Below are 144,179 nucleotides of genomic sequence, written 5' to 3'. Positions count from 1 at the left end.
TTTACTGCAAAAGGAGCTTGCAGTAGAGGCCGTACTTTTATGATTCTCTTTAGCAGTCTAAACATGCCCCACATTTACAATAATGAGCCGCTTTGTAGAGAGCGGCTCTCTGAGAGCAATTGTTACTTTTCTTTGAAATGTTGAATGCAACCAGAATGGCTCTTGTCTGACTTAAGGCTAGAAACAGGGTCCTGTTTAAACAATAATCCCCTCTCTTTGCAACCACCCACCTCAGCCAGATTCTTCTAATAACTCCAAGAAAAAAAAAAATCAACGTTGAAGGAAATACTCCCATGGAAGGCTAAGAGTTCTGTTTCGAGTGGCATCACCTATGGGCACCTGTTTGCTACCAACCAATGTCACTTGAAAATAAACAAATATATCTTCAGAAGAATTAGTGGCACAAAGGAAAATCTGACATTTTTTTCCAACCTAAAGAGAGAGTATGAGTAGTTGGCTAGGTACTAACCATTTACATAATAGTTTTATATGAGATTTCAATAAATCTTGCCCCATACATTCTAATCTTTTTATTGTGGAAAAAATACATACATAAAAGAGAAAGAATAACATAGTAACTCCACATATACTCATCATTAAGCTTAACAAATATCATCTTAGGCTCATGGCCATTCTGGTTTCACTAATGCCCTGCCCAATTTCTACCTTGTTTAGTTTTGAAGCAAACCCTAAGCATCATTTAATTTATCACATCTGTAAACATTTCACGGGCTATGTCTAAAAGATAAGAATTCCTTGGCTTTTTATTTTAAAACATCAAGGAAATATTTTGAACCTACAAGCCTTTGACAGTTTTGTGAGCATTTGTTTTTCCTTGAGCTGCATTTCTCAAAATAATATAATCATATCCTATATTGGAAATATAAAGAAAAGTCTCGAGAGCATCACTGGTCTCTGGTTTGCTTTGGAGGAGTGTTTTTTCACCTATTTCAGAGATTTAGATAACTGAACTTTTCTTTTGTGAGCCATTGTTATGTTATTTGTAGATTTTCACTTTTGGCATTCAAATCAATAACATATTTTAATATATCTGTCTTCTTAGAAATTGGTTTCATGAAAATCTTGACTCAAAAGTATGCATTGGGCACTTACTGTGTGCCAAGTTCTGCATTAGGTACAGGAAGCCAGGCAGCTAGGCAAGGGGAGCAAGACGCAGAAAATTAATCTCCCCTTTCACTGATCCCCAAACTTTGCTGGACATCTATCTTACAGGGGTCGTGGCATTTGATTGCCTTCTGTATTGGTAGATGTTGCTAGATAAGAAATAAATACGTTTTTTGAAAAAACAGGAAATTTGTCCTTTCCCATCCTAATATTATTGTTGTTTCCTTAATGGCTCTAAAAGATAAATATTTTACTCAAATGTAAACCATGTGAACTCCCCAATCATTGGTATGAGGACTACCTAAGTCTTGCAAAGAAAAATATCCCTTATCCTTATGAATACATTATAAACATACAATAGTTAATTATAATTTTAAAAATCTAAATAGGTTTCTTTTTTAATTAAAGAAAAGCATTTTCTTTAGTTTCTCATATTGATATTTTCAATAATTGGCAAAAAATATATAGCAATTATAAAATGGCAACATTTTCTCTCTGATTTCTTTAGAACACTAAATGGGTAAGTCTTGATCATTTGATTGGACAAGACGATGTATTTTTATTAAGGAGTAGAAAATACTGATTCTTTAAAATGTTTTTGTTATGTGCAAAAGACTATTTGTAACATAAATTTGAATTATAAAGCATATTAAAATAAACTGTGTGAATTTCCATCTAATTCAAAGCTGCAACACCACCAAAGCCTCTGACATCTCCACTATGCCCCCATTCCACTTCTAGATGTAACTTTTATCCTAAATTTCCTATTTATAATATTTTATAAACTTTCAAAAATAAATTCACTATATATGTGTATTTTACAACAATTGTTTAGTTTTGCTTTGAGGCTTTATGAAGTATTACTCTATCCTATGTGGTCTTTTGAAACTTGCTTTTCTCATTCCACATTATTTCTCTGAGATTCATTCAGAACAGATGTGCCTATGTTTTTGTGTCATTCATTTTCTCTACTATATACTACTCCATTTTACGAATAGAAGAGAATTATTTGTCCATTGCCTTGACTATGGGCATTGAATGGGTTCTGGTGTGTTGGCTTGTTTGTTTGCTATTACTGCAGACAATAGTGCTGTGAACATTCTTTATTTTGTCTCCTGGTATGTATAAGGAAGAATTTCTCTAACACTGCCTTTTTTCCTCCTAAAAATTTCACAAATGGCAGTGGGGGATATATTGGTACTCTTTTTCTATTAATAAAGCCCTATTAAGTTCCACAAATTAAAGTGAAAATGATAGTTTTTATATACATAGGACAGTGGGATGACGACTCCACAGCAGGAAGATACAGCATGGACTGGCTCATGAAGTCCTTGAACTGGGAGAGTGAACCAAGATAAAAATGTCCGAAGTTTCTGAACTGAAGGACCCAAAAAAACTGCTCAAGGAAACCATGTTGACAGTGGCTTAGTTCCATTTGCTAAAAGAGTCTGGGTTAATAAGAAGGGAGCATGAAAGGAAACAGAGTCATTTTTAGCCAAATGATTGTGGGACCTTCATTTAAGCTACTCTTTTTTCTTGTTTTTCCAAGAGACTATTATAAACAAAACAAAACAAAGGGAAAAAATTACTCACATGGCGTCAATCTCCGGAATATTAAATGAAAATGCATGTTTGGCAAAATACGTTAGGATTTTCTAAACTATTATCTCCCTATAGTTTCACTAACATGTTAACCTACTTAGAGCAATTAGTGCTTCATTAGTAAGGCTAACTAACTGTTGCCGGGCCCTGTAATGATTTGCCAGGCTTTCCAGATACAAGTGCATAATCAATGTTTTCCAATTACTTCTATAGTGCAACCACTATTTCAAATAAACTAGATAATAATACAAACCCATTACTGGAGCTGAAGTAGCAGAGGCATTTAATTGCAAGGCAGTTCTTCTCAGCTTTTAAAATTTTTCACACTAATGAAGTGTCATACAAAAAAGTTGTATTGATTTTTCCACCACATGGCTTCAACCACAAATATGTAATTATCCTTTTTATATCTAGCTGGGGGATTAAAATAATCTATAGTATATAGCCTTTACTTATCCCTGATGGGTTTAGTAGTACTTTTACCCTTTTCAAAATATGCAGCCCTTTGATGAATGAACTTTAGGCAAAATGTTGCTTTATCTGTTTCAAATCTTTGCTTTTTAAAGTCAGTTTGTATGCAGGCATTAAAGTCTAAGATCTCCAGCTTCTGAAACCTCCTAAAGAACACATTCTGATATAATTTAATTTACTGAGTGCATCATAGATATTTTTCTTCACTAAAGAAATCAACATGGGTATACAGTATTGCACATTAGCCATGCCTACATTTGCATTTCACTGTACTTACATTTTTATTCATAGATAACATTTTATTAACCATGTTATATTTTTACACAAATAAAGTGTTCTTGGCATTAATTGGAGCCAATTCTTTCCCAGGTTTTCAGAAAAAAAAGTAAGAATAATCCACTGGCATTAAATTTCTTATTTTCCCATCACAGTTTGGTCCATAAACGAGGGAAAACAAGTATTTTCTTTATGAAAAGAGAAAGTCATTATAAGTGTAAAATGAATTTTGCAGAGAACAGATATTAATGCTGGGAGCATAGGGCTTTTTAAAAATTAGCCTGTCTTTCTTGATCTTTTTACACATAAATTGGTTCCTTTCAACATTTTTGCTGAAAATTCTTTTAGCCACACTTTAACATTATTTCAATTATGGTCAGTGTAAAAGTAGATTCAAAAGGGTAAAAAATACAGCTTAAATGTCTGCAAGATCTTGTTCATAACATTCATATGTCAAAAACTGTATCTCCCTGTAGTTTCAGTAACACGTTAACCTACTTACCACCCTGAGTTTTCCCAGATGCAAGGATTTTTTAGATTTCTTGCCTTTCTGTGTTTTGTGGTTTGAGGAGACATTCACAGTCAAATTATATTCCAAAGTCTGAAAATTCTGTCAAGGTGACTGTGGATATTTTAAAAAATAAGTCAACATGGGAAAATGGCAAAAATTTAGTGGTGTAAAGATATAAACTTAATTTTTGGGTGACATTTTAAAACTAGGTATTTCATGTTAACTTAAAAATTTTCCAAGCAAAGCATTTTTGGAAAAATAAGTGACTATAAAGAACTGCTTCATACCAAGAAGAGCAGGCAAAATAAAAACACCCAAAGTTACCATGGATATGTGGATCTCAATAATAATTATAGTATGTTTAATCTGTTTTCAAAAATGTTGCAAACATTCCTTTTTATAAGTATCAGTTTTACATATTGTGCTATAGTACCAAACTGTAAAAGAAGCAAACATAAGTATATTTAAAAAAATAAATAAAACTATGAATTTAAAGGCCAAGTTATGTATAATATTTGCATCTAACATCTATGGAAAATATTCTTCACAGTAGAGGTGATATCTGCAGATGAAGGGTAAAGGCAAATGAAAAATGGGTAAAGTAGGGCAGCTTGTATACTACAGAAAGCTACAGTTTATTTTTAAATTAATTCACACACAAAATGTTTTAATATTGATTTCTTTTTAAAAATGCCCTTGAGATTTATTCCACATGATTCTTCCTGTATGGAGGATTAGTTTCCCTGGCCTTCTATTGTTTGTTTTTCTTATATTTTAAAACACTGGTCTAATCATCTTTAGGGATCCAGAGAAGCAGTGGCCATGTCCACGCTAGAACAGGTTGAGAGGTGAAATATTCCTTCTAATGTAACATACAGTATTAGTTTCAACCCTGATTTCCACATGCTACGTACAGTATACGTGCAGCCTTATGTGGTGGTAAAATACAAGTAAGAAATATGACTGTATTAAAAACAGATTATCATCAGGAATTGTGAGAAAGATAAAAAGTGGAATTTCTGTCAAGAAGAAAGAATGAGATGAGCTCCGCACTATGGATTTCAACTCTCCAGTCTGCATGTGACTGGGAGTGGTGCATGCTTCCAAGATACTAAAACGCCATTACCTTGACCGTCGACACGAAGTGATCAGAGTCATATTTATTGATGAAACTCTCAGCTCCCAACCTGCCGCACTCAGTGTGCATCATACAGCTGTCAGCAGAGCTAGGGCGCCACAGCGATGAGGGCTTGTGACATTTCCCTTTCATAATTTACGAAAACAAAAGATCTTGAAGTTTGTAGGACACCAGAGTAATTTTAAAATAGTCTTCACGAAGGCTATGTTGTGGTCTGTAAAATAAGCACTTTTCTGGCTTATGGTTTTTAGGAGAATCAATTGCAAACCAAATTAGAACCATAAACACGGCCATTATTTAAAAGATTCTAATCCTGACATGAGGGTTACGAGTACAACCAGCTATTTAGAGAGGTGGTTAATTACCATCATACCAGAGCATAATTCTCCTCATGGTGGGTGATGGTTTCACCTACACATGATTTCACAGGGTTTTATGAGTTTAAGACCCTAAAAATCCACTTAAGTATTTTATTTCTTCAAGGTAATATTTTTCATCTGTGACACTGCTTGGTAGCTAAAAGAGGCAGCATTATTTAAAACTAAAAATGTTAAGCAAAGAGCAAAAGAATTAAGTCTTCCATGCCAACTATTATATTAGATTTGCTTGAACAAGTCAGTAATGACCATGAACTGTAATTTTGTCGGGGGAGATCTCCCCAGTAAGAAATTACCCCTGGATGGAGAGTAGCAAATTGTGCCATACTGTGAGATTTTTAAAATGTACATATATATATTTTAAAAGTAGAAAAAACACTGTATGTGACATATGTGAATACATGCATTTTGGAATCAAGTGACCTTTATACTCAAGTTGTTCAAGTTCAAACATAACTAAGAAAACATCTTACAGAAATGCTAATTAATTGCTTGGTTTTTGTTTATTTTGTGATGTTTAAGTGGAGAAGGGAAAAGAAGACTGGGGAGAAAGATCACTGGACATGTCCCATGATTAGACATATATGATAAAAGAAGTATGATTTTCACATCATCATTTCATTCTGCCTAGAATACTTATGCACCTACCTGTGAAACAGACTGTGGCTTATAACTATAGAATAACAAAAATCATGTCAAATACGAGTATGCTATCCATAAATACATAAAATAATTTAACCATTAAAATTAATTTTATCTTAATATCTTGCATCATCTTTCCAAACAGAAGGCAATTTATGTTTCTATGGTACCCACTAAGGTAGAAATGCAATGCACACTTCTAAAGCTAATATCTAAACATAATGGGAATTCCTGAAAATGACCTTGAAGCAATTAAGGGCATGTGTATTATATTTTTAAGGCTAGTATATCTTCCCCAGAAAAGGCCTCAATCCTTATTCAAGGGGAGAGGCTGGGAAAAAGACTGTCTTGCATTATGTGGATGGAAAATGGGAGCACCCTGGCGCTAGGGTCTCAAATTGGTGGAAGCAGCTATTTCTATCATCTGACAGGCAGCGCAGAAAACATGGGGTGATGCCTCCCAGGCTGCAAAATCAGGAAAAAATGCCCAGGACCACTCCCCCTCCTGTGCACTGGCATCCCTGATGGAAAGGCAGTCCTTCTGTTCCCACACTCAGCCTAAGGCCACAGTTTTTACCCCCCTCTCCAATACCCACCTGGAAGAAGACACAGGAATGGAGAAGAGCCTTTTGGACCTGAGTGTGAGCAACACTGGTCCTCACTCCTGAAACACAACTCCAGCAGGGGCTACCGGTCCCTATGTGACTCATCCTAAACTTCCACTGCTGAAAGTCAGTTTTGATGAAGGGTTACAGATTGTAGATAAGACTGAGAGAAAGAGGGATTGAAAGCAGGGACATTTTGACCCGGAGGCCAGGGGCCTCTGAGGTGGAGCTCTTTTTTATTCCTAGCTGTGACTTAGATCAGTTTCCTGATCTAATTGATCATAGATCAATGAGCCTCACAGAGATGATTTGAAGATTAATTGAGATAATGCACTGCCCAAAGTGGCTGGCACATAGAAAGCCCTCAATAAGTAATAGCTACTACTAGATTATTGTTGTTGTTCAAGATACAAATGCCCTTGTGAGTGTATGTGTGTGTATCTCTCTCTTTGTGTGTACATATGTGTGTATGTCTGTGTGTGTGCACCTACTATATTTTCTCCTGGATCCAAAGTGTGTATGCCTAGTATCCAAAGGAGGATAAGAAGGAGATAACTGGGTATAAAACTGGAGAGAGGGGGAGAGAGAGAGAGGAGGAGGAGGAAGAGACAGAGAGAAAAGAGAGAAAGCGAGAGAGAAGAGAACGGAAGAAGAAGGGAAGGAAGGAAGGTATAAGAAAGAAAAAGAAAAAATATAAAAAGTCTTAGCACCTGACCCTCCTCCATGACGTGGGCATTCTTTCAACCCTTCCCCTTCAGATCCTCCAAACTGGGGCACCAATCCCAATAGGTGGGTGAGCTCCCATCCAATTTATGCTGTCAGCTCGTGTTCCAGATCCCCTCCCCCTTATTTGTATCTCGCAGTGATGAAGCCAGAGGAGCAGTGTAGCACGGGGGTTGAGATGAAGCCTGTCAGACAGCATCAGAGCTGAAAATTACAGCTGATTAAAGGAATAAAAAAACCTCCAGGATCGTTTGGTAGTCTCAAAATTGACAAGTTAAGGTGCTACCCCTTTAAATGTCTGGTTGGTCTCTCAGCTCTGAGATGGAGCTTTTTCTGGACCCACGTTTATAACCCTGAGAAACAGAAAGGAGTGAACTCCCCACCTTTTATGAAGCTTTAAAAGCTTTGTTTTCACTCTCCAGTGTTTTTTAATCTTAAAAACAAAACACCAGGAAACTTCAGTTTGCGCATAAACAGCTCATTTTCCTAACAGGAGTAAAGCTTCAAAAGCCTAGGAAGCGGGTGAATGTGAATACTGGCAGCTGCAGTTTATTTTCCAAGAGGTTAAAAAAGCGGCAAAGCCCTGTTTCCCTTTCTAAAGGAGCATAGGAAACGATTTCCTTTGCAGTGGAAATAAAAACGTGAAGTTGGTACTTACCGACGGTCACACTAATATAATGCCCTCTAAAAAGCCTGCGATAACCGTATTCACAGCCATTAAATTCAGGGATGCGATGGAAGCTCGCAGTAACGCCGGCCTTACGGAGACTAGCGGTGCACGGCCTCAAATCTTTCTACTACTTACTGTTTTTCTGTTTGCTGCTCTTTATGGGATCACACAATTTTATTTTTTTATGGATGTTAAAACATTTATAACTGTGCAAGGTCAACGTAGAAAGCCTTGCTTAGAAACTGAAACTGTACAAGTAGCCGCAAGGGATGGATTAAACCTAGAAGAAGCTAAAGGGAACATTGCAAATGTGTAATGGCCATTTTAGGATGCTCCTATCAAAATGGCAGCCTGGAATAGATAAGCCAATGACCATGAAGACTGTCATAGGATCAATCTGTGCCAGTGGCCAGAGTGGTGAGAAGTTCATAGGGCCTGGCCTGGTGACCTATAAGGACCTCCATTCTGCTTTCTAGTCCATTCTACTCTCAGTCTCCCGATCCCACCCCCATTTCTTCATAGATTACCCTACGGGTATTCCTTACCTCCCTGCATGGTATTTTCCTTGTCTCTGGAGTCCTGCCTAGGACCCAAACTGGCCACTTGTCGTAAAGATGCATGGAATTTTACTTAAAGACAGCTACTCTGAGTCTCCTATCGTCTGCTATGTGTTTGATAATTAATAATTTCTCATGCAAAGATGAGAATACCCATTGCAATTTTTTCTTCAAATATGGGAATGAATCAGCTTATAAACCAGCTGCACAAGGTTATCTCTGGTTAGTCTTCAACCCTGTTTCACAGGATAGAGGGCCACAGTTAAGTCTCTTAGAGAAAATCTACAAACCCAATGAGTTAACTGACAGGGTTGTTTGGAGCCACGAGAATGCAGGGAGCTGAATAGAAGGAAGGGGAGCAGGATTGTTTAATACGCCAGATTTTCATGGCCAATGCACTTGAAGAAGGCTCCTGGGAAGGGCAGGAGGTTCTGTTCTTGAATTCACCATTTACTAGCTGTGCAACTACGGACAATTCACTTTACCGCTCAGGTCGTTAGTCTTTTCCTCTATAAAAGAGGATCAACCTACCTGCCCTGCTGTCCAGCTGTAATATGCAGCGCTACACCAATGTTAGATTTTGCCTATTTATCCAACAGAAAAATAAGCAAACCCCTAGAAAGAAGACTCGTCAAATAGGCAAAAGACCATCACTCTAGCATCTGCTTCAACTGAGATAATCTGTCTCCATTTCTTTATCTGTAAAATGGAGTAATAAGCCAGGCTTATTATGTTATAGAAGATAAAGTACTATTTATGAAAATGCTTTGAAAATGTCCAATGTTGTATAAATATGCAGTATTGTTACTTCTATTTTGCAATAGAAGCACTTTAAAAAAGTGTTCTGATGTCTGCATCTGATCTTTTTAGGCATGATTCTGTTTAAAACCTGATATTTCAATCAAATAAACACATAAACATTTAACACATTCCCATGAAACATACAAAGTCTCAAAATATTATTTATTCATGAATTTCTTTTTTCACAATGGTACATCCTCTCATAGTCTTCCTTCTAAGAATAGTCACAGATTTGAAAGCAATGCCAACCTTCATTCGAAAAGCAAGAAGTTGAGATTTTTGTCTATGTGACCAGAAACAATGAGCTGGGCTGGTTGTGGTTATTAGCATAGTCAATTGAGTAGGTGAACGGGACCAATGACTGGTTCCTTTACTGAAAATCAAAATGCAAGGCTTCTCAGATCACAGCAAAGCTTATGCCCTCAGGAGGATTTCAGTCTAGCTGGACAGGACATGCACACAAAGGAGAAGTTCAACATCTCTGTCATGTGTACAGGAGTGGCCTTCCAATGGATTTATTTTTTTTTCTTTTTACTACAAACCACTTTCAGAAGGATAAATTTGTTTCAGCCCTCATGATAATTATTGGCAGTATTTCTAAATCCTCTAACCTTTACCTGTTGCATGGGTAGATACATAAGGGTTTGAGGATAATAATTTATGCCCAGCTTTTTTCCTCTTTTGACTTTAGTTTTGATATCACATCATGATTCAAAGCTTGGTGCACCATAAATTTTCTCCAAATGTGTAGTAATTCCTATGTGCAGTCCAAAGTTATGATTCATTTATACTGGAGTGACAGCATAATACCTAGGTGTCAGAATCCATTAAAACTGTTCAATGTCTTCTGTTTATTTTTAGAACCAATTGAGACTTAACTGATGGTGAAAAATATACAGTCAAGTGTGTTTACTTCACCTTTACAAAGAATCCGTTATAGTCCCAATTAATTTGTTATTCCTGTCACAACAGGTACTGAAAATTTCAAAACTGTCATTACTGTTTCTGCTTTTCTTTCGAGGCCTTGTGTTTATTTTTAACCCATTCAGAGATATCTGTCTGTTGTAAGCTAAGGATTTATCTCTCTGTGTGTGCATGTGTGTATGAGAGAGAGAGAAAGAGAAAGAAAGAGAGAGGAAGAGAAAAGAATGATATAAGATAGGTAAGGCTGCATGTTATTTTCATTTGGTTAAGGTCACAGAGTATGTACTCAGAACAGCATAACTTGGTACAGATTCAGCACTAGAAATTCCTTTCCTTCTTCCAAAGTGTGGTGTTCTCCCTTCTATTAACATTAAAGATTTCTTTCAGAGTATATGGAGACTTAATCCAGGTAGAAAAGACGATAGTAAAATTTGAAATGTTTTAAATGTGATCGTCATTGCCATCAAGGTATATTTTTTCCTGCATCATAAATATCGTTCTTATTTATTTCCGAACATTTTATATATGTCACTTCTAATGGGAAAGTCTGCAATGCATAGAGAGGAATGGTTGTTAGTTCTTCCAGGCAAAAATCAAGTTTCATTCACTACTTTGTGGGCATGAATTCTCATTTGTAAGGAATTATTTCTGGTAATCTGAAAATAGAAAACACACAAAATGGAGCCTCATAACATAGAAATTATTTTTAAACAGTGTGCACAAGACAATTTTGTCACCAAAAACATCATCTGGACTCAAGTCAATAATGATAAAATAATTAAAAGTAATTTAGACATAGGCATATGAGAGAACAACCCACCTCTTCCCAGCTACTATTTCAGGAAGCTGACGGTACACTGATGTTACCAAGTGATGAGGATCAGAATTCCCTATGCTCACTCTTTGGCATGGCATGTACCTGAGGGTAAAGAATGCTGTGAGGCTTAGAAGTGGGCACACAAGAGTCAGACTGCCTTGGTTTAAACCTCAGTACAGCTTCTGGCTTGAATTCGAATTTACTTAGTGATATGTTCTTAAATAGGCTACTTAACCTCTCTGAGTCTCAGGTTTTTCTTTGAAAATGGGGACTATACTATTTTTAAGCTCCCAGGCTTGCAGTGTGAATTAAATAGCATAATGTATCAGAAGCCCTTAGCACAATTCCAGGCATGTGATAAGTTCATAATATGTGCTGGTTTTAATGTAACACTTAACTGAGGAAAGGCAAGATCTAAGTAACCTGGTCTGGAAAGGTTTGAGGATTCACTGGGCTTAGAGGATGCCCAGTTCTAAAAGACAAGCAAAGAACTAGAGAGATCTTTTAGGATGGAAATGGGAACTAGGCAATGGAGCTGTGTAACGTGGGCTTAGTGCAGGGAGCAGAGGCACCTTCAACTGGCTGAGAGGGGAACTAAGGCCAAGTCAAGAGGGAGAGGCTGCCACCTCCAAGAACCCGCAAGCCCTGGTTATGGCCAATTTTCTGCTCCATAGAGGACACACCTTCAAACTTTTCTGGTGCATGTGCCACAGACAGACTGAATCAGACACGAAGGCAAGGAACTGACACCTGATAATTTGTTCCAGGCAGGCAAGTCAATGTGCACCATGAGTTCAGCTGATAAGAATTTATTATGGAGAATTTACCCATAGCCCACTTCTCTGAAAGGATTTAAGATGACACATCATAAACTTTAAAATATAAATTTTTAAAAAGGGACTGAAGTTAAGGGGAAATTGCAGTATAGAAAACCAGAGTAAGCCCTAACATTTGGTACAGTGAGTGCAAAATTTGTCTCTGAGCTTCTCAATAACCATAGTAAAACGTGTAGCCAGTCACATGTTAAGAAAGATGATAGCACAATCATTCTTCCAGGAAGCCAACGTATTTTGACATTAAATTCTGGAAGCTGTGCCTTACCCAAGGAAATCTATGGGGCTAATTTTTACTGACATATGACGAGAAATCTGTCCTTTGTGAAGTTTCTTTTGAAATTTCCAAACTTATCTCAACCCAACTAAGGAGGTAAGAGAACTATTAATTCCAAATCCAGAAAAGAAAAGTAGAGAATGTCCCTAGAAGCAGCTAGAGAAAGACAGGAGGGAGGAATGAGGAGCTGGTGAAGACAGATTCAGGCTGCTACAGAATTAGAGAGAGCAATGGCAGTTGAACTCTCTTGGACTGCTTCTTACAACAGCAGTGGAACTAAGAAAAGCCTGAAGAAATGCATAAATGAATCTCAAATATAATAGGAGGTAAACTACTCAACAATCCATTAACTATGGTCAGTTCATATTGGCACCTGGAGAGCTGTACATGTGAACAATAATTTAATTATATAATTCGTTTTTTTTTTTTTTTTTTTTTTTTTTTGAGATGGAGTTTCACTCTGTCACCCAGGCTGGAGTGCAACGGCACGACCTAGGCTCACTGCAAACTCCACCTCTCAGGTGCAAGCAATTGTCCTGCCTCAGCCCCTTGCATAGCTGGGATTACAGAGGTGCACCACCGCGCCAGGCTAATTTTTGTGTTTTTAGTAAAGACAGGGTTTCACCATGTTGGCCAGACTGGTCTTGAGCTTCTGACCTCAGATGATTCACCCACTTCGGCCTCCCAAAGTGCTGGGATTACAGGCGTGAGCCACTGCGCCTGGCCCTAATTGTATAATTTTTGATAATGAAAACTATCTGAAGAATATCTATCATAAGCTAGTAGGGAAAAGAATTGCTTAATGTTTTTCAAGAGGTTGTATTTACATATAACCAGATAATGCAGAGCAAATTTCAGTTTTTATTTTCTGGCACTGTACCACTGGATTTACCTCTTAAGCTTTGATTATGAATATCAAGACTCCACTCTGACTTCTTCATCTCCATACTTGGTGCTTGAGTTCAGGTCCCCAGTGTTTCTGGTCAGATCTACAGCAGTAGTCCCGAGTCTTTAACATCCTGGTTCAAATCTCTGGCCTCCCTACCATTATCCTTCCCCCCCCCACACACACACACAGGACAATAAACTCATTTTATTTTGCTTTCGAAATAAGAAAATATTAGTATAAATATTTCATCTATTAATGAAACTTCAATCTGAACAAAGAACCCAATCACACAGTATATCTACAAAGTTAGATCATGTCTTCTGCTTTTCTACTCAGGTAATTCCAAAGCAGAACTTAGGGTAGTAGAAAGAAAAATTTAAGATGTAAAATTATCCCACTACAATTTTGTTCTTGATTCCACAAAATACACCATTCCCATGAATTTCTGTTTTGAAATAAACAGTATAGGCACATGGAACATTAACAGTAAAATTCTGTGTAGAGATGTAAAATAGTAGACCTTAAGATGTACATTTTTCTTATTGTTTTTCTAAAAATGCTGCTTCAAAAGAGACACATATCTCGTCATGTTCCTGGGCTTAAGGTCCTGCAGGGCTTGCCAGCAGCCATAGCAGCAGCATTTCTCAGAAAGGCAGAGAAAGCACTGCATGCTTTGGGCTTTGGCTTCTTTCCCAATTAGGACTTTAGGTCCCATGTTGCTGTGGATCCCCCAATCTGCCCCTTCTAGCCAAGCTACTTGGAACCTCTTGCAACACCCCGTGTGGACGATGGCTCCTAATATCTCTGTCTTCCCTGCATGTGCCTGGAAGGCCCTTCCTGCAGGGCTTTCTGGTCAACTGCCATGCATCTTTCATGTTGAGATTTCAGCACCACTTCTTCTGTAATAGTCTCTGTCACTTTCCAAGCTCCTGGATTCAACTTTCTATAGTATTCATATAGTATTGCAAAAGAATATGAGACTGTGCATTTGAATTGAGCTTTCAGTTCGTTGTGAAGAGAGAGGGTATAAAAACTAAATATTTCCAATATAGCTCTCCTAATCATGGGTGTCAGAGCTTATTAGCTGTTCTGAGTCCTCAGGGAACTCGACATAGCCAAGATGACTTATTCTGCAAGGATCAGAGAAAGTATCAGCAGCACTTCCAGTCTGGTCATTTCTTAGTATATTTGATACTTCAAAGAGATTACTTACAGCTATGTGACAGTGGGCAGGTTGTTAACCTCTTGAGCCTCAGTTTTCTGTTTTGTAAAATGGGGATAGTTAGTGTACCTTCCTCATAGGATTGTGAGGATTAAACTACCTAATATCTACAAAGTTCTTAAAAAAAATGCAGGCATATAGTAAAAGCTATGGACTGAATACGTCCCACCAAAATTCTGATGTTGATGCCCTAACTCCCAATGTTGACTGAATTTGGAGATATGGCCTATTAGGAAGTAAGAAAGGTTAAGTGAGGTTATAAGGGTGGCACCTGGATCTGATGAGATTAGTGTCCTTAGAAGAGACCTTGTTTTCTCTCTCTCCTCACCCCAGTCAGTCTCTTTTTTTTCTCTCTCCCTCCTTCCATCTCTATTTCTCTCACACAACACAGTCTTGTCTCTCCTTCCCTCCCTCTCCATGAGAAGACACAGAGAGAAGGCTACCATCTATAAGCCAAGAAGAGAGCCCTAACCAGAAACGAAATCAGCTGGCACCCTGACCTCCAGAATTGTGAGAACGAAGTTTCTGTGATTTAGGCCATCCAGCCTGTGGTATTTTATTATCACAGCCTGAGCAGACTAAGACAGTAAGCACTTGGCAATTCTAGTCACGGTTGCTATTTTATTATTCACTATCACATGTCTCCCACCAAAAGGGTCTCAAGCTCGTCTAATGGTCTTTGGGTGTTTTTTCTTTGCTTGGAAAACTATCAAAGAAAAAAAAATCAACTAGGCCATTTTATTGCTATGGTTTCAAAGTGAAATTTAACATGGGGACTTCTAATAGTGGAAATGACCATATGCAGAGCAGCCCGTGTCATGCTCCTTTCTTGAGGTTTCCAGCTTGAGACCATCAGGCGGGTGATGAAGGTTTCGGTTTCCTGTGTAAAGCAAAATGCCCCAGCTGATGGCAGACTATTCTTTCAATTCTGAATAAAATGAGTGGAAGATATCTGAGAAATTCTGCTCTTTCTGCTTGAGTGAATACCTGTCATGCTTCTTACATCTACTGAAGCAATTAACACACACAAAGCTATATTTGCTAAGCCAGTGCTCCCCAACAGGGGTGTTAGCTTATACCGGTGAATAGCAAAGACCTCTGAATTTTTCAGCAAGCTAGCATTTCCCTGAGCTCCTGTTCAGGCGGCCACGGAGCAACTCCTGCATATCTGCTTGGCACCCTCACCCTGCTCTCTTCTCCTTTGTGTTTACTTTCCCCACAGTTGGAGCTTCGGGTTTTCACCTGTAGACTCAACCAGACCTTGGCTCTGCTACAGATTTTACCCCCGCTCCCACCCCTAACAGAGGTTTTGAGTAGCCCAGGGGCTCCCAACCCTGGGTGTGCAGTAGCATCACCTGATGGAGTCTCTATTTTTTTGAGACAGGGTCTTGCTTGCTCTGTCACCCAGGCTGCAGTGCAGTGGCTTGACCTCTGCTCACTGCAGCCTCTGCTTCCCGAGCTGCATCCTCCCACCCCAGGCTCTGGGGTAGCTGAGACTATAGGTGCATACCACCATGGCCAGCTAATTTTTTGAATTTTTTTTGTAGAGACAGGGTTTTGCCTGTGGGCCAGACTGGTCTCAATCTCCTGGGCTCAAGTGACCCGCCTGCCTTGGCCTCCCAGTGTTATCTGATAAAGCATTTTAAAAAACCACTGAAGGCTAGGACCAACCCCATGACAATTGTAGGAGAATCCAGTGGCTGAACATGCACAGTGATTATTTAAATATGTGGACCAAAGTTTTGAGCCCTGGGAGTAGGCTGAGTTCAGAAGCTCAGCTCCACTCTGATCTTGTATTCTAGTTCCATTCTGCAACCTCATCTTGTTTCCCAGTTTCAGTAACTGCTTCTTAATGTCATACCCCTGTGCCTGATTTATCAGCCACTAACCAGGATTTTGTTCATAGTTCTTTTGGAATGGGCCCTTTCTTATTCTTGTCAGCCATCAGTCTCCCCATCTCCAGGACCAAAGGGGTGTTCTTGAACCTCTGTCCTTATTGAGATAATGTCCAGCTGCTAAAACTTTCTTGTACTGGCCACACCTGCCTTCCGTGAGGTGCCTGCTGCTCCCCCCATGCTCTCACCCCCACTGACTCAGTAGTGGAGTTGCTTGCCTGGGCCCTCTAGGGTCACCTGCGCACCTATCATTTGGACACCATACCGTGTCTACAACTGATGGAGTTCCTTCCATCAGCTGTAGGTTTTCCTGTCACTAACCTGAGTACATTCAAAGAAATGTCTTTTATTCTGAGATTATATCATTCCTCACTTTTTGGTGTTATAATGTCCTTTCTTGAAATCATAGCCATAGTAGATGACAACTGCATCTTGACAAAAGAAAAAAAAAATTTAAGAGAGCAACCCTATGAGTGCTCAAGGTTTTTTTGTTTTTTGTTTGTTTTCTTTTCTTCTCACGTATTGAACAAAAAAATCCCCAGACTTGAGAACCATTGGGCTAGATGATCTCAAGCTATCGTCGCCTCCGAATGGGAGTTCAAGCATGACGGACAGGTCTTGTTTCAAGATCTCCAGATCTCTCTCTCTGCTTATCAAGGTCAGTGCCCCTTTGCTGACACACAAGCTCCTGAACTTCCCTTTCCCAGATTACACCTCCCTGAATTATAACTCCTTCTTTAGGTTATCTTGGATAAAGTTCTCATTTCAACAAGCAACCTAAGAGCAAAAACATTATCGATGATCGCCAAGGGGCCAGAGGTTTTACGGCTAAGAGGCACTTGATATCATCTAGATCTGTGTGTCCCGAGTCTAGGGATTTTATGGTCCAGTAAGTTAAAAAAACAACCAACCAACTTTGGGGTAGTTATAAGGTTGCTTGCTTTCTGTGTCTTGCCAAGATGCAGTTGCAATCAACTATTGCCATCATTTCTTTTTTAAAAAAAGGGCATTATAACACCAAAACATCAGGATGGACATAATCTCATATTAAAGGCAATCCTTTGAATGTAATTAGTGTTGTAAAAAACTGCCTATACCGTTCTTAGTTTTATTAGTTTGTTATACACCAGTGAAAACTTGGTCAGAGACTAGCATTAGTTCCCACAGAGGTGATTGAGAATATCAATTTAGTTCAACTCCTACATTTTACTGGTCAGGAAACTGAGACAAATGAATTTCCCCCAGGTCACCCAGAGCTCAGCAGCAGAATCTGGACTAAAACCCAGCTCTCTTGACTGCCAAACCAGGCTGGGCCACTGTCGATGTACTCTGAACCTCTCAGCTGCTGGGCCCTTCTCTCTCTTTTTCCTTCCCATTTTTCTTTTTCTTTCTTCTTTGAGACAGAGTCTCGCTCTGTCACCCAGGCCAGGCCAGGAGTGCAGTGGTACCATCTTGACTCACTGCAGCCTCCACCTCCTGGGTTCAAGCAATTCTCCCGACTTAAGCCTCCTGAGTGGCTGGGATTACAGGTATATGCCACCACACCAGGCTAGTTTTTTTTTTTTCTTTTCTTTTCTTTTCTTTTTTTTTTTTTTTTTTGTAGAAATAGGGTTTCAGCATGTTGGTGAGTCTGGTCTCAAACTCCTAACCTCAAGTAAGTGACCCACTTGCCTCAACCTCCCAAAGTACTGGGATTACAGGTGAACCACCGTGTCTGGCCCCCTTTTTCTTTTTAGAGTCTACTCTGCTACCAGCCCCTACTCTCGGGTGCTAGCAAAACTGTCCCTCTGACATTTCTCATTCCCTGCTGCTTCAGTTAAAACAACAGATGGGAATAAGAAAGGAAATGATCATGACAGTTTTCATTCATTAACTGACAACTAAGTGCCAGGAACTGTGCTAGGCATATTACAAATGCTCGTTCAAAGCCTTTAATAAGCCTGAAAGGTCAGTAGTAGTGTCTCAATTTGTCAGGTAAGAAAAATGAAGCAAAGAGCTCACTTCCCCCAAATTGTGTGGTAGTAAAATGTCAGAGCTCTGATTTAAAACCTAGTCAGCTCTGCTCCAAAGCCCTCTCTTCTTTGCATTACTTCTCTCACAACAGTAGATGGCCTGAATCAAAGATGCAGTTCCAGATTTTAAAAATACAGAATCACAGGCACGCTTCTAGATCTTTGACTTTTTGCCTTTCTTCTTGTTGTTAAGAGCAACAAGCAACCACACCCATAATTCATGCCCCATGATCCTAAATGCACCTTGAAGATCCAACAGGATGCAGCTTACCACTTAAACCCAGCCTTCACAGTGCACTTGATAAATTAAAGAAGTGGCTAAGGAAACCAAATCTGTTTTTGAACTTAATGATTTCAGTGATCTCTGAAGGTTCCCCTGGATAATCCCAGAATTGCTCTAATCTGCATTTGTGCACATTGATTAGTACTTGCTATCTGGGCTATTCCAACCAACACAGCCTAATCACTACAAAATGAGTGCTAGGACATGCTTTAATTCACAGGTTATCTTATTATCCAGAGGTATTGACCCTTATTGTTATTCTGGGGAGTTGGTGTCAGAAAACAGGGAACAATTTGACAATCTTGGGAAGAAAGATTGAAAACTGGACTGCCATAAAAACCATTGAAATTTATTGGTTTGAACTTGTATAGAAATTATTCTGCTGGATCAGGAAAGAGGCACAAAAAGATCCATATGGAATCCCAATTCGAATGTAAACCGAAACACACATCATTATCTATTCACATAGATGAACTTCCCTTTCTCAGAACTTCCCTTTCTCTCAATTCTCCCTTCCTCAGAAAGAGAAGCTACATTTACAAAGGCATGGGTACATAATTTCTTTTTTCTTTTCTTTCTTTCTTTCTTTTTTTTTTTTTTGAGACAGAGTTTCACTCTTGTTGCCCAGGCTGGAGTGTAGTGGTGCGATCTCAGTTCACTCTAACTTCTGTCTCCTGGGTTCAAGTGATTCTCCTGCCTCAACCTCCCAAGTAGCTGGGATTACAGGCACCCACCACCATGCCAGGCTAATTTTTTGTATGATTTTTTTTTTTTTTTTTTTTTTTTTTTTTTTTTTTTAGTAGAGATGGGGTTTCACCGTGTTGGGCAGGCTGGTCTTGAACTCCTGACCTCAGGTAATCTGCCTGCCTTGGCCTCCCGAAGTGCTGGGATTACAGGCATGAGCCACTGTGCCCAGCTGGGTACATAATTTCTTTAAGCGAAAGGACTGTGTCTTATTTATGTTTGCTTCCTAGCACATCTAACAAGTTTTCAATAAATGTTTATAAAATTAAATGAGATATTTCTGAGAAAAAGTAAGTAGCATAGAAAGGTAATTGACAAATATATAGAAATCAGAACATTTATTGAACATTCATGAAGTTTGTAATCAAAGGATTGTGGCTGGGGAAACCAATTTGACTTCATCTTATGTATTAGTATTCCTAGGGCTGCTGTAACAAATTACCAAGAAATGAGTGGCTTAAAACAATGGAAATTTATTCCCTCACAGTTTTGAATCCAGAAGTTGGAAATCAAGATGTGAGCATGTCGTGCCTCTTTCATAGGCTGTAGAGGAGATTCGTTCCTGTCTTTTCTAGCTTCTGGTGGCTGTTGGCATTCCTTGACTTGGGGCCACTCTCTTCCATTTTTGCCTTCAATTTCATGTGGCCTGCTCTTCTTCTCTACATCTTCTCTCCTCTGTCCACCTGGATAATCCAGGATGCTCTCCCATCTTGAGATCCTTAACTTATATCTACAAAGGTCCTTTTCCTAAGTAAGGACACATTTACTGTTTCCAGGATGTGAACATAGCTTTTGAGGTGGAGGCGTGGTGGGGGGCAGTCCCCCATCCAGCCACTGCACCTACTGCAATGCCAAACTTTATATGGAAACTGGAATCCAGGTTCCAGCATTAACTTGGCTGTGTGTTACTGAAGTATAGAGAAAAAATACTGCAGCTGGAGAGAAGAGGTGAGCACAAAGGGGATAATATTTGAAAAACTGTTGGGTTTACTATTCTTCCTCCCTTAAGTTGTGCTCTCAACCAGTTTTACAGACCCAGGGATGTAAAAGGAAAGGAAAGTATATGACAAACTGAGAAGGATGATTAACTTTAGCAAAGGAGAAGTCCCATGCCAGATAGAGAGAGAAAAAGAGAGCAATTGGCTCTTACAGGCTTTGAAGGCTTACTAGGAAAGAGGCAAGAGGTAAGAAGATGAGCTGTGTACCTTCCCTTACTCTGTGCTGAAGTCCTGGAGGGAGGAAGCATGTTAGGTAGGTCTAGGGAAGCCAAGACCAAAGGGTATTTTCTCAACAACTTATGTGAGGACTGGGAAGGGAACAGCCTCGCAGGGAACCGTCAAACAACCGGAGCTGCTACAAGGCCAAGCAAAGAAAGTGCCCAAGCTAGCACTCCTATGCCGTGGACTGTCGGGAGCCCAGCAAGATCCCTTCTCCTCTGCAAGAGGGCATGTGCCCATAGCAGGGATCCAACCTAATGGATCCCCACAGTGGAGGCAGAGGAGCCCTGAAGGCACAGTGTCTAAGGCACACTGCCTGTGCTTGGAATAACTGGGATCCACAGCCAGACTTCAGGGAGCATGGGCAGATCTGCAAGAACCAAGGCAGAGCCCACTCACCAGAGCCAGGGGCACAAGCCATGACCAGCCATGCAAGTCAGTATCAGATGCCCCTAGAGGATTGGAGGACACGAAATACCCATTTCTCAGAAACTAGAGCATAGTACAAAGGCAGGTACCTGTCATCCAAGGACCCTTTTTCCCAGCCCCAAAAGGTTGTGTGAACCTGCTTCTCCAGACACCCCCAGAGCTGTACTGGAAAGGCACAGTACAGTAGAAAACTGAAGTCTGCCACACCTAAGTCATCTATTGACAATGTCGGCTGGGACTAAATTTAACAATTTAGACTTAATTTGGTGTCCCCCACCCTGCCATGGCTACACAGTAAGTTTGGAGTACACAAAGAAGGTTCCATCAGTCATGGAAAATGGAAAAGCTGAATTTTCTTTGCACATTTGTGAGGGTTGGTTGCCATGCAGACATATACAATCAAAAGATGAGTCGAATTCTACATCTTAAATGTTAGAAAAAAATTATCTTGCAGCATTCAGACTGGACATCAGTAGTTTAATATCATTAGTACAGTGCTGCATAGCCTAATCCTCAACATTGGGGAGACAGAACATTGTAACCTTGAAGAGTTGGGAGCGCATCAGTTCTCTTCCTCCCAGCAGGTGTGTCCCCAAACCATACTCTATTTTACTTCACTTTCATTTTCTTTTTTTTTGAGATGGAGTCTCGCTCTGTCACCCAGGCTGGAGTGCAGTGGTGTGATCTTGGCTCACTGCAACCTCCACCTCCTGAGTTAAAGCGATTCTCTTGCCTCAGCCTCCCAAGTAGCTGGGACTACAGGTGCGTGCCACCATGCTTGGCTAATTTTTTTTGTATTTTTAGTAAAGACGGGGTTTCACCATGTTAGCCAGGATGGTTTCGATATCCTGACCTCATGATCCATCCACCTCAGCCTCCCAAAGTACTGGGATTACAGGAGTGAGCCACCACACCTGGCCTACTTTACTTCATTTGCTACTTCATTCCATTCATCATATATGTACTCACAGAGGACCTTCTTGGCATAAGGCAATGTGTTAGGTCCTGGGATAGAGAGATGAATAAATTAGGGGCTCTGCTCAAAGAATGTAACTATTCACAGCCCTTACCTAAATATACAGGTCAAAGTCTTGGTAAACTAACAATACTTCTGAAAATCTAATCATTCTTTGTTAGATAATGTTATGTAATCGAATATTTAATAAGGCCCTTTGATTCTGTGTAGTCTGTCTGAACCCAGCATTTACACTTTTGATCATTTTCTTGACAATATTCTAGCGTCTATTTATTTACAGAGAAACTGTCTTCATTTATAACAGAATATTTAGGTCATGCCAAGCATTTTTATTTTTTGTCTGATTACTAAAAAAAGATTGTACTGAACAGGAAATAGCTAAATAATGCACGGAAACTTCTTGCAGGACAACCATTTTTGGAATGATTCGGGCTGTGTAGTGCTATATTTCAGACAATGGTGAATGAGTTCTTAGTGCCATGTTCGAAAATTATTTAGATATTAATTTCTCTTTCATATTTGTGGGTGTTATCCTGCTAAATCCATACTTAACATTCTGAGTAGCTACTCCCTCAATGATAAAGTTATTATTAATGATCAATTTTGATAAAATGAATAATAATTTCCCATTCGTTTTTCCCATGCTGCCTTGAAGTCATGCTAAAGCAAAGGGTGGGAAGGAAAAGGAAGAACAATGTAAAGTCATAGCACATGTAAACAACAGTGGCCATGTCTGAGAAGGAAGAGAAAACTTTATTTACTGCTACAGTCCCCTTTGCTTCTCTCCTGCCCTTTCCACGTTTAAATCAAAACCACCCCTTTCAAACTCCCTTCTAGAATAATGCCAATATTTCTATACCTCCAGCCCAGAAAGCTCACAAACAAGTGACACGGATTTTTGTACGAATGCAGTTATGGCCCATCATTATTAAATGTCTCTTGGTGGGCGGAATAGACACTGCATCACCAGCAGCCATTCATCAGCACTTGCTGAACCGCTCACATCTGACCTCAGCAGCAATAATGCCACATCAAATAGGCCAACTCCCCAGTTAAGCAGCAGAACAGAGAGCACAAGTTGGCTTCAAGATTAAGTACACTGCTGCAGGCTTCCATTCCCAGGAGCTCCTTGGGCTGATGTTGTATTGATTGAGAAACTGTACCAGTAAGTATCACAAACAATAGCCAGGTCAATGATCGGTGATGCCTGAATATGAATTCCCCATGGGGCCGCACTCTGGGCCAAGGTGCAGCTATCATGATGACTGAGCACAGGTTGAATAAGGTTTCACAGGAAGGAAAGAGTGAGAACTTGCAGTCTGCAATGACATTTAAGCAAGTCCATATGGGAACAGACTGAGAGACAATGATGTGATTATCTATTCCCCAGCTTCCAACTGCTGCAAAAACCTGTCATCTCTCAGTGTTTTCAACGTTCTCCAAGTCTTCTACTTCTGGCTTTTAATGCTTTTTGGAGGTCTACTAAGCCCAATATGCAAATCCAGGCAGTGTTCAGCTTAAACAAAAAAATAAATATTGCCATATAGCAATATCCACCCCATTTTCATTTGAGAAATCAGAAGAGAACTTTTTTGGTATATATTCTCCTACCTTCTAAAAAAATGCATTTAATCTTATTTCTTATCAGTGAGCACCAAATAAGAGAATGGGCATATAAATCTCAGGCATATTTTTACATACAAATTGTATTTTTTGACAAGGTAATTCTTGTGAAAATGGTCCTTATGATTGGGAGAAGTGCTTGTAGCAATGTAAGTGCACATAATACCAACTGCAGACAGTAATATTCAGATCCCTAGCGGGGAGTAGTATAGTTCCTGGGTGCTGATGTGTGCACACACATACACATGCATGCATATGAACATACACTCCCACCCACTGTATATAACCATTCTCACATTCTCCTATTCTAATATATGCAGGATGGGATGCTGCTGTGTTCACAAACAGATTTTTTTTTGCGGGGGGAAAAGATGATGCTGTTCCCCTTTCACTGTTTCTGCTAAAGTTTCTCTGATCTCCTTCCTCACCCTGGAAGACAGGGTCACTCACTCTCAGCTCTGAACTCCTTCTGTCCTTTATACATACTTTATTATTATACTAATGGTAGTTATGTGTATGCTAATCTGTCTTCCCTTTTAGACTATGAATTCCTCAAGAGAAAATATTTTATGTTACTAATTGGTGCCTTTCTAGGGCTCAGGGCAGTGCCCTGCACATAGTAGGTGCTCCAGAAATCTGTTCCAAACTCAACAATTGAATTGGACATAGAAGATATGACCTCATGATATGACCCCATGGAAGATATGACCCCATAGCTATAGGCTCTATTTCTCTGTATACGTATAGCCAGACACCATTTCCTATATTCCCTTGCAACTAGGTATGGCTACGTGATTAGTTTTTCATCTAGTACCTAATTTATTCTTCCCCTTAAGTAGAATCTCAGTTGTTTTTTTTTTTTTTCAGGCAGCAATCTGCCTAGCTAAAAACAAACAAACCAACCCTCTACTTTAGTTCTTGTCAGATATAAAGGTTAGAGTCTGAGTCTATCAGGAAAGCTCTTATTTTCCTGATTAGAACAGGCTTATTGGACATCCACTTCCTGCACTTCACCCTTGGCTCTTTTTCCATTATGAGCTGAAAATTTGGGGCTGGAAGTGAAGTAGCCAGCCTCAAAATTATGATCTATATAGGGAATGTCAGATTATATTAAGGTTTACCAAATATCAAAAGTCATTTTAATAAAAAAAATCTAAGTGGAGGATAAAAACCAAGGGCAAACAGAACCTTGCTTCTGAAGTTATTTTTGACACTTGCTTTTGGTGGTAAATGGCCATTCTCCACCAAGTGTCTTGACACTGACTATATTTTGTAGTGGTAGCTGCCAGTTGAATGACTGGCAACCTTTTCCCCTTCAGTCCTACAACGATCATATCTGTCTCATAGAGATTTATTTTATAGTCACTGAACATCATAGATCCAATTTTTGGCAATGACAGGAAGACAAACCTCAAGAGGCCCCAACTATAGGAGATAATCTTCCTGTCATTATACCAATTCTGTTGCCCTGTGCTATGACAGGGATTGCTTACTGCCCCCTCAATACCCATGGTCTTCTTTCTCCCTTTTTAGTAACAGAACACATCAAGTTTCAGCTCAGCCCATGGCAGCCTCTAGCTATAGGCTACATTGCTCTATATGCATATAGCCAGACACTATATTTCCTATATTCCCTTGCAACTGAGTATGGCTACATGACTATGTAGTGACCAAAGCAATGTGAGCTGAAGTAATGTAGAAAAGTTTGAGTCTTTCTACTTAAAGGAAGATGATCACCGTTTGCTTCCTCTTTTCTCATTTCACTGGTCCTGACAAGTGGGTAGAGTAGTGATGAACTATCTTTGACCTTGCAACTCAGATCAGTTGCCTGCAGCAGAGATCAGTGAACTATAATCTGTGTGCCAAATTGAGCCCACCGCCTGTTTCTACATGGCCTACAAGCCAAGACTGGTTTCTGTTTAGTTAAGTGTTTCAAAAAGTAAAAAAGATGAATATGTTGTGACCCATGAAAATTATATGACATTCTAATTGCAATGTCCATAAATAATTTTTTGTCGGAACACAGCCATACTCATTCATTTACATATTGTCTGTAGCTGCTTTTGTACTCCAACAGCAGAGATGAGTAGTTTTAATAGAGACCATATAGCCCACAAAAGCCTAAACTATTTACTATCTGGCACTACAGAGAAAAAAAATTGCTGACCCTTACTGTAGAGGATGGTGAAGCTGCAGGATAGATGATATCAGGGCCCTGACTTCTGAAAGGTGACCACTCCACCTCCCAGGCTGCCTAGAGGCTCAGTTTGAAGTGAAACAAAAATAAACTACTACCTTGTTTAAAATACTGTTACTCCGTCTCTGTTAAAGCAGCTGAACCAGACAGAATCTTGACTAATACAATTATTATAATACACTTCTTAAGTATTGTCAAAGACAAACTACAGTTGAATGGGAATAAAAAGGAAAAGCTTTCTTGAAATGAAGCAAATGCCTCATACCACTGATGTTTCCGTAACTATTTGATGGGTTCTTTCCCCAAGATATGTGAGAGGGACCATTGCTCATTCTTGAGAGTGCAAAATATGATGAAATGGGGCTGATAGATTATTTTAGTTGTTCCAGTGTAAGGAAAATTGAAGTAGAAGAGAGCTTGTCAATGAGGCCCTTTTTCTTTCAAATTTCCCATACCTCTTGATATGGTTTGGCTGTGTCCCCACCCAAATCTTATCTTGCACTGTAGCTCCCATAATTCCCATGTGTCATGGGAGGGAACCAGTGGGAGGTCACTGAATCATGGAAGTGGGTCTTTCCCATGCTGTTCTAGTGATAGTGAATAAGTCTCACAAGATCTGATGGTTTTATGTAAGACGTGACTTTGATCCTCATTTGCCTTCTGCCATGATTGTGAGGCCTCCCCAGCCATGCAGAAATGTGAGTCAAGTAAACCTGTTTCCTTTATAAATTACCCAGTCGTGGATATGTATTTCTTAGCAGCATTAGAACAGACTAACACACACCTCCAGAAGGCAGTTGAAGTCAAGAGCAGCAGCAGCAATAACAATAATAGTAGTAGATGATATTTATTGAATACTTGCCTTGTCCAGGAATTTTTTAAAGATCTTTACATATATTAACTCTTTTAATCTTCCTGTGTGATAGGTACTCTGATTCTCATTCCCATTTTACAGCTAAAAGAAGAGACTCAAGGAGGTTAACTTGCTGCAGGTTACACTGTAAGCAAGTGGCAGAGCAAGTGTTTGAGTCCAGGCTTACTCCAGAATCCATATAAGTAATCACCTTCTGTATTCTTTCTAATCTCCACATAATGCAATAAGAACCTGATTCAGGGCTTGCATATTAGCTGGAGAAGAGGAAAAGAAAGAGGAATGGAAATGTAAAGAGCTCTGCAGAAAAAAAATCCCCAGACCAAGATGATGGCGTCTGTGTGAGAGAGTCTGAAAATAGTCACACTATAAAGAGCCTCACAAGTCAGGCTAGTCTTGTGGTTTCAGACCTGGCTGAGCATCAGAATCAACCTGGGATTTATTAAGACACAGATTCCTAGAATCCTCCATAAGATGACCAAATCAGACCTACTTAATCAATATCTCCTGGGCTAAAACACTTTTTAAAAACCCTCCAGACAATTTTATATCTAGCCTAACAAAAAGTTAAAGTCTGACACTACTAACTTCTAATAAAGATGTATAACAATATGAACTCTTACGTACTTTGGGCAAAGATATATAACAGGAGCTCTTACACACTGCTAGTGGTAGTGTAGTTTGGGATAAGCACTTGGGAAAAAATTGGCACATACCCTATCATTTAGCAACTATATTCCTGCATATAAAACCAACAGAAACTCTTGCCTGAATGCACAGGAAAATAAGAACAAATAAGAATGCATAAAATAGCATTTTTTATGTTAGCTATAAAATGTAAACAAATGTCCATCAACAGGGGAAAAGATAAATACATTCTGCTCTGGTCATACAATGGGCTACTATTATACATGAGTGAAAATTAGTAAACTATTGTGGTATTCAGCATGGATAAATATCACAAAATAATGTATAACAAAAAGAACAAGTCACAGAAGCATATATACAATATGACTTCATTGACATATTCAAAAATAAGCAAAACCAAACAATATTTTTAAGAATATATTTACATGTAGTCAAATTGTAACAGAAAGCAAAAAAACAATAAAATTCAGGACAATGGTTACCTTTGGAGGAAGGGTGTCCTATGTGTGAATAGTGTATGGGGGCTTTAGAGATAATTTAATGTTCCATTTTTTTAGGTGAGTGGTGAATACACAAGCATTTGTCATTTTATGCATTATACAGCTTGTATGTATTATGGCATTCATAATTTTTAAAGTGTAAAAAAATGGTTCAAGATATAAGATATTTCAACATTTTGGTAGCAAAACATGAAAAATCTGAAATTATATCAATGGGGGACTGGTTAAATACATTATGATAAACCCATATGATAAAATAACATGTGGCTCTTAAAAGGAATAAGTATAATCTCTGTAGGTGGATCTAGAGGAATGCCCATGATATATTAAGAAAAAAAGAGCAAGTTACAGAAAAATATATTTAACAGAAAAATATATTTAATGTTACTCTATTTTAGTAAACAACCACAACAGAATGACCAAATGAATATGTATATATTCAATATGTTTGAGCCTGAAAAGAATCACAGAGAGACACAGACTGAAGAAGTGGTTGCCAATTGACTTTTCCTTCAACCATTCTCTTTCTTGTTTAGAATTGTAATTACTTTTTAATCTCCGCACAGTGCCACCCATTATAAAAGACTATATTTCCCAGCCTCCCTTCTCATGGGTGTGACCATGTGATCAGTGTCAGCCAATAAGGTATAGACAAAATTGTGTGCTTAAAGGGAGATACTTTGTATTTCCTCTGCCTTTCTTCCTCTTTCTGGCCTGCAATGTATTTCTGTTGCTTTCAGTTACAACAGACAATTTTGGATTATGAGGTGACTTTGAGGATGGCAGCCATGAACTGGGATAGTGGAACATAAAGACAGAATCCTGAGTCCCTTATGACACCATCGAGCCATTGTACCTGTCCTGTTATTACACGGGAACATCTGGAGATCTTTTAGGTGTGAAAGAAATAAACTTCTATTGTATTTAAGTCATTGTTGTCCGGTATATTTCAATTATATGCAACTAAGCCTAATCCTAACTGATACAAATGCCAAATTTAACATTGGTCATCTCAGGAGAGTGAGACTGGAAGCAAGTATGGTGGAAAAGGAATTTTTTTTTTAATGTTTTCTGATTTTTCTGTTTTTAACAATAAGCAAAAATTGCCTTTATTATTTAAAGAATGTATAAACAGGTTTACAAAATTTAAAAAGTGCTTGCAATTGCACATCATTTAATTGTTATTTAGTTTGGGAACCTTCTATCTCATATTACAGATTAGAAAACTGAGGTCTAAAATATGAACTCAGTGTTCATGCAGTGAGACAGAATTGGAATTAGAACTGGAAGCCAAATCTTTGAAGTCCCAGTCCAGTGCTCTTCTTTTATATGATAACAGAAAATATTTTTAAATATGAGGTCTTGAGAAACCCTGTGGTTTTCAGAAACAAAGTACAAACAGCCAGGTTTGTGATAGGTTTCAGGCTTGCCTGTGATACCCAAATGACTTATTCAAAAAAGGTGAGAAGCAAGTTTGAATCTAGATGAACTAATAGTTTTGTTCTAGAACTTTTTCAGTGTAAGACTTGGCATTGTTTTAAGTAACTTAAAGCTGTTTTGTAATTTAGATACGTGACAAGCTTCAGAATATTAGAAATCTTTTATTTGCAGACTGATTTGTTGCTGAAAAAAATAACGTTCCAGCCAAAACCTGAAATGAGGACTTACTGCACTCTTGACTAAAGGAATATTTTATTTCAAACTCTTATTTTAGATTCTGAGGGTTAATGTGCAGGTTTGTTACATGGGTATATTGCCTGATGCTGAGGTTTGGGGTATGAATGATCCCGTCACCCAGAAACTGAGCATGTTCTACAACAGTTAGTTCTTCAATCCTTGCCCTGCTCCCTCTCTTCCCACCTACTAGTCCCTAGTGTCTATTGTTGCTATAGTTATGTTGATGAGTATCCAATATTTAGCTCCCACTTATAAATGAGAACATACAGTATTTGGTTTTCTGTTCCTGCATTAATTTTCTTAGGATAATGGCCTAATCCATGTCACTGCAAAAGATAGTATTTTGTTCTTTTTATGGCTGTGTAGTATTCCTTGGTATATATGTACCATATTTTCTTTATCCAGTCCACCACTGATGGCCACCTAGGTTTCATTCCATATCTTTTTTATTGTGAACAGTTCTTTGAAGAACATGTGAGTGCATGTGTCTTTGGTAGAATAATTTCTTTTATTTTGGATATATACCCAGTAATGTTTTCTTTTGGATATGCACCAAGTAAGGTAGTTCTGTTTTAAGTTATTTGAGAAATCTCCAAATGGCTTTCCACAGTGGCTGAACTAATTCACATTCACACCAGCAGTGTGTAAGCCTTCTCTTTTTCTGCAGCTTCACCAACATCTGTTGGTTTTTGACTTTTTAATAATAAGCATTTTTACTGGCATGAGATGGTATCTCATGGTTTTGATTTGCATTTCTTCAATAATTAGTGATGTGGGGCATTTTTGTATATGTTTGCTAGTCACTTGTATATCTCCTTTTGAGAAGTGTCTGTTCATGTCTTGCCCATTTTTAAAATAAGGTTATTTGTTTTTACTTGTTAAATAGTTTAAGTTCCTTATACATTCTGAATATTGGGCCTTTTAAGATGCATAGTTTGCAAATATTTTCTCCCATTGTTTAAGTTGTCTGTTTACTCTGTTGATAGTTTCTTCTGCCGTGCAGAAGGTCTTTAGTTTAATTAGATCCCACTTACAGATTTTTGTTTTTGTTGCAATTGCTTTGGAGGGCTTAGTCATTAATTATTTTCCAAGGCCAACGTTCAGAATGGTGTTTCCTAGGTTTTCTTCTAGCATTCTTGTAGTTTGAGGTCTTACCTTTAAATCTTTAATCCATCTTGAGTTAAATCTTGTATATAGTGAAAGGTAGTTTCAGTTTCATTCTTCTGCATATGGTTAGCCAGCTATCCCGGCAACATTTATTAAATAGGGAGTTCTTTCTCCATTGTTTATTTTTGTTGACTTTGTCACAGATTAGATGGCTGTCGGTGTGCACCTTTATTTTTCCAGGTTCTCTCTTCTATTCCATTGGTCTGTCCGTTTTTGTATCAGTGCCATGCTATTTTGGTTACTGTATTCTTTTTTTTGGTGAGGTGGGGGCACAGAGTCTTGTTCTGTTTCCCAGGCTGGAGTGCAGTGGCACAATCTTGGCTCACTGCAACCTCTGCCTCCTGAGTTCAAGCAATTTTCTGTCTCAGCCTCCTGAGTAGCTGGGATTACAGGTACCTTCCACAGTGCCAAGCTAAATTTTTTGTATTTTTAGTAGAGATAGGGTTTCACCATCTTTGCCTGGCAGGTCTTGAACTCCTGATCTCATGTGATCCACCCGCCTTGTTCTCCCAAAGTGCTAGCATTACAGACGTGAGCCACAGTGCCCAGCCTACTGTCTTCTTATAGTATAGTTTTAATTCAGGTGATGCCTCTCAGCTTTCTTCATTTTGCTTAGGATTGCTTTGGGTATTTGGGCTCTTTTTTGGTTCCTTATGAATTTTTGAATTGCTTTTTCCAATTCTCAGAAAAATGACATTGGTACTTAGAAATAGCACTGAATCTGTAGGTGCTTTGGGCAGTACGGCCATTTTAACCACATGGTTTTTCCAATCCATCAGCATGGAATATTTTTGCATTTGTTTGTGTAATCTCTGACTTCTTTTAGCAGTGTTTTGTAGTTCTTGATTAAAGAAATATTTTGCATTTTTAAATGTGATTATAAAGATAAAATTAACACCTAAACAGTAGGATATACATTAAACAGAAAAGTTTTTTTTTAAGCATTTAAGAAAAGGAAAATGAAGTCTTTTCTCTTTACCTAAAATGAAAGTTGGCTTAGGGTCATAATTTTAAACCATGACTTCCTATACATTTCTAAAGTTTTATTTTGTTTTCAATATATTTTAGCTTTCATAATATGATTCTTATAATGTTCTTTTGTGCAACCATAGAACCTTGAGAAAAAGATAATACTATTTAAAGATTAAAATACAAAAATAAAGATAAAAATCATTAGAGTTCATCTGATTTTATTTCCTTTAATCACATGTTAATTACTATTGCCTACCATGAACAAATAGATTATCAGACTTCAATACTACACTACTTCTTTACTAATTCAGCTATATCTCATTGCCATGCCTCTTGCCCATTTGCATTATAGAAATGATAAGAGGTTTTGTAGAAACTCTGCAGCACTTTTTCAAATCTTCAGCTCAAAATACATAAACAAAAGATAGGCAAGATAATCCAAGATGGCTGAATAGGAACAGCTCTGGAGTGCAGTTCCCAGTGAGAATGCAGAGGGTGAGTGATCACCTCATTTCCAAACAACTTTTTACTGTCCACACACCAGGAGATTCCCAGGTGGAAAAGCACCACAAGTCTCCAGTATAGCTGTTTCAGCCAGCACAGCAGGTCTCCACACAAAAACTCACACAAAACTAGGTAGCCATTTCAACTGGTGCCTGGAACTCCTGGGAGACAGAGTCTTCTATTCAACTGAAAAAAAAGGGGGCTGAAACAGGGAGCCAGGTGATCTGGTTTGGTGGGTCCCACCCCCACAAAGACCAGCAATCTGAAATGCTCTGGATTGAGAGTTTCACAGCAAACACAGCTGGATCCGAGATGCTCCAGCTCTGTGGGGGAAGGGCATCCACCATTACCAAGAAGCCCACCACTACCAAGGCAGTCCACCATTACCAAGGCAGTCCACCATTACTGAGGCAGTCCACCATTACTGAGGCAGTCCACCATTACCAAGGCAGTCTGCCATTACCGAGAGGCAGTTTTAACTATACCTCTATAAACAAAACCACAAGGAAGTTCACACAGCAGCTGGGCGGAGCCTACAGCAGCTCAGTAATACCTCTGCTGGCAGACTGTGACTAGGCTACCTACTTGCTGGGCAGGGCATCTCTGAAAAAAGGCAGCAGCATATCAGGAACTTATAAATAAAGCCCCACCTTCCCAGGACAGAGCACATGGGAAAAAAAAGTGATTATGAGTTCTGCTGCAGCAGACTTAAACATACGTGCCCAGCAGCTCTGAACTGAACAACGGAGCTCACAGCTCAGCACTTGAACTCCTATAAGGGACAGATTGTCTCCTCAAGCAGCTCCCTCACCCCTGTACATCCAAAGAGTTACCTAATAAAGGAGAACTCAGGCTGATATCTGGTGGGTATCCTTCTGGGACAAAGATAACAGAATAAGAAACTGGCAGCAACCCTTACTGTTCTGCAGCCACTGCAGTTGATCCCCAGGCAAGCAGGGTCTGGAGTGGACCTCAGCAGTCCTACAGCAGAGGGGCCTGATTGTTAGAAGGAAAACTAAAAAAACAGAAAGAAATAACTTTGTTATCAAGAAAAAGGACATTCACTCAGAGACCCCATTTGAAAGCCACCAACTACAAAGACCACAGGCAGATAAAGCCACAAAGATGGGAAGAAACCAGCTCAAAAAGGATGAAAATACTCGAAACCAGAATGCCTCTCCTCCTCCAAGGGATCACAATGCCTCACCAGCAAGGGAACAAGGCTGGATGGAGAATGAGTCTGATGAATTGACAGAAATGGGCTTCAGAAAGTGGGTAATAACAAACTTCTCTGAGCTAAAACAACATATTCTAACACAGTGTAAAGAAAGTAAGAACCTTGAAAAAAGGTTTGACAAAATGTTACAGAGAATAAACAGCTTAGAGAAGAATATAAATGAATTGATGGAGCTGAAAAGCACAGCCAGAGAACTTCACAAAGCATACACAAGTTTCAATAGCTGAATTGACCAAGCAGAAGAAAGGATATCAGAGATCGAAGATCAATTCAGTGAAATAAAACAAGAAGGCAAGATTAGAGAAAAAAGAGTCAAGAAAAATGAACAAAGTCTCCAAGAAATATGGGATTATGTGAAAAGACCTAATCTATGTTTGATAGGTATACCTGAATGTTACTGAGAGAATGAATCCAAACTGAAAAACACTTTTCAGGATATTATCCAGGAGAATTTCCCCAACCTAGCAAGGCAGGCAAATATTCAAGTCCAGGAAATACAGAGAACACCACAAAGATATTCCTCAAGAAGAGCAACCCCAAGGCACATAATCGTCAGATTCACCAGGGTTGAAATAAGGAAAAAAATGCTAACGGCAGCCAGAGAGAAAGGTCAGGTTACTGACAAAGGAAGCCCATCACTCACAGTGGATCTCTTGGCAGAAACCCTACAAGCCAGAATAGAGTGGGGGTCAATATTCAACATCCTTAAAGAAAAGAATTTTTAACCTAGAATTTCATATCCAGCCAAACTAAGCTTCATAAGTGAAGGAGAAATAAAATCATTTATGAACAAGCAATTGCTCAGAGATTTTATCACCACCAGGCCTGCCTTACAAGAGCTCCTAAAAGAAGCACTACACTCAGAAAAGAACAACCAGTACCAGCCACTGCCACTCCAAAAATGTAGCAAATGGTAAAGACCATCGACACAAGGAAGAAACTACATCAACTAATCTGCAAAATAACCAGGTAGCATCCAAATGGCAGGATCAAATTCACATACAACATTATTAACCTTAAATGTAAATGAGATAAACTCCCCAATCAAAAGACACAGACTGGCAAATTGGATAAAAAGTCAAAACTCATCAGTGTGCTGTATTCAGGAAACCATCTCACATGCAAGGATACACATAGGCTTAAAATAAAAGGGATGGAGGAGGATTTACTAAGCAAATGCAGAGCAACAAAAGGCAGGAGTTGCAATCCTAGTCTCTGATAAAGTAGACTTTAAACCAACAAAGATCAAAAGAGACAAAGAAAGGTATTACATAATGGTAAAAGGATCAATGCAACAAGCAGAGCTAATGATCCTAAATATATATGCACCCAATAGAGGAGCACCCAGATACATAAAGCAAGTTCTTAATTACTTACAAAGAGACTTAGACTCCCACACAATAATGGTGGGAGACTTGAACACTCCATTGTCAATATTAGATGAATGAGACGGAAAATTCACAAGGATATCCAGGACTTGAAATCAGATCTGAACCAAGCAAACCTAACAACAGACATTTACAGAACTCTCCACCCCAAATCCACAGAACATACATTCTTCTTAGCACCACATCACACCTACTCTAAAACTGACCACATAGTTTGAAGTAAATCACTCCTCAGCAAATGCAAAAGAAGAGAAATCATAACAAACAGTCTCTAAGACCACCGTGCAAACAAATTAGAACTCAGGATTAAGAAACTAACTCAGAAATGCACAACTTCATGGAAACTGAACTGGCTCTTGAATATTGACTGGAAGAACAATGAAATGAAGGCAGAAATAAAGATGTTCTTTGAAACCAATGAGAATGCAGATACAACATACCAGAATCTCTGGGACACATTTAAAGCAGTGTCAAGAGGGAAATTTACAGGAATAAATGCCCATATGAGAAGGAAGGAAAGATCTAAAATTGACATCCTATCATCGAAATGGAAAGAGCTAGAGGAGCAAGATCAAAAAATCTCAAAAGCTAGCAGAAGACAAGAAATAACTAAGATCAGAGCAGAACTGGAGGAGTCAGAGAAACAAAAAACCCTTCAAAAAATCAGTAAATCGGGAATGCTGGGAAGATGGCCACCTAAGAACAGCTCAGGACTTCAGCTCCCAGTGAAAGTGCAGAGGGTGAGTGGACACCGCATTTCCAGACGAACTCTTATTGCCCACAGACCAGGAGATACCCAGGCAGAGGGGTCGCTAGTGTCGCAGTCCCAGCCGGTGCGGCTGTTTTGGCCCCCGCGGGGCTGATTCCGCCCGCGCGGCTGCTGTGACCACGCCCTGTTGCTGCGGTTCTCCATACAAAAGCCACTGGTCTGGGAGCCCTCTTAGCTGGCGATCAGAGCCCTGAGATGGCAGAGTTGCCCATTCAGCTGAAATAGTGAGCCAGGCCAGGAGATACCTAGGCAAAAAATCCACCAGGAGCCGGCGCCGCAGTTCGAGCCGACTCAGTGAGTCGCAGCACGGGAGATCCCGGCGACTTTTCAACAAGCGACTGGAAGGAGCGGTCATTCAACTTAAAAGAAAAGACTCTGAGTAAGGGAGCCAGGTGATCAGGCTCGGTTGGTAACACCCCTCCACCCCCAACAACAACCAAAACAAAAACAGTAATTGGAAACCCTCTGGGTTGAGCCCTTCAAACCAAGCACAGCTGAACCGGGACGGTCCGGCTCGGTGGGGGAGGGGCCGCCGCCATTACTGAGACTCTCCACCGCTACGGAGGCAGGCTGCCATTGCTGAGGCAACCTGCCACAACAGAGAGAGTCCCCCATAACAGAGGCGGGGCCACCGTGGCCAGACAGTTCTAACTACACCCATATAAACAGGACTGCAGGGAAGAGCTCAGGGCAGCTGGGCGGAGCCCACAGCAGCTCAGCAAATCCCCTGCAGGCAGGCAGTGGCTAGGCTTGCTGCTAGCTGGGCAGGTCAGACCCGAAAGAAAAATCAAAAAAGGCAGTAGTGCAATGGAAACTCATAAAGCTCCAACTCCCTGGGACAGAGCACCTGGGAACAAAAAGTGCTTTATGAATTCAGCTGCAGCAGACCTAAACGTACCTGCCCAGCAGCTCTGAACGAACAACGGAGCTCACAACTCAGGACTTAAGCCCCAATAAAAGATAGACTGTCTCCTCAAGTAGCTCCCTGACCCCCATAGATCCAAAGACTCACCTCATAAAGGAGAGAATGGAATGACAGTAGGCGAGCATCCTTCTGGGACAAAAATAGCAGAAGAGGAAACTGGCAGCAACCCTTACTGTTCTGCAGCTGCTGCAGGTGACCCACAGGCAAGCAGGGCCTGGAGAGGACCTCAGCAGTCCTACAGCAGAGGGGCCAGACTGTTAGAAGGAAAGCTTAAAAAAAAAAAAAAAAGAAGTAACTTCAGCATCCACGAACTAGAAGCTCACTCAGAGACCCAATTTGAAAGACAGTAATTACAAAGACAACAGGTGGATAAACCCACAAAAATGGGAAGAACCCAGCGCAAAAAGGATGAAAACTCCCAAAACCAGAACACCTCCCCTCCTAAAAGGGATCACAACTCCTCACCAGCAAGGGAACCAGACCGGATGGAGAAGGAGGGTGATGAAATGACAGAATCAGACTTCAGAAGGTGGGTAGTAAGAAACTACAGTGAGCTAAAAGAACACGTTCTAACCCAACGCAAAGAAAATAGGAACCTTGAAAAAAGATTGGACAAAATGCTGACGAGAATGGACAGCATAGAGAGGAATACAAGTGAATTGATGGAGCTGAAAAACGCAACACGAGAACTTTGTGAAGCATGCACAAGCTTCAACAGCCGAATTGACCAAGCAGAAGAAAGGATATCAGAGGTCGAAGATCAACTCAATGAAATAAAAAGAGAAGGCAAGAACAGAGAAAAAAGCACAAAAAGGAATGAACAAAATCTTCAAGAAATGTGGGACTATGTGAAAAGACCTAATCTACGTCTGATAGGTGTACCTGAATGTGATGAAGAGAATGAATCCAAGCTGGAAAATACTCTTCAGGATATTATCCAGGAAAACTTCCCCAACCTAGCAAGGCAGACCAATATTCAAATCCAGGAAATACAGAGAACACCACAAAGATATTCCTCAAGAAGAGCAACCCCAAGGCACATAATCGTCAGATTCACCAGGGTTGAAATGAAAGAGAAAATGCTAAGGGCAGCCAGAGAGAAAGGTCGGGTTACCCACAAAGGGAAGCCCATTAGACTCACAGCAGATCTCTCAGCAGAAACCCTACAAGCCAGAAGAGATTGGGGGCCAATATTCAACATCCTTAAAGAAAAGAACTTTCAACCCAGAATCTCCTATCCAGACAAACTAAGCTTCATAAGTGAAGGAAAAATAAAATCCTTTGTGAACAAGCAAGCACTCAGAGATTTCATCACCACCAAACCTGCTCTACAAGAACTCCTGAAAGAGGCTATACACATATAAAGGAACAACCAGTACCAGCCACTCCAAAAACACACCAAATGGTAAAAGAGCATCAACACAATCAAGAATCTGCATCAACTAACCAACAAAACAGCCAGGTAGCATCAAAATGACAGTATCAAATTCACACATAACAATACTATCCCTAAATGTCAATGGACTAAATGCCCCAATCAAAAGACACAGACTGGCAAATTGGATAAAAAGCCAAAACCCATCAGTATGCTGTATCCAGGAAGCCCATCTTACATGCAAGGATACACAACGGCTCAAAATAAAGGGATGGAGGAAGATCTACCAAGCAAATGGAGAGCAAAAAAAAGCAGGAGTTGCAATTCTCGTCTCTGATAAAATAGACTTTAAAGCAACAAAGATCAAAAGAGACAAAGAAGGACGTTACATAATGGTAAAAGGATCACTGCAACAAGAAGAGCTAACGATCCTAAATATATACGCACCCAATACAGGAGCACCCAGATACATAAGGAAAGTTCTTAATGACTTACAAAGAGACTTAGACTCCCACACAATAATAGTGGGAGACTTTAACACCCCATTGTCAATATTAGACAGATCAACCAGACAGAAAATCAACAAGGATATCCAGGACCTGAATTCAGACCTGGAACAAGCAAACCTAATAGACATTTACAGAACTCTCCACCCCAAATCCACAGAATATACATTCTTCTCAGCACCACATCACACCTACTCTAAAATTGACCACATAATTGGCAATAAATCACTCCTCAGCAAATGCAAAAGAACAGAAATCATAACAAACAGTCTCTCAGACCACAGTGCAATCGAGTTAGAACTCAGAATGCAGAAACTAACTCAGAACCGCACAGCTTCATGGAAACTGAACAACTGGCTCTTGAATGTTGACTGGATAAACAATGAAATGAAGGCAGAAATAAAGATGTTCTTCGAAACCAATGAGAACGAAGACACAACATACCAGAATCTCTGGGACACATTTAAAGCAGTCTCTAGAGGAAAATATATAGCAATGAGTGCCCACATGAGAAGAAAGGAGAGATCTAAAATTGACACCCTATCATCAAAATTGAAAGAGCTAGAGGAGCAAGATCAAAAAAACTCAAAACCTAGCAGAAGACAGGAAATAACTAAGATCAGAGCAGAACTGAAGGAAATAGAGACACAAAAAACTCTTCAAAAAATCAATAAATCCAGGAGCTGGTTTTTTGAAAAGATCAACAAAATAGACAGACCACTAGCCAGATTAATAAAAAAGAAAAGAGAGAATAACCAAATTGATGCAATAAAAAACGATAAAGGGGATATCACCACAGATTCCACAGAAATCCAAACCATCATCAGAGATTATTACAAACAACTCTATGCACATAAACTAGTAAACCTGGAAGAAATGGATACATTCCTGGACACCTGCATCCTCCCAAGCCTAAACCTGGAAGAAGCCGAAACCCTGAATAGACCAATAACATGGTCTGAAGTCGAGGCAGCAATAAAGAGCCTACCACCCAAAAAAAGCCCAGGTCCAGATGGGTTCACAGCTGAATTCTACCAGACATACAAAGAGGAGCTGATACCATTCCTTCTGAAACTATTCCAGACAATCCAAAAAGAGGGAATCCTTCCCAAATCATTTTACGAGACCAACATCATCCTGATACCAAAACCCAGCAGAGACTCAACAAGAAAAGAAAATTTCAGGCCAATATCCATGATGAACATAGATGCAAAAATCTTCAATAAAATACTGGCAAACCGATTGCAACAGCATATCAAAAAGCTCATCCACCATGATCAAGTAGGATTCATCCCGGGGATGCAAGGCTGGTTCAACATACACAAGTCCATAAACGTAATTCACCACATAAACAGAACCAAAGACAAAAACCACATGATTATCTCAACTGATGCAGAGAAGGCTTTTGACAAAATTCAACAACCCTTTATGCTAAAAACCCTCAATAAACTAGGTATTGATGGAACGTATCTCAAAACAATAAAAGCTATTTACGACAAACCAACAGCCAATATCATACTGAATGGGCAAAAACTGGAAGCATTCCCTTTGAAATCTGGCACTAGACAAGGATGCCCTCTCTCACCACTCCTATTCAATATAGTACTGGAAGTTCTAGCCAGAGCAATCAGGCAAGAAAAAGAAATAAAGGGTATCCAAATTGGAAAGGAGGAAATCAAATTGTCTCTATTTGCAGATGACATGATTGTATATCTGGAAGACCCCATCGTCTCAGCCCAAAATCTCCTGAAACTGATAAACAACTTCAGCAAAGTCTCAGGATACAAAATCAACGTGCAAAAATCACAAGCATTCCTATACACCAGTAATAGACTTAAAGAGAGCCAAATCAAGAACAAACTGCCATTCACAATTGCTACAAAGAGAATAAAATACCTAGGAATACAACTAACAAGGAACGTAAAGGACCTCTTCAAGGAGAACTACAAGTCATTGCTCAACGAAATAAGAGAGGATACAAACAGATGGAGAAACATTCCATGTTCATGGTTAGGAAGAATCAACGTCGTGAAAATGGCCATACTGCCCAAAGTAATTTACAGATTCAATGCTATTCCCATCAAGCTACCAATGACCTTCTTCACAGAACTGGAAAAAAACACCTTAAACTTCATATGGAACCAGAAGAGAGCCCGCATAGCCAAGTCAATTCTAAGCAAAAAGAACAAAGCAGGAGGCATCACACTACTGGACTTCAAACTACACTACAAGGCTACAGTAATCAAAACAGCATGGTACTGGTACCAAAACAGAGATATAGACCAATGGAACAGAACAGAGGCCTCAGAGGAAATACAACATACCCACAACCATGTGATCTTCGACAAACCTGACAAAAACAAGCAATGGGGAAACGACTCCCTGTTTAATAAATGGTGTTGAGAAAACTGGCTAGCCATGTGCAGAAAGCAGAAACAGGACCCCTTCCTGACACCTTACACCAAAATTAACTCCAGATGGATTAAAGACTTAAACATCAGACCTAACACCATAAAAACCCTAGAAGAAAATCTAGGCAAAACCATTCAGGACATAGGTTTACACCTAAGGACTTCATGACCAAAACGCCAAAAGCAATGGCAACAAAAGCCAATATAGACAAATGGGACCTAATCAAACTCCACAGCTTCTGCACAGCAAAAGAAACAGTCAGTAGAGTGAATCGGCAACCAACAGAATGGGAAAAAATTTTTGCAGTCTACCCATCTGACAAAGGGCTGATATCCAGAATTTACAAAGAACTAAAGCAGATCTACATGAAAAAAAACAACAACAAACAAACAAGCCCATTCAAAAATGGGCGAAGGATATGAACAGATACTTTACAAAAGAAGACATACAGGAGGCCAACAAACATATGAAAAAATGCTCATCATCACTGGTCATCAGAGAAATGCAAATCAAAACCACGTTGAGATACCATCTCACACCAGTTAGAATGGCGATCATTAAAAAATCGGGAAACAACAGATGCTGGAGAGGATGCGGAGAAATAGGAACACTTTTACACTGTTGGTGGGAATGTAAATTAATTCAACCATTGTGGAAGACAGTGTGGCGATTCCTCAAGGATCTAAAAATAGAAATCCCATTTGACCCAGCAATCCCATTACTGGGTATATATCCAAAGGATTATAAATCATTCTACTACAAGGACACGTGCACACGAATGTTCATTGCAGCACTGTTTATAATAGCAAAGACCTGGAACCAACCCAAATGCCCAACGATGATAGACTGGATAGGGAAAATGTGGTACATATATACCATGGAATATTACGCAGCCATCAAAAACGATGAGTTCACGTCCTTTGTAGGGACATGGATGAACCTGGAAACCATCATTCTCAGCAAACTGACACAAGAGCAGAAAATCAAACACCGTATATTCTCACTCATAGGCGGGTGTTGAACAATGAGAACACATGGACACAGGGAGGGGAGCACTACACACTGGGGTCCGTTGGGGGAAAATGGGGGAGGGGCGGGGGGGTGGGGAGGTGGAAAGAGATAGCATGGGGAGAAATGACAGATACAGGTGAGGGGACGGAAGGCAGCAAACCACACTGCCATGTGTGTACCTATGCAACAATCTTGCATGTTCTTCACATGTACCCCAAAACCTAAAATGCAATTTTAAAAAAATCAGTAAATCCAGGAGCTGGTTTTTTTAAAAAGATCAACAAAATAGACAGACTGCTAGCCAGATTAATAAAAAAGAAAAGAGAGAAGAGTCAAATAGATGCAATAAAAAACAATAAAGGGGATATCACCACTGATTCCACAGAAATACAAACTACCATGGGAGATTACTATAAACAACTCTATGCACATAAACCGGTCAATCTGGAGGAAATGGATAAATTCCTGGACACTTGCACCCTCCCAAGCCTAAACCAGGAAGAAGTTGAAACCCTGAATAGACCAATAACAAGGGCTGAAGTTGAGGCAGCAATTCATAGCCTACCAACCAAAAAAAAGCCCAGGTCCAGATGGGTTCACAGCCAAATTCTACAAGACCTACGAAGAGGAGCTGGTACCACTCCTTCTGAACTAATCCAAAAAGAGGAAATCCTTCCCAAATCATTTTATGAGACCAACATCATCCTGATACCAAAACCCAGCAGAGAACCAATAAAAAAAGAAAACTTCAGGCCAATATGCATGATGAACATACATGTAAAAATCTTCAACAAAATACCAACAAACCAATTGAACAGCACACCAAAAAACTTATTCATCATGATCAAGTAGGGTTCATCCCAGGGATTAAAGGCTGGTTCAACATATGCAAATCTATAAACGTAATTCACCATATAAACAGAACCAAAGACAAAAACCACATGATAATCTCAACAGACGCAGAGAAGGCCTTTGACAAAATTCAGCAGCCCTTTATACTAAAAACTCTCAATAAACTAGGTATTGACGGAACGTATCTCAAAATAATAAAAGCTATTTATGACAAACCCACAGCCAATATCATATAGAATGGGCAAAAACTAGAAGCATTCCCTTTGAAATCTGGCACTAGACAAGGATGCCCTCTCTCACCACTCCTATTCAGTTTAGTATTGAAAGTTCTAGCCAGAGCATTCAGGCAAGAAAAAGAAATAAAGGGTATTCAAATAGGAAAGGAGGAAGTCAAATTGTCTCTATTTGCAGACAACCTGATTATAGATTTAGAAGACTCCATCATCTCAGCCCAAAATCTCCTGAAACTGATAAGCAACTTCAGCAGTCTCGGGATACAAAATCACTGTGCAAAAATCACAAGCATTCCTTTACACCAATAACAGAATTAAAGAGATCCAAATCAAGAATGAACTGTCATTCAGAATTGCTACAAAGAGAATAAAATACCTAGGAATACAACTAACAAAGGATGTAAAAGACCTCTTCAAGGAGAACTACAAACCACTGCTCAACAAAATAAGAGAGGACACAAACGATGGAAAAACATTCTATGCTCATAGTTAGGAAGAATCAATATTGTGAAAATGGCCATACTGCCCAAAGTAATTTATAGATTCAATGCTATTCCCATCATGCTACCTATGACCCTCTTCACAGAACTGGAAAAAACCACCTTAAACTTCATATAGAACCAAAAGAGAGCCCACATAGCCAAGTCAATTCTAAGCAAAAAGAACAAAGCTGTAGGCATCATGCTACCTGACTTCAAACTATACTACAACACTACAGTAATCAGAACAGAATGGTACTGGTACCAAAACAGAGATATAGACCAATGGAACAGAACAGAGGCCTCGGAGGCAATGCCACACATGTACAACCATCTGATCTTTGACAGACCTGACAAAAACAAGCAACGGGGAAAGGATTCCCTGTTTAATAAATGATGTTGGGAAAACTGGCTAGCCATGTGCAGAAAGCAGAAACTGGACTCCTTCCTGACACCTTACACTAAAATTAACTCCAGATGGATGAAAGACGTAAACTTAAGATTGAACACTATAAAAACCCTAGAAGAAAACCTCAGTAAAACCATTCAGGACATAGGCATAGGAAAGGACTTCATCAACTACAACTCCAAAAGCATTGGCAACAAAAGCCAAACCAGACAAATGGGATCTAATTAAACTCCAGAGCTTCTGTACAGCAAAAGAAACAATATTAGAGTCAACCGGCAACTAACAGAATGGGAAAAATTTTTTTGCAATCTACCCATCTGACAAAGGGCTAATCTACAAAAACCTCGAACAGATTTAAAAGAAAAAGAAAACCATTCAAAAGGTGAAGGACATGAACAGACGCTTTTCAAAATAAGACATATATGAGGCCAACAAACATATGAAAAGATGCTCATCATCACTGGGCATTAGAGAAATGCAAATCAAAACTACACTGAGATACCATCTCACACCAGTTATAATGGTGATCATTAAAACATCTGGAGACAACAGATGCTGGGGGGAATGTGGAGAAAAAGGAATACTTTTACACTGTTGGTGGGAATATAAATCAGTTCAACCATTGTGGAAGACAGTGTGGCGAAAGGACCTAGGAATAGAAATTCCATTTGACCCAGCAATCCCATTACTGGGTATATATCCAAAGGATTACAAATCACTCTTTTGTAAAGACACCTGCACACGTATGTTCATTGCAGCACTGTTTACAATAGCAAAGACCTGGAACCAACCCAAATGCTCACTGATGATAGACTGGACAAGGAAAATGTGCCACTTATATATCATGGAATACTATGCAGCCATAAAAAACAATGAGTTTGTGTCCTTTGTAAGGACATGGATGAATCTGGAAACCATCATTTTCAGCAAACTGACACAAGAACAGAAAATCAAACACCGCATGTTCCCACTCGTAGGTGGGCGTTGAACAATGAGAACACATGGACACAGGGAGGCGAGCGTCACACACTGGTGTCTGTTGTGGGGGACTAGGGAGGGACAGCAGGAGGTAGGGAGGTTGGGGAGGGATAACATGGGGAGAAATGCCAGATATAGGTGTCACAGATAGAGGCAGCAAAGCACATTGCCATGTATGTACCTATGCAACAATCCTGCATGTTCTTCACATGTACCCTAGAACCTAAAGTACAATAAAATAAAAAAACACAAGTAAAACATACACATATATTCAGTAAAAAAAAAAAAATATATATATATATATATATATATATATATATATATATGGCTTATTTCCCAAATACTGACTTTTCCTAAGTTTTGCTTTCATTTACAAAGATGTCAATAATTGCATATGCATCATTACAAACAGTTTTTAATTGTGACTTTGTTGAAATCAAGCCTCCTTCATCTACTATTATGAAGAAAGAACTCTCTTCATTATTTTTCTACCATTCTGGAAAATGGAACTAGCTAAACTTCATTGTTACTAATACAAGATCAATATCATATATTCTATAAAGTTAAAAAAGTATATACTGTACTTATAATTTTTCTTATTTTCTCTAAAATATAATCAACTTCTTAATAACTAAGAAGCTTAGACCATAAAGATGTGAGTGTTTGGTAGCACTTCAACATTTCAGGGAACACGTGTTGCTAATGGCCTTTCTATTCATCTCCCTTCACTCACATGCATACCTGTGGACAGAGCACATATCAAATCTGAGTATCAAACACCAGAGCCAATTTATAGCAGGTGATAAGAAAGCAGTCGTACCTCTAGAAGCAGCTCATTTTTCAGTGCAAAGACAAAGTGTTTAGTAGGTATTTTATAGGTCATATGTCCAATACACCGTAAGACATCTGTAGTTGCTCAAACTAAAAGTCCTTCAGTAGAGATGAATTCACATTGTGTGTGTGTATGTGTGTGTGTGTATGTGTGTGTGTGTGCGTGCACACACACACACAAAAGAGGTCTCAGCAGAATCTTCGTTGGGAATTTTACAGGAAATCATTTTGGTGGCCAGCTTTGCACATGCTATGTGACGTTCAGGGGAGCAACATACTAGTTCTTTGGGTGCTAAGTTCTGGGCCAAGCGTGTTACCTGTGTGATCTCCCATTCTCTTCACCTCTCTGGCCTCAAGTTTCTCATGTTTCAAATTGGAATGGCAACACATCCTCCACATAGCTTGGTAGTCTGAATAAATGCGATCAGCTCTCTAAAAATTAGATAGCACTATGAAATCTAAGGTGCTCTCATCACTCCTTCTTCAACGACAGACTTAGCAAGAAAAAGCCAACTCTGTGTCCATTGCTTGACAAGATCACCATGTAACTATTTCAGAATAATCTCTTAAGCAAGAAAGGTGAGTCATATAACAAAAGGTTTTCATTAAATCATATTTGAGAAAATAAAACAGGCCCATAATTTTATAGCCTCCCTCTGTGCCAAAGATACAGTTTCCACAGACAGCAGAAAAGAATGAAAAGAATGTGAGTGGCCCTGGCAAGCCTTGGTCCCCATCCCAATGGCCCTGAGAGGCTGTCCTGGACCCTGGGTGGACTGTGTCACCCGTCTCCTTAGCCCACATAGTGAGTCGCCACATTATAAAGTGCTCAACAGTTTTTACATTAATAAAAATTAAGTTTCCTGGGCGGATATGGTTTATCACAGTAAGTCTGTGTTAATATTTCCTAATCATAGTGACCTCAGCCTGCCAGAATGCACAGGCCCCTAATCCTCACTGTAATGTTTTCTCATTAGCTACGCAGCATTGCCACACCAGTGGCAGTGACCAAGCACCGCCTCAGGCACCACTGGAATTAATTACTTAGAAGAAACACTGCTGTTTTGAATTGTCATCTTGAATTTATCACTTGCCACTTAATGTAACTCATCTGACCTAATACCTCCATTGTGTCACCAGGGGCCTTGGCACGGGTTTCACCAGGGTAATAGCAGTGGGGTTCTGTATACCTAATGTGGCTGAGATGCCAAACACACAGCTGCTGGAGGCCTGGTGAAAATCCTACCCTGGAGGCGATGCATGCTAACAATGCCCCTAGCAAATTGCAGATTACCCATACGTCATGTTCTATCTGAAACTAAGAGTGATTCAAAGGTAGGCCCAATACATCTCATTTCTGCTGCTTGGAGAAGATAATCTTTCATTTCTTTGGATGTAACAGCCCTCCCCATTTGTTTCTCTCTTGCTACGCTTTTGAACATAATGAAACTGGCTATTCATGTATGGAAGGAAAAGTGGCTCTGGGGGGACCTGCAGTGCTAGGTCTGGGGCCTTTTTCTTATAAATTCTGAAGAAATTGCTCATTAAATTACTCACACAAAGAAATACAATTTCACCATAGGTTATGTTTCCCCAGGAATTGGAACGAAATTGTAACCCAAGTTGAAATCTGTGCTGTACGTTTTTTGCAGAGCTACATTTTGTCCTGCACTTGTGAGGATGATTCTGCATTAGCTATTGAAAAATGCACATTTAATAAGAGAATTAATGATTTGGTTATTTTCATTTAGCCTGAGAAATTATTTCAGTAAGAAAAACCACATTTGACACATGTTGTGACAATAGTCTTCTAATCAAATTTTTCAGCTGTAAAAACCACACACTTGAAACCAACATTTTTCAAGTTTTCTGCCCATTTTGGATTTACCCAAATGTAATTATTTCCATTTAAAATTCAGTCTTCTAGCACTGCTATAGCTTTTGTTTCAAAATATGATATACACATGCATGTATGGGATGTGTGCATATATATGTTTAAATGCTTAGCTTCTAGAAGCTTACTGACATAATACTATAATAACATAATGTAAGACCAAAGCATGAAAATCCTACTGATGAGATAATAAGTAAAATAGATTTACTTTAATAATGACAATTTCCAGTGTGTTTCATAGACAAAAATATTTCCTTTGGTTACCACACTCTATACCATGCATAGTAAACTTTGGGAGATGTATAATGCAATATAAACATTAATAGTTACACAATTGTGTTGTTTTAGAAAGACTATTTATAGAGAAAATACAAAATGCCTCCCTATAGTATACTTAGACCTAAGCCACTATAATCTTCCTGCTCATACAGCAGGAAATCTAATACACCAGTTCAATAAACCTGTAGGAAACAAAGGTTTTATGTAGCATTAAGTGTCACAATATTAAAATGCCCATATTACTTTCAATTGCTCTTATAAGCCTCTTTTTAACAATCCAGAAAGTTGAGTGCCATTATGAGAAGAATATTGTCCTGTGTAGTAAAGGACAAAGAAGGTGAAATAAAAACACTACTCCTTTCCCTGTGTTTATCTCTGGTCTTAATAGCATTGGTGCTTTTACACAAAAGTCTCTCTTCTTCAAATTCTCCTATTTCATATCTTTTTGTGGTGTTAGAGTATGTTCTGTTAAAGGTGACATAACATTTAAAAGGGTGTCAAAAAGCCTTTACTGTAATGCCGGATCAGCCACATAACCTCTTTGGGGGTAGGTTTCCTTTCCTGAAAATGTACTATCATGTGCTATGAGCTCTTGAGGCTATAATTAGAGACTGTAAAGCTCTTTCAAAATACCAAGTCCTTCATTCCAAGAATGCTCATTACAAATGGTAATATAGCAACAACAAAGATCACTACCCCTAGAAGTATAAGTTTCTCCCAAACAGGGACAGTTGCTTTTGTGAATTTTGCAGAATGTCTGGCACTCTGTAGCTGCCTAATGACAATGATGAACCACTTGTGATATTCAGCTAACTAATTGGGGTCTTATAGTATCTTGAAACTTTCAACTTGATGGCCATTAAAATATAGCATCTTCTATTTTCTATTATACCTGCCAACTCCCCAAACTTTCTGCAAACAGAAATTCATTAACTGAAATTCTTTGATGAAATATTAATAGTACAAAAGTACAGTTTGAAGACTTAAGAAATACCCACGGTCTTTTTGCTAAGGATTGTCTTGGCTATACAGGTTCTTTTTGGTTCCATATGAAATGTAAAGTAGTTTTTTCTACTTCTGTGAAGAAAGTCAATGGTAGTTTCATGGGAATGACATTGAATCTATAAATTACTTTGGGCAGTATGGCCGTTCTCATGATATTGATTCTTCCTATCCATGAGCATGAAATGTTTTTCCATTTGTTTGTATCCTCTCTTATTTTCTTGAGCAGTGGTTTGTGGTTCTCCTTGAAGAGGTCCTTCACATCCCTTGTAAGTTGTATTTAAACTTGAAAGCATTATGCTACCTGACTTCAAACTATATTACAAGGCTACAGTAACCAAAACAGCATGGTACTGGTACCAAAGCGATATATAGAACAGTGGAACCAAACAAAGGCCTCAGAAATACCACCACACATCTACAACCATCTGATCATTGACAAACCTGACAAAAACAAGCAGTGGAGAAATGATTTCCTATTTAACAAACTGTGTTGGGAAAACTGCCTAGCCATATGCAGAAAACCAAAACTGGACCCCTTCTTTTACCTTATAGAAAAATTAACTCAAGAGGGCTTAAAGATTTAAACATAAGACCTAAAACCAGAAAAACCCTAGAAGAAAACCTAGGCAATACCACTCAGGACATAGGCATGGGCAAACACTTTATGACTAAAACACCAAAAGCAATGGCAACAAAAGCCAAAATTGACAAATGGGATCTAATTAAACTAAAGAGCTTCTGCACAGCAAAAGAAACTATCATCAGAGTGATCAGACAACCTACAGAATGGGACAAAATTTTTACAATCTATCCATCTGACAAAGGGCTAATATCCACAATCTACAAAGAACTCAGATAAATTTACAGGAAAAAAACAAATAACCTCATTAAAAAGTGGGCAAAGGATGTAAACAGACACTTTTCAAAAGAAGACATTTATGTGGCCAACAAACATATGAAAATAAGCTCATCATCACTGGTCATTAGAGAAATGTAAATCAAAACCACAATGAGATACTGTCTCATGACAGATAGAATGGCAATCATTAAAAAGTCAGGAAACAACAGATGCTGGAGAGGATGTGGAGAAATAGGAACACTTTTACACTGTTGATGGGAGTGTGAATTAGTTCAACCATTGTGGAAGACAGTGTGGCAATTCCTCAAGGATCAAGAACTATACATACCATTTGACCCAGCAATACCATTACTGGGTATATACCCAGTGAAAATCATTCTACTATGAAGACACATGCATACATATGTTTATTGCAGCATTATTTACAATAGCAAAGACTTGGAACCAAACCAAATACCCATCAATGGTACGCGGCCATTAAAAAGAATGAGTTCATGTCCTTTGCACGGACATGGATGAACCTGGAAACCATCATTCTCAGCAAACTAATACAGGAACAGAAAACCAAACACCGCATGTTCTCACTCATTAGTGGAAGTGGAACAATGAGAACATACGGGCACAGGGAGGGGAACATCATACACCGGGGCCTGTTGGACAGTAGGGGTAAGGGAAGGGATAGCATTAGAAGAAATACAGAATGTAGATGATGAGCTGTTGGGTGCAGCAAACCACCATGGCACATGTATACCTGTGTAACAAGCCTACACATTCTGCACGTGTATCCCAGAACTTAAAAGTATTGAGAGAGAGAGAGAGAGAGAGAGAGAGAGAGAGAGAGAGAGAGAAATACCCGGTTCAATTTAAGCAAAATTGTCTTTTAAGAGTCTTTAAGCAAATATCCCTCCCTTTTTATTGCTTGGGCAAGCTCAGACAAGAGAGCGTACCAATTGTGAACTGGGGTTAAGTGGATCCAAATCCACTGGGCTGCCTTTTGCATTGCTCAATGTGAGGGCGAGCTGAGAGTATTTTCAATAAACATGCAACCTCTCAAGGTTGTGTGAACTATCAGGTTATAGATACTTCACGATATTCACACATAAGAAACCATATGTTGTAATACTTATAAGGGACTGGGGTAGTTTGCATCCAGTTTTTGGCAATATCCTTCTTCCCCTGGGCAAATAAATAGTCCAAAGAGGGTGGCAGTCTATGAGGAGCCCTTGACACCATCTCTTACAGTAAACTGTGTAAGCTGGATTATCTTTATGCCACCTTTCTGTAATATCCAAACGGTTAACTCGTGGTCTCACACCTATATAAACCCACTTCAGGCAGGTCTCAGTGCAGAAGCTCTGTGAAATCTTTTGCTGATTTTTAGATATTTTTTAAATGACTTAAGATAAAATGTTTTAAAATCCTGACTGCTTGTATTAAAAATATACCAGTGCATGCTGGGAATTGATGACATTTAGTGCTGCTGCCTTATAAAAAAACAAATCCTAAATGGTTCATCATAATGTTACTGGCAGATGTGGTTTTATACTTTTAAATTCCTTAGAGCTGCTGAACAAAAACAAAAACCAAAAAAAAACAAAAGAGAGAACATATAGATATGCCTATGCAGATGAAATGACATCATAAAATCCAGTTACCTAACTGTTAAGTAAGGGGACTCTCTGTGGCTGAATTGCTTGTTATTGAAAAAGAAAACCAAAGCAAAGGAGAAAGTGCATCATCTGCAATTGAATGTTTTCAATTACTTTTTATTGTTCTCGGGCATTCTCATCACAACATATATTTTGAGATGAAAGATTACTTTACATTCTAAATAAAAGCAATGCACGTGCAACAGTCACTTTGCAAGTGGAGACCTTGCTGCCTCTCACCACTCTGCTAAAATAGGGTAAATTTATACGCAGTTACCTAAATGATGTTTTTTTGTCAATTTTTTTGCTTTCATCTTAGTATCTAATTTTATCACAATTAATTGTATTAACTGCATCATGCATGGACTGCTTACCCCTAAGTAACACTTGTCACATTGTAATTTAACATCAAATATGCTCGGTTTCCTTCTGAACTGGGAATATAGTTATAGGAGATTCACATTTCTCATTTCGTTTTTTTAAAAAGACAACTGCAAAACAATCATACATGGTAGCTTAAGGACCAAGACAAAGAAGCTTTGCTGTCTAATGGAAACCACAATCACACTGTAAACAACCCTAATGTAAATAATTGTTTCAACTGGAACTTGCTAGGGCAGGAATTCGACACTGAAGGACACGGCTCAGGCTGTTTGGCATGAGGATTACTGAACATATATCTCTGGGCATATACTTTTGCTTTGTCCTGATCTCTAAGGAACAGCATAGATCCCTCCCTCCACCTCCCACCTTGCCCCTTTGATTCTCTCATAATATCTTATTTGGCAATAGGAAGAGGGAAATTTCAAATGAAGTATTTTTTACCACCTGGAAAACAATCTACCTAAAAGCAGATTCCTAGTGCTCATTACTGCAAGGCTGGGCTCATCGCAGCCATTGTCATGCAAGCACAGTTGTAAGTAATAATGTGGCCTTTAATGACGGAATGATGGACCTGCCAAACACTTGCTCCTGCCATGGACTGCTTGCATTTCCCTGCTGGAGAGCACAGAGATGCCCATCTGGGAGTTATTAACATATCCTCGTCAATTCAGAACCGACTTTAACATAATCCATATTTGTTGGAGAAAGTCCAGCATCAGCTTGAGAACAGCAGTCACGTGCCTCGATGACACATTTCAAACAGCACACACAGAGCATGCTTGGTCAGCTAAGCAATTCAGAAATGCAAATCGCTGAAGCACTCTTCTGACTAGATAAAAAGGACAAATCCCTTTTGGCAAGAGACTGGATAGTCTCTTAATATTGCAGGAAAACAACAAAACTAGGAAAGGTACAAATTTCAGAAGCATCAGTTTGGGTTTGGTGAATCACCAGGAAGGCATCTCTCTTTTGGTTTATTCTAATCATGTTGGTACAATCAATCTCAGGTCAAACTTTGGACTTCAGCTGCTGTCATGCAGAGCTGTTTGTCTGGGATTCAGGAATACAGATGCACTTAAACCAACAATGTTGCGTGTTGTACGCTTGCTTGTTGACATATGTACGGTATATGCACACATCTCTCCCTTTAAAACACAACAAAGAGCTATCAGTTCCATTTCAACATCATCTTGGTTCTTGTTCTGAATGGGTTATCTAATATGAATACATCTGTGGAAAAAGCTAGATTGGTTATGTCCCTTAATATGAGTTCTCATAAAATTAATTTGTATCAAAATACCATGTAAAGTCTGTGGAAATTATCTCCAAATTAGGCACTGGTTTTGTAAGTACAGAATATGTGCCTGGATACTTTTTCAATTATGTTAGCATGCTGAAAATACATTTCATCAGCCAAATACCTTTGGTTGATAGATACTACTGGTGTCATCTATGCTTTGTAGTGAAATAGATTAAGAGGTAAAAAGCACTTCCTTGAGGCCACCACCCATTCCCATTGAGGTGATTTTGATAAAACTGCAATAAAATCCTATCTTAGATTATGTAAACCAAAGCCAAATGCAAATTATTCCTTCAAATGTTTAAATAGACGCACAGGGCTAGATCACTAGTTTATAATATTGTACCACTATTAGATTTTCATCGTTTGATAATCATACTGTGGTTATGCAAGAGAATGTTTTTGTTCTTGAGAAATACATGTTGATTCCTAGGTATTTTATTCTCTTTGTAGCAATTGTGTGTGGGAGTTCGCCCATGATTTGGCTCTCCATTAGTCTGTTATTGGTGTATAGGAATGCCTGTGACTTCTGCACATTGATGAGACTTTGCTGAAGTTGCTTATCAGCTTTAGGAGATTTGGGGCTGGGATGATGGGGTCTTCTAAACATACAATCATATCATTTGCCAATAGAGACAATTTGAAAGTGTATACCTATGTAATGATCCTGCAAGATCTGCACATGTACCCCAGAACTTAAAGTAAAATGCAATAAATAAATAAAAATAAAAAAAGGAAAAAAGTCAATGATAGAAACAACAGAAGCACTAACAGAACAGAGCCAAAATAGAAATATCATTTGTATGCAGCTGTGCCTAATAAAGATATTTTAAAATGTTCATTAAAAAAAGAAATACATGCTGAAAGCATTTAGGAATAAGGGCTTATGATGTCTGCAATGTTTTCTTAAATATTTCCGCAAGATAAAAATAACGAAAATACATATACAAAGAGAAGACAAATGTGGCAAAATGTTTACAATGATCAACATAGGCAAGGGCTGTGTGTGTGCCATTGTGGTAATTTTTTAGTAGTTAAAATTTTTCAAAAGAAGAAGTCAGAAATAAAATGAATTAGACTCACAGCTAGTAATATGGACTTCTTAAAAATAAAATTCACTATTTTGAAACTTTTTCTTCCTGTTCTTTGCTTAATGATAACATTTTCTTTATGTTCCTCACTTAATGGTAACATTTTGAGTCAGGGGAGAACGACCTGGAAGGAGAGGAAGACAGGAAGTGAGAAATAGCTTACCAAGGGACAGGACAATGAGGCAGAGAGACAAAAAAGGTGGGAGAAGTGAGCTAGAAGGAGAGAAAGAAACACCAAAGGAGGACAGAGAGCACCTCAGTGCAGTTCTGAGCCAGAATATCCAGAGCTAAGGGGATAATGTCCAAAGGCTGGGAAGAAGACGGGGCGGAGGTCTTACCCACATGGTAGGGACAATGCAAAATTTTCCACTCTTCCTGCAAGCAGAATTGGCCTGGGCAGCCCAGCTTCTAATGGTAGCACTCACTTTCTTCTAGCAGAAAATATAATTCAGCCAAAAGGCAAGGTGGAGGCTAGATTGAGGGTTTCACCATAGGACTGAGGATAGTGCTGTGGAGGGATGCCACCCATACCCCTCCCACCATGGGGACTGATCAGACCCTATTAGGATGAGAAGAGTTGGGCTGGGGGAGTTTAGTGGGGATAGGGATGGGAGTGGGTATCTTTCACTGAATTCTACCTTTGTGCTGTCATAAAAGTTTTGACTGTAAATATAAGCATTATGAAATAGAAAATAATTTGCCTTTATTAGAATATGTGTATAGTTTTAAATTTTTTTAAGCTTATTTTTGTAGAGACCAGGTCTCAAATTCCTGGGCTCAAATGATTCTCCTGTCTCAGGCTCCCAAAGTGCCGGGATTACAGGTGTGAGCCTCTGCACCTGGCGGGGTATGAAGTTTTTAAATAATCCATGTGAACTGCCAAAAATCGTGGTGGTAAAAGAGGTCACTGCTGTTGTTCACCCTAGGTTATCAACTGAGAAATGCTCAGGAAGAAAGATGTCTGTAAGAGTGAGTAGACATCAGTCCCAGAAGAGATACAGATATAGAAACCTGGGGGAAGAAAAGGGCAGGGGCAGATGGAGAACATGCCAGTAAGAGGTCAGACATGTGGGGGCCATCGGCCAGCTGTGGGTACCCCATTCCGTATCATGGCCATGCTCAACTGGGTAGGTCACTGCAGCAAGCCACCCCAGCACAGTACAGCTTGAGGGATCTGTTTCACCTCAGAATTCTGGGAGGAACCCCTCCTTTGTTGGCTCATCAGCCCCAGAGCCCAGAAATTTCCATGAACTGATTCCAATAAAGCCAAGCAAGCCAACACGTCCCCCCGGCCCCCACCTTGGTCTCAACATACATTCCGGCAGGCAGAAGTTTCAAAAATCTGCTTGCCTTTGTCTTATTTGCCTTAGTCTTTCCGCAGCTACTAAATAGTTTAGAGCAATATCGTTTGTTCCCAAGGAAAGAAAGAACCTAAAATAAAGGTTTAAAATTCACTGTAGAAGCTACGTAACCAGTGTTAGGCAAAAGACCCCAAGAGTTCTCAGACCCACAAGCAGGAAGAGATGCTGGGTTTGGGTTCTTTCCCCGCGTTCGGCCCGGGTTCCTTTGTTACCACTGTCAACCTCATGATGTACTTGTGTGACGTCTTCTGGTTTTCTGCCCCATTCATTATTGCCATTGCCATTCCCTCAAATCTGACTTTCCTTTATAGAAAAATATCAGGTGATGGTGGGGATGATTTGTTCTGGGTCCTGCAACTTCCCTGGAGATGTCTCTAGACAGAGGCTCAGGGGTCAGGCCCAGAACCGTTTTCTCTGTGTTTTTCTCCCATGGCGTTCAGGACATTTGACTTCTTTGCAAGGAGCATTCAGTAGGATGGAGACAGTAGGGTTTCCCTGTGGGCTCTAAGGAAGATGTCAGATGACTAATATAAAAGCTTAGCCTGAGAACTGACCATAGCACATGAAAAGGTGTATCCTGGGGAAATCGTGTTTGTTCTTTTAAATATGGCAACTATTCAGCCCAAGGCAGCAAATGAGGTGCTTTCTCCTTCACTCGATGGGGAGGTTTGCTCGGTTCACACTGTGAGGCAAATGTATGTAGAATATTGCCGATTCAAGCTAAACTGCTGCCTCATTAGTGTTATTTGGTATTTTTTTTTTCAAACCTGAATTTCTCACAAACTCAGAGGAGGAAATACAGTTGGTTGCCTGGAGTGAGGAGGGATATCAGTACCACCTCTCTGCTGTATGTCAAGGTTTCTGGGTTCAAACACCACTCCCTGCTTTGACTGGATTTCCCTTCATGATCTATGGGAGGCTTATTCCTGTGAGCATCTCCTAACACTGTGCAGAGGGCATTCACACTTACAGGTTGGCAGGGTTGAGAAAACCCTACATCTAGAAGAGCCACACTCAGCATACATCTTGGTTTCAGCCTATTTCTCTCATGACTCTTCACTTTCTCTCATGACTCCTCACTGCTCTAGATTAGAGCATGGAGATCTGCTTGATAGATCAGAGTAATCCAGACAATGTGGACATTCTGATAGAGTGTGGAAAATGGGCACCAAAGGCTTTCTATGAGGATACATCCATTGCTCATTTCCAGCCCTGCAGAGCCACAGCCTGGCAATTTCTGGGGCCAGCTGCAGATCCTACTCTTAGCAGGATGTAGGCAGCATACACTGACCCACATGTCAGTCATGTTTTGGAACAACCTAGTGTATCTCAACTGTCTTGAGGTGGTAGTATTTGGAAAAAGTCACATATAGGCCATTTAATAGGGCAAGTTACTTTCATGTTCAAGATACGTTGTTTTAGTGCTTTGTGTGCACTCCAGCGATAACAATAGGGTACCATAAGATCAAAAAAGCAAGACACAGATTCCTAAGGTATGGCTCCACTCCTGCAGCTTCAAGCCTGTGGGAGCAACTGTTGCTCTTCTTCCGGTAACTGATTTTCTCACTGCAATGAAGAGTTGTGTTTCACAACTTCTGTAGCTGTGGTCTCTTCCCTTAGGGCTAAGGTCATACCAAGTGACAGGAAGATTCCACTTCTCCTGTTGTAGTCACTGAATCTGCTGCTTCTCCCTCTTCTCTCTGGAGGAATAGATGGTAAGCCCTCTTCCCTGTGTCTACCTTCATGTGTGATAGAAATTATATTTGACTGTATCCATCGAAATAGGCCAGAGCACTGGCTGTCACACTTGGAATCTCTCTCGGTTTAACAAGAAAGGACTTGTTAAACCATTGGGTGCTACTCATGTTTCTAATTCAGTTAAGTCCAGGATGAGGCTGAGAATTTGCATTTCTAACCATTTCTCTGGTGATGCTGATGCTGATGGTTTAGAAATTGCACTTTGAGAATCACTGAGTTCAGTTGTGCTACAGCAACAAATGACCCCAAATCTCAGTGGCTTTCGATCACAAAGCTCTATTTTCCGCTGGTGTCTCATATCTGTGATAGGCCAGTGGCAGCTCTGCTCCACGTCATCATTTCCAGGACCCGAGTGACCGAACAGCCTCTGACATATTGCCAATCTCAGGCATGGGAAAAACAGAACATGGTAAACTACCACTCACCTCTTAAAGTTTTGCCTTATATCTCATTATCTAAAGCAAATGACAGGGCCAAATATGACATCAATGACAAATGAGGGGCCAAACATTTTTGTGAGGCTTGTACAAGCCTACTGCCTCCTCCCTCATATGAGTTACCCCCTTCTACCACAGTAAATGAGCTCAGGTTTTGACTGAACATCTTCCCAGAACAAAGATCGATTTTTTTCAGAATCTCCTGCAGCTAGTTATGGCTGAGTTCTGGCCAATGGGTTGTGAACAGAAGGTTATATAGTTGTTCTAGAAACCTTCCTGAGAGGAGAACACACATGAGCCCTTTCTCTCTCTCCCTCTCTCTTTAATTGCTTTTTTCATCCTATTCCTTAGCATGCAGATGCTAGCATTTTGATGCATGAGGTGGTCAAAGCTACATGTCTCAGTCTCACAGAAAAGATACAAGGTGTGTGAAACACCATATCACCATATCAGCCCCAGACCACCTACCTGCACTTCTACATGAGAGAGAAATTAAATTCAATCTCATCTAAACCACTGTTATCTTGAGTTCTTTGTCACTCACATCTGAAGGTAATCCTAAGTAATGCACCCGCAGAAAGGCTTTCTTTTGAAGTTTGCTCACTTCCGTCTGCAGCGTCTTGTGTTCCACTCATCCATCGACTGTTTTCTGAGCTTCTGAGCTTATTTCTTTTCTTCACACCCCTTTTTCTTTATTAACAATGCAGTGAGAAAGTCTACAGAAGGAAGCCAAATACAGCCTTGTTCTTGCTAGGAATATAAACTAAGACTGTAGATGCATAGAGTCTTGACAGTAGGAAATATGACAAAGAAAAGAAAAAACTTGTCTTTTTCTTTTCTGGTCTTTTCTTTTTGGTTAGAACTTTCATAAGGAGCTTCCAAAATCATCTTCATCTCGTTGCAAGAAAGCGAACAATGCTATTCTTTATTGTCAACCCTCCAATGCAATGTAGGAATCTTTCTGATGTCAGGGCTTAAAGTGACTTGCATGCCGCATGATATGTCGTCTGGCCATGGGATGAACACCATGGCATGCATGTTTAAAGATGGCTGTTAGAGGCCTGTGGTCAGCGTGTCTCTCTCCCCTGTCTTTACTGTAACTCCTCACCCCATCTCTGTTTCTCTTTGACAGTCTTTTTCCACTGTGCCTGCTTTTACCTTCTTCATAGTTAAATGTCTGTTGTCTACATCTCTCTGCAGATAGGGGGAGCAGATGGAGAGGAGGAAAGAGAAGAGTGTTAACAAAACTCAAAAGGCTGAGAAGGAAGAGTGGACTCAAGTGGGAGAAGCCGAGACCCAGTGCTGCAGGCTCTGCCCTAGGTAGATCAGGGCCACGCATGTCCAAGGTCTCTCTAGCTCACAATATACTGCTTAACAGGGTAATTCACTGTGTCCCATCAAGGCACTGGAATAAGTTACTGCTTCAGCTACACAAATGAGATTTGTAAACTACAAATATCTATGTTTACTTTCAAGAGTGTTTCTTTTCTGATGGAGAGCCATTTGTTGAGGGGGCCTTTCATATTCGTAATCTATTACACTAGACATCATCAGTCATCTAACAAAACAGAACATCCCTGTATGACAATGACTGTATTTCTTAAAAAACAAATAAACAGTATCTCAGAACTTAAAGCATATTAAAAAACTAAAACCCCAACAATAACAGCAACAAAACTGGTTTTCATAGTCAAATAGCTTTGAGATGCACTGCATGCAGTGTGCTCCGGAAAATTCACAATGTATATTGGCATACTAAAGGCTCGGAGAATTTTTCAATAAAGAAGTGTATTTATTCCTTTGTATACAAACTTACTGAACCATAAAATTATTTTTAGTACAATAACTATTAACATCTTCTGGAACTTGTCCTTGGAACATAGGTTGAGAAACAGTCTTAAAAGAATAAAAATTATTATATACTACGTATGTGCCACATTACTTTTACCTATTTTTACATTTTCTTTTTTTTTTTTTTTTTTTTTGAGGCGGAGTTTTGCTCTTGTTACCCAGGCTGGAGTGCAATGGCGCGAACTCAGCTCACTGCAACCTCCGCCTCCTGGGTTCAGGCAATTCTCCTGCTTCAGCCTCCTGAGTAGCTGGGATTACAGGCACACGCCACCAAGCCCAGCTAATTTTTTGTATTTTCAGTAGAGACGGGGTTTCACCATGTTGACCAGGATGGTCTCAATCTCTTGACGTCGTGATCCACCCGCCTCAGCCTCCCAAAGTGCTGGGATTACAGGCGTGAGCCACCGCGCCCGGCCCTACTATTTTTACATTTTAAATATTTAATTGACAAGTAAAAATCGTATATGTTCAAAGTATACAATGTGTTGATTTGATATATATGTAATAAATGTCACAATCAAATTAGTTAACACCTCCATCACTACTCATGCTGTCCATTAGCTCCCTAGAACATGGTCATCTTATAACTGAAAGTTTGTACTCTATAATCAATGTCTCCTTATTTCCCGCATCCTGCAGCCCCTGGCAGCCACCATTTTACTCTCTGATTGTTTCTATGTTTTTGGCTTTTCTAGATTCCACACGTAAGAAAGATCATCAAGTATCTGTCTTTCTGCATTGGCTTATTTCGCTTAGCATTGCCACAGTATTTTTTGTAAGAGCAGTTACTACAAACCAAACTTCAGTAGTTATTCATAACCTATTGACATTTCAGTGGGACTGTATAAGAATTATAATATAGTTTAGACATGCCAGTGGCACAAAACTCACAATTTTTGGTTTGTGCCAGCTGCCAGAATCCCAGAACTGTATTCCAAGTATGTGTACTTTAGAAGTAAGCAAAATAAAGTGATATAGAGAAGTATCATAATGAGCAATTGATAATAAGGGAATAAAGAATCTAGATATGGAAAAGACCATGACAAGGAGGTGTGATTTAGACCAAAGTATGCAAACAAAAACTAGGGTAAGTTTGGAAGGATACAATTCACCTTAAGATGACATTAGCTTAGGACGTTTAGCCCTGCACCTCTCTCTGCCCAGAGGCTGTGGGAACCAGATAGAGCTTGGGCTTTAGTGTCCACTCATCCTCATAAAGCCTTGCTTTTATTACTATTACAGCATTTCCCACAGTGCACTGTAGTAATTACTTTTTGGTAGTGTATCTTATTCTGTGAGATTCCTAAGGCCAAGTGTTTTGATTTACAGATCTCGCTATCTCCAGTCTAGGCATTCAATAGTAATTTAACAAGTGTTCAAGGTCACTCTGGGGGTTCTTTTGGACAGTGATTTTAAAAACACTGCATCCAATCAATGGTTTTAAACCCCTGATCTACATGTTAGAACTACCTGGGGAGGTTTGAAAAAAATACCTGTATAAAATCAGAACCCCAATTCTGAGATTCTATTTTTTTTAGGTGGGCCTGGGATCTCAATATTTAAAAAATATCATTGCTGGTGATTCTACCATGCAGCCAGGGTTGAGGTTGAGAACAACTGCACTAACTCTCTATACTGTTTAAAGATGTCTATTTAAGGATATTAATATATGGCCAAAATGAATGCCTTTTGAAATAGATTATATAAATAAGCATTCCAAAGACTTAATTTTTATTTAAACAAATAAAAAATTAGAAAAGATAAATATAATCCAAGTATACAGTGGTCAAATGGCCATGCTTACTGCATTAGTTTGACTTAAAAACTTATGAGACAAATGTCCATTGGTGAGCCTCACCAAACATCAGCATGCCTCTGTCAGGAAAGAGAAAACAGTTGATTGGCAGTGACCTTCGTTTGGTGCGTGCAGTTCTTTTAATACTTTCTGAGGTCTAAGGCATTTTAACTGCTGTGAGCTTTTAAGGCATGTATTTCCATGTTTAATAATGAAAAGAAGTACTTATGTTTTTAATGAAAAGCAAGTGAATTAATCCCATTGATATAGTTTGGATTTGTGTCCCTACCCAAATTTCATACAGAATTATAATACTCAATGTTGGAGGTGGGGTCTGACGGGAGATGATTGGGTCATGGGGGTGGCTTTCTCATGAATGGGTTAGCACCACCCTCTTGGTGCTGTTCTTGTGATAGTGAGTGAATTCTTGTGAGATCTGGTTGTTTAGAAGTGTGTAGCACCTCCATCTTCGAGCTCTCTCTTGCTGCTACTCTGGCTATGTGAGGAGCCTGTTCCCCCTTCATCTTCTGACACCCTCTTTGCCTTTTGCTATGATTGTAAATTTCCTGAGGTCATCCCAGAAGCTGAGCAAATACCAGCATTATGCTTCCTATACACCTTGCAGAATGGTGAGTCAATTAAACCTCTTTTCTTTATAAATTACCCCATCTCAGGTATTTCTTTACAGCAATATGAGAACCCCAATCCTTGTATAAATCTCTAGACCAAAGTTCTAAAAATGGCATTTATTATTTTGTAGTCTTCCAAAAATTTCAGTCCAAACAGACTAAATTAGAAGATGAAGTGAATCATCATGATAAAAGGGCAAAATTGTTAAGGAGAAACAGATTTTGTTTTAAAGCCAGTAAGAAGTAGCTTACTCTTAAAAAGAATAAGACAGTGGACAATATTACTCACCAAACTGAGCCATTCCGGGTACCTAATGACAGTGAAAACCATGAGTGTATAACAGCTAAAAAGCAAGTCCTTTATAGAGATTTGTCAGGAATGAAAAGGATGTGATTACAACAACATAGAAATGAATTTTTCCCATTGTGAGTTTCTTGTGAGTTTCCTTAAAAATGTGGATATTAAATGAAATGTGAACCTATCTTCAACAAAATGGCAATTTGGCTCAAATCTGAAAAATTAAACACATCCTCTTTTCAAATAATATGTAGGGAACTCACCTCTGAATTGAGGCTGGTAACTGTTATTCTTTGGAATCACAAATGGAGTCATTTCCAAACTTTAAAATTGAGCACCTTTTCTCAAAGACCTGATTATACCTTGGATTTTACATTGATCATTTTGTTAAAACCCCACATGGCTATCTCCTGAATTTGTCTTTTTTTTTCCAAACTGGCCAGCAAATATCTCTTTCATTTTAAAAAATTGTATATATTTATGGGGTACAATGTGATTTTTGATATATGTATGCATTGTAGAATGATTAAATCAAACTAACATACTCATCACCTCACCTACTTACCATTTTTTTTTTGTGGTGAGGACATTTAACATCTACTCTTAGCAATTTTTAAGTATACAGGACATTATTGTTAACTATAGTCACTATGCTATACAACAGATCTCCAAAACTTACTTCTTTTCTCCAAATAAAATTCTGTACCCTTTCACCAGCATCTGCCACAGCAGGGTCACTCCAGACCCTGGTAACTACCATTCTACTCTCTACTTCTGAGACTGACTTTCTTAGATTCCACATATAAATGTGACCATGAAGTATTTTTCTTTCTGTGCCTGGCTGATTTCAGTTAGCATAATGCCTTCCAGGTTCATCCATGTTCTTGCAAATAAAAGTAATTCTTTATTCTTTAAAAAAATATTTTTAGAGACAGGTTCTTGCTCTGTCATCCAGGCTGGAGTGCGGTGGAGCCATCAAAGCTCACTGCAGCCTCTAATGCCTGGTCTCAAGCAATCCTTCCATCTCAGCCTCCCAAATAGCTAAGGTTACAGGTGGGAGCACCTCATCCAGCAAGATTTCCTTCTTTATAATGGCTGAATAGTATTCTATTGTGCATATATACCACAGTTTCCTTATCTAGTCATTCACTGTTGAACAGTTAGGTTACTTGCATATTTGGACTATTAAAAATAATGCCAAAATGAACATTTCAAATGAAATGAATGCAGATGTATCTTCAACATCCTGATTTCATTTCCATTGGATATATACTCAGAAATGAAATTTCTGGATCATATAGTAGTTATTTTTAATTTGGGGGGGAATCTCCTGTATTAGTCCATTTTCATAGTGTTGTGAAGAAATACCCAAGACTGGATAATTTATAAAGAAAAAGAGGTTTTATGGACTCACAATTTCACATGGCTGGGAAGGCCTCACAGTCATAGCAGAAAGCAAAGGAGGAGAAAAGGTACCTCTTGCGTGTGGCAGGCAAGAGTGTGTGTGGAGGGGAACTGCCCTTTATAAAACCAACAGATCTCATGAGACTTATTCACTATCATGAGAATAGCATGGGAAAAAACTGCCCCCATAAATCAATTACCTCTCACCGGGTCCCTCCCATGACATGTGGGGATTATGAGAGCTACAATTCAAGATGAGACTTGGATGGGGACACAGCCAAACCATATCACTCCACAGTTTTCCATAATGATTGTACTAATATACATTCCCAGCAACAATATATACGGGTTCCCTCTTCTCCACATTCTTGCCAACACTTATCTTTCAACTTTTTGAGAGAAGCCATTCTAACAGCTGTGAGGTGATATCTCATTGCTATAATCTGCATTTCCCTGTTGATTAGTAACGTTGAACATTTTTTCATTTACCTATTGATCATTTGTATGTCTTCTTTTGAGAAATGTCTATTCAGATCCTTTGCCCATTTTTTCAAATTGGACTATTTGTTTCCTTGCTATTGAGTTGTTTGAGTTCCATATATATTTTTGAAATTAACCCCTTATCAGATATATGGCTTGCATATGTTTTCGCCCATTCCATATGACTTCTCCTCACTCTGTTGATTGTTTCCTTGGCAGTGCAGATGCTTTTTAGTTTGATGCAATCCTATTTGTCTATTTTTGCTTTTGGCGCCTATGCTTTTGTGCTCATAATAAAAAAAATTACTGCCCAGACTAACGTCATGGAAACTTTCCCTGTTTTATTCAGTAGTTTTGCAGTTTCAGGTTTTAATTTTTTTTTTTTTTTGAGACGGAGTTTCACTCTTGTTACCCAGGCTGGAGTGCAATGGCGCGATCTCGGCTCACCGCAACCTCTGCCTCCTGGGTTTAGGCAATTCTCCTGCCTCAGCCTCCTGAGTAGCTGGGATTACAGGCACGTGCCACCATGCCCAGCTAATTTTTGTATTTTTAGTAGAGACGGGGTTTCACCACGTTGACCAGGATGGTCTCGATCTCTCGACCTCGTGATCCACCCGCCTCGGCCTCCCAAAGTGCTAGGATTACAGGCTTGAGCCACCGCGCCCGGCGTCAGGTTTTAATTTTAAGTCTTGAATCCATTTTAAGTATGTGTTTCTTCTGGGGTAAGATAAGGGTCCTGTTTTATTCTTTTGCATGTGGTATCCAATTTTTCCAACACCATTCATTGAAGACACTATCCTTACCTCATAATTTGTTGCTCTTAGTTTTGTCAAAGTTGCTTGTAGTTGACCGAGGATGTGTAGATTTATTTCTAGTCTCTCAATTCTTTTCAATTTGTCTGTATGTCTGTTTTTTGCCAGTACAATCCTGTTTTGATTATTACAGTTTTGTAGTAAACTTTGAGATGCCTCTAGCTTTGTTCTTTTTGCTGAAAGATTCCTTTGGCTATTTGAGATCTTTTGTGGTTCCATATGATGTTTAGTATCATTTTTTCTATTTCTACAAAAAAAATGGTCATTTGAATTTTAATAGGGATTGCATTGACTTTGTAGATTGCTTTGGATAGTATGGACATTTTAAAAATATTAATTCTTCCAGTCAATAAACGTGGGATATCTTTCTATTTATTTGTATCTTCCTTAGTCTCTTTCATCAGTATATTATGGTTTTCAGTGTATAGATCTTTCACCTTCTTGGTTAAATTTATTCTTAAGTATTTTATTTTATTTCTATTATAAATGAGATTCTTGGGTTTCTATTGTACTGTATTCTCTGGAATATTCCTGGGACTTCCACGATAATGAAACACTGTAAAAATTCCACACTTGGGCAAATAGGACTTGGCTAAATACTTTAATGTAGAGCACCTGAGCTTGTCGCTGCCAAGACACCAAATCCCGCTTTTACTCTAATCTCAATACTAGCTGATGTTTGCTGTCTTCAGATATCCAGTCATTAAAAATTAAAAAGATATTCCTTTTTCTCTTCATAGAAATTTCCTCACCCCCGTGCCATGATAAAGATAACTTCCTGTTGTGACTTTCAATGTTCAAACCACTAGAATTGATGACTTCTTGTAACCTCAAAGAAAAGACCCTGGTGTGTGTACATGTGGCTACAGACATCACCAGAGATTTCAACCTAGGCCGGTGAGCCTCAAAAGGTAAGTATAAACAAAAGTTCCTCATTAAATCTGAGTTTGGCATTAGTAAGAATGTCCAAAGATTACATTGAAAGAGAACTAAAGTGTTACTATATTCCTTCATGCAGCCTAGCCATGACCCTAATTAATGTGTCTAGGGTGGACATGTATTTCTTCAAATAATGGGTGGTTTTGTTTGGACAATTAGACCAAGCTGACAAGGAAATTTTCCATCAAACCAAGTCATAAAAAGTACATTATTCAGCATTATTATGAGTTAAGCAGTATTTATTACCTGCACTTTACAATACTCTATTATCAATCATTACCTGTCATTAAGGTATGTTAACATGAGATCAAAGAGAGAAGCCAAGCTAAATAAACAGTCATGTCTACAAGTCACTTTAGTGCTATTCCTTTAAAGGGAGGCAAATATCATTGAACTGAAGGATGGACAATTTGCATTTAACCAGAAGATGCAAATCAGTTGTACTGTAACAAGGCAGTGATTATATAAATTCCATGTTTGTTATTCAATTGACAAGACAAAGCTGGTTTCCGGGGAATTTATAAAAAAGATTTAAAAATAGCCAAAGTAAAACGTGAGATACAAAAGTCCAGTTTTGATGGACACTAGTAAAGATTCATTGCTGTATCAATTCTTAGCAACAATGCTGCCTCGGAAGTCACTAAAAATGATATCAGCCGAATAGATCTAAAGAGGAGACCAAATGTTTTTAGCAAAGTTGTAAAACCTTGGAAACCACCTCCTGAACAAACACTCTAAAAGCTCAGAAGTCTAAGACAAGCTTACAATGCCCTGGCTTTAAAATATATTCTTGTCACCACCTCCTCCCTCTTACTCTGGAGCCTGGTACACAAACAAGGTTCTGAAAGATGTCCCTTTAAAAAGCACATTCCTCCTCCTTCATTCCAGAAGGACATAATCCCATCCTTTCTGAAATCAAGCTCTTCCATTCGTGCCCATTGGTTTCATTCCCTCTATGTTTAAGCTGACGATTGAGAAGAGATAGCTAGTATTCAATTTGAGCTCAAAGATAATTGCAAGTAATTGGAAATATATTGAATACTTTTGTTTATATAAAATACAGGAAGATTTCCTTCTGAGGATCAAATATTCTTCTAAAACCAAAACTACCTTTTCTGACTGATCTAAAATGGACAATGCACATTCACAGCAGAGAAAAGGGGGAAATATTATTAGTTTCTTGTATTTAACATTAGGCAATTCTGCCAACTAATGTAGCATAATTGTCCACTAGCTGGACAATTGTTTTTCAAGTTATGTTCCTTATAAGGATCCTCAAAGGTGACTAAAGAAGCCACTTAGGACAAATTATAAGCCAATCAACAAAGTATATGGAGTATCTCAGTGCAGCAGGGGTCACAATAGGATAAAACTTGTCCAGTATCTCCCTGAGCTGCAAGGTGACATATGGAGAAAGAGGGCCAACACCAATGGCCAGGCAGTGAGAATAGCAATGAGGACAGGGGGAGGAGTGAGCACTGCTGTGTTGGAAAGTGAACCACTGAGTGCCTATTCATTCATTGCATGTGGTGCAGAACTCTGAGTTACTCCCTAGGCAGACAGGACAAAGCTGGAGTGAGTAGACTTCAGGCAAGCAAATAGGGGCAAGGCATGGCCATTCTCAGTGGTCAATGACTTAAGCAAAATGCCTGTGTCAATATATAGATGGTTCTTCCTTGTCTATCCAGACAGCTGAGTTTCAGCAGTATACATGGCATAATTAGATCAATCTGACAGGTGTAGAGAGTTTTATGTGTGCCCTGAGGAGAGATCTGTAAATCTGAAATATATGTTTGGGACCAAATGATGAAGGGCCTTGAAAGCCAGGCTTAACAGGAAATTTATTCAATTAAGTGGTGCTTATCCTCTGGGAAATGTCTAAAGAGGGGCATGGCATGGCAAAAGTGGTATTTGGGGCAGATTCTTTTAGCCAGGAGGTATATGGTAGGCTGGCATGTGGAAAAGCTGGAAGCCAGGAGGTTAGATCAGAAGCTACCATGGTAGCCATTTCTGCAGGGATGCGAGGTAGGGGCTGTAGACTGTTGTGAATGAAAATGTGCTGGAAAACTGGAAGCAATGGAAGGGCAAGGGAGAGAATCCCAAAGTTTAGAGCCATCGCTGTGGGTTGCAAATGTGGCTGCTGGAGTGTAATAGTAGTGATAACTGTTGTCCTCCAATTTTCATTCTCCTTCCCTTCCTTTAGTGACCAAACCCTGGATTTTAGAGCCAGCATTGCAGAATGGTCAAGACCACAAACTTTGAATTCAGACTATGAGGGTCTGAATTTCACCACCATCAATTACTATCTGATAACCATGCTGAGGTATTCTACCTCTCTGTGCCTAAGTTACCCTACCTGAAAAGTGGGAATAACAATGGTGCTTACCTCACAGGGTTGTTGTAAGTCAGTTTGTATAAAGCTCTCAGAACAGTGCTTGGTTCTGAGGGAGCACTATGTACATGTCAGCTATGTTATGAGCTAAGCACACAGCTGTAGCATTTCTAGCTATGTCTAGCATTTGGCCAAGCATTAATCATCGGATGGAGAGGAAGCAGTGTGTACAACTTCCAGATTGCACCCTTAGAGGGTCCTCTTATTCCTGCTGGTGGGATCATGGACATGCTGAGATCATGAGATATAGTATGTTAAGAAGCTTAAATTGCTGGTACTGTGAGGGACCACACCAGCCCTGGGCTGCTTATGTTTCTCTTACTGCCTGGGAAAAATAAAACTCTATCTGTTTTGAGTCACTATTATTTTGGGGTCTTGGTTACAGCAGCTGACCTGTATTTAAATTAATACACATGGACGCACATGAAGCCTAGTGGGGGCTTTTAAGTTACAAGATGGTGCTTGTGCTTGGACATGTCTCAGCTACTAGAGGTGAAGAAAGTCTCCACACAACCACTGCTCAAAAGAGCTGGGGCTCCTGTCTGCTGATTGTCTGCATTGGGACTCTTAGCTCATTCTACCAGCTCACACAGCCTGCACAGAGGGCGGGCTGCCCTGTGCCTCTGAACCCAGGCCTAAGGCTACAGATGACTTTTGTGTGCCTCATGTCCCCTACAGTTTGTCCTCCATTCTCATTTTAACTTGATTTCTACCCACATAAAAATGCTGGAGTTAGAGAAAGTTATTGTGATTCACCCAAGTTGATATCTATTCCTAGGAATGACCATGCCTGACTTGCTAATGACGCCTTCACAAAAAGAGGAGGGGAGAGGAGGTATTGAGCATGAGGTGGTGGTAGGACATACAAGGAAATGTCCAGCCACTGGTTAAAATACATATATATCTGAGCATAGAAAACAAGACAGAGCCATGTGATACGCATTAAGTTTGATATTGGCTCCCAATCTGTAGCCATGGCCCAAGAACCTGTGTAAGATACTTAAGAGCTTTTCTTCAAAACGAGCAATCTTGACCAGGAGCAGTGGCTTACACCTGTAACCCCAGCACTTTAGGAGGCTGAGGTGGATCACTTGAGGTCAGGAGTTCGAAACCAGCCTGGCCAGTGGCAAAACCCCATCTCCACTAAAAATACAAAAAGTTAGCTAGATGTTGTGGTGCATGCCTAGAGTCCTAGCTACTAGGGAGGCTGAGGCAGAAGAATTGCTTGAACCTGGGGGCAGAGGCTGCAGTGAGCTGAGATTGTGCCACTGCACTCCAGCCTGGGTGACAGAGTGAGACCGTGTCAAAAAAAAAAAAAAAAAAAAAAAGAGCAATTTCATTCCTTCTAGTTACACATTCAGGGTGCCCTACTGTCCCCCTTTATCTATAGTTAGGTTTTATTTCTAGATTGTGTTAAGTAGATGCTCCATTCAGTCCTTCCTCCTTATGACTACCATCAAAACTCTCTGATAAATTACTTGATTCTGTTTCTGCTTGCTCTAGAATCTTCACTGGCTCTATAAAGACTTCTGGAAAAAGTGGAAATTATTTAGGTTAAGGCTGAAAACTTAAAGCCTTCTATGATCTAATATCAAGATTTTTGACTAACTTTAGCTCAGGATTCTTTAATAACATCTATATTTTATTTAAAATAAGCTCCTAACTCTTCCCTTTTTCCTGCTTCTTTGCCAATCTTTATACCTTAGCTTCTTCCTGGAATGTCTCTCCCCCTCCCCCTGCTTCTCCATTGCTAAAATAGAATCTACGCTTCAAAAAACATGAAATATTTTTCCTTGCGAAAGTGCTTGGGTCACATTCAGCTAACCTGTCTGATTCCCATCATTGTTTTAGTTATCTCTTCTCCATATATCACCTGCTGCCGCAAATTACATATTTGTTAATGTCCTACACCTACATTCTTGTTGGAGATCAAGGATATTTATCAGTTTCCTCATACTGCCTGAACCAACATCTTAAACATTTATTGAAATGGTGAGCTTTTGCTGAGCATATGACACTCTTGGACAAACTGAAAGTCCTTTCAGATTTTATATAATACTCAGAGAATGAAGCTCTTTTTAGTTCTTCATGGGATTGTTAAACTAGATAATGAAATTCTAAAGTTGTCTACGTGAAGGAAGGAAGCCCTTGGGCTGAAGGAAAAAAGCAAGAGCAAGCAAAAGAGAGAAAAAGCCAACAACATCATTTGGATTGTTGTAGTCTAAAAAGACAGTTCCAGCCTCAGGCTTCCCGGGGTCTACACCCCAGCAAGTTTCCTTTGTTGCTCTTGTTTATTTGAGGTGGATTTCTATTCTTGTGAATAAAAGAGTCCTTACCATTTACACATGCTGAGAGGCTTCTAGTATTCTGAAGCATATAAGATAAAGTTACCCTAAACACATTCCAGCTGTGTCCCTGAACATCTGTGAGGCATAACATATGTTCTTCTAAAGCTTCTCACTATTCTTGTTTCATTTAAGATGAGGATGTTTGATAACATATCAGATTATTTGCAAAAGTGCTTATTATCTGCTCTATCAGTTATTGTTAAGGAACTTAAATTTCATAAAAAGAAGCTATAGACTGATGAGGGTATTACACTACCTCGAACTGTACCCTTTTCTCAACCCTACAATTTGGGGGATTTCCAAGCCTGTTGACCATCTAAATGTCACATCTCTAATGACCCAATAAAATACCCTAGTCTAGCTCCAGGCACCTCAGAAACTAGGGAGCAGCTTCTAATAGACAGGCGATCTGCCTCTTACTAAAAGGAAATACTCATCCACGGAAAGCCTGCATATTTTCGTGGATAAACCAACTTCTGCTCATGCTGCCAAGAATTTCATCAGTGCTCTGCGTATAAATTCAACAGTCCAGAATGCAAATTTGAAAGCAGAACAGTCATGCACTCTTCACACCTATTAAAGTGAAGTCAAGGAAGAGTTCCCACAACCTGGCACTATGAAAGTAAAATGTAGGAGTTGCTTCATCTTCAGAGGTTCAAGAAAAAATGTCTCTGGTTAACTTGAAAGTAGAAATGGGTATATATGCAACCATAAGTCAATTCTAAAATGGATAAAGATACTTTTTAAAACAACGTTATTTCAGAAGTACTTTTTGTTGCCCAAGATTGAAACAGTGACATATTCATCATTGTTATTTCATTTGTTTCGGTAATACAGCTGATAGTTCTTGAAGTTTTGCTGTGAAATACTACCTTCACAGGAAGCTCCAATTTGTTAGTAGAAGGGACAGTGAAAAGTCTCTTGAGAAGAAATTGGTTCACACCTCCAGGAATCCTAGCCTAAAGGATTCACACCATTGGAAAAATCTGCAATCTGAAAACTGTCATGTGATTTCCCTGGGCATTTGCTTAGGAAGATGAAAGAGGTATCAGTGTCTTTCCATCTGGTTCCATTCATTGCATAAAATCATTTGAAAGTTTTCAAAGAAAACTAATAAAGAACCTGAAAATCTAATCCAACTAGTTATCCAGTAGCCAGTAGGTGACAGGAATTGGGCACATTTTGAAACTTACTAACATGAGACTCTGAGATGTCTCCTGACCAACCCAGAGGGACACCATTCATTATCAAAGTCTGTAATTCTTTCAGTCTTTCATGGTCTTATTGGTGGAAATTTTGTTGTTGTCGTTGTTTTTTGCAAAATGTGGCTCTTTCAAATTTATTAACAGTTGATTATTGATGCAACTCTTCAAATCTTTTCCTAATACTTCCTAGACAGCATGCTTTCTGAGATCCCAAGGGTGCTCTTATGTTTTGAAGTGTTCCATATCCAGATTTCAACCAAAGAAAAGCTTGATGACAGATTTCAAGAAATCTTGAATCATTTTAATGCATCAAATATCAAAGAAAAATAAAGAAATGTAAGATCAAACATTCTAGGGTCACAGTACCTTATCCAATAACTAGCTGGGCAACTGTAAGCATACCACTTAACCTCTCTGAGCTTTAGCTTCCTCATTTATAAAATAGGAATCCTACTTTACTCACAGAACCATTACGCAATGGTGAATAAGACACAATATATGTGAAAGCAAATAGCACAGTGCCTAGTACTAAAGTTTTAGTAAATAGGTTTGCCATGTGTCTGGTTTTAAGCTAGACAGTCCAGTATTTGAGTTTTCTTTCTGAGAAACAGACTGAGAAAAGACCAGACATATAAATGTAAATGTGAGTAAGTGTTATCATTACTGTCACAGAATGTCTTGTGCATGAATACTAGAGCTTTCTCTCACTAGGACAATTTGCCCCAAGGAATGAGAGGGAACATGCCTCACTGAAACTTGCTTCAGGTACCACGACGCAGAAGAAAGCTCAGCATGCACTTTGCTGGGTACCAGGTCCCACCATTGCTATTGGCCAGGCGCATGGGGTGGGCACTGCGCTGGTGCTCAGTGCACCATTCCTGACAGTGTGGTCCTTACCCAGCTCTCATTTTTCCTCTATCTCCATGTTCTCCTTTTTGTAGGGGATACTTGGCCATTTTATACTAAAGGGCATACTGCTTAAGAATAAAGAATATTGGGCCGGGCGCGGTGGCTCAAGCCTGTAATCCCAGCACTTTGGGAGGCCGAGGCGGGTGGATCACAAGATCGAGAGATCGAGACCAACCTGGTCAACATGGTGAAACCCCGTCTCTACTAAAAATACAAAAAATTAGCTGGGCATGGTGGCGCGTGCCTATAATCCCAGCTACTCAGGAGGCTGAGGCAGGAGAATTGCCCGAACCCAGGAGGCGGAGGTTGCGGTGAGCCAAGATCGTGCCATTGCACTCCAGCCTGGGTAACAAGAGTGAAACTCCGTCTCAAAAAAAAAAAAAAAAAAAAAAAAGAATAAAGAATATTGAATTTTTTATTAAGTTTCCAAATTGCTTAAGAAAAAAAAAAAGGCTTTTTTTTTTTTTTTTCAGAGAGAAATTACATTTTAACCAAAATTACACTTACCCATTCTTGTCATTAAGTTATCAGTGTTCTGGACAGGTCAGCACAGTATCTCCTCTGCCCAACTTTTCTTAAGTTTGAAATTATTCTGCCTGAAGTTCCCTGCTCAGGAAAGCCCAAATGGCCTATTGTTACCTGAAGTGGCACCCCTCTGGGAGCTCAAAGTGTGGTCATAACCCCAAAACCTAGTAGAGACTGAAGTCCAATTGATTTTGCTTGTCTGAGCAAAACTTACCCAATTAGTATTCTATTTCACTTCCACCAAAGAGAAACAAGAATCATTTAACCTCCTCATTGCCAATTGGAAAAATCGTCCCACACTGTTGGACTCAACAGCCTAAGTTTGCTTTCTAGAATGTCAAACATGTGTTTCTTTCTAACCTAATTGTAACAGACTTTAGTTTCTCTCCAAAGGCATTTCACCTAAGAGTGTTGGGTCCTTGATTATCCTCAAAATACCAGACACACTAAATGCTCCCTCCTTGAAAAGAATGGCCTGTAGATCACACCATGCCCTACTTGAAAAATTTTGAACACTTCCCAGGAATAAAGATTTTCAAAGGATATAGGGTTATCCCTTTATAGTTTGTTTTGAAACCTATTTTGGGAGAAAATCTCCTTTCTCAGGAAAAGCCAGTTCCCTGAGTTGTTGCCTACAAATGTAGCCCTAATGTCTGTGACCAGCTGAGAAGCTGAATGTGGTTCCCAGATTCTGTGGCACCCCTGCCCACTGGAAGTTTTGAATGTCCCAGGATTTGACTGACTCACTTCTTTAGAGTAATTAGGCTGAGCAGTTGATTGCCCAGATGCCTTGTTGCTTCATGCCTTTAACTGGGATAAAGGGGATTTCCAAAAGGGCAAGTATCTGAATCATTCAATAATTATAAAAACTATCCTCATTCAGTTATCTCTTCAAAGAGGACACTTTATGAAGCATTTGTTATTTTAGAATCTGACATCATACTGTCCTTAATTCCCCCACAGAAGTAAAAAAAGAACAGGTGGAAATTAAAGAAAGCTAGAAGCCATATTTGGTGGCTAAATTATATTCTTTTTTATTCTAATGAAATTTTATTCTCATTTTATTTTAAAAGTAATACTGACTCATTACAGAAAAAATTTAAAATAGAGATAAAATTTTTTGAAAGGGGAAATCACCACTGAGTTAATAAAAATTAAGTAATTTTTTTTAACTTCAGGACTTCTGAGATTCTTGGGTGTTCTTGACAAGAACATTTGTGTGTTTCATCGAGAATGCTTGTTCTACCCATCACCTATTCATAGTCCCTGGGAATACAGTTTGGAAAACGCTATCCTAGGGAGTAGTCATAGTTTAAGATATAATTTTAAACTAGCTAGCAATCATTTTTTGCAAATATTTTCTTGGTAATTATTTTGTGGGGTACAGCTTGAGGAGACAGAAAGTTGCTATTCACTCTACTGAGCAAAGGGCCCATCAAAATCCAGAAATAAAATGAAGACAGTTGTGGGTTGGTTCCAGGATGATAAACATTACTTACTTGATAACTGGCCCCAGCATACAGTATCTTTGTAAATAGATGTCTCATGTTGTCATGGTTAATTTTATGTGTTAACTTGACTGGGCCAAGGGATGCCCAGAAAGCTGGTAAAGCTTATTTCTGAGTGTGCCTGGAAGGGTGTTTCTGGAAGAGATCAGATTAATTGGTAGACTGAGGAAAGCAAATTGCCCTCCCCATTGTAGTCAGGATTCATCCAATCTGTTGAGTGCATGAACAGAATAAAAAGGCAGAGGAAAGTTAAATTTTCTCTCTGTCTGACTGCTTGAGCTAAACATCAATCTTTTTCTGCCTTCAGCACTCCTAGTTCTCAGGCTTTGAGAACCAGACTGGAATCCACACTATTGGCATTATAGCTCTCCAGCTCTCAGGCATTCAAAAGATAGCACCAGATTTCCTTGGTCTCCAGCTTGCAGATTGTGGGACTTCTCAGCCTCCATAATTGCGTAAGGCATGGGCCAAAAATATATTATCTATTTACTTCCATAGATAAATATGTATCTATCTCCTTTGGCTCTGTTTCTCTGGAGAACCCTGACTAACACACTTGTACAAAATGCTGCATCCCTCCATTGCATGCTACTGTTCCTGATTTGTGTATCCTTTATCCTTTTACTTATAAAGCCCATTTAGCAAAAAAAGTCTGCTCACCTCTGACACTTTGTTGGGATTTACATGTGAAATGGTCAGTTCAGGATTCCCATTTCAATCCCATCTTCCTAAGGCACCTCTTGGTGGAAGGTGACTTTCTCACTGCTTAATACAAAAGATATCTTTGCTTGTTTTCTATTTCCCAAGACATCAGAAAGTTTTACAGAATAGAAGTCACATGGTCTTTGTTTTACTGATTCTTCCCACCTACATTTTATCTGACCTTCTTAACTTTAAAGGGATTCCTTAAACTTGGTGTCTTTGCCCTAACCTGTGGGCTGACGATATTGGAGGCCTTGCCCTAAGAGGCAGAATATATCACAGCATAAGCTCACGTCTGTAATGTCACCTCCATGTGCCTGGCACTGTGCTAAACACTTCACATAGGTTATCTCATTCAGTCCTCACCAAACCAAACCAAAACAGAACAAACAAAACATTTGTAATTCCCTTTCTACAGGTGAGGAAGCCTGGGCTTGGCAGCTTTTCTCGAATTTTACAGCAGCAGAACAGGATTTGAATTCAGAGCTGTCTAACTCCCAAACCCATGTTATTAACTACTATCCTTATAATCATTCTAAGGCAGTAATTTTCAAAGTTTGCTCCTGAAAAGCACCATCAGCACCACCTGGGACATTGTTGCAAATGCATATTCTCAGGCACCACCCTGGACCTATCAAATCGGAAGACACTCTGGGCAGGGGGACCAGCAATTTGTGCTATAACAAGACTTCCAGGTGATCCGAGGTATGCTAATTTTTTTTAACGGCTGCTCTGAAAATCTAGCAGGAGGGCTGAAGGTCAATGGTGAGAGATAATTTTTTGGCAGCATTATTAACATTGGGGTGGGCCACCTCAAAAAGCTGCACTCAGACCTCTTTTGCTGGGTTCTTGAACATGTTTGAGTCTGATGAGTGGGGAGGGGCTCATGTCTCCAGCTCCTCCCAATCTTACGGCCACCTCTCTCAAGTACACAGCACCATACCACCGAATTTGAGTGGCAGCCCAGCTCTCTCAATGACACCAGAAAAATCTGACCTTAAAATTAAACCTAACAAAGAACAGGATATTCTGATTCCATGTGTAGGTACTGGAAAAATAATCAGCGACAACAGGGGGGAACATCATTGTTGTTTTCTCCCTCCCTACTCACCCAGTGCAGTGGCATGTCATATATTAGCAGGCACTTTACATCAGACTAATTCAAATCCCCCGTCAGACAAATCCCACCTGTGAGTACTGCTGTCCACACCACATAACACCACATAGATCAAGATCGGGAAGAGGCCAAAGTCATGAACACCATAGCTTTCCATAAAAGTTAATTAATGACAGAAGCATATTGCTGGGAATGGCAAAGCAACCATTATTTATGGTTCAGGAAACCCCAAATGTAGGTACTTCCCTTTTCCTTTTCCCCAGCCCCAGCTCTACCCATGAGAAGTTTACTCCATTCATTTCAGTAACTTTCTGAATCATTTGCCAAGTCAGCGAGAACATGTAGCATGGAATACATAAACATTAATATGACAGCTGAACATCCAACACATGTCCCAAAAGAAATGGACCACCAACAGATTCGGCCCTGTTCTTTTTTTGTCCCTGTATCTGAACACTTTTCACACTTCACATTTCTATGGTCGTTAACAGTTCTAACCTGGCACCCCCAAGAAAATGATTTCCCAGAGGAACCCTTACTGCTAAAAGCCTCAAAAAAAACCCTTTTCCACCTTCTCAGCCACACCACCACACACAGGCACGGGCCGGCAACCCCTGAAACAACTCAGCACTGACACGTAGTTATCACTTCGGGAGGCTGTGCAGCAGAGTGGGGGAAAGTGAACATCTGGCCCTGAATTCAGGTGAGATGTTCTTAGTGTCCTCATCTATAAAATGATTCCAATAATAACACTCAGCTTCAAGAGTTGTTGTGGGGTTGGAACCAACGTGACGTGTGCAGCACAGCACCTAGCGTTGAGTAAGGTCTAAGTAAGCATTAAAGGTATCCTGGCTCCTGCTTTCGTCTTCTTTCCTGAGAATGCCAGGTGCCCCCACCCAGCTGGAGTCAAGCCCAGGCTAGTATTTTACCAGACGCCCTATTCTATTACCCAGGCAGATTTTAGGAGGTGGCCTGAAGGTGAATGTAAATTTTTATGTTTGTGCGTATGTCCATTTTTTCTCTGAAGGCAAAGTCTAGGGCTTTCAGCTTATTCTCCAAGGCACTCATGACCACGCCAGTATCTCAGGGGGAGAAAGAAAACTGTACTCTTGGAAAGCACAGAAAGTAAGAATATACATTTATGTTTGAAAAGAAACAGTTCCATGTGTTGGAGAGAGCATTACACCATGGGTCATAAAACTCAAGTTTTAGTCTTGCCTCAACCATAAAAGGACTACAACAAATGCCTTATCAGAGCTCAGCTTCCATTTATTTGTTTGAAAAAGACATCATAATCATTCCTTTTCTTCTTACAGTTGTGGGGATTGTACTAGGTAATGGATGTGAAAGCACCTTTTAAAGCAGAAAACACCACACCAATACATACATGATAATGTAAGGTTCAGATGCTTCACCAAGTGAACAGTTTGCAGCTGGCCTGTGTAGTCCAAAAAACTGTGATAACAATACAGATGAAGTAATATTCTTCTTGTTCTACTTATTTAAAATAACATCATTATCTCTGAAATAATTTATTAAAAATAAGCAAGCAGAAATTATTTGTGGAAGGAGAGAATTCTATAAATATTGTTTAATTTGACACAATCTACTGTACAAGATCTACAGTTCTTAGAGGTACCTGGCTTCCCCCCAAGGTTTGCTTTAATTGCATGTCACTGCTAACTTCCTTGTAAAGAGACAGGCCTCTGCCATTCCTTCTAATTATCCAAATCACCAGCCACTGTGTGTGGCCTTACCTTAGGCTTTTAACCAGGAGTAATGTCACTAAATCAAAGCAGGTAGGAGGTGTTACTATTGCAACGACTCTAATAAATGCTACATGACATTCCTTTAAGACCATTTGGAAATATTCTTTGCAGAGATACAACAATTCCAACATTATACCTCATCAGTTAAAAACATTCATAACCACAATCGTACATGTAAACTGCCTCTCACTAGAGGAAACATATTCCATCTATAAAGTGCTAAACCTCGCTTCAGGCCTAGGCTGGCCTCATGAAAAAGAATGTTACATAGTCTGTATAATTATGTGGCTATTTCTGTGGCTTCCCCAAACCCAGAAGCAATGGCACTGACTGATATTGCCATTCATAATACTAATAACAAACAACATTTATTAATGTCTTCCTACATGCAAATGTCATGTATACCTCTTTGTACACATTTTGTAATTTAATCTGCACAATCCTGTGTGTACAGTTATTGTGCCACATCTACAGCTGTGAAAACCAAGGCTTTGAAAGGTTAAGTTACTTCTGCCTGAAGTGCCAGAGAAGCACTAAGGAGAAATAGAACGTATGTGGAACTGACCAAGAGACTGCACTGAGGAGGCTGAGACAAATCACTCTAAAGTCTCATGATCTATGTGACAGTTGTGTAAACATCAAGAATGTGAAACATACATTTTTAACATCTTGAGCTACATGTTAAAATGCTGAAATAATAACATTTCTTATTAATAACAAGCATTTCTTCAGGGCTTCAACAATTCTACATTTGTAAGTTGGAAATAGGAGGTAGGGATGTTTTGTAGATTCTGAAATATTTCAACGCAATTTTAAACTGAAATATTTAAGAGGAATAACACAAGACGTTTGAATTTTTATAATTCTTAATTCATAAGTTATAACACAGATGTTTTTGAACTGTGAAAATTCATCAGAGTGTATACTTATGGTCTAGATACTTTTTTGTATGTATTCTATGCTTTAACAAAAAGTTTCAAAACTGTATCTATGTAGTCCTGTTTCATCACCATTTTCTATACTTTCCCAGAAAAGAACATCAGGTTGTTGCTATCTTTTAATTTTCTCTAGAATAATTTTCCTTTATAATGAAAATCTCTGGAAGAGCATCTTGGTAAATCTCTAGGTATATTTTTGTTGACATTAGAAAACTTATAACCCACACACCAAGCCTGAATTCCTGATCCAGAGACTCAAACAGTTCTCTGTGTAGTAGCTCTTGCTTAGAAGATTAAAAAGCAGTTTATTACAAATAAAAAGTGGAGATCAAAAGGGGCTGCTACCCTTTTTTAACTGACCCTATTTTTCAGGACAAGCACTGTGCTAGCCAACAGGAGAATGGGGTACGGAGGAAGCTTGTTTTGCTGAGATGAGGGCAGTTGCCTGGGCAAAACCTTATCCCTCTTGCCCACCTAAATGAGGCTTGAATAGAAACACTTCCTAGGATAAGCACTGCTCCCTGCCCTCAGTCCTGTAACAGGCTTTGTCTAACCTTTTATTTCTCCTCCCCCATCACCAGTTGGAGTTCCGGCCAATGGGAAGTGTGTAACCATCAGGCAACAGGGAATAGAGTGATAATAAAGTTTAAATGGTTTTTTGAATAGTTAAACTGAAGCCGTTGTTTCTATATTTAATTCACACACTTGCTCAATTTTAACCAGCTGTATAATCTAATTCACATTTATTTTTATCAATAGTATCTACACTAGAAATATATCTTTCAAAGGTCAGGGCTTAAGGAAATGTAGCTCTGTGGACAGTGTATTATGAGATGGCTCAGCTACTGAGCCACCCTCCCTGCCCAATACAAACAACCACAGCATAACAGTGCTCCAAACAAGAGAGAAATTTCTGTGTTACATAAAAGTCTGAATGCAAGCAACCCAGAGCTGGTTGCACAGCTCCACATTGTTAGGAACCCAGCGATTGTTAAATCTTGCTCTGCCATCCTCAACACGTGCCACTTTTAACTGGTCCCATCTGTCTCACAGTCTGAGATGGCTGCTCCAGATCTCACCATCTTAACCAATTCCATCCAGAGATGGCAGAAAAATGGAAAATGGAGGATATGCCTCTTTCTCTTAAGGGAATAATCCATAAATGGAACACTGCATACTTGCCATTGGCCAGAACTTCCACAGATGGTCACACCTAGCTTAAAGGGAGCCTGGGAAATGTAAACATTAGCTGGACAGCCACATGCTCTGCTAAAATTTGAAATACTAAAGAAAGAAGGAAAGACTGGATGTTGGAAGACAACAAGTGAAACATTGATTCATTCATTCATTCATCCATGTATTTATTCATTTATCCATAAACACTGGATGGCAGGCACTGTGCTAGCATTAGGGATATACAAATAAAGCACCACCCCCTAGTTCCTACCTCAAGAAGTTTACCGTCTTTGAGGAAACATACCTAGGAACAAACTGATAATAATTTTCAGAATTGCTACAAAAACAAAACAAAACAAATGGCTCTACTGGTATTATGCACAAAGTTACAAAACTCTGCCTAAGAGAACTAGGAGAGCTCAGAGAGGAGGCAGGCTTTATGTTGGTACTTGAAGGATAATAATACCCACAACAATAGTAATAGCATTTCTTTAGCAGTTACTTTGTACCAGGCACAGTACTAAATCCTTTATTTATATTAATTTATTTTATCTCTACAAAAACCCTACATGACAAAAAAAAAATCTATTACTATCCCCACTTTGTTGATGAGAAAACTGAGGCATTGTAAGCAGTAGAAGAGGGATCTGAATGTGAGCTGACTCCAGCGCCTACGCTGCCTTTCATGAGAAATGAAGGAATTCAGCTTCATCACCTAAATCTCCTCATGCCTTTTTATCATGTAAAGGAAAGGAAACATAGCATGGGAGGGAAAAATGAAAAATAAGAGGGTCCCCAAAGCCTGCCTAAGACACAACAAGATGAAACTCAAAATGCAATGTAATTGTCTGTCTTTCACTTCTCTCCCTGAGAAGGGCTGGTTCTCAATGCATAGTCTAGGAAAACACTGGAAGATCTCCAGGGTCTGTGGAATGTTCTCTAGAATATTATGACTTACAAATTATATGGCCATGTTTGCTCCTTTATTCCAAAGGCATATTTTTTTGTATTAACTAAAACTCAGACATCCCCTCCTTTGAGAATATAATCCATTCACTTAATTCTGGGGAAATAAATTTTTGTGTTGGCATGAGGGGAAGTAATTTTCCAATATACAAATAGTTCACAACCTAAAAAAAAAGTTTGGCCTTCATTGAAATAAATGATGCATTTAGAGAAGCTCTTCTGCCTCAATGATCCTATTGGGCAAAACGAAATTTGTTCATTTGCAGCAGTTATTTACTGTGCTACTCTATTACTTTAAACAGATTGTCTTTTATTTAAAAGTGCTGGCCCTAAAGATGAAGGTAAAAAACACAAATGAAGGCATTCAGTGAAAGCTTAGGAATATTTTAGCATGTTTCAATGAGTCTCTTTTTCTCTTGTTTTCTTCTGGTCATTTCCTACCCTTGATTAGTAATTTTACACTCAAATAATAAAATATGAAATACTTTTTAATACTGCCATGGTGGTAAAAGTGTTTAGTTTTTATGATGTGTCTCCAGAGATAGATCTTTAGCAGTATATAGTGAGGTTAATTCAGCATAAAATAGTATAATACCTTTCTTATTTCTGTTCATTCATTTAAAAATTATGGGATGAATTCTAGCAAAATCTCTACCTCACTGGCTGGAGAGTGGTGTTTTAAAACATTGAGGGTTCTCTTTTTCTCTTTCAGGGAGATTAAAAGTGTTTCCAATCAATTTTTTAAAGAATCAAATAAACATGAGTTATTTCCCATTTTATTTTCTCAGATTCCTGGGAGAAGTTACCATTATTGAAAGCCAGCCACTGACCCCTCTCCTCCTCTTCAGGTTCTCCCACCCCCTGAATATTTGTGAAATGAGAGCTGGAAACCCAACCATCATTTTCCACTGTGCCATTTTGTGAAGATACTAATAATATTTCCCTTGGTTGTATTGTGCAATTGTGTGAGGCAGAGAAAGAAATTGAGTTAGCTACTTAATAACAAAGTAGTGAAGCCAGAAATATTTTTAAAGAAAAGAAAAGAAACAAAGAAAAGTAAAATGGAAAGGCTCCTCCTTGGTTCTTGAGCTATACTTAAAACATATTCCCAGACTCAGGTGCCTGGAGGGAGTGACACCCACCTGTGGAGATGTATTTTCCTCCGAGAAAGTCACAAAGATCTGTCTCCAAACACACCAGCACCATGCATGTATTTATCGTACCTGATCAATGAAGGTACCTTTCATATATGCAATTGTGTTCACTCCTTCTAATACCAGCACCTCCAAAAGTCCAAATTGGGCTCATACAATGAGCTACATTCTAACTTAATCTCACAGTCGCTTCTAATTTCAATCTCTAATGAATGCTTGGCACTCCTGTACTTCCTTTCATAAAAAGACAAAGTTCCTGCTTCTCACTTCATAAAAATAGCAAGAACAAGTTAACCTTTAGGTAATATGGATAAGAAAAGGTTAATATGAGTAGAACGAAAACACAATTTCCACACAATTTTAATTTTACAGTGAAATACAAAGCTCTTTAGACTAGATAATTGTTAGTTTTTCTGGGTACTTACTGCAGTACCCCACTTGGAAACCTATTAGGAATTAAAAGTAAACATGTCAAACAAGAACTGCTCCCTAATTAATACTAAGACATGTATGAAAACATTCCTGAATATTAGGCTTAGTAGTATTGTATATTATACTGTCCTTGCTTATAAAAAGTTAAATATTTCTTCAAATGAAAATGCAGACCAATAAAAGATAGCTAAATATGCAACATGTAGCAATCCATTTGACACACCACAAAACCAGTTCTGATAATGTTACACTGCCTATCTTCATTTCAAAGATTAATGCTAACGACCTCCCTGTGAAAGAACTGATAAACAAACAGGTTGATTAATAGAGAAGTTAAAAAATATATATATAACATCATGCCAAGGTGCTGTACCTGAAGTCAGAACTCACTAAATTGCGACAAAGAGACGAATTCTAAAGTCTGATTTCTAGTTCCATGTTCCAAAAACCACGTCACAAGGAGGCATTGAAAAATGTGATGCAATTCTTCTCAAACCCAGAGAATTTGTTGCTGGTGTTTAAGAGCAGAAACTAAAACCAACCATAAATACATAAAACCCAACTAAACATATTGATCTCTTAAACTCTGAACCAAACTTAATCCAAGTAGTAATGATTTTTCTCAGAACTAAACCAAAAGTAATTGTCCAAGGAACAGAACATAACTTACCAAAACCTTAAGGCACAGAAAACTGTGGTGTGTAGGAAAGGTTGTGGGATCTAGCCGTGATGTGGTCTGGCACCATGATCTGTATCCAGTCATGTCATCTCCTGGGGGCATTGCAGAATCTCTAAGCATGGCTTCCTGCCATGACACCATATTTCTTTTCTTCCCACACCTGTCATGTTTTGAGACAGTGTGGCCAAGTCTAATGAATTAAAAAGGACAAGAAAAATAAAGAGCATTAGAACTTTGTAGAAAATCACCTACTGGGGAGAGAGTGGTACTTTGGAAACCATGTCAGAGAAAGTTTAGTCCAGTAGTCAGACCAACCACCCACAATTCTGCAACAGCATGTTACCACATGAAACAAGGCAAAAGCATATGTCACCCACCTTCAGACTTCACACTTAAGTAGTGAAAAATGGATTCATCTGTGCTGCTCAGACAGCAGCCCACATATTGGTCCATGGGATAATCCCATGTAGATGAAAACTCTAGTCTTTCTGGCACTCCATAGCTGTTTGTCAAACTAAATTACCATTCCTAGACACCAAACTGTATTCTTCTGGTCTGAAAAGGCTATCATGTCTCTGAAAGTGCTTATCATGATTACATGCTTACCACACTTAAAAGAGTCTGCAGCATATTAATAGAAACATGTGTAGAATAAAAGGGAGTGGATGAGTTGTATCCAAAAGAAAGAGCATCAAGACAGATTTTAAAAGTCATAAAATGCAGGTTTTGTTCTTTATGTCATTAAAAAACCTGAACCTATTTTGTTGTATTAAACTTACTGTTTAATACAATACCTACTATTTAACACAATAAAATATAAGTGAGGATCATAGCAGTTTAGTCATATCATAGTAGGGTATAGAAACTAACATGCTGAATTCAGAAAGTCTACTGAATGACGTAAAATCTCAATTATGGTAGTAATTTTGTGATGAGCAGCCTCAGATGACTTTGGATGATTTGCACAGATAAAGGGGAGCAACAGTTTCATTTCCACTGAGGAGGAATCTGCAAATGCCTACCTATATCTCTAAGGTCTAGATTCCAAGCTCCAGGAGCAGACCAGAATCTAGCCAGCAAGAATCCTGGTGATAGAAGAAAAGCAAGTCACTAGATTTCACAGCTTTTATTCCATAATATTTGCCAAAATTGTCAGAGTTGATAACAAGCATTTTATATTAAATGTAGAGTATGTGATTCAAAAAATATTTGATTTAGATAAATAGTTTCCAACTTTGCTGTAATTCCATTAGGACATGATTTTATGAGCTAGCAAGAAAAATAGAGAATTATGTCTAAGTTATTAACAATATACACAAAAGCAACTCATTCCTAGATAGTCAACAATTGGCATGTCCATTGAAGAATAAAAACCCATGATTACTATGTGTTGTGTGATAAGAAAAAACTAGCCTCTAACGTTAAATTTTTTAAAATCATGCCTCTTACTAGTTTTTATAATTGAAATGTTGAAAATCTAATATACTCTTTCAATAAGAAAATCTAAACAGTTTTCTGTCAGTAACAGCAACATACAGTAGTCTGGAACCTCCTTGAAGTTAATTGCAGCACAGCTCACTAATGAAACTTTCCGTCTATTAAATCTTAACAGGCATAACTATAAAAATGGCGCCAATCTTTCTCCTGCTCTGGAATGTCCCAGCCAGCACTTTGTGACTTTTACCCTTTATCTTTGTAATTACTGTAATTATTGTAGAGTTGGAATAGAATCAAGATCTAATAATACATTTTTTCCCAAAATCTAATTTTTTTTCATATTTTTGGGACAGGAAATGTTTGAGATGGTTAAGAAGAGACGTAACAACAAGGGACAGTTACATTAATTTCACAGTAGAACCCATGATAACGTCTGGGACTGTTGGATTTTCACTGAGCTCCAGCATACATATATGATACACTAATAACTTCTATAGAACTTTGATTTGTTGGGAAACTAATTTTATATCTTATTTTTAATAATTTAAAGATTTAGTTTTGTAAATAATATAAAGGCAGAGAAAGAGACATTAAAATCATTAATTTCAGTTTTATAGCCTACCTAGAAAATGTTTCCTTCTTTTCTCTTTTTAAAATATTATTCACCTGAAAATAGGTATCATTCTTAATATTTTGAAGTCATTAGGTGAAAATTGAAAGTAAATTGCTGTTCTTTCCTATATGACTTGTTCTCATGAAGTAAAAAGTCTTATTTTACTATCTCTAAATTGTCCCTATGTCCCTATGTTGGAAGAATGAGATAACTCTCGCATCAGTTTTCTTAATTTTGTTCAATTCTTCCTAATATTAAAAAGAAGTACGTTAGGGCAGCACTCCTAGAAATTACAATTATTTTGTTACTAGTTCTAAGCCTTTGAAATAAATAGCAAACAGCTAGAGAAAGGAAATGTCTCACTAAGAGATTAGTTTGGGGGCCAACTGTGGATGAATTATATGCATAATGCAGTACAGTTATTGTTATAAATTAATGCTTTGCTGCAGAATGAATGTATTTGCAGTCTAATGCCCAGTGGGCATTTTATTCCACTTCTATTTTCTCTCCACATGGCAAGTTGGAGCCAAAAAGACAGCATGTTCATATACAGTTTTGGCTAAGATAACTAGGACATAAAACATGTTAATTAACTTATGAAAAGTAAGTTTTGATTAGTTTTATAATATCTGCTTGGCACCTCAATGATAAAGTGAATTTTTTGAATGACCCTGTAGACCAAATTTTCACTTAAATGATTACCAGTTCCTACTTTACATATTACATGGGCATCTCTTTACAATAAAACATGGCATGATATGGATGTATCCACTAAACCATGGTTTCTCTAAATGTTATCAACACATGGACCACCTGCATCATAATTGCATCATAATTACCCAGGGAGTTTGTTAAAATGGAAATCCCTAGGCCAACTGAATCAGAATCTCTTGGGGTGGGAGATGTACAGAAATCTGTTTTTTACCAGCTCCCCAGGTCACTCCAATGCGCTAAAACTTGCACATGACTGCGTTAAAGGAGATTTCAGCATGATTTATCAGCTTTCAATCATTCCACTTATAGCATCATCTTCACTGAACAAATAGTTTTACTTAGCTCCTACTGAGAGCAAGACATTATCCCAAGGGTTGTGAGGATTACAAAAGTGAAGGCATTGGCATGTTTGCCCTCCAGGCAATCACTATCCAGTTAGAGGGACAAGTCAAAGGTGAACAGAAATACAGCACAACATATCTCAAGGCCAAATAACAATAGTAATAGTGTTCACTTTTAGTAATCGTAAGAATGGTAAGATAATAAGAGTTGTCACTTTCGAGCTTGTAATATCTGCAGGTCTATTTATATATTATGTTGTATCTCTATTTGTCATAATCCTGGGTGGAAGGTATAATTTTGTTACAAATAATAAACTCTAAGCTCAGGCAGTGTAAATGACTTTTGCAGTGTCCTACAGCTTGTAAATGAAAGAGGTAGAGTTCAGTGCAGACTGTGGCTCCAAGGTCCATGCACTTTCAGCTCACTATGCAGGCCTACCAGGAGCTCACATGGAACAGAGTTGGGATTTAGTCTTGTTCATGTTGATTACTGAAAAACTAGCAGTGTCACAAACAAAGCTGCAGGGTCTCAATGCAAAAAGCACCCTCTGCCCTAATATCTACACAGGGGATGTGATTTACTCACAGTGAAACCCCTTTCATGACACAGCAAGGGTATTATAGTGGGGTTTTCTGTGTTTTGTCTCCAATATTAAAAAACAAAGTATTTTGTAAAAAAAAAAAAAGTTATAATTCATTGTGGCTAATAATACCATTATTTGAACATAGTCTTTTCCAAGCTATGAGTATTCTTCTGAATTCCTTAACACAGATATGATTTGGGGCAGATAGAGATCAATTATAATTCAAATTATTAAAGAAACATGATTCTTCTTCGAATGTTGCATTATACTGAAAAAATCTTATATAGATTTTTAAAGACATGGATTCTCAAAATAAACAAAACTGAGCAAAGAATTAAAAAAAAAAAAACCAACATAGGCAGAAATTTACCTCATAGAAATAGTAAGTTAAATGGGTCAAAGGAATCTTGTGCCATCAAAACTTACATTGTTTTAACTCTATTAATATTAAAATAACCCAAATTATTATTATTGTTATTATTACTGAGACAAAGTCTTCCTGTATCACCCAGGCTAGGATGCAGTGGCATTGATCTCAGCTCACTGCAACTGCAACCTCCACTTCTGGGTTCAAGGAATTCTCATGCCTCAGCTTCCTGAGTAGCTGGAATTACAGGTGCCTACCACCATGCCTGGTGAATTTTTATGTTCTTAGTAAAGGTGGGGTTTTTACATGCTGGCTAGGCTAATCTTGAGCTCCTGAACTTAGGTAATCCACCCGCCTCAGCTTCCCAAAGTGCTGAGATTGCAGGTGTGAGCCATCATGGCCAGCCAGCAACCCACAACTTTGGATAAGTTGTATTTTCATTTTCATTTAATTTAAAATATTTTAAAACTTCACTGGAGATTTTTTCTTTAGTCCATGTGTCATTTAGAAATGCTCTATTTAATCTCCAAGTATTTTGGATTTTACAGTTATCTTTCTCTTATTGATTTCTAATTTGTGTTCTGAGAGCAGACACTATATGATTTGTACTTTTAAAAAAGTGTTTAAGGTTTGTTTATGGCCCAGAATAGGGTATATCTTGATGAATGTTCCATGTGAGATTGAAAAGAATGAATATTATACTGTTGTTGGATGAAATATCCTATAGATGTCTATTACATACAAATGATTCATGGTGTTGTTGAGTTCAACTGTGTCCTTACTGATTTTCTGCCTCCTGGATCTGTCCATTTCTGATAAAACAGTGTTAAAATTTCCAACTATTATGAAGGACATTACATAATGGTAATGGGTTCAATTCAACAAGAAGACCTAACTACCCTAAATATATATGTGCCCAACACAGGAGCACCCAGATTGATAAAACAAGTTCTTAGAGACTTTCAAAGATATGTAGACTCACACACAATAATAGTGGGAGATCTCAACACCCCACTGACAGTGTTAGATCATTGAGGCAGAAAATTGACAACAATATTTAGGACCTAAACTCAACATTGGACCAAACTGATCTGACACACAACTACAGAACTCTCTATCAAAAAACAACTGAATATACATTCTTCTCATTGTCACATGGCACATACTCTAAAATCAACCACACAATCAGACAAAAACAATCCTCAGCAAATCCAAAATAATCAAAATCATACCACTACTCTCTTGGGCCACAACATAATAAAATTAGAATTCAAGATTAAGAAAATCATTCAAAACCATACTAGTACATGGAAATTAAACAACCTACTCCTGAATGATTATTATTTTTTTTGTAAATAATGAAATTAAAGCAGAAATCAAGAAGTACTTTGAAACTAATGAGAACACAAATACAACATATCAGAATCTCTGGGACACAGTTAAGGCAATGCTAAGAGGGAAAATTATAGTGCAAAACACCCACATCAAAAAGTTAAAAAGACCTCAAATTAACAGCCTAACATCACAACTAAAAGAACTAAAAAAGCAACAACAAACTAACTCTAAGGCTAACAGAAGACAAGAAATAACCAAAAATAAAAGCTGAACTAAAGGAGATTAAGACACAAGAAATCATTCAAAAAATTATAAACTTAAGGTAAAGTGGTGGAAAAAGATATCCCATGAAAATGGATACCATAAGCAAGCAGGAATAGCTATTCTTATAACAGATGAAAGAAACTTTAAGGCAACAGCAGTTAAAAAAGACATAGAGGGACATTATATAACAATAAAAGGACTGGTACAACAGGAAAATATCACCATCCTAAATATATATTCATCTAATACTGGAACTCCCTAATTTATACAACAATTACTACTAGACCTACCTTAAAAATGAGATAGACAGCAACGCAATAACAGTAGGAAACTTCAATACCCCACTGACTGCACTAGACAGATCAGCAAGAAAGAAAGTCAACAAAGAAGCAATAGATTTAAATTATACCCTAGAACAAATGGACTTAACAGATATTTACAGAACATTCTACCCAACAACTGCAGAATATACATTCTATTCATCCGCACATGGAACATTCTCCAAGACAGACCATATGATAGACCACAAAACAAGTCTCAGTAAGTTTAAGAAAACTGAAATTATATCAAGTACTCTCTCAGACCACAGTGGAACAAAATTGGAAATCAGCTCCAAAAAGAGTCCTCAAAATCATGTAAATACATGGAAATTAAATAATCCGTTCCTGAATGAGCATTGGTCAACAATGAAATCACGATACAAATTTAAAAAGTATTTGCACTGAATGATAATAGTGACACAACTTATTAAAACCTTTGGGATACAGCAAAGGTGGTGCTAAGAGGAAAGTTTTTAGCCTCAAATGCCTATATCAAAAAGTCAGAAAGAGCACAAATAGACAATCTAAGGTCACACCTCAAGGAACTAGAGAAACAAGAACAAACTAAACTCATCCTCAGCAAAAGAAAATAAATAACAAAGATCAGAGCAGAAATAAAATGAAATTGAAACAAAAAATACAAACAATAAATGAAACAAAAAGCTGGTTCTTTGAAAAGATTATATAGAATTGATATACCATTAGGGAGATTAACCAAGAAAAGAAGAGCAAAGATCCAAATAAACTTAATTCGAAATGCAACAGGAAATATTACAACTGATACTGCAGAAACCCAAAAGATCATTCAAGGTTCCTATGAACACCTTTATGTGCATAAACTAGAAAATACAGAGGAGATAGATAAATTCTGGGATATATATAACCCTTCTAGATTAAACCATGAAGAAGTACATACCATGAACAGACCAGTAACAAGCAGCAAGATTGAAATGGTAACTTTAAAACTGCCAACAAAAAAGTCTCATGATCAGAAGACTTGTAGCTGAATTCTATCAGACATTCAAAGAATTGGTACCAATCCTATTGACACTATTCAACAAGGTAGAGAAAGAGAAAATCCTCCCTAAATCATTCTATGAAGCCAGCATCATCCTAATACAAAAGCTAGGAAAGTATATAACAAAAAAAGGCAAACCACAGACCAACATCCCTAATGAATATAGATACAAAAATCCTTAATAAAATACTAGCTAACTGAATCCAACAACATACCAAAAAGATAATCCACCATAATCAAGTGGGTTTTATACCAGGAATGCAGGGATGGTTTAACATACACAAGTCAATAATTGTGACATACCACATAAACAGAATTAAAAACAAAAATTACATGATCATAGTTACAGGAAAAGCATTTGGCAAAATTCAGCATCCCTTTATGATCAAAACCCTCAGCAAAATAGGCATAGAGGGACATACCTTAATGTAATAAAAGCCCTCTATAACAAACCCACAGCCAACATAATATGACATTGGGAAAAGTAGAAAACATTCTCCCTGAGAACTAGAACAAGACAAGGATGCCCACTTTAATCACTTCTATTCGATATAATACTGGAAGTCCTAGCCAGAACAATCAGACAAGAGAAAGAAATAATCAACATCCAAATTGGTAAAGAGGAAGTAAAGTGTTGCTGTTTACTGATGACATGATCCAATACATGGAAAACCCTGAAGACTCATCCAAAAAGCTTCTAGAAAGGACTAATGTCCAGAACCTACAAGGAACTCAATTCAGCAAGAAGAAAACAAGCAATCCTACCAAAAAGTTTTAGTATACAAAGTCAATGTACACAAATTAGTAGCTCTGCTATACAGCACCAACAGCAAGCTGAGAATCAAATCAAGAACTCAACCCCTTTTAAAACACCTGCAAAAATAAAAATAAAATACTTAGGAATATACCTAACCAAGAAGATGAAAGACCTCTACAAGGAAAACTACAAAACATTGCTGAGAGAAATAATAGATGACACAAACAAATAGAAACACATCGCATGCTCAAGGATGGGTAGAATCAATATTGTGAAAATGACTATACTGCCAAAAGCAATCTATAAATGCAATGCAATTTTCATCAAAATATTACTATCATTCTTCACAGAACTAGAAAAAACAATCCTAAAATTTATATGGAACCAAAAGAGCCCACATAGCCAAAGCAAGACTAAGCGAAAAGAACAAATCTGGAGGCATCACATTACCTGACTTCAAACTATGCTATATGGTCATAGTCACCAAAACAGCATGGTAATGGTATAAAGATAGGCACATAGACCAATAGAACAGAATAGAGAACCCAGAAATAAAGCCAAATACTTACAGCCAACTGATCTTTGACAAAGTGAACCAAAACAAAGTGAGGAAAGGCCACCCTATTTAACAAATGGTTCTGGAATCATTGACAATCCACATGTAGAGGAATGAAACTGGACCCTCATCACTCATCTTATACAAAAATCAACTCAAGATCTATCAGTGACTTAAATCTAAGATTGAAAGCCATAAAAATTCTAGAAGATAACATCAGGAAAACCCATCTAGACATTGGCTTAGGCAAAGACTTCATGACCAAGAACCCAAAAGTAAATGCAACAGAAACAAAGATAAATAGACGGGATTTAATTAAACTAAAGAGTCTCCCCACAGCAAAAGAAACAATCAGCAGAGTAAACAGAAAACCCATGTGAGAGAGAATTTTCACAATCTATACATCTGACAAAGGACTAATATCCAGAATCTAAAACAAACTCAAACAAATCAGCAAGAAAAAAAAACAATGCTATAAAAAAAAGGGTTAAGGACATGAATAGACAATTCTCAAAAGAATACATACGAATGGCTAACAAAGATATGAAAAAAATGTTCAACATCACTAATGATTGGGGAAATGCAAATCAAAACCACAATGCAATATCACCTTACTTCCTGCAAGAATGGCAATAATAAAAAAATAATAGATGTTGGCATGGAAAAGGGAATACTTTCACACTACTGGTAGGAAAGTAAACTAGTACAACCACTATGGAAAACAGTGTGGAGTTTCCTTTAAAAACTAAAAGCAGAACTACCATTTGATCCAGCAATCCCACTACTGGGTATCTACCCAGAGGAAAACAAGTCATTATGTGAAAAAGGCACTTGTTCACGCATGTTTATAGCAGCACAATTCACAATGGCAAAAATACAGAATCAGCCTAAATGCCCATCAGTCAACAAGTGGATAAAGAAATTGTGGTATATATATATATATATATATGTGGTATATATATATATATATATATGTGTGTGTGTGTGTGTCTGTGTGTCTGTGTGTGTGTGTATGTGTGTGTATATATATCTATATACACACACATACACACACACACACACATATATACACATACATATACACATACACATACACACACACACACACACACCATAGAATACTACTCAGCTATAAAAAGGAACTAAATATTGGCATCTGCAGCCATATGGATGGAATTGGAGACCATTATTTAAAGTGAAGTAACTCAGGAATGAAAAACCAGACATCCATGAGGATGCAAAGTCATAAGAATGATACAATTGGACTTTGGGCACTTGGGAAAGGTTGAGAGGGGGGTGAGGGATAAAAGACTACACATGGGTATGCAAAGAAATAAGAATGATACAATTGGACTTTGGGGGCTCAGGGGAAATGTTGAGGGGGGTGAGGCATAAAAGACTGCACATTGGGTACAGGGTACACTGCTCAGGTGATGGGTACACCGAAATCACAGAAATCACCATTAAAGAACTTATTCATGTAATCAAACACCACTTGCTCCCCTGAAACCTATTGAAATAAAAATATTAAAACTTAAATTTTTGTTTTAAATCAATGAATCCAGGAGCTGGTTTTTTGAAAAAATTGACAAGGTAGATAGACCACTAACTAGACTAAAAAGAAGAAAAGAGAAGAGATCCAAAGAAAAACAAAGGGTATATTGCCACTTACCCCACAGAAATACGAATAGTTATCAGAGGATACTACAAAGACCTTTACACACACAAACTAGAAAATCTAGAAAAAAATGGAAATATTTCTGGGCACATATACCCTCCCAAGACTAAACCATGAACAGACCAATAATGAGTTTTGACACTGAATCAGTAATAAATAGTCAACCAACCAAACAAAAAAAAAGGCCCACTACCAGATGGTTTCACAGCCGAATTCTACCAGATGTATAAAAAAGAGGTAGTACCATTTTTACTGAAACTATTCCAAAAAATTAAGGAAGAGGGACTTCTCCATAATTCATTAAATGAGACCAGAGTCATCCTGATAACAAAACCTGGCAAAGAAAAAACAAAGGAAAAGAAAACTTCAGGCAATATCCTTGATGAACACTGATGAAAAAAATCCTCAACAAAATACTACCAAACTGAATCCAGTGGCACATCAAAGGACTAATTTACCATGATCAAGTGGGTTTTATCTCTGGAATGCAAGACTGGTTCAACATACATGAATGTGAATCATCACATAAATGTGAATAAATGTGAATCATCACATAAATAGAACTAAAGACAAAAATCTCAAATTATCTCAATAGATGCAGAAAAGGCTTTTGATAAAATTCTACATCTTCATTTCAAAAACTCTCAACAAGCTGGGTATGGAAGGAACATGCCTCAAAATAATAAGATCCACCTATGACTGACCCACAACAAACATTATATTAAATGAGAAGAAGCTGGAAGCATTCCCCTTGAAAACTAGCACAAGACAAGGATGTCCTTCCTCACTACTCCTATTCAACAGAGTATTGGAAGTCCTGGCCAAAGTAATCAGGCAAGAGAACGAAATAAAAGGAATCCAAATAGGAAGAGAGGAAGTCAAACTATCCCTGTTTATAGATAACATGATTCTACATGTAGAAAACCCCATAGTCTCTCCAAAAGTACCCTAACATAGTAAACAACTTCAGAAAGTTTCAGGACACAAAATCAATGTACAAAAGTCACAAGCAATCTTATACACCAAAAACAGCCAAGCTGAGAGCCAAGGCAGAAATGCAATCCCATTCACAGTTGCCACAAAAAGAATAAAATACCTGGGAATACAGCTAAAAAGGGAGGTGCAAGATCTTTGTAATAAGAATTACAAAACACTGCTCAAAGAAATCAGATATGACACAAACAAATGGAAAAACATTTCATTTTCATGGATAGGAAAACTCAATATCATTGAGATGCAGAAGATTGAAACTGGACCTCTTCCTTACACAATCTATAAAAATTAACTCAAGATTGATTACAGACTTAAATGTAAAACCCAAAACTATAAAAACTCTGAAAGGCAACCTAGGCAGTACCACTTTGGACATAGGAATTGGCAAAGATTCATGACAAAGATGCCAAAGGCAATTGCATCAAAAGCAAAAATTGACAAATGGGACCTAGTGAAACTAAGAAGCTTATGCACAGCAAAATAAACTGTCGACAGAGTGAATAGACAACCTACAGAATGGGAGATAATTTTTGCAAACTATGTATCCTACAAAGGTCTAATACCAAGCATCCATAAGGAACTTAAATTTACAAGAAAAAAAATTTAAAAATGGGCAAAAGACATGAACGAATACTTTTCAAAAGAAGACATACATATTGCCAACAAATATACAAAAGAGTTCAGTATCACTGATCATTAGATAAATGCAAATTGAAACCACAATGAGATACCATCTCATAACAGGCCAAATGGCTGTTACTAAAAAGTCAAAAAATAACAGATGCTGGCAAGGTTGAAGAGAAAAGGGAATACATATACACTGTTGATGGGAGTGTAAATTGGTTAAACAATTGTGGAAAGCCCTGTGGTGATTCCTTGAAGAGCTGGAAACAGAACTACCATTCAACCCAGAAATCCCATCATTGGGTATACACGCAATGGAATAGAAATCATTCTATCATAAAGACACACACACAAGTAAATTTAGTGCAGTGCTATAGAGCTATTCACAATAGCCAAGACATGGAACCAACCTAAATGCCTATCAATGGTAGACTGGATAAATAAAATGTGCTACAAATACACCATGGAATACTAAGCAGCCATAAAAACAGGATAAAAAAATGTCCTTTGCAGGAACATAAACTAGAGGCCATTATTCTTAAACTAACACAGGAACGGAAAACAAAACCCAACATGTTCTTATTTATAAGTGGGAGCTAAATGATAAGAATACAATGACACATAAAGGAGAACAACAGACACTTGGGTCTACCTGAGGGCGGAGAGTAGGAGGAGGAATAAGAGCAGAAAAAAATAATTATTGAGTACTAGACTTAGTACCTGGGTCACAAAAAAATCTGTACAAGAAACCCCCATGACACAAGTTTACCTATGTAACAAACTTTCACATGTACTCCTGAATATAAAAGAAAAGTTAAAAAAAATTATGCAGAGAGATTCCCATGTGCTTTTTACCTAGTTTATCTCATAGGGAAACATCTTACAAAACTACAGTAAAATATGATAAGCAGGATGTTGACATTGACAGTCAAGATACAGAGGACTTTCATCACAAGGATTTCTCATGTTTCCCTTGTATAGCAAATCCCACCTCCTTCCTACACCCTTTGTCTGTTAATGTGGTAGATTATGCTGATTTTCTAATATTGAACCAGATTTGCATCTCTGTAACAAACCCCACTTAATATTGCTATGCAATTCTTTTCATATATTGCTGAATTTTATATGTTAATGTTTTATTAAGGATTTTTGTACCTGTATTAATGAAGGATATTAATCTGTGTTTTTTCTTTTCTCTTTGTTGTACTGTCTTTGTTCAACTTTGATATCAGAGTATTACTAGCATCATAAAATGAATTAGGAAGTATTTCCTTCTCTTCTATTTTCTAGGAGAGATTGTTTAGAATTGATGTTAACTCTCTCTTAAATGTTTCACAGAATTCTTCAGTGAAACTATGGGGCCTAGAGATTTCATTTGGGGGAGTTGTTAAATTACAAATTCAATCTTTTAATAATAAAGATAGACTATTTCATACTGGGTGAGTTGTGGAAGTTTTTTTAAAAAAGTGGTTGATTTTATCTAAAGTGTCAATTATATGCACATAGAATTGTTTATGGCACTACCTTAACATCCTTTGATGTTTGCAGGGTGTATAGTAATAGCCCATGTTTCATTGCTGATGTTGGTAATATGTGTCTTTCTTTTTGTGTCAGTCTTGCTAAAAGTTTGTCAATCTTATTGATCTTTCCAAAGAACCAGCCCTTTGTACCATTTATTCTTCTATTGTTCTTCTGCTTTCATTTTCATTGATTTCTGCCCTTTATTATTTCCTTCCTTCTGCTTGTTTTGGGGTTATTTTGCTCTTATTTTCCTAGATTCTTGAGGTGGGAGCTTAGATTGTTGATTTGAGGCTTTTCTACTTTTCTTATATATTTAGAGCTAGAAGTTTTCCTGTGATATTTTTATTATTGATTTTTACTTTGATTCCATTGTAGTCAGAGAAAACACTCTGCATGATTTCATTTCTTTTAAATTTGATATAGCTCAGGGTATAACTTATCTTGGCATATGTTCTAAGGGTGGAAAGAATACTTATTCTACTGTTGGGTAGAATGTTCTATAAGTGTTGATTAAATCCTCTTGGCTGATGATGTTCAGTTCTTCCATATTTTTGCTGATTTTCTGTCTAGTTCTAATCAATTGTTGAGAATAGTGTGATGGCCTCTTTAATTATAGTTGTGGGTTTTTCTATTTCTCCTTTCAGTTATACCTGAATTGTGAAGTTTTTGCTTCACGTATTTTGCTGCTCTATGGTTTGGTTAATAAACATTTAGGGTTGCCATATGTTCTTAGAGAATTGACCCTTCTATCATTGTATCTTAATGTCTTAAGTTTTGCTCTGAAATCTACTTTATCAGATATTAATACAGGTACTTCTGTATGCTTTTAATTGCTCATCCTTTTACTTTAAAGATGTCTGTTTTAATTTGAAATGTGTTTCTTGTTGGCAGCATATAGTTAGACAATGTTTTTTAATTCACTCTGTCAGTCTCTTAATGGGTGTAGTTAGACCATTCACATTTAATGTAATTATTAATATGTTAGGACTTAAGTCTGCCATTTTAATTTTTTCTGTTTATTCTCACTGATTTTATTTATTGCTTGATTTTAATTTTTATGCCCTCTTGTGGGTTACTTGAATGTATTTTTAGAATTCCAATTTGATTTTTCTGTAGTATTTTTGAGTTTATCTCTTTACATAGTTTTGTCAGTGGTTGCTCTATAACTTATTACAGACCCTTGGTGTCATAATTTCGCCAGTGTGAGTGACGTGTAAAAACTTGACCTCTCTTTACATCCCTTCAACATGTCCAATTTATAATAGTATTTGTTCCTCTACATACATTTGGAATAATATTAGAGATTAGTATAATTTTTGCCTCAACTGTCAAACATAATTTAGAAAACTCAAGAGAAGAAGGAAAATCCATTGTATTTGCCCATACATTTACTGTGTTCTTTCTTTGTTTCTGATGCTCCATGGTCCTTCTTGTATTATTTCCTTTCTGCTTAGAGAACTTCCACTAACCATTATTTTAAGACAGGTCTGCTGAAGACAAATTCTCTTAGTTTCCCTTCATCTGCCAATGTCTTGATTTTGCCTTTATTCCTAAAGGATATTTTACATGGAGTACAAGATTCTGCATTTAAAGTTGTCTTTCGACATTTGAAAAATATTGTCACTTCCTTCCCAATGACCTATGATGAGAAATACAGTGTCATTCTAATTGCTTTTCCCATATTAATAAGATGTTATTTTTCTCTGGCTGCATTCAAGATATTTTCTTTTCTTTAGCTTTCAGACATTATGATGTGTCTTAGCACTCACTTCTTTAGCTTTTCTTGTTTGAGATGTTCTAAGCTTCTTGAGTCTGTAGGTTTATGTCTCTTGTCAAATTTGAGAAGTTTTTGGTTATGATTTCTTCCAGTCCTATTCATTGTCTTTTTTTTCTTTTTCTGGAATTCCAATGACATGAATGTTAGATCTTTTGTTTTAATCACACAGGTCCCTGAGCTCTGTTTAGTTGTTTGGTCTGTATCCTCCATTCTCCTGGTTGAGCCCATTACTGAGATTTGTATTTCCATATTCTGGAAATTAAGGATTATGAGATGATGAAATTATCCTTGATTATCTGAGTAGGTTTAGATGTAGTGACAAGTATTCTTACAAGAGAAATACAAAGGAGGTACATTGGAGGTAGAGATTAGAATGATGCATCTACAAGCCATAGGACAGCTGGAGTCACCAGAAACTGGAAGAGGCAAAGAACAGAATCTCCTGCAGAGACTTGGAAGGAATTGCAGTCCTGCTGATGCCTTGATTTTGGCTTTCTGGCCTCCAGGGCTGTGAGACAATACACCTCTGTTGTTGTACATCAAATGTATAGTTGTTTGTTACAGCAGCTGTAGGAAGCTAATACAGCAATTATTGTCCTTTTTTCATTCAATTTGAGATCTTCTTGGTTTTTCCTGGTTTTCAATTGGAACCTGAACATTTTTATAAGTTATTTGAGCTTTCTGTTTAAGCTGGCTTTATTTGAGCTTTCTGTTTAAGCTGGCTTTTTCAGACTTCACTCTGGCAGGGGGCTACCTAACTACTGTCCACATATTAGGTGAAGGGAGACATCTAGGTTCCCCATTCAGCCTCCACTGGCATCTGAGGAGCTGGGAAAGCTCCTTTTTTACTACTGGGTGGGAATGGCAGTTCTGCCTCCCTACATGGACTCTACTGCCACTGAATTGGGTGTCAAATTGGTCTTGCTACTACTGAGTGATAGTAAAAATCCCAACTCCCCCACTGGAGTTCCTCTGACACCACCCCATTGGGGAGGGGAGGGGTTCATCATTACTGCCAAGTGTGGGTGAGTTGATAGGAATAAATAATTGATTGAATGGGAAGGGAAAGGGAAAATTAAAAATCTAGGTCAACTTTCAGGTTTCACCTTGGGCAATGGCTTAGGGAATAGTGCTATTTTCCAAGATAAGGAATACTGGAAAAGAAGCAACTTTGATAGAGACAGAAAGATTATAGGTATAATTTTAGTCATACTGCGTATTAGTGACCTGTGGGATATCCATGTAGCAACCATCCAGAAGGCAGTTGGATGTACTTGTCTGGAGCTTGGGAGACAGATATGGTTCCTATTGCCCCGGGAGTGTTGAGATTGTCCAGGAAAAGTAAAGAGTTAGGCCAGGCATGGTGACTTATGCCTGTAATCCCAGCACTTTGGGAGGCCAAGGCAGGCAGATCACTTGAGCCCAAGAGGTCAAAACCAGCCTGGGAAACATGGCAAGACCCTGTCTCTACAAAAAATACAAAATTAACTGAGTATGGTGCAACTGTAGTGTCAGCTACCTGGGAGGCAGGGGTGGGAGGATCATCTGAGCCTGGAAGGTTGAGAGGCTGCTGTGAGCTGTGATGACACCACTGTGCTCCAACCTTGGCTCTTGGCGATGGGAGTGAGACCCTGTGGAAGGACGGATGGACAGATGGAAGGAAGGAAGGAAGGAAGGAAGGAAGGAAGGAAGGAAGGAAGGAAGGAAGGAAGGAAGGAAAGAAGGAAAGGGGGGAAGGAAGGGAAAGAGGGAGGGAGGGAGGGAGGGGAGAAGGGGGAAGGGGAAAGAAGGGAGGAAGGAACCCAGGCCCTTGAACAGAACACTGACAAACCACCCTGGAGGAGCAGTAGAGGCAGAGAACCCAGCAAAGAAGATGGATAAGCAGCAGGCAGAGAGGTAAAAAATAATAATAATAATAATAAATCAGCATGCCATAAACATGCAAAAGCAAAGTTGGTGCAGTCATTACTTATCTGCACCCTGGGCCCCAGTGTTCCCTCCAGCTGAGATTCCTTTAGACCTAGAGTGCTCCGTGGCTGTGCCTTTTACCTGTCCTTTCCTCCATCTCAAGCTTCCTTGGCGGAAAACATAGCCCTTTGATCAGAAAGATGAGGCCAGCCACAAATTCTAAGGTAGGCAAGAGAGCTGAGGGCTTAAAATAAATAAGGACTCCTTTCTGTCAGAACCTCCTCTGTGAAAAGAGGAGTGAAATCCCTGGAGGAAGGAGAAAGCTACTGTCACTTCCCATAAATAGGTAGGTCAGAGTGGCTCTGAAAGATAATTGAGCCAAATCGACATGAGGGACCCAAGAGGTGCCTCTGCACAGGGAATGTAGTAATAGCACAAGAGGGGAGAAATAGAAAAAAGTGGTAATAATCATACAACATGAAAACAGATTCAAAATTTTCATGCAAACGCTAAGATTTTTTTTTCATTTCGGATCATTAATGACATGAGACATACTCTTAATGAAAGTACTCTGAATTTCAACATGGTGACTATGATTTACATTTTCATTTCAGTTTCCCTCCAGGATATTTTCTCTCCAAGTTCTCTTCTCAGGGCTGGTTCTCTAGAGACATTATAGGTCAGAAGGCACTTAACTATAATAACTACATCTGACATTTATTCAACACTTACTGTGGACCTTGCCCTCCGCTAAACTCTTTACGTAATTCATCTAATTTAATCTTTCCAATAGTCCCACAGCACGTGCATTGTCACACCTTTTGTGAAGAGTCTAAGGCACAGAAAGGTTAGGTAACTTATCCAAGATCACACAGGTTCTAAGGGACTTTTTTTTCAGCACCAACTGGGGCCAGACATACATGCAAAAAACTCTAACAACTTTTCCACCTAGAAAGCAGGAGGCCCAATCTGGAAGGATGACAGCCAAGTGTCTCAGACACACAAAGATAGTAGCTCCTCCATTCAAAAGTGTTTAAGTTGATACATGGGCTGGTTGAGTCTCTCCTGGTAGAAGAGTTCCTGGGATGTCAGGTTATTCTCCAGGCACACGACAACTCTCTGTAACTTAAGTGAGTACTCCAAGTCTCTCTTTAAAGTGACAGGGCATGACGGGAAGCTCTGGCTGTGCTAAAAACTGGGAAATATTCAGTTACAAAATGCAACTTTCTGCTTAAATAAAGGGATTATCTTCTTACCTCCTCCAGCATTGGGCAAGTTTCTGAGATGCAACTTCAAACTCTTACCTGAGTCAATAACATCTGCCATTCAGGATGTGGCAGACTTTCAAGAAAAATTTGTGCAGTAAGGTAATTTGCACACTTCTGAGTGCATTACTGTTCAATATTTCACTTATTTGTTAATTCAGTAAAATATTTTTGAGTACCTTCCATATACCAGGCATTAAGAACATTCAAAGATGAACAAGATCAGTTTCTGCCTTTGGAGGAGCTCACACACTGGCAGATGAGTTATTCAACGCTGAGGCAGGTGTGACCAGACAGCCAAGCACAGGGTATTAGGAAATGTGGAGGAGCCACAGCCAGCCCCACCAGTGGTGTTCTGGAAGGAGAATCTGGGAGGAAGAAGACTCCAGTCAAGTTTCAAAGGCCTGAAGCAATGGGGAGGGTTTCCATTTTCAGGAAGAAAGGAAGGACAATCCAAAATGATCATAAGAGGTTAAGCCAAAGAAGTAGAAAAGAGTTCTGTGTGTCTCATTAAAGAGGCTGGATATCTCCAGCCTCATCAAAGTCTTTAAGAGATGGTATGAAGATCTGAACTTTAGATGGCTCAGTTGAGCCCTTGGGTACAGGAAAGTTTTTCCAATGCACACTAACAATGTGCAGAGCATATTGCTAGATTTTTAGTGCATTGTACAGAAAACCTGTAAGAGTACTTAGAACACTGCTGTATTCTGTTCCTTCTCCTCTTGGAGGGGAGGGTTACCCTTAAGCAGGTTTCTTCCACTTCAGATGAAGTCACTCCCAGATTCCAGAAAGCTTTATGCAACCCATCCTCCACAAACACATGCACATAGGAGGAGAAAGAAAAAGGGAAAACAATTCTAAGATCAACCTCTGTCAAACCATTAAATCCTGTTCAAACTTTCTCTTTCATTGACTAGACATGACATTGGCAGCAGGGAAGGAAAGAATTAGAAGGCAATCTACTCATTTAAACAGGCCCCTACCATGCCCCTGCCCTGGAGGAGCTCACAGTCTAATAGAGAACACGGAGAAGGAAACAAGAAATATTTTACATGTGGAACAAATAAAGACTTAAATACAGAGCATACAAGAAGCACTTAAGAGGGACACCTAAAGCAGGCTGGGAAGTGTAATAAAGGAGACTTCTTGAGGAAATTATGTCTGGGCCAACGGTAGAATTAGACTAAGAAAGCAGTAATGGTAAAGGGAGAGAGTTTCAGAGAGAGGGAGCAGCAGGGGCATTGGCTGAAGGTATTAGGGAGAGAGAGAGAGAGAGAGAGAGAGAGAGAGAGAGAGAGAGAGAGAGAAAGAGAATTTGGAGGACTCTAGTACTTAATGTAGGGAGTACGATAACTCCAGAGAGGTAAGAAAGGTTCACATTTTAAAGGCCTTGATAAGTCTTATGTATTAGTGTTAAGTCATGGGAGTAGAAGATCAAAATGAGCTCAGTTATGGATATGATAACGTTGTGCTGCCCAGGGCACCCCAGTAGAGTGGTCACAGGGAGTTGGCATCACTCCGTGAGCTCCAGAGAGAGCCTCATTTGCATATGCAGACCTAGAATCACCAGCTAGGTGATAGCAGAAGCCATTCATGTGTTTCTGTACTAAAATAGAGTGCAATGAGTGAAAAGAGAACAGGACAGAGGGGAGGATACAGTCATAAGAAACTACAGCATTTAAAGGGCTAGAGAAAGGGAGTACAATCTTCAGAATAAATGAAAGGAGTCATTCTAAAAGACTGGAGGGAAACTGGGAAAGAGGTAGGTCCAAGAAGACAAAGGTAGATATAGATCCAAGAAAGAAAAAGTGGTATTGAATATTACAGTGATATATGGCAAAATAAGAATTGAAAAGGCGATTGAATTTGGCAATTAGAAACTTTCTCCAGATTTGAGTGGAGGGTTGGGAGGGCAAAGCCAAGTGATTTGAAGGAAGTGAGAAAACAGATATGACAAAGATAGACAATTCTTTTAAGGGTAGAAGAGGGATGAAGGTCATTACAGGGGAATATATACAAATTCAACTGGAAGGATAAAGTAGCTTAGCAATAAAACTCAAACTGTGTGGAAATTCACTTAATTCTGGATTCAACATATTCACATTTATAAAGTACTAACTTTATGCTAAGGATTATATCGGAACTTTCACATACCTAATTTTTTATTATGTAAAGCTGGTATCTTTTATAGTGGGTGAACAAAGTTGAAGAACATTTTTCCCCCCTGGCAGTATAGTAAAAGTTGTTGGGAATTTTTAAAAATAAGCTGAATTCAAAATAACACAATTTTTAGAAGACATTTATGCACTGAGGTCTTTCTTACCTTGCTTCTAATATAATTATGCACTGTCTCAATACATTCAATCATGTTTTGGTCTATCAGTGTATGTTGCTTAGTCCTTTTTCACTGCTTTTGTGTGGCTTTGCTAAATCATTTGGGAGACATTTTTCAAAATATACTGTGCTGCTTAACTCTATCTGTGCTGGGAATGTTTTTTAATTCCATTCCAGGCATTTCATAAATTATCCACTCGGTAGGCACCACAAGTAGTTCTAGAAACAGACGCAGATTGGTCTGGTCTCTTTTTGTCCTCATTGGTTTATGTACATGAACTGTTTTGTTTTCAAGACTGGCTCAAAGTAAATCATAACTGCTAACAAACACAAGATTTATCTTGTTTTACTCATTTTACTTGGCAAGCTGCCCAACTGTAGACTCTCAAGTAAAAAAAATTAAAATATCAGAATTATTGCCACCTCTTCCACCTCCTCCACCTCCTCCACTCAGCATTATGCTTTCTTTGAGAATGCTGACGATGGTACCTCCATGCAATCTTTCTGATATTTCCCTTTGTCTTCATTCTTTGGAGTAGGCTCTGAATGAGTCTCCCTTGGATAATTACAAAATTCTACCACCCCAGTTCTAGTTAAAGGCTTTTTCTGACATTACCTTTGCAATTATTCAAAAGCTCTGGATATCTCATCTATAATCATCAAGGGACCCTACTTCAGCTAGTGGGAGGCCCCCACAGGGAACAGTTGCTTTTTACTATCCGATTCGCACTTCTGGGAATACCACGAAAATTTTCCATGTTATTTAATTGAAACCAGGACATTAAAAGTAAACCTTAAGGGAAATGTTCAAAATTTTCTAATATAGGAATGGAACAGCTTTTATCCTAGACAAGAAGACATGAACACCCTTTATTCCAACATTGCCCTTCACTGTCCCTTTTCATGAGAAAGCCAGCCATTTGTAGATTATAAAAGGCCATGAAGTCATAGACTCACTTGTCTATTTTAACTCCATAGAAAAACTAGTTTTTTACTGCTCTTTTGTTCCAGCTAGTTCCTACACCACTACCATTTTCTGCCGTATGCAGAAAAAGTTCTATTATTTGACTGCCACGTAGTCAAGTGACACTGAAGAACATTTATAACCCTTCCCAAACGGTCAAATATGGTAATTCCCAATGGCCAAGGAGAAATAAAATGTGTGGCTCATGAACTTCTTTTCTATTAAAAACCTTCACTGAAATATTGAAATCACCACAAAGTCGACAGTAGATGCTACAAATGGATCTGCTACTTTTTAAAGGTCAGCAAGTCTCTTTCTCTCCCATATCTCAAAAACTCCCACTGAGACAGATGGGAAAATCTAATGGAAGTTCTGAGACATACACAATAGGCCACTTGCCTTGCAAATGGAGAACAAGCACACAGCACATGCCACGTGAAAAATATCTATCCTGTCCTTTTTTTCCCCTCCCTTTGAGCAGAAACTTCATTCTAAAGTGAAATTACTTATCTCTACAATTCTACTTAAAAGAGATGAAATTTTCAAAATCATTTTTCTTGACTAAGATGCTATACATAACGACTATGGGGATGGGATGGGGTGGGACTTCAAGCAGAAAAGAGTTTCAGGCCACATTGCTAATGATGGATGATTAATGAAAGGTAGAGTTACTTAATAGAGAAGATATGGATGTGAGAGCAGCAAAGGACCCTTCAACTCTACCTCTGATAGCTCTTTTTGGTCCTTGTTGAGAGGGCCAAGTAGATTCTCCTAACTCTCCACCTGATTTACAGCATCTCTTCTTCATGTGTTACAAGGATGTAGGATGAAAAAGAAAATATTTGCTTTTATAAAGTGTTTTAATGGAAAGTGATATATAAAGCAAAATGAAAGAAATCATCTTTATATATGCTTTCTGCCAACTTTATAAATTCACCATAATCCAGGCCTCTTTCTGGGCTTCTCTTAGAAATCTTTCAGTGGGTCAGTAGTAAAGTTACTGTCTTATCCTCTATACAAATAAAGGATCAAAGGATCATGGATACAAAAAGACTTTTGTATATCTCTCCGCCTCCTGATGGGACCCACCACCCAGACTGGCTGGAAGCTATTCTTTTTCAGAAACTGTCCTCTTTTTCATTATGCTGAATCCAAATTCATTCAGTGAATGATATCTTTTGTTATATATAGAGCACTTGATTACACCTTTCCTTTCAATAGTGTATACATTAGAGACTGACCTCTTACCATCTCTGCTCCCTAAAACTCCCCCGACCTCCTCCTACTGATACATAAACCACTATATTTAGAAAAGAAGTTGTATTTTCAACAAACAGCATTCCCTAGCTAATTGAATTTTCCGGTCAACTAAAGTTAGATCTTTGTGTTTCAAGCTGTCTTCATTCCTTAACAAGGTCAGAGCAGCACATACACATTTTTCATGTGACTTGTGATTTGCAGGGCCACAGAATCATCTTTCCAAAATGTCAGTCCCACTGGCTGGTATTTCAACACAAATAAAGAACATATAGAATATTGGCTTCAGTGTGTACTAATCTGAAAACATGCCCTAGAAGGTCATTTTTAAAAAAAATATTATTATTTGGCTATTATTTTATCATTTGTCATCCCCTCCCCCCGCCACATGCACTCCCACCCCAAGAAAAATGCAGAGAGAATAAGTCTGGTTGTCTGAAGGTTGCTATTAGTTGAATCTGGGATAAATTATAGATCTTATCTAATTTTACTTTCATAAAAATAAGAAAATCAAGACAATACAATTTGCTGATGCCATACAAAATTTATCCCCTTTTCTGGTTTCAAGATTATTGAACCAAATTTTAGAATATTAATAGACATTAAGCCACAACATATTAACCATTGAGATCAGATTAGTGTTTTTCTATTCAAGTTTCCCATCCTCTTTGGATGTGATTATCATCTTTCTGTCTCTCTGTTCTCCATGGGATCAATCCCTGGGTTCCACAAACCTCAGTAAGACCTAGGGCTGCAAACATCAGTATTTGGATTCTTAGTCCTTACCAGGAAGCCCTCTGCTCAGGCATAAAAATGTGGGCTTGGAATCAGTGTGAAATGTAAATCATGTGCCTACTTCTCACTCACTTTGTGGCTTTAGGCAAATTACTTAACATTTATGTGCAGTGTTTAGCCTACCTGTAAAATGGGGAAAACAGTACTACTTGCTAGGGCTATAGTGACGTTGAAATGAGATAATCTGGGTAAAATGCTTAAGATAAGTGGCTGGCAAGATAGCCAAATAGGAACAGCTCCAGTCTGCAATTCACAGTGAGATCAACACAGAAAGCAGGTGATTTATGCATTTGCAAGTGAGGTACCCAGCCTAACTCACTGGGACTGCTTAGACAGTGGGTGCAGCCCACAGAGGCTGGCAAAAGCAGAATCAGGCAGCGCCTCACCCTGGAAGTGCAAGGGGTCAGAGAACTCTCTCCCCTAGAAAAGGGAAGCCGAGAAGGACTGTCACATGAGGAATGGTACATTCCAGCCCAGACACTATGCTTTTCCCAGGGTCTTCGCAACCTGCAGACCAGGAGATTCCCTTGGGTGCCTACTCCACCAGAGTCCTGGGTTTCAAGCACAAAACTGGGTGGCCGTTTGGGCAGACACCAAGCTAGCTGCAGGAGTTTTTTCATACCCCAGTGGTGCCTAGAATGCCAGCAAGGCTGAACCATTCACTCCCCTGGAAAGGGAACTGAAGCCAGGGAACCAAGTGGTCTAGCTCAGCAGATCCCACTACCATGGAGACCAGCAAGCTAAGATCCACTGACTGCCCCCATAGCAGTCTGAAGTCAACCTGGAATGCTCGAGCTTGGTGGGGGAAGGAGTATCCACCAGTACTGAAGCTTGAGTAGATAGATAGTTTTTTCCTCACAGTGTAAATAAAGCTACTGAGAAGTTTGTACTGGGCAGAGCCCACCACAGCTCCACAAATCTACTGTAGCCAGACTGCCTCTCTAGATTTCTCCTCTCTGGGCAGGAGATCTCTGAAAGAAAGGCAGCAGCCACAGTCAGGGGCTTAGAGATAAAATTCCCATCTCCCTGTGACAAAGCACCAGGGGGGAAAGGTGGCTATTGGCACAGCTTCAATAGACTTAAATGTTCCTGCCTGCCGGCTCTGAAGAGAGCAACAGATCTCCCAGCACAGCACTCAAGCTCTGCTAAGGGACAGACTGCCTCCTCAAGTGGGTCCCTGACACCTGTGCCTCCTGACTGGGAGATACCTCCTGGCAATACAGGAGAGCTCTGGCTGGCATCTGGCAGTGCACCTCTGGGATGAAGCTACCAGAGGAAGGAACAGGCAGAAATCTTTGCTGTTCTGCAGACTCTGCTGGTGATACCCAGGCAAACAGGGTCTGGAATGGACCTCCAGCAAACTCCAGCAGACCTGCAGAAGAGGGGCCTGACTGTTAGAAGGAAAACTAACAAACAGAAACTAATAGCGTCAACATCAACAAAGGGACACCCACACAAAAACCCCATCTGAAGGTCATGAACATCAAAGACTAAAGGTAGACAAATCCAGGAAGATGAGGAAAAACCAGTACAAAAAGACTGAAAACTCCAGAAACCAGAACGCCTCTTCTTCAAAGGATCACAACTCCTTGCCAGAATGAATTTGGCAAATTGACAGAAATAGGCTTCAGAAGGTGAATAAAAACAAACTCCTCCAGGATAAAGGAGCATGTTCTAACCCAATGCAAGGAAGTTAAGAACCTTGAAAAAAGGTTAGACTAATTGCTAAGTAAAATAACCAGTTTAGAGAAGAACACAAATGACCTGAGGGAGCTGAAAAACACAGCACAAGAACTTTGTGAAGCATACACAAGTATCAATAGCCAAACCGATCAAGTGGAAGTAAAGATATCAGAAATTAAACATCATCATAATGAATAAAGCATGAAGACAAATTAGAGAAAAAAGAATGAGGAGAATGCTAGGAAGATGGCCGCCTAAGAACAGCTCAGGACTTCAGCTCCCAGTGAAAGTGCAGAGGGTGAGTGGACGCCGCATTTCCAGACGAACTCTTATTGCCCACAGACCAGGAGATACCCAGGCAGAGGGGTCGCCAGCGTCTCAGTACCAGCCGGTGCGGCTGTTTTGGCCCCCGCGGGGCTGATTCCGCCCGCGCGGCTGCTGTGACCACTCCCTGTTGCTGCGGTTCTCCGTACAAAAGCCACTGGTCTGGGAGCCCTCTTAGCTGGCGGGCAGAGCCCTGAGACGGCAGAGTTCCCCACTCATCTGAAACAGCGAGTCAGGCCAGGAGATTCCTAGGCAAAAAATCCGCCAGGAGCCAGCGCCGCAGTTCGAGCCGACTCCGTGAGTCGCAGCACGGGAGATCCCGGCGCCTTTTCAACAAGCGACCGGAACGCGGGGTCGTTCAACTTAAAAGAAAAGACTCTGAGTCAGGGAGCCAGGTGATCAGGCTCGGTTGGTCCCACCCCTCCACCCCCAACAACAACCAAAACAAAAACAGTAATTGGAAACCCTCTGGGTTGAGCCTTTCAAACCAAGCACAGCTGAACCCGGACTGTCCAGCTCCGTGGGGGAGGGGCTTCCGCCATTACTGAGACTCTCCACCTCTACGGAGGCAGGCTGCCGTTGCCGAGGCAACCCGCCGTTGCCGAGGCAACCTGCCACAACAGAGAGAGTCCGCCATAACAGAGACGGGGCCACCATTGCCGAGACAGTTCTAACTAGGCCCATATAAAAAGGACTACAGGGAAGAGCTCAGGGCAGCTGGGCGGAGCCCACAGCAGCTCAGCAAAGCCCCTGTGGGCAGGCAGAGGCTAGGCCTGCTGCTAGCTGGGCGGGTCCCACCTGAAAGAAAAATCAAAAAGGGCAGTAGTGCAATGGAAACTCATAAAGCTCCAACTCCCTGGGACAGAGACAGACAACAGGTGGATAAACCTATAAAAATGGGAAGAAACCAGCGCAAAAAGGATGAAAACTCCCGAAACCAGAACACCTCTCCTCCTAAAAGGGATCACAACTCCTCACCAGCAAGGGAACCAGACCGGATGGAGAAGGAGGGTGATGAAATGACAGAATCAGACTTCAGAAGGTGGGTAGTAAGAAACTACAATGAGCTAAAAGAACACGTTCTAACCCAACGCAAAGAAAATAGGAACCTTGAAAAAAGATTGGACGAACTGCTGACGAGAATGGACAGCATAGAGAGGAGTATAAGTGAATTGATGGAGCTGAAAAACGCAACACGAGAACTTCGTGAAGCATGCACAAGCTTCAACAGCCGAATTGACCAAGCAGAAGAAAGGATATCAGAGGTCGAAGATCAACTCAATGAAATAAAAAGAGAAGGCAAGAACAGAGAAAAAAGCACAAAAAGGAATGAACAAAATCTTCAAGAAATGTGGGACTATGTGAAAAGACCTAATCTACGTCTGATAGGTGTACCTGAATGTGATGAAGAGAATGAATCCAAGCTGGAAAATACTCTTCAGGATATTATCCAGGAAAACTTCCCCAACCTAGCAAGGCAGACCAATATTCAAATCCAGGAAATACAGAGAACACCACAAAGATATTCCTCAAGAAGAGCAACCCCAAGGCACATAATCGTCAGATTCACCAGGGTTGAAATGAAAGAGAAAATGCTAAGGGGAGCCAGAGAGAAAGGTCGGGTTACCCACAAAGGGAAGCCCATTAGACTCACAGCAGATCTCTCAGCAGAAACCCTACAAGCCAGAAGAGATTGGGGGCCAATATTCAACATCCTTAAAGAAAAGAACTTTCAACCCAGAATCTCCTATCCAGCTTCATAAGTGAAGGAAAAATAAAATCCTTTGTGAACAAGCAAGCACTCAGAGATTTCATCACCACCAAACCTGCTCTACAAGAACTCCTGAAAGAGGCTCTACACATATAAAGGAACAACCAGTACCAGCCACTCCAAAAACACACCAAATGGTAAAAGAGCATCAACACAATCAAGAATCTGCATCAACTAACCAACAAAACAGCCAGGTAGCATCAAAATGACAGCATCAAATTCACACATAAGAATACTATCCCTAAATGTCAATGGACTAAATGCCCCAATCAAAAGACACAGACTGGCAAATTGGATAAAAAGCCAAAACCCATCAGTGTGCTGTATCCAGGAAACCCATCTTACATGCAAGGATACACAAAGGCTCAAAATAAAGGGATGGAGGAAGATCTACCAAGCAAATGGAGAGCAAAAAAAGGCAGGAGTTGCAATTCTCATCTCTGATAAAATAGACTTTAAAGCAACAAAGATCAAAAGAGACAAAGAAGGACATTACATAATGGTAAAAGGATCACTGCAACAAGAAGAGCTAACGATCCTAAATATATACGCACCCAATACAGGAGCACCCAGATACATAAGGCAAGTTCTTAAAGACTTACAAAGTGACTTAGACTCCCACACAATAATAGTGGGAGACTTTAACACCCCATTGTCAATATTAGACAGATCAACCAGACAGAAAATCAACAAGGATATCCAGGACCTGAATACAGACCTGGAACAAGCAAACCTAATAGACATTTACAGAACTCTCCACCCCAAATCCACAGAATATACATTCTTCTCAGCACCACATCACACCCACTCTAAAATTGACCACATAATTGGCAATAAATCACTCCTCAGCAAATGCAAAAGAACAGAAATCATAATAAACAGTCTCTCAGACCACAGTGCAATCGAGTTAGAACTCAGAATGCAGAAACTAACTCAGAACCGCACAGCTTCATGGAAACTGAACAACTTGCTCTTGAATGTTGACTGGATAAACAATGAAATGAAGGCAGAAATAAAGATGTTCTTCGAAACCAATGAGAACGAAGACACAACATACCAGAATCTCTGGGACACATTTAAAGCAGTCTCTAGAGGAAAATATATAGCAGTGAGTGCCCACATGAGAAGAAAGGAGAGATCGAAAATTGACACCCTATCATCAAAATTGAAAAAGCTAGAGGAGCAAGATCAAAAAAACTCAAAACCTAGCAGAAGACAGGAAATAACTAAGATCAGAGCAGAACTGAAGGAAATAGAGACACAAAAAACTCTTCAAAAAAATCAATAAATCCAGGAGCTGGTTTTTTGAAAAGATCAACAAAATAGACAGACCACTAGCCAGATTAATAAAAAAGAAAAGAGAGAATAACCAAATTGATGCAATAAAAAACGATAAAGGGGATATCACCACAGATTCCACAGAAATCCAAACCATCATCAGAGATTATTACAAACAACTCTATGCACATAAACTAGTAAACCTGGAAGAAATGGATACATTCCTGGACACCTGCAACCTCCCAAGCCTAAACCTGGAAGAAGCCGAAACCCTGAATAGACCAATAACATGGTCTGAAGTCGAGGCAGCAATAAAGAGCCTACCACCCAAAAAAAGCCCAGGTCCAGATGGGTTCACAGCTGAATTCTACCAGACATACAAGGAGGAGCTGATACCATTCCTTCTGAAACTATTCCAGACAATCCAAAAAGAGGGAATCCTTCCCAAATCATTTTACGAGACCAACATCATCCTGATACCAAAACCCGGCAGAGACTCAACAAGAAAAGAAAATTTCAGGCCAATATCCATGATGAACATAGATGCAAAAATCTTCAATAAAATACTGGCAAACCGATTGCAACAGCATATCAAAAAGCTCATCCACCATGATCAAGTAGGATTCATCCCGGGGATGCAAGGCTGGTTCAACATACGCAAGTCCATAAACGTAATTCACCACATAAACAGAACCAAAGACAAAAACCACATGATTATCTCGATTGATGCAGAGAAGGCTTTTGACAAAATTCAACAACCCTTTATGCTGAAAACCCTCAATAAACTAGGTATTGACGGAACGTATCTCAAAACAATAAAAGCTATTTATGACAAACCAACAGCCAATATCATACTGAATGGGCAAAAACTGGAAGCATTCCCTTTGAAATCTGGCACTAGACAAGGATGCCCTCTCTCACCACTCCTATTCAATATAGTACTGGAAGTTCTAGCCAGAGCAATCAGGCAAGAAAAAGAAATAAAGGGTATCCAAATTCGAAAGGAGGAAATCAAATTGTCTCTATTTGCAGATGACATGATTGTATATCTGGAAGACCCCATCATCTCAGCCCAAAATCTCCTGAAACTGATAAACAACTTCAGCAAAGTCTCAGGATACAAAATCAACGTGCAAAAATCACAAGCATTCCTATACACCAGTAATAGACTTCAAGAGAGCCAAATCAAGAACGAACTGCCATTCACAATTGCTACAAAGAGAATAAAGTACCTAGGAATACAACTAACAAGGAACGTAAAGGACCTCTTCAAGGAGAACTACAAGCCATTGCTCAATGAAATAAGAGAGGATACAAACAGATGGAGAAACATTCCATGTTCATGGTTAGGAAGAATCAACGTCGTGAAAATGGCCATACTGCCCAAAGTAATTTACAGATTCAACGCTATTCCCATCAAGCTACCAATGACCTTCTTCACAGAACTGGAAAAAAACACCTTAAACTTCATATGGAACCAAAAGAGAGCCCGCATAGCCAAGTCAATTCTAAGCAAAAAGAACAAAGCGGGAGGCATCACACTACCGGACTTCAAACTATACTACAAGGCTACAGTAATCAAAACAGCATGGTACTGGTACCAAAACAGAGATATAGACCAATGGAACAGAACAGAGGCCTCAGAGGAAATACAACATACCCACAACCATCTGATCTTCGACAAACCTGACAAAAACAAGCAATGGGGAAAGGACTCCCTGTTTAATAAATGGTGTTGGGAAAACTGGCTAGCCATGTGCAGAAAGCAGAAACAGGACCCCTTCCTGACACCTTACACCAAAATTAACTCCAGATGGATTAAAGACTTAAACATCAGACCTAACACCATAAAAACCTTAGAAGAAAATCTAGGCAAAACCATTCAGGACATAGGTGTAGGCAAGGACTTCATGACCAAAACGCCAAAAGCAATGGCAACAAAAGCCAAAATAGACAAATGGGACCTAATCAAACTCCACAGCTTCTGCATGGCAAAAGAAACAGTCAGTAGAGTGAATCGGCAACCAACAGAATGGGAAAAAATTTTTGCAGTCTACCCATCTGACAAGGGGCTGATATCAAGAATTTACAAAGAACTAAAGCAGATCTACAAGAAAAAAACAAACAAGCCCATTCAAAAATGGGCGAAGGATATGAACAGATACTTTACAAAAGAAGACATACAGGAGGCCAACAAACATATGAAAAAATGCTCATCATCACTGGTCATCAGAGAAATGCAAATCAAAACCACATTGAGATACCATCTCACACCAGTTAGAATGGCGATCATTAAAAAATCGGGAAACAACAGATGCTGGAGAGGATGTGGAGAAATAGGAACACTTTTACACTGTTGGTGGGAATGTAAATTAATTCAACCATTGTGGAAGACAGTGTGGCGATTCCTCAAGGACCTAAAAATAGAAATCCCACTTGACCCAGCAATCCCATTACTGGGTATGTACCCAAAGGATTATAAATCATTCTACTACAAGGACACGTGCACACGAATGTTCATTGCAGCACTGTTTACAATAGCAAAGACCTGGAACCAACCCAAATGCCCAACGATGATAGACTGGATAGGGAAAATGTGGTACATATACACCATGGAATATTATGCAGCCATCAAAAACGATAAGTTCACGTCCTTTGTAGGGACATGGATGAACCTGGAAACCATCATTCTCAGCAAACTGACACAAGAGCAGAAAAATCAAACACCGCATATTCTCACTCATAGGCGGGTGTTGAACAATGAGAACACATGGACACAGGGAGGGGAGCACTACACACTGGGGTCCGTTGGGGGCAAATGGGGGAGGGGCGGGGGGGTGGGGAGGTGGGAAGAGATAGCATGGGGAGAAATGGCAGATACAGGTGAGGGGACGGAAGGCAGCAAAGCACACTGCCATGTGTGTACCTATGCAACAATCTTGCATGTTCATCACATGTACCCCAAAACCTAAAATGCAATAAAATAAATAAATAAATAAATAAAAGAATGAAAGGATCAAGCAAAGATTCCAGTAAATATGGGACTATGTGAAAAGACCAAGCCTACATTTGACTAGTGTACATGAAAGTGACAAGGAGAATGGAATCAAGTTGAAAAACACTCTTCAAGGTATTATCCAGGAGAACTTCTCCAACCTAGCAAGACTGGCCAACATTCAAATTCAGGAAATACAGAGAATTCCACAAAGATACTCCTTGAGAAGACACATAATTGTAACATTGACCAAGGTTGAAATGAGGAAAAAATGTTAACGGCAGCCAGAGACAAAGGTTGGGTTCCCCACAAAGGGAAGCCTATCAGACTAACAGCAGATCTCTCTGCAGAAATGCTACAAGCCAAAAGAAAATGGGGGCCAATATTCAACATTCTTAAAGAAAAAAAATTTCAATCCAGAATTTCATATCCAGCCAAACTAAGCTTCATAAGTGAAGGAGAAATGAGATTCTTTACAGACAAGCAAATGCTGATAGACTTTGTCACCACCAGGCCTGTCTTACCAGAGCTCCTGGAGGAAGCACTAAATATAGAAAGCAATTGGTACCAGCCATTGCAAAAACATACAACATTGTAAAGACCAACGACGCTATGAAGAAACTGCATCATCTAATGAGCAAAGTAACCAGCTAAAATCACGATAGGATCAAATTCACACATAACAATATTAACCTTAAATGTAAATGGGCTAAATGCCCCAATTAAAGGATGCAGACTGGCAAGTTGAATAAATAGTCAAGACCTATTAGTATTCAGGAGACCCATCTCACGTGCAAAGACACACATAGGCTCAAAATAAAGAAATGAAGAAAAATTTACCAAGCAAATGGAAAGAAGAAAAAACAAACAAACAAACAAAAACAAACAAGGGTTGCAATCCTAGTCTTTGAGAAAACAGACTTTAAAGCAACAAAGATCAAAAAAAGACAAAGAAGGGTATTACAAAATGGTAAAGGGATCAATGTACCAAGAAGAGCTAACTATCCTAAATATATATGCACCCAATACAGGAGCACCCAGATTCATAAAGCAGGTTCTTAGAAACCTGCAAAAAGACTTAGACTCCCACACAGTAATAGTGGGAGATTTTAACACCCCACTGTCAATATTAAACAGATCAACAAGACAGAAAATCAGTAAGAATATTCAGGACTTGAACTCAGCTCTGGACCAAGCAGACCTATTAAACATCTACAGACTCTCTACCCCAAATCAACAAAGTATACATTCTTCTCAGCACCATATAGCATTTATTCTAAAATTGATCACTTAATTAGAATTAAAACACTTCTCAGCAAATTCAAAAGAATGGAAATCATAAGAAACAGTCTCTCAGACTACAGTTCAGTCAAATTAGAATTTGGGATTAGAAAACTCACTCAAAACTACACAATTGCCCTGGTGCAGTGGCTTACACCTGTAATCCCAGCACTTTGGGAGGCCAAGGCGGGTGGATCACAAGGTCAGGAGATCGAGACCATCCTGGCCAACATGGTGAAACCCGTCTCTACCAAAATACAAAAAAATTAGCAGAGCATGGTGGTGGGTACCTGTAGTCCCAGTTACTTGAGAGGCTGAGGCAGGGGAATTGCTTGAACCTAGGTGGTGGAAGTTGTAGTGAGCCAATATCATGCCACTGCACTCCAGCTGGATGACAGAGCAAGACTCTGTCTCAAAAAAAAAAAAAAAAAAAAAAAAAAAAAAAAAAAACAAACAAAAGAAACTGCACAATTACATAGAAACTGAACAATCTGCTCCTGAATGACTACTGGGTAAATAATGAAATTAAGGCAAAAACAAATAAGTTCATTGAAAGCAATGAGAACAAAGATACAATGTAACAGAATCCCTGAGACACAGCTGAAGTAGTGTTTAGAGGGAAATTCATAGCACTAAGATGCCCACAGGAGAAAGTGGGGAAAATCTAAAATTGACACCCTAACACAATTAAATGAACTAGAGAAGCAAGAGCAAACAAATTCAAAAGCTTTCAGAACACAAGAAACAACTAAGATCAGAACAGAACTAAAGAAGACAGAGACGTGAAAAACCATTAAAAAACTCAATCAATCCAGGAGCTGGCTTTTGAAAAGATTAGCAAAATAGACTGCTAGCCAGACTAATAAAGAAAAAAAGAGAGAAGAATCAAATGGGCACAATAAAAAATGATAAGGGGGTTATCACCACTGATCCCACAGAAATACAAACCATCATCAGAGAATACTATAAACACCTCTACACAAATAAACTAGAAAATTTAGAAGATATGAATAAATTCCTGGACAAATACACCCTCCCAAGACTAAACCAGAAAGAAGTCAAATCCCTGAATAGACCAATAACAAGGTCTAAAATTGAGGCAGTAATTAATAGCCTACAAATCAAAGAAAATGTAGCACATATACACCATGGAATACTATGCAGCCATAAAAAAGGATAAATCCATGTCCTTTTCAGGGCCATGGATGAAACTGGAAACCATCATTCTCAGCAAACAAACGCAGGAACAGAAAACCAAACCCCACGTGTTCTCACTCATAAGTAGGGGTTGATCAATGAGAACACATGGACACAGATAGGGGAACATCACATACTAGGTCTTGTTGAAGGGTAGAGGGCTAGGGGAGGGATGCAATATGAGAAATACCTAATGTAGATGATGGGTTGATGGGGGCAGCAAACCAATATGGCATGTGTATACCTATAAAACAAACCTGCACATTCTACACACGTATCCCAGAACTTAAATACAAAAAAAAAAATGCTTACAATAAAATTCTCTACTTAAGTTCAGCCATTTTTATTGTTATACTGATCATCTCTTCCAATAACCATATAGCAGTATTTCTCAGAGGAGGTCTACAGACAAACCGTGTCAGAACTATCCAGAAAATCTACAAATAATGTGAATTCCTGGACCCTATCCCCAGTGGAGTCTTATTCAATAAATCTGGGATGAGGTTTAGAAACTTGTTTTAGATGTTCATTAATTCTGATGCATTCAATGTATGAGAAGCACTGCCATAACAGTTCTGAGAAATGTTTGAGGGTTTGCTAAGTCCTGTTTGATTATATGATTTTTCTCTCCTAACTAGTGGCTTTTCTTTATTTTTCCTCTTTTTGTCAGGCATGAGCCTTTTCTTTTCTCTGCTTTTGAAATTCAGATAATTTATGCCATAGGCCCTCGTCATTTGTTGGCTGTCTAACATTTGAATGCCCAACATCCAAATTCTACATTGGATTAGTCTTGCTGAGAAATAGGACACCTTTTCTCACTCCAAAAACTGAAGCATAAGGAATGTCCTCCTTTTTCACCTTCCCCACCCCCAGCCCCTTCACATGTGTGCACACATACCAGGGCAAGAATATTTGACCCAGTGCAACCAAACAGACACTCCTACCCAGACTTTGAATTGCGGGAGAGAGATCCAACACAAAAGGACAGATGAGAAGGCTGGGGCAGTGGTGGTGGCCCAGCCACAACACTGTGGCCAACAGCCCTGACAGTGTGCAGCAGTCTTGGTGATATGAAGCACACCCACCCTTGCCCCTGCCAAGTGGGATAAAAATGTCTTTGATAAGGTGGGGGAAAGTGGGTTTTTTTTATACATTAATATGTTCTCCAATTATGCTAAAAGGTGGACAATCTTAAGAATATTTGATAAGGTTCAGCAAAAGGACAAAGATTCAGCTAGCATACTAACATTTCAGAATTATACTGCACGTGGTTAGTCCATTTTTTTCAGGAGAAAGTTTTGTTTATCTTGAAGATGCTTCATCCTCAGGCTAAAAGAGGCAGTGTCACTGTTTTTGACATCCTTCCTATATATCTGATTCCCAACTCCTACTCTAGGTTTACCAAGGTAAAACTAGTTCAAAATGTCTGCCTGGTCCTAGCAATAACAGACAGAGAGGCAAAACTTGGGGGAAGGGAGGGCTGCCATAAAAGACAGCAGGGACTGTAGGAAATAGAGAAGAGATAAGGAGGTCACAGGGTCTACCAAAGCAGACATGCAGTTGTGGGTGGATGGAGAGACTGCTTCATGTAAGGAAGAACTGCCCATTCACATCTCCCATTTTCTTTCCTTTACTTTTTTTTTTTTTTTATTGCATTTTAGGTTTTGGAGTACATGTGAAGAACATGCAAGATTGTTGCATAGGTACACACATGGCAGTGTCATTTGCTGCCTTCCTCCCCATCACCTATATCTGGCATTTCTCCCCATGCTATCTCTCCCCGACTCCCCACCCCCCACTGTCCCTCCCCTAATTTCCCCACAACAGACTCCAGTGTGTAGTGCTCCCCTCCCTGTGTCCATGTGTTCTCATTGTTCAACACCCGCCTATGAGTGAGAACATGTGGAGTTTGATTTACATGCCCCATTTTCTTGGCCGTTTCTTAGCTGGAGACATGTTCCTGCCTCTCCCTGCTCTACTCATCTCCCTTGAGAGTAGGAAAGACCTCAGAAACTGGAAGCCCCTCTGAACTGCCGCAGTCTGGAACCAGTCTACCATTGGATGTATACATTCCTCTCCTACACGTAAAATTTTTTGTGTGGTATTCATAGATTACCCTTCAATAGGAAGACTAACAGATTCAGAGGATAAGTTCAAACAGAGGCATATATTAGTAAGCTCTTTTGGCTGGAGAGCTAGAGACACCAAGCACCCCGCTCCCAAAATACTGGGTTAGATGAAGGGATTGGGCTTGATGACCTTTAAAGTCCCTTCCAGCCAGAATGTTCTATGTTCTGTTAATATTCTATACACCCTTTATCTTTAAATGCAGCTTTTAGCAACCACAGTTCTGCCATGCCTTAGGCAATTTCTTTGCCATTCTGGGTCTGTTTACTTTAATCCATATTGAGTGTAGTGACATTGTGAACTGCCCAACCTGTATCCATTCCCATGTCTTCCTTTTAAACATGAACCTCATTCTGTTCTGATACCCTTCACCTGTGTTCCATGCAGTCACATGCCTCAGGGAACTCTGACCCTGCCCTCACCCCCAGAAGTGGGCCTGACTGGTCTAAAAGTAATCCCATTCCTCTTGCCAATGATCAGTTCAAGAATGAGATGCAACTCTGGCCAGTGAGACATGAAGGGAAACTTGAGGGGTGCATTTGGAAAAAAGAATTCTTACTTCTAATAGAGAGCTCTAGAGGGTAAAATAATCTTTCATTTTCTTCTAGAAATATTTGGGCTTTGTTGTGATGGCTGGAACCCCTATAGACATCTTCCTATCAGCCTGGTGATGCAGGCAACACTTGTGATGGAAAACTGGGCATCTTAATGATAATGGTGAGCCACTAAATTGATTAATCCTGAAATCTTCCCACAGCTCTGAACTAAAAGAATGCATTCACAGTAGTCCCCCTATTGGCAAGGAACACGTTCCAAGACCCCCAGTGGATGCCTGAAACCACAGATAGTACCAAACCCTAAATATCCTATGTTGTCTTCTGTGCATGTATACCTATGATACATTTTATAAACGAGGCACAAAAAGAGATGAACAACCAACAATGAATAATAAAGTGGAGGAATTATAACAATATACTGTAATAAAAGTTCTGTGAATGTGGTCTCTCTCTCTCTCTCTCTCTCTCTCTCTCTCTCTCTCTCTCTCTCCCCCCCCATACCTTATTGTACTGTACTCACTTATTTTGGAGCCACTGTTTCAAAAAGAAAAACAGCAGATAAAGAGATACTAATGTACTTGTTGTTAAAGACACTTTGAGTTGAGTTTTCCATAACTTGCAGCCTAATACATCTAAGTAATGGGGTGGAGTTAACAATGCCTCAAAGCATAATTGTAAGGACCTAAGGATATAAAGTGCATAGAAATGCATTGTAAAATGTTAAGTAGTATATAAAACAAATATGTTTTTATTGTTGAGTGCTTAATTCTGTCTTCCACATCTTTTCTTCAAGATCTTTAAGTGTCATTTTCCCCAAGATCTTTAAAAGAAAACAATTTCCAAATATAATTCGCATTACCTCAGCATTAGTGGAGGATGATAAGATAGCAAATAGAAAATTGATCCTGGGTCAAGACCCGGCCAACGGAATGGTCTGGCACTCCTGTTACTCTCCTTGGCAGGAGTCCTACTCTGCCTCTTCAGTCTGAGTGCCCAAACTAATTGAGCCTTTCATGAGTATTTCCTTTTACTACTTTCTGTGTGCATCTGTGTATCATTTTCTCTCTGTTCTCCCTTAAACTCCTCATTGTAATCCCATTGACTAGCATGACATTCAATAGCAAAGGCAGGGATAATCAAGGGCAAAATATAGTCTGAAATCAGCCATGCACTCCTGCAGCTGCTCCACTTTCTAATTCACTTGGAACTTTATGGTTGGTTTTTCTCTTTCCCATCACAGAGCAAATAAGAATGCTGAGGAGGTTGAGAGAGGACTGCACTCTGCTCCTCTCTGTGTACTATTTAATTCTAGGGGTGTTTTCAGCTGCGGATTTAGAACAGAACAAGACAGTGCCTGAAACATCTTTCCTTTATTTTTAAATGATTGGTAAGTAAGAATGTACCTCTAAGACAAAGGGAGTATATAAAGTTCACCTGCTTTTGCCAGCTGTGTCAATTTGCCTAGCCCCTGAAATCTGTTATGATCTCATTTCTAATCTCAAATATTAAGTCTGGTTTTAGGAGGATCTTTGCCTAACAGAAGGAACAATTGAGATGAAAATCCCTGATTTCTATGAAATACACAGCTCTTGGAAAACTTCGCATGGATCTCTGAGATACAGAGAGATTTCTATGAGGTATGACCACACACACACACACCACACACGCACACACGCGCATGTTCAAGAGACCTCTGAGCTTGAGCTACCTAGCCCAACAACTTCCTTGGAAAAAGTCAAGAGCCAAAAAGGTCAAATCAAATATCATACTTTTTGCCCAAGATTGCAGGCAACAGCAGTGAAAGGAATCACAATGACAGCCAGTATTAATTTAGTTCATACTAAGTGCTTTGCATTCATTAATTTAGGTCTCAGAATAACCCTATGTAGCCAGTGCTATTTATCCTCGTTTTAGAAATGAGAAAGGGAAACCTTGGAGATATTAAATATTGTTCAAATCTACCAGCCAATGTTTTTGAAAACCAGTGAAGATGGTTTTCAGAATTACCAGGTAATTCTAAAGCCTATGTGTGTAGCCACCCTGGCAGACTATGTATTTATATGAGATACTAGTAGATGCTGTCTTATCTTACCATACCAAGACAGCACCTATACTCAGAAAGAAAATGGGAATAAAAGTAAGACATTACGTTTTAAACTTTTATAGCTCATTGTGGTTATTGAATTCTAACTAATATTCACTCTATTATAGAGAAAAATAGAGCCTCATAATATGATCTGAACCTGCTTAATGGTTGTATATACTAAAATAGCTTCTAGACAAGATACAACTAGGTCTCTCTTCAAAACACAACATTCTCTCTCCTTAAAGCTCTAAACGATTGTTAGAAACAAGAATAAGCTTCTTTTTCTTCTTTAAGTATTAAAACAGAACACCTTGACTGTATCCTTTCAAATCTCCCCTATTTATCAGGCTGACATTTTGAAATTTGGGTTTGCTATGAAAATAGCTTATCCAATGAGAGAGCATTGTGTTGGGCCAATGTCTTTTTTGAGCACTGTGACTCTCAGTTTCATTGTTCTGTTTTGCTGCAGTATTATCCCTGCTATTTTTAAATCACTGCTGTAGACTTGCCAGTGTTGAACCACTCCTTCTCTTGGCCGCGTGGGCTCCAGTCACCTTTTCAATCCTACTGATGAGCTATCCCATGTGTCATATTTTTATGACTTCTCATCTATTTATAATTGCTTCTCAAAAACTAGAAAATTGTGTTTGTGCCCTACTTTTATCCCCCAACCTGCATTACCCCTCTGACTGAAGTAATAACCTGTCATGCTTAAACAATTAGCATAATGCAGAGGACACTCGGGCCTCCTACACAATGCTAATGGAACACCAAATGTGGCTTTAAAAAGTCAGATAAAAATGTGTTTTACAGGGGCCAGTGCTGGATTCTGGCAAACCACCTTTATACACACATTGCTAAAATAGGATCATCACACTGGGCGCTTCCCAAGGGGTGACAAGCTTCCTCCACCTAAAGTCTGAGACTCGGCAGGGCGATGCCTATGTCTTAAAACTACTACTAGTACAAACATCGAAATTGTCATTTTATTCTTAGTGTGACATTATAATAGTATAATGTTTATGTCTTCTAACCACAGCTGATTTCCTGAGTGTGGTTCTAAGACACACTTCTGGATTTAACCATGCAAGATTTGCTTTCATTTATTCATTAATTCACTCATTTACTCATCCATTCATGCACTAACTTAAGCATTGATGAGCAAAGTTTTCCAAGGCCCTTATTCCATAATATTCTCAATTTAAGAACTATATTATCAAACATTTCTGCATTGAATTCTGAACCTCTATCTTTTAATAAAAATGTATATAAGGGATGACATTTCTAAGGTCTTAGGGAGCAGCAGCATAATATAGATGCTAAGAGCATGGACTCCGGAGCCAGCATCCATGGGCTTGAATTTTAACTTTGCCATATAACTAGCTATGTGATCTTAGGGAGACTATGCAACCCAACCCCTCTGGGCCTCAGTTTCTTTACCTGTAAAATGGGAATAATTATAGTATCTTTTGCCATATGGTTGTTCTGAGGATTAAATTAGTAAATACAAGAAAAGCTCTTAAAACAGAGCACATACTAAGTGCTTCTTGTTATTATTCATCAAGCACTGTGCTAGGCATGTCACATAAGTTATCTCAATTAAATCTATAATGGAGGCATTAAAAAAAAATACCAGTTTAGAAATGAGGACACCAAGGCTTAGAAAGGTTCAGTAACCTGCACTAGGCTGTGCAGGTATAGTTAGGAGTACAGCCAAGATTCTAACTCAGGCATTCTGTGAACAGAGCCCATTTGCTTAAGAACTCTGCTGTATGACCCTGGCATCAAGCTTTCCAACCAGCCAGGTTAGGTCAGATGTGGCGTGATTTGGCATAGCTTGGGCTCAGTTTATGAAATTATTATAAAAGTAAATGGCCCTTGCAGCTTTCTAACCAGCAGCAAGGCCCCATGTTTAAAACTGAGGGATCCTTGACTATCTTCATTTTTTTTTTCACTTTGCCAGAATTCTTATTGGTGACCATAGAATTTTTCTGCACTCTGAAAGAGGAATTTAGCAGCAAGGAAAATAGACCTTACTAAATTGGTTGCTATTCATGAAGCAGTTTTATTGAAATAGAGCTGAATCACATTAAGGGTTGAAAATGCCCTTTTCAAGTCCTTTAAGTACACACATATATAGATAGATTCAAAGAAAAATCCTTGTAATTCCTAATGGCTATGGTATGGAAAAAGATTCTGAAAAATAACATGCAGATAATGAAATGATGAACTGTTCTGTCATCTCCTCTGAAAAAAATTCAAACTTTTTCCTGCTTCTGTGCGTAGAACGTGCAGCAGGAGTGGAGCAGGGGCCATGATTTACCGGCAGGCTTCACATCCTTCAGGGACTGCCTGACTGTCACACTGCATAGTTTTATACCCCATCAAATAGATTTTCTTTGTTCAGAAAATAAACATGGGCCTTTTTACATATTGTTTGACCAGTTATTTTAATTAGAGTCATGTGAGACATTAATTATGACTATCTCTGTTAAATAGAGATAAAGGAACTTAAGGAAAAAATAACACAAATAGTTGAAATAATGGTTAACTTTTTTGAGTGCTTTCTATATGTCAAACGTTTTCCATACATTATCCAATTTAATTTATTCAACAACTCTAGAAGTAGCTATTGTTATTATATCTATGTTATAGACAAGGGAATTGAACTGAGGTGCAGAGAGTTGAAGTATCTTGCCTAAGTGAGGCAAGCACAACTAACTTTTCACCAAAACTTTTGCTCCATCTGCTGTAAAATCAAGCTGTGTATGAGAAGCAGCTGCCCAGCAAGGCACTACATTTCCCAGCTTCCCATTCTTCTTAATGAAGCCATGTGATTAGTCCTTGCCAATAGAAAGCAGTGGGAGGAATATCTGTGTCTCCCAAGCCAGTCAATTATTGGCTGTGCCTTCTCCACACTCCTTACTTAGCTGCTGATTAGAAGCAGAAAATACTGAGGTTGTAGGAGGCAGAAGAACCACAAGAAGAAGGATCCTTATCTCTGAATCACAACATAGAAGATTGCTCATTAGGAACACCAGCCTAGTACTGTTATATGAGTGAAAAATAAACTTCAATTGTGTCAAAGTACAGATAATTTGGGGTATATTTGTTACAGCCAAGAGCATTACCCTAACTAGCACATAAGCCTATCCTGGAGGAACTAGAAAGCAAATCAAGGGATTCTAGCTTCAGAGTCCACATTTTTAATCACTCTACTTGAGTGCCTCTCAGGAAAAGAGGCAGTAAGTGCTTCACTCCAGTTCATTCATAGCAGAATGCAAAGAGAGAGAGAACTGGAACTAAGAGACCCAGTCTAAAGTGTTCTTTTGAGAAGAGTCTGGGCATACTTGTGTCTCCCTGCATTGTATTTATCTTTGGCCATTTGGTGTCAAAAAATTTCTACATTATCTTGAAATTCTCCTCATAGGAAGTTCACATTTCTTTTTGTTTTTTAAATAAAATGTCAGCTCAGATTTCTGAAACCCTACCAAAAGTGGCATGATTTGAGAAAATAAAATAATTATTCTAGGTATATTCCTGCGTGAATCAAGTAATTTTTGATTCTCTAAAATTGAGAAGAGTGCCCCTAATGCAGCTACACTCAACCCCCCTAGCAAAGACTGGAAGATCACACACACCAATGGACTTAGATGCTGACTAAACTCAAGCAATCTGATTTTCCAGCTCTTGCCCCATGCCACCCCCACACTTTCTCTCAACCATCCTAGTTATCCAGGCCAATGCATACCTTTTTTATGGGCTAAGTTTCCTGGATGGTTATAATTTTAAAATCTCTGGCGTCAAGAGTGCTGTAATTACCTCTTGATGATGTAATTAGTAACAAAATTTAACAGGGTATCATGGGACACCTAGAACCTTTCCAAATGCATCCACCTCATTTATAAAGAGTTTTGAACCACTTCTACAACCAACTATCCATAAAACTGGGCTCCCAAGGTGACAGAATTCACCCACTCTTAGTGAACACTGCACACTGACCTATGCAATAACATTGGGTTGAAGAATATTATAAATGTTGTCAGTGACCAGTAACTCACAAGCACTTTCATTACCTTACCAGCGGTGAAGGCAGGTGTGCTGAAGTTAGCATCTTGGGATACATTAGACATGATGTAGGGAATTAGTCATTAGTCCCCTTAAGACGTGTTTTTTCCCACTGTGGAGGATTTAACACGAGAGCTCCAGTGTGAGCTGAGTCTTTCTCTGGCAGCTTAGAGGCTGCCTAATGAGAGCAATGCAGACTAGCTCTAAGTTCACATGAGATGGAGATTTTCTTTTCAACCTTGCCCTCATCTGCCACCCCCCTCAGAGGGAAGGTTGCCAAAGGAGAATCCAGGCACAGTCCTAACATGATGTAAAGGCCCATTCAAACAGCTAGATATTCAGCACACATATCTTCTGCCTAGTTTGGGTCTGCTTGCTTTTCCAAGGTTTAAAGACTTCAAAATGTCAATGAAAGGAACTGATTAGTAGGTAATCTGGCATGTGTTAAAGGGGAGTTTGTGGCATCAGGCATGACAATGCCAAACAACAGCAAAATCCTGTAATCTGATAACGATTTCACCTCATCAGTGAAGAAGGAGCTGCTGAATTTTGGAAGTCCATTGGGATTCTTTAGAAACTTCTAAAATCAGCTTAGTAAATCAATGGCCTCAAGGCCTGAAACAGAACTTGGGTATACAGATAAGCAAGTCAAGTGCCTACGTTTTATTGCTGGGATAAGTTGTGATATTTAGTCTTCAGTGACTTAGAAGGTAATGAGATAACTGCTCCCAAGTAGAGGAATTATGCAGAAATGATATATGACTTACCTAGAGAGAGAAGTATCTCAGCAGAGAATGTAAGATGGAATACAATCTGGCCCCATTAGAAATATCTATAAGAGTAAAGAGGAGATTTAATGTTAAATGGAAAACTGAAGTACTATATTTCTTAAAATGAAGGCAAAATTTAAAGTTTCAAATATTCTACCTGAACATGACCTGAGTTTGGCCTCTAAATGATAAAGCTGAACTGAGGATTCTGGTAGAAACTCCTTGGAAAGTAAAGGCTCCTGATGCCTGTCACTTGGGGCTCTCTTGAACACTGATACCCTCTTGAGGTGGAAAGGCTGGTTTTAATTTTGGAGTCATATTTTACCAGCTATCTATATCCAAGCATTTATCTCCTCTGAGTCTTACCTGCAAACCAGAAATAATACCTTTTCAATTTACTTCCCAGATATGGAGATTACACAAAGAAATGTAAGAGATTCCCCTTTAAAAAGTGAAATAACAGCCCTCTCCTAAGTCAGAGAAAGCGGAGGAGCCATATAGTGAAAGCTTTAAGCCCTACTCAAGGAAATGGCCTTGATCCTTGGCAGAGCAAGGTATATTTTAAAGGCCAAAGATTTATAGAAATAATCTGACTTTATATACCAGATGTTGTATGGCAAACACTAGTCTGAATGAGGAGATACTAAAATGTGTTATAGGAAAATAAATGGTACAGTTGGTATGCACGGCCTGTCCTTCTGATGTAAGGTGCAGGTTCAGATTATTTCTTCAGAGGAAGAGTGGCAGAGGCACCATAGAAATCTATCATCATCATAGTATATATCCATTTCCTTCCTGGTGAATAAAAATGGTGTCTCCTTTAGCAAGTTGTCAATGAGTCATGTCCTACATGTGGCTCCATCAGGTGGGCATGAGTTAGAAATTCCCATGCTTCCTCCTTCATTACCCACCCTCTCTTGCTCAACATGTAAATTCCCCAAGCTACATAACAACGAGAGTCTTTCAGTGGCTCTCTCCTGCATTATTGCAGCAGCCTGTCAAGTCTCCTGTTGCTAGAGATACCCTCTCCAAAGCTTTCCTATTCTAAAATACCACATTAAGGAAAATCCATGATTCTCCATGATTTACTTATACTCCTTTAATTGCCAGTTAAGGGCATCTGTGGTGGCTCTCATTCACCTTTCAAAGTTTTCCCAATTCAATGAATCCTTTATTCAAGGTAAACATGTTTTCCAAACATACAGCATACATCCTGACCTCCCTGACTTTACCTATACTGCTTCCCTCCTCTTTTTGAGGTGTGACATCCAAACTGAAGGTGTGGTCTTGAAGGTACCTTATACCTGCCTATATTATTGCACAGTTTCCTTGCAATAATGTCCGGATGAAACGTGTGTTCTACATTAAACATTTTGAAACCCCCAGTGGCATTCACCCTTCTCTTGTGGTTCTTTAGATTTTGCTCAAGAGCATTTACATTTTTCCTTGTAATATGGTTATTTCTATGCTTGCTGTATTCTATCTTCCAGACTGTAGTTTCTTTGAGGTCAGGGAACTATGCCTTACCTTTATTTTCTATAATTATCTAATTCAGTAGGTGTTCAATGTTCGTTAAGTGGATGGATACATTAATGAATAAATGAATGAAGTCTTACCTTTCGTCCTTTGCTCATGCTGTTCTACATTAAATGGTTTGCTATTGGTCTCAAAATACCAGCCATCCTTTAAAGTCAAGCTCAAGGCTCATTTGTTCCATAAGGCTTTCCTCAAACTACCTGAGACCCCACCAATCCCTCTGCTGCATTTGTAATCTATATGCCAAGCATCCAGACAGGTGCTCTCCTAAATGTTTGCTATCTGCTTGAAGAACATTGGTCTTGCTCCTCTAAAACAGAGTCTTAATTCTGAGCTCCACGGATAGGATGAGAGAGACCACAAACTCTTTAAAACTAAATGCAAATTTTTTTTTAAATTTTTTTGAGACGGAATCTCACTCTGTCACCCAGACTGGAGTGCAGTGGTGTGATCTCGGATCACTGCAACCTCTGTCTCCTGGGTTCTAGTGACTCTCTGGCCTCAGCCTCCCGAATTGCCTGGATTACAGGCGCTTGCCACTATGCATAGCTAAGTTTTGTATTTTTAGTAGAGATGGGGTTTCACCATGTTGGTCAGAATGATCTTGATTTCCTGAGCTCGTGATCCACCCACCTCAGCCGCAGATATTTTTTAAATGCTCAGGTGCACTAGAGTGTCCAAATCTCCCTGGCTCAAAAGAGGTTAAAAGAACCGCTGTCCCATAAGCTCCTTTCCTAGAGTCGAGATGAAGTATGTCTTGGACATCTTTTTTACTTCCCTCAGTAGCTACCCAAGTGCTGGACTCTCTTTAAATGTCTGAAGCACCCCCTTGATGAGACCAGTGTCTCTTGACTTCCACCATGCCCCACCTAGCACAGCACCAAAGCCTGGGAGGTGGCCAGCAGAGCTTCATAATGGCATTGCAGGTAGGCAAGCAAATAACTCAGGAGTGTGGTGAGCTGATGCCTACATCAGGGTGGTAGGAAAGCACCTGGCATCTAACAGAGTTATCTTTCTCTGTGTGAAATTCTATGACCAGATGGGGCAGGCAATGCCGATGCTGCAGGAAAGCATGAATCTGGGTAGTTCTGGGTGGTTAAAAAGTAAACCTGTAAACAGGTTGATCTCCTCTGGAGGAGGGCCTGGCTCAGCCCTGGAGGCTCTGGGCTGAATCCTCACCACTGCTGTATCTCCTCCCCTTTCTGCCTTGCCTGGCATGCTCTGGCCACCTTGACGCCTCACAGCAGCACCAGGTCTGGAAAGCACCAGAACCCACATGTGTTGAATTAACATAAAATAACCTTTATAAAGCACAGTGCTTCAGAGAGGTAGTATTAGCAAAGAAATGTCAAAATGTTCACTTGGGGTTGAACGGCAGGACAAAATTAGATCTGTTACCAGCTCTAATGCTTTTAGATATATAAAATGATCTATGGAGTCTTAAGTTACAAATGATGAACTTAACTGTTTAACAAAAGGGTTGGTTTTAAACAACGAAACAAAACAGGGGAGGTACCATTGGTGATTTTTGTTTTAACAAACTGAATTCCTCCTGGCCTCTCCTGGCCTAAGTCATGGCTTGTGTTACAAACCAAAAAAATTATAAGCAGCTAGTACAGTCGTGGTTTCGACAAAACTCGCTTAAGTAATGATGATCCCACCTTATTTAGACAAGTCAGGGGTCAATATGGCCTTACTTGCTTCTGTTTTTCATTAGTGGCGCTCTCTCTGTGTAGCATCACACTTCCTACCAGGTCCTTGAATACACAGAGGATTCATGCTTCAGTTCTGCATGTATTAAGAATGCAGCCATAGCAACTACTAGCATTAATGAACTATTTGCTTATGCAGTAATAATTAACTTCCATTACATTACTTTGTGTGATTACTTTCTTAATTGCCTGAATTATGCATCCATTTAATATTTAATAACCATTCTCAGAAATCAGACACTGGTAAAAAACAAATTGCTCACAGTTTCCTTGCAATAATTAAGCTCACAAGAATAAATGAAACCTTTTAAAAACAAATGCCTTGTGATTATATCCTTGCATATAGAACAAGATCCTAAATTAGTTATTTATTAAATCTAAATTTTAGTCCAAATAGTGCATTTTTCACTTTCACCTCGGGAAATCAACCTGCACAGTACCTGATATCAACAACAGAATTAAGTGCCTTCTATTTTCTTTGGGAGTCACAAACTGCATTAATATTTATTACCATGCAAAATTCAAAAGTACTTAAAATATTGTGGGTTTATTATTGGTTTCGACTTGGCATCTCTTTTACACAAGGTAAGTAAGATGTTTAGGTGGAGATTAAAGTGCTATGAAATGAGATCAATAGCTCTCCATTAAGACGGGCTATTGTGAGTCTCCCATTATTCTGCTTCCTAATCACCCCACCCCTGACACACACATACTCACACACATACTTAAGCCATCCATTCACCTCCTAGCCCCTTATAAAACAGTGAAAACACATATATGAAATCTGTTTTTAACCAAGCAGAAGAAGACTCATGGCAATTTATCCTCATACATTTTCACTCACAACCAGGCAGTTTGATCTTGCCTTTTCAACTTGCCAGCTAGAGCTCTCAGAACCCCCGTGCCCTTCTGCTGGCACCCAAGCAAAGCCACATGCTGATTTGCAAAGTGATAATGCTATTATCCTATTGTACATCAGCTTCAGTTCCCTCTGGCTTGCAAAGTCATCACTGTCTTAACAAATAAAACGTGGGACTGCTTTATCGCAGGTTTTCTTGGTGAATAGATTCTATTGAATCTGGACAAGACAGCTTTCTTTTTTTTTTTTATTCCTGAGACTGCATCTGCAAAATTGTTCTGCCATTCCACATTGATTATGGCAGCTATGTACAGACGTGTTTATCTGAACCATAACCATGTTAGGCTTAAGCTACAGGGACATTGGGATGTTATTTACCCACTGTTACCCTGTGCATACATAATATACACAAAATAATGTGTGCCGCATGAAAGTGGGGGGAGGGAAACTTTAAAGCATTTTGTACAAAATGAGCTCGTCTAGAAAAATAGGTGCAGCCTAAGAAATTACATGCAGAGTGCCAACTGAGTAACTGAGATGAACCATTTTCCTACCAGAGAGGAGAATCTTTTTCCAAGGCATGGAAATAGCCATGGGGAAAGGGTAACATTGGGGATGGGGTTGATTTGTGGAGAACAACTGGAGTTTAGGGTATTGCAAGTCAACAATGGCTGTTATTCCGAGTTTCTAAACTGAGCTAAATTGATGCCAATCTCGCTGACTGTTGTTACAGTGGGCAGAGTCATTAGGATTTGCTTTTTAAATGATCTCTCAGCCTGTAAGGCTGAGAGCTGCTAGCAAGGCAAGGTTAGAGAGAAAATGATAGCAGTATGTTGATGCTTCACAGACCTCATGATAGTTTCCGTCTGTCATTATTTACGTCTGACTAGATGCGTCATGTCAGCTACCTAGAAGGCACTTTAATATGAAGCTCTTGTTTGCCTCCGCTCTTGCGCAGCCAGACTGGGATACTATTATTTTTGCATCACTACACTTAGGTGAAGCTTGCTTCAATCTTTCAGTAATGACACACAAAAGAAGTAAAAATGGTTATGTCCAAGTTATTATACATGCTTGTATTCTAACAGGCCTCGTCAGCATTGCTCAGGAAAAGAAAAAAAGTGAATTTAAATCAATAAACAGACATTTATTAAAAGGTCAGCTTAATTTTATTTGTTTCAGCTCCTTTGCCAACATTTTAGGTAAAACTATTTTTCTTTGGCTTTGGATTAGTGTCATTGTTACTGGATGGAATTGCTTGGGAGGAAAGCTATAAAATGACTATTTGATCAAATTTGCTCATGTTGAATATCATCTTATATCATTTTTATAAATTTTATCAGCATCACTGTAAATAAAGCCACATGAGAAGCTTTTGTTTTGTATCTATATTACTGGCATCACTAAGGACAAATTTTTAAACAATGTGCAGTTATCTGAAAACTATATATAGAGAGAGGCCTAATAGTCATTTTGAAATCTAAGATGGCTATTTTATATATCAGGAAAAAATACTATTATGGCAAAAATGAACTAGGATATTGATGTTGTCTTTCATCAAGATTGTCTTAACAAATGAAGCTACCACTATTCTATAACTATCCCTAGCCAAGAAAAGAAATGTTACTTGAAAATATTCTAGAATGTTGGAATTTATTGACATCATTTTATACTGAAAACTGCAACATAGTTTTAGCAGGAAGCACATTTTAATAATGCCAAAATATTCTAGGTGACTTTTCTTTATGCTTCATAAAATATAATAAATATAACCAGATTTTAGTGTGAATGAAATAATCTACAAACACATTTGAAGAAATAAAAGCATACAAATATATACATCATAAACATTTTGCAATTTTTATATGCATAATTTAGGACAAAGGCTTGAAAAGTTATAATTTTAAGAATAAAATGACTAACATAGACTCATATAGACATTTTTTTAAAATGTGCCTTAGGGATAACATGTTTATAAAGTTATCACCAAGATACTCTATTTAAATAGTAAATAGCACTGTCATATCTAGAAAATGAGTTATTACTCTGAATTGAGAAATTTAGATATTAGAGGGAAAAATACAAAACTATTCTGCCTTTGAACTTTAAGCATTTAACAAAATATCATGACTGCTGCAGTGTTAACTGAACAGATTTCTACCAAAAGTCTGGGTCATTCTGAATTAGCTGGAGATGACTAGTACTTGATCTCCTTAATTTGATAGAAAAGTGCTTATACTTTTGAAGTCTTCACAAGCCATGTAAGCATAAAAGTGTGATGATGGAGATCTCTTTTCCATTTTAAAGATCAGATGCCAGCTTCATGAGATGATATTTTCAGGTTGATGCATTTGTGTTTGTGGCATATTTTTATAAATTTCAAGTATAATGCTTTGTCAGGACTAAATGAAATGTCTTGTGCATATATATTGTATAATGTATTTTATATATATGTATATATGTTTTTAGAATGCCTTAGAATTTGCATTTTTAAACAGTGGACTATCATAAACTACTATAACAAATACAGTAATCTGAAATGGAATCAATCACATTCTCTCAATCCCTTAAAATGTTTAAATAGTTATGTTACAGCACATACATTAAAATGCTTTTTTTAAAATGGTTTGCCCAAGGCATTTTTCTTACCTCTTGCCGAAGCTACATGTGAGTTATGGCAAAAAGCAAACAGTAGGTGGCAGTCAAACCACTAAACTGCCTCAAAGCTTCATTAACTAGACTCTTGTTAAGAGTAATAGGAAAGTGGTATATTTTTCCATTTTAAAGAATTCATTTTATAATTAATCTTGAAATGCATTTCTAAGGTCCCAAGCTGCTGAAATAGTGAGTTGATTGCATCCTTAAGTGAATGAGCTCAGATAAAAGTGATTTAATTCAAGAACCCTTTCTGTTTTGTCTCTGTGACTTTTTCCTTCATTTCTCTGTTATTACTGTTTTGATGTGGGTCTTTATGCAGCTGTAGTTGTGGACATGATCAGCACATTCTTGGGCTGAAGCTCAGGGCTGTGTAAGCCATGCCTGTATGTCTTCGTGCAGGTTTTAAATAACCTGCAAGAGCTATTTCCTCCCCTGATCTTACGGACCACATGAATATAGACCCTTTCTGTGCCTCAGAAGATAAATTAGTTTATAGGAAGAAAATCCCAGAGAAGTAACTGAAACACAGAAAGAACATCGTCAAAAGCAGAGAACTGTGAACAACTAAAAATTCGACAATGGGAATGAAAATTATTAGTGTGAAGTGCCTTTGGAGGCCATGTTATCTACATGACAGGAAGGCCTTCATCTGTTGTGTTCACCATAAAGTCCCCATGGCTGAGAACAGTGTGCCAGGCACACAGTAAATGTTCAATAAATAGTTTCTGAATGAATCAATGAGTGGCCAAAATCCAAGTCCCACTCGTTTCTCAGATAGTCTATCCTGGAAGTTTTTGCATGCTCACTCTCCACCACTGTCCTTTCCCCAAACGTTACTGTTAATCACTATCACTGGGAATTGACAGGGCACCACTGACACAACACGGCAGGACACAACTCCAGTCTGGTCGATTTTGAATGTAGATGATGCCTTCCATTGAGTTACCGGCCACAACTGTTTCTAAAAATCTAAGTTCATGCTGCAGAAAGAGCAAATCATTTAAGTAATATTGGCCTAAAAGCTAAGTTAACTTGATCAATGTATGTACCTGCCTGTGCCGTAGTTTCTTCATTTGAAATCTGAGGATGGTAACAGAGCCTAATTTATAGAGTTAAATGTGTTTTAATATTGTTATTATTTACTACTGACCCATGCATAACACTTTAGAAAACACGTAACACTTTACAAAACAATTTTTCTTCACCCCTATTTGTGCATTTCATAAGAATTGTTGTGACAGTAACTGGACTTGGCCCCAAAGAAAGGTCTGCATAACAGAATATCCAGCAGCTTCTCAAAAATGAAGTATAACAGGGAAAAAAGTGTTTTAAATTGACAAAGGCTTGATTTTCTTTTCTTTTCTTTTCTTTTCTTTTTGACCCAGTTTCAGGGATAGTCAGGAAATAATTAACATTCCCACACCTCCTTCCAGCTGACCTGAGAGGTGAGGACGCTCTCTCATCCCATGCTTCCTCACATCTCAGTCCAACTGAGCTCTGAAAAGTTTCCAGACATTGAGAATTCAATTCAAACCAAGGACTCAAAAATTCTCACCAATTTTGATTTTTTAAAAGAAGTGTGTACTGTAGGTCATTAAAATGACCACTATCAGGACAATTAGTCCTAGAAGGAGGCATTATAAGGTGATTTCTTGCTATCCTTCCTTGACACAGATAGCTGCATTTTGTCCAAACTAAATTCAGATCCCAAGGAGGCCTAAGTTTAGTTCAAACCATCAGAAAAAAAGGTGACTTAAGCTGTGTTTACAATTTGGCAGTTTACATCCATTATAAGTAGCTAGCAGTGGGCAAGCCCTGCACATTGGATTTTAAGGTTAACAGTAAGAAGCATTTTCTAATCTCACTGAGAAATATTTAGGGAAAGAAGACCATTTTCTTCAACTTAATTCATTCTCCTCCTATGGCAAACACTCCACAGTATTTTTAGTAAAGAAATGTGAACTAGTCAGTGTCTTAAAAAAAAAAATGTGTAATTTGATAACTTTCTGAGATATAGGCTCTCTTTTTTCCAGAATCTTCTATTCTCTTAGGTGACTGAGGAAGGAGGTCAAAATATTGAGTGTGAGCAATTTAAATAAGAGACATTGAGTAATCTAAAAATGAGACATTTGGTACAAGACTCATTCATTTAAATTACATGAAAATCCAAGGTAGACTGTGTGTAATTAGGGGCCATGTACGTCCTCAGGCAATTTCAGTGGGGGTTAGGAGATTACTTTAATAGACTATGACAAGGTTCCTTTTGTTTTTCATAAAATAATTGTATTCCCCCTCGAAATGTAACAAATCCTTCATGAAATCACAGCCTCTTTATTGTTAGGGAATATTTTTTATGTTTTGAGAGATCAACAATGTCAAAACAATTACTGCAAATTAATGATGGAGGAACCTCAAAAGATTCAGAGGTTGGTTAGGTCAAACACATGAAGCCTCACATGAACCTCCTTGAAGGCTGTGGTCAAAATCTCACCTGATGAGGTGCTCCCATGAGAGGCATAAGGGCTGAAAGCAACACAGCATTGCATTGAGGAAAAATACTGGGCAGAGAGTAAGTCTAATTTTTACCGCTTCTGTTATCTACTTCCTGGATGATCCCAAGCAACTACGAGTCTCCGGGTGCACTCTTCAAGTTGGATTTCTTTTCTGTTTTGGGGGGGAAGGGGGGGTGCTTATTTGTCATGTGAAATAAGTAATTTTCTGTGACTTTGCTGTGATAAGTAATTTTCTTTTGACTTTTCAGACCAAAACAGGTATTTTTATGGTTTATGCATATGAAGTAAAACCCATCGTTAAATTAGTTTCTGCTAAGCTAGAAACACATTTTCACTTGGTCCTCAAATAGTGAAATTATAAGTTTACTATTTGCAAGCAGAATCATGGTGGAAACTGTGCATATTATAGCCAATGCCACACCTCTTCACGTGATGAATTAATAACTAAGAGAATGGAGAAAGGAAGGAGCAAACCAAAAATTTGCTTTAGAAATAAGTCATGACAAACCAGTCTCATCTCTTTGTGTTAATACATGGATAATTGGTGTTGTCAGTACAGAATCTTTGCAAAGTGGGTTTCTTAATTTCAAACACGAAATTCAATAGCTTGTACTATTATGGACTAAATAAATGTAGGCAGGATAATAATATAAACCAAAAGTGCTCTGTAATTGTTCCAGTTTTGTTTGGCTTTTTATTTTCTCAGTGATATGGCTGAAGTCATAAAAGATCAAACCTTTAAAAAACAAAAAAAGACTGTAAAGGAAACTTGCTATGTTGGATGACATCATCAAGATTAAAGGAACTTAAATCAGATGAATTTTAACAGGGATAGAGTCTCATCATTAAGGTTCAAATACATACAACATACACACTGCACATACAAATATAACAGAGAAGGGACATTGGTTTTCCGTAATTTATATATAAATGGCCCTGCTCTTATCTGACTAAAAGTTCTGAATGAACTACCAGTGTAGCATGACTGCCAAAAACATAAATGCAATGGCAGCTAACACATGGACTCGTGTGTCAGGCACTCTTTTCTGAATTACTCATGATTTTATTTATTCCTATTGTCATTGTTTTATAGATTAAAAAACTGAAGTAGAGAAAGGGTAGGTAACTTCTCCTGAGGCAGGGTCAGGATGACGGAGGCAGGGTCTGTCCCCAGAGCCCACACTTGGAACTGCTGCTTACACAGCCCTTTAAGCTCCAGGAGAGTTCCTGCCTATTGTTCTCTGAGCTGGAGTCTGGTTCTCTGTTCCCTGTACTTTTTAAGATGGACAGGGGAAAAAAAGACACCATGAACATGGAGAGGCAAAGATGTAGGAAACAGAGATGCTTGCTTGGAGGAGAAAATCTTGGGGAAATCATGAGAGGTGTTATCAGAAATCTAGAAAGGTTGAGTTACCCACAAAGGGAAGCCCATCAGACTAATAGTGGATCTTTCTGTAAAAACACTACAAGCCAAAAGATAGTGGCGGCCAATAGTCAACATTCATTCTTAAAGAATTTTCAACCCAGAATTTCATATCCAGCCAAACTAAGCTTCATAAGTGAAAGAGAAATAAAATCCTTTACAGACAAGCAAATGCTGAGGGATTCTATCACCACCAGGCCTGCCTTACAAGAGCTCCTGTAAGAAGCTCTAAATACGGAAAGGAAAAACCAGTCCCAGCCACTGCAAAAACAAACCAAAAAGTAAGGCCATCGACACTATGAAGAAACTGCATCAACTAATGGGCAAAATAACCAGCTAGCATCATAATGACAGCATCAGATTCACACATGACAATATTAACCTCAAATGTAAATGGGCTAAATGCCCCAGTTAAAAGTCACAAACTGGCAAACTGAATAAAGAGTAAAGACCCATCCGTGTGTGGTATTCAGGAGACCCATCTCACGTGCAAAGACACACATAGGCTCAAAATAAAGAGATGGAGGCAGATTTACCAAGCAAATGGGAAGCATAAAAAGCAGGGGTTGCAATCCTAGTCTCTGATAAAACAGACTTTAAAAGATCAACAAAGACAAAGAAAGGCATTACATGATGGTAAAGGGGTCAATGCAACAAGAAGAGCTAATTATCCTAAATATATATGCACCCAATGCAGGAGCACCCAGATTTATAAAGCAAGTTCTTAGAGACCTACAAAGAGACTTAGACTCCCCCACAATAATAATGGGATACTTTAACACCCAACTGTCAATATCAGACAGATCAACAAGAGAGAAAATTAACAAGGATATTCAGAACTTGAACTCAGCTCTGGACCAAGCAGACCTAATAGACATCTACAGAACTCTCCACCCCAAATCAACAGAATATACATTCTTCTCAGCACCACATAGCACTTATTCTAAAACCAACCACATAATCGAAAGTAAAACACTCCTCAGCAAATGGAAAAGAACGGAAATCAAGTCATACAAAATATGTTCTATAACCACAATGAAATTAAATTAGAAATCAATAACAGAAAGATCTTTGAAAGTTCCTCAAAATTAGAACCTAAATAATATTTTAAAATAACCCACTGGTCAAGGAAGAAATAAAATTATAAATTTGATTATTTAAGAAAGATTTGTGAAATTAAAAACACAGCACATCAAAATTTATAACAGAAATTTATTAATTTATGAAGAAATGTCTCAGATCAGTAATCTCAGCTTTTACTTTCAGAAAGTAGAGAAAGAGAAGCAAGTACAGCTCAGATTAAGCAGAAGAAATAAAATAATAAAGATCAAAAAAGAGATCAATGAAACAGAAAAAGGAAAATAGAGAAAATCAATGAAACCAAAAGCTGGTTATTTAAAGAGATCAATAAAATGAATAAACTTCTAATAATGTAGATAAGGAGAAAAAAAGATAGAAGACACAAATTTCCAATATCAACAATGAGAGAAGGAGCATCACTTCAGAATTTACAGATATTAAAGGAATATTAATAGCTTTATAATAGATTTAATAATTTAGATGAAATGAATGAATTATTTGAAAGATATAGGTACCAAAGCTTACTCAAATCGATTACAAAGAAATTGATTATCTGATCAGCCTTATAACCATTATAGAAATTGAATTTGTAGTTAAAAATCTTGCCACAAACTTCTGCAGGCCCTGATGGCTTCACTAGTGAATTCTACCAAATGGTTAAGCTAGAAATAAAACCAATTCTTTGCAAACTCTTCCAGAAAATTAGAGACAGAACCATTTCCAACTCATTCTATGAGGCTAACTTTACCCTGATACCAAAACCTGATAGTCACATTATAAGAAAACTGCAGACCAATATCCCCCATGAACACAGATGTAAAAATTCTAGATAAATTTTAGTGAATTAAATCAATCAACAATATAAAAAGGACAAAAGATAGGTATTGTTTTAGAGGACCCACGTTTTAAAAACAAAACAGAAGATCAGATTCAGTGTAAATGTTCCTGCCCTTCCTTACTGAAGATCTTGCCTCTTATAAGGACAGCCAGGGCCGGGCGCGGTGGCTCAAGCCTGTAATCCCAGCACTTTGGGAGGCCGAGGTGGGTGGATCACGAGGTCAAGAGATCGAGACCATCCTGGTCAGCATGGTGAAACCCCGTCTCTACTAAAAATACAAAAAATTAGCTGGGCATGGTGGCGCGTGCCTGTAATCCCAGCTACTCAGGAGGCTGAGGCAGGAGAATTGCCTGATCCCAGGAGGCGGAGGTTGCGGTGAGCCTAGATCGCGCCATTGCACTCCAGCCTGGGTAACAAGAGCGAAACTCTGTCTCAAAAAAAAAAAAAAAAAAAAAAAAGGACAGCCAGGAGCTGGGTAATTTTTCACTCTTCAGGATGAAGAAAAGCATAAGATCAAAACATCCAACAGTTCAATCAAATATACAAATTTGACTTCTACCTGGATTTATCACACCAAGATTCTTGCATGATAAAGATTTTTTAAACTATTGGGACAACAGCAACTATATAGCTACCTTATATCCACACATGGCAGCAGTGGAGCAAAATTTAAACAGGAGAAGGCTGAGGGAACTGTCTACAAAAAGAAGAAACAGGAAGGACTAGAGAGAGAGAGAGAGAGATGTTTTTGTGGGGAAGGCCATGCTATCTTCCAGGTGGTACCAACCAGAAGCCAATCTTTACCATTCCAATATGAAATTTCTTTGTTGGTAGACAGAGAATCCCTTCCCACACTGTACTAAAAATTAGGAAACCCACAGGGGAAGGGTGGTGAGCACACACGAAGAGACAGTGCTCCACTCCCCAGAGCAGTTAGTGGGAGCATAGGGTGGAGATGGGAGCACTGGGTAAAGCAGCCTAGAATGGTTTCGGGAATGGAGAATGGGAAGCATGAACTTCCTCCAACAGGAGATGGCAGAAAACCGCAGTGGAAGTGAAGCGGAGGGAAGAGGAAAGTAAACTCTAGGAAGGGTCAACAAACAGGCAGCAGAATGGAGTGGAAAAAACATGACTTTCGAGTTCAGAGACTTGTGTTTGCACCTTAACTTGTTAGCTAAGTGACTGTCTAATGATTTAAGCTTTCCATGCTGCCTCTTCCATAAAAATACCTACCTCATATTCATGTTGTGAAGATTAAATACATTAAATGAGATATCATAAGTAAAGCATATTCAAGTATATTAGGTTGATATGAGTATTCTGTAGCACTTATAGAGCCTCAAAGTGCTGAGAATAGAGGGGACTGTAGGAAAATTTCTGCTTCAGTATTGCCTATTAAGCTCATCCAAGCCCTGGACCGTGGGCCACATGCAGCTCAGGACAGATTTTGTAGCTTTGAATGTGGTCCAACATAAATTTGTAAGCTTTCTGAAAACATTATGAGATTTTTAAATGATTTTTTAGTTCATCATCTATCCTTTTTTTTAAATTTTTTTATTGCATTTTAAGTTTTGGGGTACATGTGAAAAACATGCAAGATTGTTGCATAGGTACATACATGGCAGTGTGATTTGCTGCCTTCCTCCCCCTCACCTGTATTTGTCATTTCTCCCCATGCTATCTCTCACCACCTCCCCACCCCCCCGTCCCTCCCCCATTTCCCCCCAACGGACCCTAGTGTGTAGTGCTCCCCTCCCTGTGTCCATGTGTTCTCATTGTTCAACACCCACCTATGAGTGAGAACATGCAGTGTTTGATTTTCTGCTCTTGTGTCAGTTTGCTGTGAATGATGGTTTCCAGGTTCATCCTTGTCCCTACAAAGGACACGAACTCATCATTTTTGATGGCTGTATAATATTCCATGGTGTATATGTACCACATTTTCCCTGTCCAGTCTATCATCGATGGGCATTTGGGTTGGTTCCAGGTCTTTACTATTGTAAATAGTGCTGCAGTGAGCATTCGTGTGCATGTGTCCTTATAGCAGAATGATTTATAATCCTTTGGATATATACCCAGTAATGGGATTGCTGGGTCAAATGGGATTTCTATTTTTAGGTCATTGAGGAATCACCACACTGTCTTCCACAATGGTTGAACGAATTTACACTCCCACCAACAGTGTAAAAGTGTTCCTATTTCTCCACATCCTCTCCAGCATCTGTTGTCTCCAGATTTTTTAATGATCACCATTCTAACTGGTGTGAGATGATATCTCAATGTAGTTTTGATTTGCATTTCTCTAATGACCAGTGATGGCTCATCATCTATTCTTAGCGTTAATATATTTTATGTGTAGCCCAAGACAATTCTTCTTTCAATGTAGCCCAGGGAAGCCAAAAGATTGGACACCCCTGGTCTAGATCCTAGAAGATACCTTTCCAGTTTGATCCTAGCCTGTACTCATCTTTGATCTATTTACAGTTCAGAAAGTTGTGAATAACTGATAGCAATATACAATAATTCTTGTTTATAGATTTGCAGATTCTGTCCCATTCAAAAATGTTCAATTGCCTATCACTAGCTCCTCATGAAAAAAACAGTTTGCCTTCACTTTCACATTCATTTCAATGTTTGTCATCTACAACATGCATATTCTTTAGATTCTATTTTAAGAATCATGAGACTCTCAAAAGAGTGTGAAAGTCATGATTTTACCATTTTTTAAGATTGTCTTTTAACATGACTAAGAAATGAGTCATCTGCCATTGAGGACTGTACAATTTGTTTATATGGCAGCTGCAATCACCATCAGTAAAGCCCTTCTCAGTTTCCATTCTGTAATGTATTTTCTCAATTGCTTTTATCTGACACTGGTTCAACTGAAGTACTTGTACATATGCAGAAAGTTAATAAAGTGTAGTTATGAACTGTTCTAGCAAGTTAATAACTTCCAAATTGAAGGAGCAATATATGATAACCTGAGAAAATTAATCATTTTAAAATATCAGCACCTTTGTTCATTTTCAATTTGCAAAAGCCCGAGGAAGAATGCTGCACTTAGATAACACAAGTAGAAACCTGGAAAACGAACAGTGACACAGTCAGTACCTGTCAGGCTTCCCAAGCTTTTATGAGAAAATGGGTCTTCCTTCTTTCTCATCCCATACAGTCATGCAGCCACTGTCAGTCCTCACACTCAGCTATTCTGTTAGTCTTTGTCAAGTACCCATTCCATGGTCCCGGAGTAGGGTGCCAAGATGGACGGACACAGCCTCATAGACAGACGGCTCAAAAACGGTGATGAATGTTATGCTGTAGGATGGATAGCCCAAAGAGGGTAGATATTTTACCTTGGTCAACAAAGACACTTAAACTGACACTTGAAGGATGCAAAGCAGCTAAGCAGGTGAAAGAGGGAGGATAGGAATTCTAAAACAGGGAAATGTATGTGCAAAGGCCTAAGCCTAAGGGCCACAGAGAGAGAGCATGGTGTGCCCAGAGAGACCTTAAGCCATCTGGAATGCAGAATGCACAAGATGACAGTGTGGGCATAGGCAAGGGCCAGGCTGCTGTATGCTACATCAGCCCTGGAGGAAAAATCAAATACTACCTGGCATTTTGTGAATGCCTACTATACCCCAGGGATTATACTAAGCATTTTATAAATATTGTCTCAGTTAATCCTCAACAAATCCCAAATGGTTAAGTAGGATTTCTTTCGCTGTGTTGCATTTTAATTACAAAACTAATATATGCTTGTCGTAACAAGTCAAATTATCCCTCCAATCATAATCCTCAGCAAAAGTAGTAATGTGGCTTATATTCTTCCACATACTTCTCCATGCTCACACAGCAAATATAAATGTAGAAAAATACATGTATATACAAATTAGTTTATACTATACACATTCTTTCCCAACAGCTTTTAAAATATAGCCACATATACAGACATCCTTTTAGGTCAGTACATGCAGAGATAAATCCTCCTTTAAACATTCTGAATGTACTAGAATTCATTCCACTATTTCTCTACTAGCGAACATTCAGTTACTATTCCCCCCTCTACAACAAACAATGCTGAAATGAACACATCTTTGTGAATATATCCTTATGTACTGATGCTTTCGGTTTTGTAGGATATGGTCCCCCAACGTAGGCCTACACATTGAAAAGTTTAGAGACACTGTAACACTAAATGATGAATGTTCTTTATAACCTATTCATTTTTATACCTCTGCAAAGCTGCAGAAAATAAATGGTTTTTCCCAGCAACTCTTTGAGCCTTGTGGAGAATGATGAGGTCCCCATTCAGGTTTTTTTTTTTTTTTTTTATGGTCAATCTGAATGTTTTAGCCTGAATTTTATACACCTGA

The sequence above is a fragment of the Saimiri boliviensis genome, chromosome 5 (assembly GCF_048565385.1).
Source record: "Saimiri boliviensis isolate mSaiBol1 chromosome 5, mSaiBol1.pri, whole genome shotgun sequence".
NCBI lineage: Eukaryota > Metazoa > Chordata > Mammalia > Primates > Cebidae > Saimiri > Saimiri boliviensis.
This window is presented reverse-complemented; position numbering follows the sequence as displayed.